Source organism: Pleurodeles waltl, chromosome 8 (assembly GCF_031143425.1).
Source record: "Pleurodeles waltl isolate 20211129_DDA chromosome 8, aPleWal1.hap1.20221129, whole genome shotgun sequence".
Taxonomy (NCBI): Eukaryota; Metazoa; Chordata; class Amphibia; order Caudata; family Salamandridae; genus Pleurodeles; species Pleurodeles waltl.
The window spans coordinates 1,443,605,763-1,443,749,941 of NC_090447.1; positions in this window are offsets into that span (position 1 = coordinate 1,443,605,763).

Below are 144,179 nucleotides of genomic sequence, written 5' to 3' on the forward strand. Positions count from 1 at the left end.
TTGGTTTCTTGCAATAAAACACTAAGAACAGTACTTATCATCAGATCTTCGAATACAAGATTCAAATTCAAGTCTTTAGTTTTAGTGGGAAATATTACATCTTTCAGCACTTGAGCTTCGGTTTCAGATTGCTGGTTTTCAGGAGTCTTTAGTTTCAGGGACACAGCAGGTGACTTTGGTGTGGCTGATTTTACATCAAGATCAGATACTGGTAGCTCAGAGATCTGTTCTTCAGTAATTGTGGAGCTGGAAACAGGATACACATTGGCAGGGATCAGCAGGTCAGGATCAGTGGTTGAGGCTGCAACTGTGTCCCGTTCTAGGAGAAGGCTCTCATTTCTTATGACAGGCTGTTTAGTTTCAGATTGCTGGCTTTCTTCCTTTTCTGAAATCTCCATGGTTTGCTTTGACACAGAAGAGATTTTTAAACTTTCTGAGAAGTCCATTACAATCTTAGTAACTGCAGGTATTTCTTCACGGTCAGAAAAAATCCATTAATTCACTTGAAACAGGAACTGTCTCTTCATTATCTGAACATTCTATGATATTGTTTGAAAGAGCAGGAGTATCCCCACAATCTGAACATTCTGGTGTGTGCGCCATTTGAACAGCACTATCTGCAGGTTTGTTCACGGCAAGGCAGGAACCACTGTCATCACTAGATTCAGATTCTTCAATACTGTTGCACAACTTGCCATTAATCTCCAGTAAAGTCATACCTTGGTTTCTTAAGGTGCAGCTATTGGAGTCTGCAACAGAACTCTCTTCTTCCTTTGGCTTTATTTGTTCTGATAGAGGGGCTGAGACACTTCCTTCTGAAGACTCTGATCCATCCTTTGAATCAAGAGGTGTCAAATCTCTCAGAGATTCAGTCAATTGTACAGGGATATTCTCTGGAAAACTACTAGCTGAGAGAGATTCCGAAGAAGAGGCTGATATATTTATAACTGGAGCAGTCTTTTGACATTCATTCATAGCAGGGAAAATCTGCTCTATAGTAGTCTTTGGAGAGGTACATGAGGTAGCATACTGTTCTTTAAGCCAAAGCTGGTGATCATTTTCTTTTTTCAGGTTTTCAAATTGCCTTGCAGTAGTTTCCATCAGCTGCTCTGTTACTTCTTCTACCTTACAGATAAACAGAATGTCTGGTTCTGGCAACAGTGAAATATTCATGGATGAAAAGAGCCCACGTGCACGATTTCATGTGTATGTTACAACATAATCATCATAGAAGTCCAATATCTGCCTTTTAATCTGCCAAAACTGCTCTTTTAGTGTGTGTATGTCCATATTGTTATCAAACCCACTCAGAATAGAAAAGGGTTTAGCAGAGCTTTTAGGGATTGAGACTGGTGTATTATCATCCAGTTTGGGAAGAGCACAAGCCTTTTGAGTTGAACTAAGGAATCCCACAGTCTTTACTGATCCCTTTGATACAGGTTCTATCCTGCTGACTTGAAAGCACTGAGGGACTGGTAGATCCTTACACGAGTCAGCACAGCACTTAGGAATTGAGACTGATGTACTATCATCCAATTTGGGAGGAGCACAAGCCATTTGAGTTGAACTAAGGAATCCCACAGTTTTTACTGATCCCTTAGATACAGGGTCTAGCCTGCTGACTTGAAAGCTCTGAGGGACTGAAAGTTCTTTATAAGAGTCAGCACTGCACTTTGAATTCTGAGGAACTGGCCTAGATGGGCTGAAGCACTCAACAGAAAACAAGGGAATCCCTAGTGTGGCTTCTCGAACAGTGTCAGGGTTCTTTGTTTTGACAGAGTCCTGGAAGTGAATTTGGGATGCACTAGCATGAGGCAAGGAATTAACCAGGGTTTCTTGAAAGTAAATGTCTTGTGCAGAAGTAGCAAAAGCACTTTCACTGTTAGGAACATTCTCCCCTGTTTGAGGTAATAGAACCTCCAAAAACTCATTGTAATTCTTCTACAGACAGGGATTGGGAGTCATGATCACATATATTATAATAGTTGAACATTGATGAATCATCAAGCCACGCAATGTAGTACTACATTTGCAATCTTTGATTTTCTTTAACAAGTCTATCCTTTAAACTAAGGCCTTTTTTAGAGGTCTTCAGAGAAAGTCTAGGTTTAGAAAGGGGTGTCTTAATATGAGAGGAAAGCATTTTAGGTCTGTGTGTGCCTTTGCTGCCTGGGGAGCTTGAAATGTTTGGGTCCTGCATTCTGTCACGGTTTCAGGCGGGTCTGATCAGGATTATGGTTGGGACACCCCTTGAGGTCACCGAATATCCTAGAGAGGTAGTGTGCTGGGGCAGAAGAGCAGCGAAAGGCATACACGGAAAGGACAGCTATGGACAGGCACACGAAACAGGAAAGTAAAAGGAGAGCAACCCTTGTGTGAACAAACAGGAAACGGATTACCAGTGGACAAACACGCTGGGGTTGTACACAGAGTAAGGCGCAGAACCTCCCACAGTGACAGGGAATCTCAATGCCTCTGTGCAGTTTGCTCTTACAGATATTCACCCTGCCAGCCCCATAGAAAGGAGGCAGCAGAAGTGATTCTGTCTCTGGACCCTAGAGCACAAACAAGGATAGTACTTACATACACAGGACACGCTCTTGTGGGTCCAGCTGGAAACACAGTGGCGATTCCTGAGAAAACAGCAATAGCACACTGTCACTGTTAGGCACGAAATACAACGTATAACACTGGACAAGGATGGGGGCTGGAATTGCCTCCTGGAAACCAGGAGCCAACCCCAGTACACAGGAGGGCACGTATACACTGGTGAAGACTGATAGAACACTTACCAGACACAAAGAACCAAGAAGAAACAGAAACAGAAGGGAACAAACAAAGAGGCAGAGGCAAGAACTAGGAACAGGCTCAGGCTGAAGCAAAGGCGGGAGTAGGACTTGAAAACAGGGCGCAAACTTCTGGCTGGGACAAACAGAGACAGGACTGGGAAACTGAGAGCAGGCTCTGTCTGGAACAGGCAATGACAGGGCTCGAATACAGGGAGTAGGAAAAGAGCAGTAAACAGGACTGGGAAACAGATAGAAGGTTCAGGCTGAAACAAGGCAGGAGCAGGGCAGAGAAACAGGGAGCAGGCTCTGGAAGAAACAAACAGGTACAAGGCTAAGAGATAGGGAGCAGACTCTGGCTGGAACAATCAGGAGCAGGGCAGAGAAACAGGAAACAGGATCAAGCTGGAACAGAACAGGAACAGGAACAAAACTGGAACACCATCCGACAAAGGGTCTGTAACACAAAGGAATCGAAGTCCGATGCACGACGGGGAGCTTGAGGAAATGGCTGCTGATAAGCAGTTCCAAGCTGGGCTGCACAGGAGAGGTTTCAGGTGTGTGTGGTTTCGGACACTTGCAAGTCCTGGAGGAGAGGATCCAGTGAAAAGGAGCAACTGGACTTCTCCCATTGAAAACAATGGGAAACAGAATCCGGGTTTTCCTGACTACCAAGCTGTGCATTATGGGATTTGCAGTCTCAAGAAGCAAATGTAGTCCTACACAAGTGTACCATGGAGAAAAGAGAAACAAACAGGAGTCAGCAAGGGACTCTAGATATGTGTTCAAGGTGATTCCCAGGCTTCTGACAGTCCCCTTACAGCACCCCCTGGAAATGGGACGACCGAGTCGTAACAGCTAAGGACAGAGGTAGTGGATGACAGTCTCCACTGGTTCTGGAGGGGGCATGGTGCCCAGAGTGCATCATTCATCCTGTGACGGACTCAGTTGCGTCAGTGCCCCTGCCTCTCACAGGCTAGCGGTGCTTGAGACGGCGGTGCCCTGTTCAGCGGGGCTTGAGATGGCGGTGCCCTGTGCAGCGGTGCTTGAGATGCTGGTGCCCTGTGCAGCGGTGCTTGAGATGGCGGTGCCCTGTGCAGCGGTGCTTGAGACAGCGGTGCCCTATTCAGTGGTGCTTGAGATGGCGGTGCCCTGTGCAGCGGTGCTTGAGACGGCGGGGCCCTGAGCAGCAGTGCTTGAGATGGCGGTGCCCTGTGCAGCGGTGCTTGAGACGGCGGTGCCCTGTTCAGCGGGGCTTGAGATGGCGGTGCCCTGTGCAGCGGTGCTTGAGACGGCGGTGCCCTGTTCAGCGGTGCTTGAGATGGCGGTCTCCATTGCAGGGTCTCAGCTGCTGGCGGTCCTTCATGGCCCAGCAGGGCTTTTGCTAGCGGTCCTTCATGGCCCAGCGGGGCTTTTGCTGGCGGTCCTTAATGGCCCAGCGGGGCTTTTGCTGGCGGTCCTTCATGGCCCAGCGGGGCTAGTGCTGGCAGTCCTTCATGGCCCAGCGGGGCTGGTGCTGGCCTCCTGGGCAGCTGGGCTGGTGCTGGCGGTGGCCTCCTGGGCAGCTGGGCTGATGCTGGCCTCCTGGGCAGGTGGGCTGGTGCTGGTGGTGGCCTTCTGGGCATCGGGGATGATGGCGGTCTTCTCCGCCGTGCTGCTCTTCCCAGACTTGCCGGGTTTCTTGTGGCCCTTCCCCACCTTGGAAGGTGTCACACCTGACTCCACACTTCCACCTGTACCCCTGGGAGCAGCTTTGGTGGCTGGAGTCTTCCCCCTCTCCCGCCGGGCACTGGCCAACTTCTGATGCTTGACAGGTGGGGGACTGTCTGTGCTGTGGCTCCGTGCCACACTGGCTGCCCTGGTGGCCGGTGCACTCCAGATTCCGGTGACTACAGGCACCACTGGTCCCGGAGATTTTGTGGCTGAGGTGCTAGTTCGGGACCTATGAGACGGACGGGGTGGGGGAGGTGTGGGAAAGAGGTCAAGGTTGGACAGGAAAAGTTTTTGGGAGACACTGGGACGGGTAGCAGGAGGGGGTTTGGGAGTGGAGGAAGAGGTGGTGGTTGTAGGAGGTGTACGTTTTGGTGACTTTGGGTGAAGGTGCATGTGCTGGAGGCTGTCGTGAGGTGGATGACTGTTGGGTGGGTGTGTGCCTGCGTTTGTGTATCTTGGAAGGGGGCGTCACAGACACACTGGGAGAGGACACAGGGGACATGTGAATTGTAGTGGGGGTGGTGACTGCACGTGAGCGGGGTGTGGTGGTGGGTGTGCTGGAGAGGGACGTAGTGGCTGTAGAGGTAGTGCATGCAGGTGTGAGTGTAGATGAGACTGGGAGGGAGGAGGGAGACGAGGAGGAGGGGGACACAGTGGAGGCAGTGGATGTTGGTGTGCCTGCATGTGTCTGATGCTTGCGTGAGTGCCTGTGGGATGTGTGGTGCTTATGTTTGCCTGAGCTTCCCTTGAGTGTTGAGATGTGTGCATGTTGGTCTGTAGGTGTGCTTGGGATAGGCTGAGGTACAGGGGATTGGGTCGGGGTGGAGGAAGTTAGAGGGGGGAGGCTAGAGACGGGGACAATGACTGCCATCAGTGCTGAGGCCAGAGTCTGAAAAGCTCGCTGAAGGGCCGCCTGACCAGAATGAATGCCCTCCAGGAATGCATTGGTTTGTTGCAACTGCCTCTCTACACCCGGGATGGCATTCAAAATGGTAGACTGCCCAACAGTGAGGGACCTGAGGAGGTCAATGGCCTCCTCACTGAGGGCAGCAGGGGTGACTGGGTTAGGGCCTGAGGTGCCTGGGGCGAAGTTGATGCCCACCCTCCTGGGTTAGCGGGCACGGGGCAAAGGCTGAGGGGCTGCTGGGAGGGCGGTGCTGGTAGGGGGGTGGCGGCTGTACCTGTAGATGCGGGGGGCACAGATGTTGCCGCCACCACAAGGGAGCTCCCATCAGAGGACGAGTCCGTGTCGCTGGTGTCAGCTCCTGTCCCCGCCGTGAAGCTCCCCTCGCCCTCCGCCCCACTGGTGAATTCAGACTCCCTAGTGTCGCCCTCCAGGGCCATGTGGTATGCAGCTCCCTCGTGCTCCGGTGCCACTGCACCTCCGCCTGATGATGCTAATGCACACAAGAACAGGGAGACCACAAAAAGGGGGGGAAGATAGAAGAAAGACATGTTGAGTGCATGCATTACCGCTACCGTTGGCGGACACGACAGACACAGAAGCCCCCTGCACTACGCCACGCTCTTGGGCTCCGCTGTTCAATTCCTGGGAAATGGCCTACAAGGCTATGGACGACATTTGCACACATAGATGACACAGGGGCATGACTAGGTGTACTTGGCACTCTACAATGGTAGGCTGGGGTGCCACATGGCCTGCCTTATGGAGGGGCCTTGCCTACGGAACTCGCCCTGGCCTAGGGAAACCCACAGCCCACCTCCCCAACCCAGACCCCTCCACTGCGTACAAAGTCAGCAGAATGAGAGTGTACTCACCCCCTTGTGGCTGCTGTGATGCCCTCAAATGCTCATCCAACTCTGGGTAGGCCACCGCCAGGATCCTGAACATCAGGGGGGTCATGGTGCGACAGGCCCCCCTCCCACGTTGGGAGGCCATCCCCAGCTGAGCCTCCGCCGTCTTCTTGCTCCAGCGGCGAATGTCCTCCCATTTTTTCCGGCAGTGGGCGCTCCGTCTGTGGTAGACCCCCAGGGTCCGGACGTCCTTGGCGATGGCACGCCAAATATCTTTTTTCTGGTGGGCGCTGACCTACATGAAATGTACAGGGGGAAAAGAGAAGTTATTACCAACTGCACTGTCAAACTGATTGCCCCCCATCCCTACCCTTGCCATGTGGCACATGCATTTACCATCTTTCATGCACGCAGCACTCTTCCTTCTTACATCCAGTCCTCTCCACACAGGCATAGCCCATACAACATGCTCCCTGTGTACTTACCTGTTTGTCTGGAGGACCGTAGAGTAGCGTGTACTGGGGGAGGGCCCCATCCACGAGCTTCTCCAACCCCTCCGATGTGAAGGCAGGGGCCCTTTCCCCAGACACTCGAGCCATTGTCTCTTCCAGACCGAGGTCACAGCAGTACTTGCAGTGTAGGTCCTCTCCTGTCGAAGATCAGGTATCAAGTGATTGAACAGATAGAAAATTGGCGGTCACGCCGCGGCGGTGCGTACCGTCACCGCCGGCGTACATCGTCATTGGCTCCTGGGACCCATAGGGTCCAATGTTAACCAATGCAGCATTGCGCTGCGGTCTTCGACCGCCTACCGCGACGGTGTGCAACGCCAGCGCAGTTACCTCACATCCCATTGTCCCACTTTAGAGGTCAGGCAGCCGCCATTTCATGGCCCCATATGGCTTCATTTCCAACTTCGTTACACATACCTAGGCCTAGACTCAACACACATACAGGCCACCTTTTGTGTATGATTGGTGTTCTGGGTAAACTGTGGGTACGTACCTCTGAGTTGTTGGACTCTGTGCTCGCTGTTGTCCTTCATAGGCACCGTCCGCTGGGACATGTGAGGAGATGGCGGCATCCTCCGGTGTACCGACCGTTGGTGGACCTGTCGACAATGGAGGAGCGACATTTGATTATCACATACAGGCTTGACCGTGCCACAATCCAGGAACTGTGTACCCAGTTGGAGCCAGACCTGATGTCAGCAATCCGCCATCCCACAGGAATCTCCCCTCAAGTTCAGGTGCTGTCAGTGCTCCATTTCCTTGCAAGTGGGTCTTTTCAAACAACAGTGGCCATAGCATCAGGGATGTCCCAGCCTATGTTTTCCAACGTATTGTCCAGAATGTTGTATGCCCTTCTGAAACACATGCGGAGCTACATCGTTTTCCCTCAGGTGGAGGATTTGCCTACAGTGAAACGGGATTTCTATGCCCTGGGACACATCCCCAACATCATAGGTGCCATTGATGGGACCCATGTGGCTTTGGCCCCCCCCCCCCCCCACCCCCACAGGACTGAACAGGTGTACAGAAACCAGAAGAGTTATCATTCTATGAATGTACAGATGGTATGTTTGGCAGACCAGTACATCTCCCATGTGAATGCCTAGTTCCCTGGCACAGTGCATGACGCCTACATCCTGCGGAATAGCAGCATCCCTTATGTGATGGGTCAACTCCAGAGGCACTGTGTGTGGCTATTAGGTGAGCACCTGGAGGCAAGTCAGTGGGAATGGTTGTCTGGGTCTGGGGATATCCCTCCAGGTTTGTGCATGTCTAACAGTTGTCACTCACCATTTGCAGGTAACTCTGGTTACCCCAACCTGTCATGGCTACTGACCCCAGTGAGGAATCCCAGGACAAGGACAGAGGAACGCTACAATGAGGCCCATGGGCGAACAAGGAGGGTGATCAAGCGGACCTTCGGCCTCCTGAAGGCCAGGTTCAGGTGCCTCCATATGATAGGTGGATCCCTATTCTACTCACCAAAGAAGGTGTGTCAGATCATCGTGGCCTGCTGTATGCTTCATAACTTGGCTTTGCGACAAAAGGTGCCTTTTCTGCAAGAGGATGGTCATGATGGTGGTGTTGTTGCAGCTGTGGAGCCTGTGGACAGTGAAGACGAGGAAGCAGAGGAAGAAGACATGAACAACAGGGACTCCGTGATCCAGCAATATTTCCAGTGAGACACAGGTCCAGACCTGCCTACTACATGTACTTTAACACTACTACCTCTCTACTGTCTGTCATTTTCACCCAGTGTATGGTCACTGAGTTTTCACTTTCCCTTACGATTTCACAGATGTGGGTGCCACTGTGTGACATCTGCTTAGATACCTCATGGACTAGAGCTGTGTGAGATAGGTATGTTGACATTACAATTGAAAGATCATTTTGTCACTGTAATTTCTAATACACTATTTCGAAATCACAGACAGACTCCAGATTGTTTTGTGCTTTAAGTGTGTTTATTTAAGTGCTCAATATTGGAGGGGGTAGTGAAATGGTGAGGGGTGATGGCGGAGGAATGTCCATGGCAGAGTCCAGTCTATTAGTCTCACAGGTGCATTGCCCAAATGGGCATAGGAAGTGGAGCTGGGGCAGTTAAAGTATGGACAGGGTGACAAAGTTGGACAGTAGGATGACAATCAGGGTGGTCTCATTTCGTGGCGGGGGTCTTGGCATTGTGCTCTGTCTTTGTCCTGGATCTCAGGGACCGTTTGCGGGGTGGTTCTCCCTCTGCAGGTGGTGGGGTGCTGGTATGGTGGTCCTGTGGCAGGGCGTCCTCTCCACTAGCGCCAGCGGAGGTTGTGAGCAGTTCATCGTCTATGCTAGTGTCAGGGGCCCCTTGTAGTGCCGCAGTGTCCCTCCTGGTGTTGAGTACTTCCTTCAGCACCCCTACGATGGTGCCCAGGGTGGAGCTGATGGTTCTGAGTTCCTCCCTGAAACCCAAATACTGTTCCTCCTGCAGCCGCTGGGTCTCCTGAAACTTGGCCAGTACCGTTGACATCGTCTCCTGGGAGTGGTGGTATGCTCCCATGATGGAGGAGAGGGCCTCGTGGAGAGTGGGTTCCCTTGGCCTGTCTGCCCCCTGTCGCACAGCAGCCCTCCCAGTTCCCCTGTGTTCCTGGGCCTCCGTCCCCTGGACTGTGTGCCCACTACCACTGCCCCCAGGCCCCTGTTGTTGTTGGGGTGGTGGGTTATCCTGGGTTCCCTGTAGTGGTGGACACACTGCTGATTGACGTGTCCTGGGGACGGAGGTATGGGCCCGCTGGGTGGGTGCTGTGCTGGTGTTTGCAGAGGGGGGTTTGCAGAGGGGGGGAAGGTCTGTGGTGGCCTGTGACTGGGTGAGGGGAACCGACTGTCCCGAGGTCCCGAGGCTGGTCATCTAGATCCAGTTGGACAGAGGTGCTGTCATCACTGTGGGCCTCTTCTATTGGTGGTGTGGACACTCCTGTCCGGTGACGTTGGGTAGGGGTCCTGCAGGGGTATAAAAGGATGGTTATTACATCTATGTGTGTCATGGTGTGCAATGGGTGGGTGACCCTGTACCCCAGTGCTTGCATTCCTGTGTGGGACCTTGTGTGAGGATGGTTTAGGGGGTTGTATGGGTATGTGCAGTGGCCATGCTTTACTGATGGGTGTCCATGCTTTGTTGTTGCATGCGGCGCTTGGTGTTGGGATGGGTGGTTTGTGATGTTGGTACATATGTGAGGAGTTGGGGTGCTGGGGGTGAGGGTAGGGGTATGTGATGGCATGCAGGTAGGGTGGGGGATGTAATAATTAAGATTTGTCTTACCAGAGTCCATTCCTCCACCTACTCCTGCGAGGCCCTCAAGATGCAGAATCACCAAGACCTGCTCCTCCCATGTTGTTAGTTCTGGGGGAGGAGGTGGGGGTCTGCCGCCAGTCCGCTGAACCGCCAGGTGGTGTCTTGAGACCACGGAACGCACCTTCCCCCGTAGGTTGTTCCACCTCTTCCTGATGTCCTCCCGATTTCTTGGGTGCTGTCCCACTGCGTTGACCCTGTCCACTATTCTTCGCATAGTGAGGTGTGCTGCACCTGTGCTCCGTATAGTTGTGGCTCTACCCGGACAAATTCCTCCACCATGACCCTGAGCTCCTCCTCCGAGAACCTGGGGTGTCTTTGCCATGCCATGGGGTGGTGTAGGTGATGTGTGGGGTGGAGTGTGTGGTGTTAAGTGTTCTGATATGTAGTGGTGTGTTGTGTGAGGTGCATGGAAGTTATGTGGGTGATGGTGTTGTGTGCCTGTGGATGCTGTTGTTCTTGCTGGTGCTATCTCTTTCGGGCCTTCTTTCTGAATTTTTGGGGTTTGTGGGTGATGTGGGTGTGTGTTTTATATTGTAATGGGTGTGTTGGAGTGGTGTGTGTATGTGTATCAGGTGTGTGTATTTCGAATTGTCCAATGTGGCTGTGTTTTGTAAGAGTGTGTGTATTTTGAGCGCGGCGGTGTGTACCGCCAATGGAATACCGCGGTTGAAGGACCGCCGCGTGGATTCATGTGTCGTGATAGTGTGGGCGTATTTCTGTTGGCGTGTCGGTGTCGGTTTTGTTTTCGACAGTTTATCACTGACCTTTGGTGTGGCGGACTTGTGTGGGTGTCTGAATTTTGGCGGATTCCGTGCTGTGGGCCATAATAGCTGTGGTGGGATTCCGCGACCGCGGTGATGTGTTGGCGGTCTTCTGCACGGCGGTAAGCGGCTTTTACCGCCAATGTTGTAATGAGGGCCAAAGTGTTGCTTTTGGGTGGAAAAATTTGATCTGTCTTATCTAGTCGCAGGTGCTTGGCCACCCAGACTAGGGAGGTTATGGCGGTCATTATGAACATGGCGGGAAAGACCCCACACCGCCGTGTCGGCGGTAAACAGAATCCCGCCGGTGGTGGCGAATGGAAACCCGCCATATAATGATTGAAAAACCCAACCCTGCCAAAAAATCCCAGACCACCACTCCCCGCCAGGACCCTGCCGGCGGGAATCCCGGCCCACCCCACCCCGCCACCGCCAAGCACACCCACATCCCGCCCTCCAAATAATGATGCACAAACCACCTCGGCAGATAGTGGAGGCCGGACGACCATTGGCGGCTGCGACCGCCACGGGCGGCAAGTGGGCTCAACAGCAACAAGTGCACACATTGGATAGGCCTATCACCCACACACCTGACACACATCCAGAACACTATAAAACACCCCCAGACACACCCCACAATCCCTTGCAATGAAAGCAGGACCAGAAGACAGAGAGCACCAGAGCCAGACAGAGAACGCCAGCATACAGGACACACATATCGACCCACACAGGAGCACCCATACCCCATCCCCAGTTCCGATGCCATCCACCACCCTCACTATGTCCCCCCCAAAAAATCAATGCTTCACCGAAAGGGAGCTAAGGACCATGGTGGACGAGATCCTGAAGTTGGAGCCACAAATATTCGGGGCCGAGGTGCAGCACACACCCATCGCGGGGAAATTGGAGCTGTGGCAGACCATTGTCAACAGGGTGAATACAGTGGGACACCATCCATGTACCAGGGACGACATCCGCAAGAGATGGAATGACCAGCGGGGGAAGGTCTGTGGTATGGCATCTAGGCACCACATCACAGTGCAGAAGACTGGGGGAGGACCGCCACCAACACTACCCAACTACACCGACTGGGAGGAGAAGGTACTCACCATCTTGCACCCAGAGGACTCACTGGACTCACTGGAGGAATGGACTTGGGTAAGTCATCTACGATTACCCCATATACAACACATCTGCAATGCATGCACCACCCCACCCCACCCACAACCACCTCGACCCACACCCCACCCAGCCATTACCCACCACATCCATCACCCTGAATTACCCACAACTCACTACCAGGCCCACATCACTCCCACTGTGCACAGCCACCCACCCTGGCACGGACCCACAATGGAATAATACCCCCCACCACAATGTAACCCCACCACTGCCACTAAATACAATGTCCACCTCACAAAGGCACCCTGGAAGGCCACTGAAAGTCACACCAGCACAAAATTGCACAGTTCTGTACACCTCAAACTCCCAGGCGTATGTAACAGACATGTCTATGTCCCCCAACAGGCACCACCACCCATGCAACCCTAATGGAGGGGACAAGGAGTGCCACAGCAGGGAGACAGAGGCACATCACAAGACCTTGGCGAAGGACCCCTGGACACTGATGAGCAGGCAGGCCCCTCACACAGCCCAAGATGCTCACCATGCAGCATCCCCACCCAGGAACCCACTGTCACCCCTAACACCCAGTCAAGATCAGCAGGCCAGGGGAGGCGTACCCACACTAGTGGACCCAGGGCACAGACAGGTGGAACACAGCTACTGAGGCCACAGTCTCCCACTCCCAACATGAAGGAAGGCGAGGGCCCCTGTACAAGTGGCACCTCAAGACCTGCACAGGGGACACAGGCACAGGGGGCTAGGGCAAGTTCAAGTGCCCCAGTGGGTCTGGGGGGAGGGCACCAGATGGATGCAGTAGCCCAGGACGTCATTACAGAGCTTTTGGGGGCCTACCAACATACCCAAGACAGGTTGGCACAGATTGTGTCCACCCTGGAGCAAAGTCAGAGAATGCAGCAGCAACAACACCAACAGGCCATGGAGCAGTTGAAAGAACACAATGCCACAATGGCCACCATTGCTGGAGCACTGCTGCAGTTGGTCAACAAACATTCAGACACCCACACCGGACAGGAGGCCCCCACAACAGCCCTGGACCACCAGCAACAGATGACCCAAGCAGCAGAAACAGCACAGGAAATACCCTCACAGGAATCACAAGGGCCAACCATGCCACCCCAAGGAGCTCCACAGCAGGCGCCCAAACGTAATCTCAGGCCAAGATATGGCACTGGAAACCCAGCTAAGAGCAAGCCCCACTCCAACAATTGACACTGCTTCTACTGCAAAGCAACCATCACACCCATTCACCAACAACACTTAGCTGAGGGCAAATTGAAGTACTATATACAAATAGGACCCACCTATGACATCCAACAGGGCTGCCCCTAAGTCGATTTTCAGGACACCCAACCCTGACGACTTCCATCACTGTATACAGCACAATTCACTGTATTCGACCAATAAAACACATTTCTCACGTGTAACACTGTCCCCTGTCTTCAATGTTGAACAAAGTGCAGTATGTATGCAACTGGCAGAGAACAACTTTATTGTCAATGTTTGCTTGGTGGTGGTAATGTGTGTTTCAAATTAGGCAAGGAGGGAATGCATATATTGTCTGTCAGTACCATGCAGAAGAGGTCCATGTCTCACCTATCATGACCAATCCCCCCTATATGACATGGCACACTGACAGTATCAGTCACTAACCACAATTACAGGCTTAAGTACCAGACAGTTATTGGAAGTAGAGTCGTATCAGTTGGTTCCTGGAATTGACATCTTCCCCTTCCTCATCCTCACCATCACTCTCCTCACCTCTCTGAGGTAACTGATCAGGACATATAGCACCCTCCACCTCCAAAAGGGGGATAGAATTTCTCACAGCCACGTTGTGCAGCATGCAGCAGGCCACCACTATTCTACACACCTTATCAGGCCCATAGGCCAGGGAACCCCCAGAGATATGTAGACACCGGAATATAGCCTTCAGGAGACCTATAGTACGCTCTATCACCCACCTAGTACGTCCATGGGCCTCATTGTATTTCCTCTCTGCATCCGTCCTGGGATTCCTCACTGGTGTCAGGAGCCAATGCAAGTTTGGATAGCCAGAATCACCTAGAAAAAGGGTCAATACAGAGTCGTCATTGTATTGTCCCTTAGTAAGACAGGCAGGTTTTCTGCAATGTGTCAGTTAGTGACAGGCAAACTTACCTATGATCCACCCTCTGTCCTCTTGTAGTTGTTCCATCTTCTGTGGCACACTACTGTTCCTCAAAACAAATGAATCATGGACTGAACCCGGAAACATGGCATTCACATGGGAAATGTACTGGTCTGCAGTACATACCAATTGGATGTTCATGGAGTGAAAGTTCTTCCTGTTTCTGTACACCTGTTCACTCACTCTTGGGGAGATGATGGCTATGTGGGTGCCATTGATGGCACCTCTGACATGGGGAATGTTTGCAAAGGCATAGAAGTGAGACTTGATGGCAGGGAGATCAGCACTTTGGGGGAATCACACATAGGATTGCAGATGTTGTACAAATGCATTCAGAAATCTTGTCAATACCTGGCTGAACATTGGCTGTGAGAAACTAGCACCCATGCCCACTGTCACTTGAAATGAGCCTGTGGCCAGGAAATGGAGTGTGGAGAGCACCTGTACCTCAGTTGGAATGGCATGCTGATTACGATTTCCGGGAGTCTGTGCAGGATCCAGTAATGCACATAGGTCCTGAATAGTTGCACGTGTGGGTCTGTAAGTGATAATGATCTGATGGTCCACCATGGTCCCCATATCCACAAGTGGTCTGTACACCGATGGTGCCCTTCCTCACCACAAGGGTCGGTATCTATGAGGGGGTTACAAAAAGGAGTGATGTGCATACATACATCGGCATATTTGCTAAATACATGCAGTGCATTGTTCATAGTAGTGTCTGTACAATAACTGCAACCTGACAGATTTACATGTACATCACTAGGAGGGAACAGAGTAAATCATGTGTGCTACTATACGCAATGGATAGAGGCCTAGGTGCTTCATGTGGCTAGTAGGCCCTGCATTGTGAGTAGTATGAATTTCAAGATGCGTAGGTGATGGAAAAATGTCTGCCTACTGTAGTTCTGCCCCTTCGTTGTGGAAGTGACCTAGCGGGTGACGTCACAGCGTACAGCGGTGTTGACCGCTGTTCGCACCCTCATAGGCTAACATGGATTCCAATGGGGAATCCTGTGGTATCATGTTAGCCGCCGTTGGTGACGGTGCATACCGTCGCGGAACGTACGCACGTTCGTCATCGTTTGATCACTTGACTCCCTGATCTCGTGAGGGCAGGTACTCCAATCTGTGTACTGCTGTCGCCTGCCTCTGGCTATGGATGTTCCACGTGGTGCAGGGGAAAGGGCCCCGGCCTTCACCTAGCAAGAACTGGAGAAGCTAGTGGAAGGGGTCCTGCCCCTGTATGACAGACTCTACGGACGGCCAGAGGTACAGGTGAGTCCGGGTTTGGGGGGCACTGTGTGAGTAATGGATGGAGTGGATTGCACATATGTGTGCTCCTGTGAGCCAGGATGGGCCATGGTGCATGGAATGCTGAGTGTCACTGTCCTGCATGTCTGAGAGTACTGTCAGTACTATGTTTGACAATCTGCCAGCTGTTCCCATCGTGCAAGTGCCTGACCTCTGTGTTCCATTTCTGTGTCACTCTACTAGGTCAGCGCCCACCAGAAGAGGGCACATTGGCATGCCATCGCCAAGGAGGTACGGACCCTGGGGGTCTACAACCGGCGGAGCACCCACTGTCGAAAGAGGTAGGAGGACCTGCGGCACTGGGCGCGAAAGATCACTGAGGCCCAGCTGGGGAAGTCCTCCCAATATGGAAGGGGTGCCCGTCGGGCACTGACCCCCCTCATGCGTCGGATCCTGGCAGTGGCGTACCCAGATCTGGATGGGCGCTTGAAGGCTGCACAGCAGTCACAAAGGGGTGAGTACTCACAGACCATACTTCAGTCTGGAAGGATGAATGTGCGATAGGGCTCATGCTGCTTAGAGCAGGGAATTTGACTGGTGGCCATCTACTGTATGTTCCCCAAAGGGTGTAGGGGTGTACCTATCAGGTTTCACCTACCTCAGCTCCAATACTATTTCAGGGGATGGGTGTAGGTCAGTATTCTGCTCAGTAGTCAGGGGCATGGCCATGGGCATAGTGCACGGTGCTGCCCGTTGGGTGTGTCTGCTGGGTAGGTGTATGTCTGGCCATTGTGTATCAGCATTCAGCTATTTATAAGTGTCTCTCCTGTTTTTTCTCCCCATCCCTGTTCTCTTGTGTTGGTTTGGTACAGCATCAACGTCAGGCGAGGGAGCTGAGGCATCGGCAAGTGGGGAGGCAGTGGCCCACGGATCCTGACAGACGCCCAGGGGACCAGTGGGTGGGAGGGCGAGGGGACTTCCACGGGGGAGGCTACTACCACAGGAGGTAGTGACTCTGAGACCTCCTCCGATGGGGGGTCCTCTGGCGGTGGTGGACCCTAGTGGACACACCACTACCGTGAGATCTTCCGCCACCCCCCATACCATCACCGCCCCCCCTTCTACTCCCCACAGAGTTGCCCATGCCCGCCCACCCAGAAAGGTGGGCATCTCCTTCTCCCCAGGCACCTCCTCCCCTGCCCCAGTCAGCCCTGCTGCCCTCACAGAGGATGCTATTGACCTCCTGAGAACCATCTCTGTAGGGCAGACAACCATCGTCAATGCCATCCAGGGTCTGGCATCAGAGGTGCAGCAGACCAATGCCTATCTGGATGGCGTTCACGGTGCTGTGTCTACCCTACAGAGATCTTTTCAGGCTCTGGCCTCCTCCCGGACGGCAGCCAGTTTCCCTGGCCATTCCATCCCCCCTCCAACCTCCTCTACCCCTTCCAGCACCCCACTCCCTTCACCCGTCCAAAGCACACAATCAGACCCGCTTACAGGCACATCAACCCACAAGAAGCACACTTCAAAACCCAAGCACCACACCTCCCACCACAAGCATTCACACAGCCAACAGACACCTGCACACACAACAACGTCCACTTCCCCAGTGTGCCACCTCTTCCGCCTCCCTGTCTGTCCCCTCTATATCCACACCCTCATGCACTGCACCTTCACCCACTGTTACTGCTCCTCTTCCTGCACTCACCACGATAGCAGACAGCCATACATGCACCTCATACACCACACCTGCACACACCACCTCTACTGTAGTTGACACATGCAGCACACTCACCAGACTTGCAGACACCCACCCAACATACATCCACACTAGCTGTCTGTCTTCTGCCACTGTGTCCAGCCCCCACCTCCCAAAACACACAAACGCACCAAGACACCCACCCATCAGACATCCACCACACCACAGCATACTGATCAGTCACCTGCACCCACTACACGCACACCTACAACCCATACATCAACTCCCTCTGCCTCCACTCCCACGCCCTCATCCATGCCCACCCCAATTGCTTCCAAGAAACTTTTCCTCTCCCGTGCAGACCTGTTCCAACCCACTGGCCCACACTGTCTTGTCCCCAAACGTACCCACCTCCTTGCCCTTTCCGCTCCTTCCACATCACAGCCCACCCCGGTCCAGCCTTCCCATTCCCGTGCCCCTTCCCCGGTGAAGAAGAAGGCCCACTCAGAGCCTAGGCGATCCAGTTCCACCTGAGCCAAACAGCCCCCACCCCCTTCAAAGGAAAAGCCCACCTCCCCTCCAACCTCCTCACACAAGTCAAAGTCGAAAATCCCCACCACCGGCCCCCCTTCCGTGAGGTGCCTGGATCCCCATATGGTGCCCCGTTCTGTGGAGTACCCACCACTTGTGGGAGTCAGGTGTGGCCAGTTGTGGCCAAGGACAATGTGAATTTTATGGACTGGCCATTGGCCCTGTTGGCACTGTTTAGCTCAGTGAGCTACTAATTAAAGTTTCTGTGTGGCCTGTATTTGGGCTGCATGCAGTTCCACCCTGGTGTTTGTTTTAATTTTTTATGGGTGTGGGGCTATTGTATGTACTATGGTCAAGTTGCAGTGACCTTCGGTCGGGTACGTACCTCTTGGTGTGGGGTGTATGATTTGTGCTGCTGGGAAGGGTTGTGGGGGCGTTGCAGAGTGGGTGGATATGCAACTGTGCCCTTTCCTCCCTTATGTCATAGGTTGCGGTACTTACCGTCGTCGTCTTCGTCGGCGGTCTCCGTCGTGTAGTTATATGGCAAGGAGCAGGGCTGGCATGATCAGCAGCTCTCTGTCCATGGCTGCCGCTGCACGCTTTGTGGAACTCCGGTGAGTCTTTCCTTCTATTTGTTTCATTTCCGCCTGGCTTTGTGTGGCGGTGGTTCCCGCCCCGGAAATGGCGGCGGAATTTTTGGTTCATTATTTGATGGGCAGGTTGGGCCTTTCCGACGGCCTGTGGGTGGACTCTGCCGTCATCAGCGGGACTCCTTTCCTGGCGGTGGGTGGTGCGCGGGATGCGTGTGTTTCGTTTGATTCATTATTTGGTGGTCCGGCCCGCTCCTCTGTTGGTGGTTTCTACTGCCACCGCCGGCAGAGCGGAACGGACCGCCATGTTCGTAATGAGGGCCTATGTTTTTATCTGGAGATGTGTTGGAACGCTGGGTGGTAGAAACCTTGTAGATCCCAGCAGCTTTTCAGGACTTTCCCACATTGAAATGTGAGGAAATTGTGGGGCATATTTATTCTTGGTTTGCGCAGTTTTAGCATCATTTATTTTGACGCTAAACAGGGCAAACTTAACTTTATATTTATATTTTGACGCTAGACCCATATAGCGTCAAAATATAAGAGTTTGCGTCATATTGTGGATGCGGCAAACTACATTGCACTAATTAGATGCAATGTACATCCACAATATCACGCTAGCCCCCTACCGCCTTATTTATACTCCAGCACAAACACAACTCGCACGGAGTAGGCCAACCCAAATAATGGAGTTAAGCCTGCTTAGCACCATTATTTAACGCCTGGGTCTGACCAGGTGTTAGGGGGCCTGTGGACCCATTAACATGGCTAAACACCATGGAATGGGCCCACAGATGCACACCCCAAGCTCCAGGAACACCACACCAGAGGGACACCATAGGATGGGGGACCCCATCCTGTGTAAGTACAGGTAAGTGAAATTTTCTTTTTTTTTTCCATTGGGGGCCCCTTACATGGGGCTCCCTGCTTGGCACTGGGTGTTATGAACTTGCCCAGGGGACACTAGTCCCCTGGACTGGCCATTGGGGTGGTGGGCATGATTCCTGTCTTTAGTAAGGCAGGAGTCATGTTTGGGTGGTAGTGCGTCAGAAAATTATGCTAGGCTGGTTAGTGGTATATTTATTGCCTCTAACCAGCCTAGCGCCATTCCTGGCCCACTAGCGCCTTTTCCCCTCTCGCCACCTCCCCAGCTAGCATCTTTTCTATTAACACTAGCCTGTCCTTTGCACCACCGTGCACCATTCCATAAATATGGCGGCCGGCTGGCAGGTGCTATGGATATTGACGCAAAACTGCGTTAGCGCAGTTTTTACTGCAAAATCCATAAATATGGGCCTGTGTGTTTGAGAGGGCTTCTGGGTAAAAAAACCTTGGGAGTTCTGCACAATTCATGACATCCTGGGATTCCTGTGATTGTTTAGTTTTGAGGTACCTCTATGTTTTGTAGGTATTCCGGAGCTAGGCCCCAAACATCAAAGCTACCCACATTGCTAAAAAAAGGACTGGTTTTGGTTGGAAAATGTAATCTGCCCATATTGTTTTTAGTCCCTTATGTGTTGCAGTCACTTGGCCCACTCACACGAGTGAGGTACCATTCTTATCAGTAGACAAGTGAAAATAAAGATTATGTGAACTTTTGTTATTACCAATTAGATTTCTATGGATTTCTGGATTCCTAATGTAAGCCAGTGTGCAAGAAGGAAGAGATTTTGTAAAATGTCCTCACCAGTGCAGCCTGTGTCTGGGTTTCTCAGTCGAATCGCTCAATAAGACAATTGCATCCCACCTCAGGCCAATGCAGAGATCATGTAGCAAGGCAGTTGTACCCCAAATCAAAGCACCTACACGAAATATGCAGAAAGAAAGTTATACTAGACACAATACATGAATCATTCAGCAAGGCAGTTGTAGGCCAACTCGGGCCAGTGTTGTTCCCGTCTACAGCATGGGTCACTCTCGGTTTTGCTCTTTCAGGCAGTCTGCTTTCTCTGGGAGTTCTGGCCTCTGAGCTACTCCTCCTGAACAGTCTTTATTCCTCCATGGCCTCTCTCAGCAAGCAGGCATGCTTCAAAGCACTATGTATACCTTCAGCTCTTCCAGGAGAAATCTCAGGCTTCAAGTGACATCCCCTCAAATCAGGGAGACTAGCTGTCAGGAAATCATTTGCCCTGACCACACAGCAGACCTTCAAGGACTTTTTGGGACACCCCACTTCCTTAGACATGAAGAATGTAGATCGAAAGCAAAGTGGGCAGGTCTGGAGGCCAGACAAAAGGGCAGGCCTGACCTAGAAACTTCCACACCTCGAACAACAAAAGCCATAGCCCCTACTATGAACAAAATGGCAGTGGCCAAGGAGAGCCAATCTGCAGCCCCTTGCTAACAAAGGGCTTGATTTAGATCTTGGTGGAGGGGTTACTCTGTCACAAACGTTTGCATATCCCATCTGTCATTTTTGTGATGGAGTAACCCCCTCTCTCAAGATCTAAATCATTCCCAAAGTCTTGAAGGAATATCTAAAGGTAGCCCTGTCCACATGCTCTCCATTTAAACATCTGGGTCCCCACTCCAGTCATAGGAATGCAGGCAAAACACTTTCACTTAATAGTAGTAATATTTTATTGTTTAGTTACTTAAAACCATAACAAAAGAAACAAAAACTTAAAAAATGCACTTTTGATATTACCAAATCATCATTTTGCGTGTTATCCAATCATTTGGATATGGACTCCATATGAACTCTTTTTAAAACATAATGGAACAATTGCTGCTTAACACTTTGCTATCTCCATTGTGGATGGAGCCTCGCTTGATACTGTTAGAGACCAATGTGAAACAATGAGCTGAGGGCTATCCTCTTGTGAGTCTCAGAAAGGGTGGTGCTGATTTTTTAAATGTTGCTTTTGAGTCACCAGCGATAGAAATTTCACGAAAGCACAATTCAGCTGTAGGTCCCCAGGCACAAAGCACGCCAGCACCGCTTGTCTCCGTGTCCGTATGCCTTTTTTCGTTGAGTTCGTTCTTTAGTAAGGCTTTTTGTTCTGGTGCAAGACCGTTGCAATAGCAAAGGACATGTGAGAGCTCTTCCGTGTCCTCACCACACAGACGGCAGATAGGGTTGGTTACATCTCTCAGCCAAGAGGCTGCATATAAAGCAAATGGTAGGAGGACAAGACAATACTTTAGAAATTGCTCCTTTGTTTGTCTCGAGAAACCGTGGCCTAGACATGACTGTGGTGCCAGAGACGTGTAGGTGTATAATGTCATCCATGCATGAGACCTCCGTGAGAAGGCTGTTTTGTCCTCCTAATTGATTTCCCAACTGCTTTCTTACAGGTGCTGTGCGAGATTGAGATCCTCCAAAGGTCGGTGAGCCCGTTCATCTTAAGTGAATCGTCGAGGTGGATTCTGAATGGGGAGGTGTTCTTACGTTCGAGCTCTTGTCACATATAGTAGTTAAGAGAGTCCAGAGTGGCACCCCAGGCTTTACTCCAGAAGTTTATATATGCGCCACGTTGTGCCAGAGATTGATCCAGTAGGCCAAACTCCACTCTCAGTTGGGCGGGGGAGGTGAATCTGGGGATGTTAAAGATCATCCGATAGACTTTGCTCACTGCGTGGTTTAAGATGTCTACATTCCTGCCTCTTTGTACTTCACTGCCATATGTTATTGTGGGCAGGAGCTTGGCTTTTAGTACTTTTAGGAGGGGAGTGTATGAAGGACCATTCAGATAATTTTTTAAGTCCTTTTAAGGACAGCGCTATAGCTAGGCTTTTCCTCATTATGCATTTTCTTTGATGCACGAAGTTCCCTGATTTGTCAATAACGACTCCAAGATATTTATACTTGTCTGTTTGAGCAAGTCGTGTCTTACCCCAAAACCATGTTCTTGATGGTGCCTTAGATCTGATTGACTATGTACGTGTTTTTCCAAAAGTTTGCTGTCAAGGTGTTAATGGCTAAGTAATGTTGAGTTGCATTTAATAGTCTCTGAAGGCCTATTTACCTGTGACTGAGCAATACGAGGTCATCCGCGTACATGAGGCATGGTAGTTCCAGGTCCCCAAATTTGGGGCGGTGCGAGTTTGTGAGGGTGAGTGAGCCCGCTAAGTATAGATTGAAAGGTGTTAGGACCAAAACACAACCCTGTTTTAAGCCTTCGGTAGTGGGGATCCGCCTTCAAAGATGAGTGCCTGTACCCAATTTTATCTGGACCCATGTGTCCAATTGGAGGGCTATTATCAGGCGTAGGAGTGGATATGGAAGCCCCCAGGTTTCAAGCTTCTTCCACAACAGATTCCTACCCACATGGTCAAATACGTCCTTGAAGTCAACAAAGCATTGATGGAGCTGACGTTTCAGTGTTACAGCTTTGTCAATTAATAGGGCAATGGCCATGATGTTTGTGATGGTGCCAGTCTGTTTGGAAAATCCTGTTTGGATCTTGGGGATTATTCCCTTTTCAATAGTCCATGCAAGCAGATGATCCAGTAGCAGACCAGCAAAGTACTTTGCATCATTGTCAATTAAGGCAATCAGATGATAGCTATTGGGGAGCGATCTGTCCCTGGTTTTGAAAATGGGGGAGATTATGGACCCCTTCCAGGACTGTGGAATGGTTCCTGTCAGACCTATTTCCACGTAGAGAGGTTCGAAAATCTTTTCCCAGAAGGGTGCATTATGCTTAAAAACTGCAGGTGGAAGTCCATTCAGGCCCGGGACACCTTCTCGCCTACCGTTGGCTATCTGATATTTTTTTGTAACCGAGTCAGTGAGTAGTGTAAGCGTGGACTTTAGTGAGGGCCTGTGTGAGAGGAGAATTCCTGGAGAAGTCGTGCTTTGTGTGGCCATGCTGAGTGATGTCTGGCCATTGAAGTGGACTCCAAGATGTTGGGCCCAAACAGCTTCTTGTATATGCGATGTAATGTGGCCGTGGTAGGGGCGTGTCAGGTTGCATATTGTGTGCCAGAAGAGTGCGCTGTTGTTGCTCCTTGCGTCCGAGTGTAGCCTGGCCCACAAATCTTCACGGTGATTCCTACTGATTGCCCATTTTAGCTTGTTCAATGACTGTTTGTAGTGCCTTAAGGTTTGCAGTAGGTCTGGATTGCCAGGGCTGCCACAGAGATGCCTTATACTGGAGTTAATTTTCCTCTTTGCGTCTCGTAGTGCTGACCTATGGGCTTGTGCCAGGTAAGTTAATGCTGAGGGAGGTGGCAGTCGTCTGTTGGTGTTTGGCACCGGAAAAATTCCACTTAACCTGATTGTAGTTGTTCCCATTTCTGCACTTCACTGTCATTGTTTGTTTCTAATTCAAGTGCCAGATCCATTGCTGCTTCGGTGACAAGATCTATGTTTGATTGCCCACATTTGACCCATTTGCAGTTTGTGGTGAAGGTGGTGATGTGTACAATACTCGTTTTCTCCATTTTAGTTATCCCCAGGATGATGGCTAATTCCTGTGGGCAGTGGTCGCTCTCAGTCCTGTTGCCTAGACTGTACAAAGCTACTTGTTTGAACAGTGGAAGAGTGACAAAGGTGTAGTCAATTGTGGTAGAGACTGTGGTAGAAAAATATGATGCTGCTGGAGGCGTGTCCTCAATAAATCTGCCATTCAGGACTCGAAGCTGTAACAATTACAGGCCATTGAGCAATGACCTGCTGGTCTTTGTGGGGCAGCCATGTTTGTTGGTCCCCTGTGTAGGAAGATCCCAGGCACTAGAGAGGGCAAATGTGGTTTCGTCTGTGGAGGATCCTAGTAGATGCAAATTAAAGTCACCTGAAACAATGATATTGGCTGTATCGGCTATGCCACTGCTGCTTATCTGATTCTCAAGTAGTACCACTAGATTAATGGCATCACTGGATTTAAGTTTGGGGTGGAGGTTGGTGTTTACGAGGACTACCTCTACTGTGGGCACACTTGTCGTGGAGGCAATTGTCACAATCTTGATAAAGGAGCAGGTGGGGAGCAAAAGGGTCACTCTGACTGATAGTGCTAAAGAGACGTAAGTAGCCAGGCCACCTTGAAGGTGACCATACTTCGCCTTCCTGATTGCTGGAGTGAAGAAGAACATATAGCCCTTCAACTGGTATGGTTCATCCAGTCAAGGTTCCTGCATTAGCATAGTGTCAAAGGTGCTGATGTTTTGGATGAACTCATGGTCTAAAGCTTTGGAAAGGAGGCCATTTACATTCCAAGAACACAGGCAGAGGATCTCCTTTGATGATATGGGGTCCCGCTTTTTGTCTGAGGTTTGCACACTGCCCTATTGCAGTTGTTGATTGTTTTTCAAAAACACCATAAGTCGTTGTTATTTAAAGAGAAATTGGCTGAGTTAAAGAGCTTTGGGGTCCGAGATTCGTCCCAGGCAGTAGTAGAGGAACTTGAGGTCACAGAAAAGCAGCCCTGGGCGCTCCTAAGTATGGAGCGTGTTTCCCTGTTCTGAGGGTCTCATTTGAAGGCGGAACCCGGTGTTAGTAAAGGGGTCAGATAGCCAACCTGCATGATAATACTAATGCCCCAGCATTCAAAGGTTGCACTTTCTTCTAGGATTGTTTGGACAATTAGTCTTGTCTTCCATGAGGCCTGGGCTTCAAGGGCAGTAGCGTTGGTTGGGTGGAGATATTCTACTGCTAGGAGATCAGTTGTGCTCAGGCTGCTTGTAGAGAGAATGTTCCCCCCATTCAAGATATCACTGGTTCCCCTGGATTTGTAGTGAGGATGAAAAATTTATATATTGGTGGTTGGGGGATCTGGTTGAGTTTCGAACTTCTGCAGCAGGTGCAGATGGTTTCCTTAAGGGGAACCCCCTCCCTGATTCCAGCAGGCATTGGACCTCTTGGTTGTAGAATTCCCCACATGAACATGATGTGTGGGGCTAGGAGGTATAATAATCGCTCCCTGTTCCTGTGGAGGAGGGGCCATTGACTGGGCAGGGGAGGAAATGAAGGAAGTTGCTTGTGTAGGTTGACTATAACTTCCGGTAGTTACAGCCACAGCGGTACGCCGGGAGCTGCTGGGATTGCAGTGCCTCGACATTGCCTCCCCCCTCTGCTGGCAAGGAGAGGTCGCTTGTGGCTGCGTTCCTATGCTTGATAGCCAAATTTGAAGATGGGTCCTCAGAGTTTGTCACTGGAGCAAGTGACCTGGGAGACATGGCTTCATTGGAGGCCCAAATGACAGGAATTGTTAGTTTGGGGTCAGCTGCTTTGTTCTCTCCGTTTCCTGCACATCCTTTCTTGCGGTCTTTCCTCCTCTGGGTGCGTCTCTGCTTGGCATTAGGTTTCACCATGACGTTGCCATCCACAGGACTGCCAGTTGGGAGCTGGTTCCTTAGAAGTTGAGGGGCAGTTACTGTTGGAGTCAGGTTGAGAGGGATTGCTGTTGCTGCTGCAGGAGATGCCTGGTTGGAACCATTTGTCCTGTCATCACTTCTTGTTCCCAGGCCGATGGTTGCAGTCTCGGATGGATCCAGGTGGATTTTTTCCAAGGCATGAGCAGGAGGGTCCGATGTGAGGTGCAACTGTGCATACTGACTGGAGGCTCCCACTTTTAGAGACGCATAGAGGTTGGTGAGCATGGAAGGTAGTGTGGATAGTTTGTCTATAATTGGCCCACATGAGCAGCTCATGAAAATGCTTGTGGGGTTTTCTTGTGACTGCATGAAGAGGGATTTGAGGTCACCTAGTTTCTCATCTATTCCCACTACAAATACTGCCAAGGTGTTCAGCAAAGTAAGCTGAACATCCATTTTGTCCGATCGATAATGAAGCGCTTCAACTAGAAGCTGTATGGTTTTGAGCAGGGAAGCCCAGGCTCCATCCATATGAAGATTATGTCAGTTTACAGTATCCTGACCAGTTGATGCAGCGCTTGTGTCTGTGCTTACTCTAATCCTTACGCCAGCATTGGGAGACGGCTGACTGAAGGGTGGAATGCTTGTATCAATGGTCACGTTGGTCCTTGCGCCATCATCTGGGGACTGCTGACTAGGATCTGAAATAATCGAGGATCAGAGGGGGAATCTTGGGAGTATGCGACAAGCATGTCCTCCCACCCTTGTGTGTTTAAATAGGATAGGGTTTCTTCGTCCACCCCCGTACTGGGACCCTCTGTTTTCATATATGCTGGAAGAGTTAATGGGGAAGAGGGCTGAGATCCTTCATTCATTGCGGTTCCCTGACAAGCAGTATCTGGAGCCGAAGTTGTGGCCAGAACGTCTGTGGGCAGCTGGCCTTTCTTGTTGATGAAGGCTGGCTGAGCCGCTTTCAGTCCACGGAGCACTCAGTGGATTTGGTGGGTCACACTCTGTTGAGGGGAAGCTCACAATGGGTTCTCTGAAGCCTGCCTCGGCTCCTCATGGACATCTGTCCTGAAGAATTCAGCGGGTTGCCCCATGGGCACCAATGTTATGCTGGTTGCAGGAGGCTGAGTAGGGCTTAGGCTTGGTGTAGCCCCCGTTGTGGCAGGGTCGTTTTGAGATGCAGAGCTTTCTGCTGTGTTTGTGAAGATTGTCGGAATTAGTGGTGACTGTAACTACTGTGTGTCATTGCTATTTGAAAGGAGGACAGATCCGCTGTTTTTTAGAAAGGAGAACTTGGTGTAAATGTTTGGTTGGCAGTTAGTTTTGCAAAGGTTTTTTAGATTGTTACAGGCTGTTTTTGGGTTCCAGACTGTGCCCAGTGTGGTCTGGCTCTGACTCAATCTCAATAAGAGGTGGGACATTCTGTGCCGCGTGATGGCTGTCCAGAGATTGAGGTCTCCTCTCCCTTTTTCCCATTGCGGTTTTGTTTTGGGGGACTTTCTTGTTTTGCTTGACCGCATGGTCATGTATTCCCCTTCCTTCTCTTTCTTTGTGGGCTTGAGCTGTTGAGGTGTTAGAGGTAGTAGAAGTAATGGCGCATTGAAGTTGTCGGTCAGCTGTTAAATCTGTTACACTGGATTCTGCTGGGGCAGAGACAGGTGCAGACTGAAGAGTACCTAAAAGTACTGATGCTAGTACTGCTAGTGCTGCAGGCTTTGCAAGTGAGGCTCATTAGCCATCCGCAAGCCGCACCCATCCTAGGAGGGCCGCTTTCACGGATGCTGGGGCACACCCTTGGCGGTGGCTGAGTACATTCACTGCACTCACCTGTTGCCTGCACACTGAAGAATAGATCTGGCTGCTCCAAGAATGGTCTCCTGAAACTGGGGGCAGGTTGGGTTTGCTCAGGATTGCAGCATCCATGCCTGCAGGGAGCCAGTAAGTCCAATTGCACGGAACCAATGGGCCTGTTGAGGTGCTGAAGCGCAAAGGGGGGGGAAGGCAGGCAATGGGGATGGTCAAGGGCAGGGCAAGGCCGAGTGGACTCCTGCTCCGCCACCTGCTCCGACTAGCTCTGACTCTCTCCGCCACCCTCTCCCCTCTTCCTGCCCTACTGCTCACCAGCTCCACCAGGAGCCTAGCCGGAGGGGAGGGGAGGGAGAGTAGGAGCTTGAGGGAGCGAGGAGCGTGACGCAAGGCAAGGGGGAGCAGAGCCCCCAGATGCAGAGATGGGGAGGAGCGAAAACAAGGGGGTAAGGGGAGTAGAAAGCCGTACAGGAGGAACCGGGGAAACAGGAAGGGAGGCAGAAGGCAGGTGATGGTTGCGGCAGCAGCGGCAGCAGAGACAGCAATCCAGGTAAGTGACTGTGGGACCCAAAGATGCGCCACAGATGCGCCCCTCCCCCCCACCTGGCCCTGTGTCTACTGTCTTCAGACACCTCCTGCAGCCACACGGCCCAGCCTGGCCCAGCCTGACACCCCTCCAACTCCCTGCCCCCCGCACACACAATCTCTCACTGCCACAACCTCCTCACAACGCCTCGTGGCCGCCCCTCAGCACCCCTCACCTCACCTCACCACTCTCTCCTCTCCCTCCTCCTCCATGGCCTCTCCTTTGCGAAGGGCTGCCAGGACCGGGATGGATGGTTGCCGGAAAGTGGAGAGCGCGGATGGCAGACTGCGGACCACGAATGCAAGCTCCGCTCGCTTCTGCTCTGCTCTGCTCACAGCTTTCACTTAGTAGGGCAGCTGTCCTCAACCTCCATCTTGTGCCTACCAAACTAGTGACATCTGAAATGAAAGCGGTTTCAAGACTCAGATGCATGCACAGAGTCCCACAGACCTCCTACCACATATGTACTACACTCACAATATGCACATACACGCACTTGACATACACAAAGGATGTCATTGCCTGGTTCTGGGTTTCACATACCAGCAGAACTTTATGCAAAGGTAGTCATTTTGTGACACTCTCACAGAGACAGATAAAAAGATCTGGTCACAGTAAGCTTCACAAAAGGCAGTATACTGCCACCAGCACTTTATGAGCTAACCCCAGGACAGAAGTACTCTGTCTGTTCAGAGGGTACTCTTGATGTGCTCATCTAGGTCATAACATATCTTGGTGCTCATGCTATGATGGGCAGTCTTAGGCCTCCGAGCACATGATAGATTAGCGTGATGCCAGAGTCAAAAGTAAAGTCAGGATACCAGGTTCACAAGCAGTCGGACATTCAGGGTATTCCTATCCTAGCAAAGGTTTTCTAAAGTCAATCAGTTTTATTTATATTTTGACTTGGTTGTACTCAGGGATATTGTATGCAGAAAAATCAGTTAACACTAATATCATGTCTTAAATATTGTTTACAAAAATATTGTCTAATTGGGTGAAGATTTTCTACTATTAACTCAAATGTGATCATCTTTTTGTAGACAATATTTAGGGAATAATATTTACCTCAGATTATATTCTAACAGTGATATTCTGTTACTACACCTTTGACTCATTGTGTGAACTGCAAACTCATAAATGTGTATTCCAAGACTCTTGCTTGATATGCACTGATATGTGCATGCACTAAATTGCTTATTGATTAATTGCATAGAAAAGGAACAATGCCACATTTCTTTTGGAGAGAAGTTGGAACAGGTATAAACCTAGCACCAGTGTCAGTTAGGGGTGGAACCAGGTTAAGGAAAGAGTGTTTGCAGGCCCTCACTTGATTAAACAACGTTGACAAATCCCAAATACTTTGCAGAGGGTGGGCCAACCTGTGGACTGATTCCAGTAAAGATCAGTTAGTTTTGGAGGGGTGATGTGGTATTTCAGGACTGGATAAGAATGCCTACCTTCTAACACTGTCTATCCCCTCTTAAGTCTAGCTTTGAGGGATAAGAAAGGCAGGCCAAATTGAAGATAAGCCCCCTGCCTGGAGTGGAAGGACTCCAGGGTCAGTGAAACTGGCTTGTGCACTCCCTTTGAGGGTCGGGATACGAATAACCTTCTAAGGACCCTGAAGGAGGTGGATCCCTTGGACTTCTGTGGAGTGGCTGTGTGGTGGGTATATCTGGAAGGAAACAGTGACTTTTGCTAGACACACAGGCGCTCAGCAAGTGGCTAGGAGGCCTTGGGTCCTAAGATGCTCAGATAGGGAGTGTAGTCTGCCTAGAGGGTCACAGGTTTTTGCTGCTGGAAGGCCTCAAGGCCAAGACACTACTAGACCGAGGAAAAACTCAAATTACAAAAGCATAATTTGCATAATTTGGCAAATTTTGTGTTTATTATGCAAAGTTCCCGAAATTATGCCACTATGCCATGTCATGTAATTGCAGCGTTATACCACAGAAACAACACAAAAAACACAGAATATGAGGGCTTGTTTTTCCTAGCAGTTGTCTTTATTACTCTATGTTTTACACAAAATATGCCCTTGTGTCAAAAATTGGTTTAAGGATGCATTTCGCTCTAAAATATAATGCTAAATGACGGATTTTCCTTTAATTTAATTACGCATAATTTTGTGTCATTTTTCTAAAAATTTGCATACTTACTGAAAGCAAATCACAAATATTGCACAAAACTGGGGGCAAGAGTCTAAGTTCCAAATGTTGTTCCTCAATGGAGGAGGAACAGTCCAAACATGCTTCTCGTTAAAAGTCTTCAGGTAGCTTGTAATCTTGTACAGGTGCTCTAATATGTCTGAGTATTTGTTTTACGGTGTCTGTAGTTACTAAGTAACTGTGTAAAATGAACGACTCTTGAATTAACTCAGTGTTTCATGCTAATTATTGTTACTGGAATATTGCTGAAAAGTTGTTCCATGATTGGTGCTACAAGCATATATTTCGATATCATTCTTCATTATTGTTACATTGCTAAAGTGTGTGACAGTCATTAAGAGAATTACATTGTTATATTGAACGGCGTGGTGACATGCTTAAAAAGGTAGCAAGACACATTTTATTAACGCACTCCTCACTGTTGTGTTAAGATCATGGGGGATGTTTTGTTTTTCAGAGTTAGAGCCTACTGGTGTACAGACTGGTGAGGGGGCTTTCCACCTGGGTAGACTAGGTTACATCTGTCATTGTGTTGAAGTTATTTAAAGGGTGTCACCTTCAGCATTACCAATCTGCTCTTCTGTATATATTTGTTAAATTGGACAACTCATTTCGTTTTATGTGCAGTAAATCATATTTTCGTTTCAATAGGAAAAGTACTAACTGAACAGCAATTTATTAAAGTTGTTTGCAGCATTGATGAGTTCAGAATCCATAGCCCACAGCACCTCCTCAGAGCAAGCCTTGGACTATTTTGCATGAAAGTCAGATGCCAAAAGGGATTCTTGGTTCTCAGTTTGAGTGTCCACAATATGGGAGCTCCAGGACAGCAGAGCCAAATATCCCAATTGCTACAGATGGGGCCCAGTAGCATGTGAATGCACTGGAACCCTCCAGCCAAGATTTCTCCCAAACATATTAGTTTATGTTTAGAGTAAATAAGATTAGTATCAATAAACAGTTAAAAATTATACCCTACGCCTGTTTACAAAGACCCTCCTTCTCTTAATCAGCTTCTCCCAGCTTAGGTACTACTTTAAGTTTAGTCATTCAAGTGTCAACCAATGCAAAGCCGAAGAAGCTGCCATTTTCGTTTCTATTGCGAAAATAAATAGGGTTATTATTAAAGCCTTGAGAAAAACAAGCATCTGCCAAAAAAGGCTGACTTTACCCATCGATTTTCCAAGATCATAAGACTTGTGTCTCTTTTAAAGAGAAATGCCCTAAAAGAGAGCAGCTAAATTCAATAAACCCAAACCTGGAGTCCGGAGGTGGGGTAACAAATGAGTACTACGGACTACTTGGGTCCTCAAAAGCAAGCAAGGATGTGTAACTGTGGGAACTCTACAGGGTTGCTTAGTTCTTCAAGACAGTCAAGGGGAATTAGTTCTAAAGTCCTAAAAGAAGCCACATTTGGGATGGGCCCAAAATTGAAGACTTCCAACATGAGTAAGACTTGGGAAAGTTGATGTGAGATGCACCTTGCTCACAGGGGCTTAGCTTCAGGGGGTGTATGAATGTATTCTGTAGTAAATAGTTGAGAACAAGTGCTTTCAGTTAGGTAATGTGAAGTGTCTGTCGGATTTCGCCTCGTATTTGTACATGCCCTTTCTGACAAAAATACACAACCATTCCTGTCTTTGTTTTGAAGGCATTCACAAATGTTCATTACTGTGCAAAATATTGTGTTTTAAGTACCCCTAACAATCCACGCTCTTTGCCCTTTCCAATGCCTCTTATGCCTCCCCTCATACTTTTCAAATAGTGTATTTTAACAAGATATGTCAGCAAGACTGTAAGGAAATCTGAAGGGCACCCGCCCCCCCCCCCAATGTCACTGACAGCCCAGGCTACGCCCCTGCTTGCTTGTCATATCACGCTCTGTAGTCACCACCGTTGGTAAAGGTCAAGCGTAATATGTAATTCACATAGGCTGAAGAGAAGAGGACACCAGGGCCTGCTTTTGGGTGGTGCGAGCGGTGCGGCCGCACCGGGCGCTGACCTCAGTGGGGCGCTGTTTTTAGCAATAACTTCTGAAGCTTGCGATTTAAAAGCACTTGCTGAAATGTTCCTGGTGCGTCCAACCTTCAGGAAACAATTAAAATGTCAAGATGCCTCCTGTGGCTAATGCTCCAGCTAGGGAGAGAGATGGGAGTTTTGCCTAGTGGCAGCTTTGACTCAACATAAAGTAGCATAGAGGGTTAATATGCCCGCTGCAAAGAACAGAACTATGGGGCATATTTAAGAAAAGTGTAATGTCCCCATAATGCCACCATGTGTGTGTCATATTTAAAATACGGAGCACCATGGCAGTTGTTAGGGGACTAACGTCAGAATTTATTATGCTAGTCCGGCGCTTTGCAGGATTAGTGTCAAAACTGTTGACGCTAATCTTACAAAGCACCCAGAGGCCAATTGTAACCAATGGAAGCCTCTTTTTAATGCCTGCTCTAAGCAGGCATTAAAAGTGCAGGAAAAAAATGATCCAAAGAAATCTGACAAATTTCTTTGCATTATTGTTTTGGCCTCCCTAACGAGGACGCCCTCTTTGCAGAAATTTTGGCCTGGGGCAGGCATAATGTAGCACAAAGGGTTACAAAGTGGCGCAATGCAAGCATTGCGCCACTTTGTAAATACGGAGTAGCGTTTTTGGCCTTCTAACGCCACTTTAGCGTAAAATAAATTACACTAATGTGGTGTTAGAATGGCACTAGGGGCTCTTAAATATGACCCTATGGGGCAAATTTGAAAAAAGTAGAGCTGCACACAGTGCTGCTCCACTTTTCTTGCACCACTTAGCAGCCCCCTAACACCACCATGTGTGAGTCATATTTAAAATACGCCGCACTATGGCGGTAGTTAGGAAACTAGCATCAGAATCTTTTATGCTAGTCCGGTGCTTTGCAGGATTAGCATCAAAAATGTTTACTCTGATCCTGCAAAGCACCCAGGGGCCCATTGTAGCCAATGGTAGCCTCCTTTTAAAGCCTGCTCTGAGCAGGCGTTAAAAGTGCCGGAAAAAAATGATGCAAAGAAATCTGTGAGATTTCTTTGCACCATTTTGTGTCCCCCTAATGGGGGGATGCCCCCTTTGCATACATTATGCCTGGTGCAGGCGTAATATAGTGCAAAGGGTTACAAAGTGGCGCAATAAATGCATTGCGCCACTTTGTAAACATGGTGCAGCATTTTTGGCCTTATAACGCCACATTAGCTTTAAAAATGACACTAATGTGGTGTTGGAATGGCACTAGGGGCTCTTTAAATATGCCCCTATATTTTATGTGGATAGCTGAGTGGATTAGTAAAGCCAGCCTTTACAAGTGCTTTAAAACACATGAATGTATGTGAAAGGGGATCGATGGAGAGATGAAGGGCACATTTGGTAGTGAGTGAAACGGAGGAGGAGGTCATGGGGTGCCGGGTGCCAAAATGAACTGTAGTACAGGGCACTACCAGTCCCAAAGCCGGCCCTGGGTGACACTGTTATGTAATGGGAAAGGTGCAGTCTCATTAGCATACTTGAGTGTCATGGACCATCCGCCATCATCATAATATTAACCAAGCCATTGAGTTGACTGCAGGCTGGATGCTGGGGTTTCCACAGCCTCACTAAATACTACCCATAGTAACTCCCTCTCATTGCAAATACCCACATTTATCATTCCATTTCCTTCTTAATATTTTTCAAGCGTTCTCACCTTTTCAGCAGGAGTGTGCAAAGATTTGTCATCAAAGTTTTGATGAGTTTGCAATTTCTGTCTTTCGCAAACAATGCAAAATGTCCCTTTTTACGTTTTTTTGTGAGCGTTTTAACACAGAACTCTTTGTATATACTGCAAGATAATTTCACCACATAGCAAGCTTTTTTTCTTAATAGACACCAACCAATTTGGAAAAGGTATGTAGATGTTTTTGCTGTAATTTTTGCAGGGCTATTCTGTGCACAACTGCAAATATATGAAAAATGCTCCCTGGAAGTCTGCCCTTTGCAGAATTTCTATGCACAATTTTATTGAACAGGATAACAAAATAGAAGCACTCGCTTAGGGTTTGCTGAGTGACCTTCCAGGTCAGTAGAGGTGCTGGCCCCACACCTCTGGTGGAGAACTATGTGCAGTATTTATGATCCGGTTTGCATTGTGGTTGCTTCATGCAATGTTGTACATGCGCAACGCAAACCTTAAGTGAGATTTATGAACCAACACAAGACCACCTACATAAATCTGGAGTAATGCAACACAACGCATGCAAATCGCTCCACTACATTACTCTGCACCAGGGAGGCATTTCCATGGGTCTTGTGTGGGTGTTACAATGCAACATCCAAGGAATTCGACGCATTCTGAGATGTACCAGAAGTGTTAGTCCTGGGAATGCGTCAAAAACCTTTCAGGATTGTTTTTGTGCAGGAAACAAAAACTGTTCTGCTTGCAGAACAGGCACCCTTGCATCACAGTGCAAAGGAATGCACCCTATTGCCTTTCCCTTGCACCACAAATTCATAAACATGCCCCCAGTTTGCCTGGCAGGGTCCTCAGTGACTTCAATGCATCTGTCAGCGTGGTAAGTCACTGAACCTACAGAAGACTGCCACGCCCCTCTCGCCCCCTCCCTCCTCAACATTCTTTTTTGTGTTTCTGCAAGTAGCTCCTCGCATGGGAGGGTATTTCATAAAATCAAAAATACACTAGCCCTGACTGCAGGGAGTTTTTTTCTTGAATGTCAGAGGCATTCTCTGTTTTCTGCAAGGAATACCTTTGGAAGCATTATTTTGTCAATCTTAAACAAAGATGATTACAAATTTAATTGATATTATGGCAGAGCGAAAAGGTACACAACTTTCACAAAGTATCAACGTTTTACTCAGTGAAGGTGAAAGTAAAAACACGTTGCAACTTAGCACACCTCTATCCTTTAGCAAATATTTATTTTTAGCAGCTAGTTTCTTTTTATGACTTGCTTTCCTTGTTAATCCTTTCGTAAGCGTGACGTGAGGTCCCACGAGGTCCAGTTTCAGATAAAATACTAACACATTTAGTGACTGCTCTAAGGTCTGACAGGATTTGGAATCGGTAGTTATCACAGTCCCTTCCTGCCTGCCCACTTGAGGGGCAATTGTCCTGTCACAAACAGATGAATTAACATTTTGTCAACGGAAACTCAAGAACATGCCATCAATAGAAACGAAAGCAGATTTTCGAAGGTGTGACGCAGACGTTTCTATGTTTGCACGCTTTTCTCCTATATACAATGGTTGGTGATGTTCATAAGTGGGGCTGAAACTGCACTGCAAGGTGCCAGCAGCCGGATGCCCACGCCTCAAACATGCGAAGCACTGGCAAAACCAAAGGGCAAGCAAGCCCGTGCAATGGTTATTTTTATACTGCATACCTATGCCACACAAATACAAAGAAACAAATATGCTGTCACCTAAACACGGCTACCATATGCTTGCAATAAATATTGCAAACGTAAAAAACATTCACTGATATGGCTGTTTTATGAGTAACGTATTTTAATTATCAAGCCTTTAATTGGTAACCTCAATTTCATTATTACTACTTAAGAAGGATACAAAAATAAAGTATGCTGTCAAGAAGGAACCTACTCGTCTCTTCCACTTATTCTCCAATAAAAATATTGGTCATTACTGCTTTGTATCACCCACAGAGCAATACATGAAACAGGACCGCTTTTCATCACGAATAAAATCACCAAATACATTCAACAAAGGAACCTCTGCTCCAAACTGGCATCTCGCCTCAAAATCCCACCATACAAGAAAAAAAAACGTAGGTGGCACATCCTTCTTTGTTCAAGCAGCGAACCAACGGAACTCATTACTCCAAAGCATAAGATTTGTGGATGACTATGTTATCTTCAGAAGGCTACTCAAGAGTTTGCTGTTTCCTACATAACCACCATACTCAAACACTAATGTACAGCATGACTCTGTTCATGTAAACATTTATAATTTGATCAAATATATTTGGATATGTGTATTTCTTTGTACAAATACATATAATAATAATTTTAAGGAAATATATAGATACTCTTTAGGACTGCTTAACAAATGTACATATTACTTAGGGTTATATATATATATATATATATATCTTATATATACGTACATACATTTTTCTATGCTTAACAATATATGGGTCACTGCTTATTTTTCATATAAGTTATTTGAATAGATGCTTAGGGGTCTCTGTTTTATTTATCTAAAACAATATGTAAATAGTAGCATAATTATTTTTTCTGCAAGCGCTTCACTGTTTAAGCATTGAGGAAAACATACAATTAAAAAAATATTAGTTATAAAAAATTCACAAATATATTAGCTTAAGGTAGAGCAACACTTGAAAGTCTGAGTTTATCAAATATTACTTTAAATCTCAACATATTCTCTTCCTTATACATGTATGTCCACCCTATGTACTTATGTATCTATATATGTATTTTTTTACTCCTACTGTAGAAGAAAAACACCTTTGACTCTATCCAATGCACTACTCTATGTCTCACCCTATACCTCTCACAATACATCCTCTGCCACCACTCTCTGACTCATCCCAAACCTAATTTTACTACTATGATCTTAAAAATGACCCCTTCTAGACTCATCCATTCTCTATCTCTCCTTGGATCACTCCAAACCTCATTGTACTACTATTATCTCCCATAAAAAACCCTTTCTAAATGTTTCCCTCATGTAATACCTTCTTTGACTCATCCCAAGTTTCAATTTACTAGTATGATCTCCCTAATTACTTTCTAAAGACTCATCCCTCCTCCATCTCTCCTGTTGATAATCCCTAACCTCATCCTATTACTATGATATCATAAATGAACTCTTCTGTCTTCTATCCCTCCATTATCTATTCAATCTAACGAACAGACACTGCTCAAATTATCTCACATTTCCCTATACTAATCCACAGCTAATCCTTTTTGGGTTCAGGAGTAGTGTGCCACTTTCTGAAAAGTGCTTCAAAGCCTTTTTTAGGGAGTGGGAGAGGAGTATCTTCAACATCCTAAAGGATTTGTCTAACACTAAATACTATTTGCTCTCCTATGACTTTCTTGAAAAATCTAGAGGGGATTCATTTACGTATCTTGGTTTCTTGAAACTGTGGAAAGGAAATATTATAAGTTCAACAACAGGAAGGTTTTCAAATCAAAATGTGTTTTACTTAATAGAGCATTTAAGTTACTTTCTAACAGCACTTAATACATCTTTGGCAGTCTTATGCTAAGGTAAGACAGGCACAATCATAGCTCAGGGGGTCCTAGACAGTGTTGTATACCCATCCACAGTGCAGGACATCTCGGGACAGGTCTAGTGACCATGTCTATTCATGCACTGTGATCCTTCAGTGAGTTACAGACAGATTACGTACAATTATGTTTACACTTCCCTCTGGGTGTTGTTGCTGATAGAGTGCTACCCACTGCCTTTAGAATTTAAAGCTGAGCTATTAATTAAGATCATTTGTTGATTTCTACAAACACCACCTTGTCATGCCCCTTTTTCAGTTTAATGTGAGCCCTTACAGCTCAAGGGAATGACAATCAGGGTGGAAATGGTTCATTAGTAAGAGCTAAGCCATTGCCGTTCTTCAATTGTCTCTAACGCGCATGTGCAGACCAGACAGTCAATCAATCAATCAATCAATCAATCATTATGTGTAGAGCGCAACTTATCATCCAGAGGGGGTAGCCAGGCGATGGGGGGTGATGTTTTGTGCTGTCGGCCTCTGGTCGAAAAAAGCCAGATCTTGAGCTTCTTCCTGAATTTGGGGAGGGAGTAAGTTGTTTGCAGGTGGAGGGGGAGGTCATTCCAGGCCTTAGCTGCAAAGTAAGAGATGGAATTGCCTCTGCAGTGGATTTGTGGGATGTGTGCGAGTTAGACTGACCCGAGTTCTCTGGTGGGTTGGTTGAAAGTCAGACGGTGGTTGATATGTTTGTATCCGATGTTGTGAAAGGCTTTGAAGGCAAAGGACAGGAACTTGAATTTGTTTCTCTTTTCCCCGGGCAGCCAGTATAGGCTTCTGAGGTGCGGGGCTATGCTGGTGCACTCTGCAACATTGGTCATAACATTGCTGAAATTTGCTCTTGGGGTGGTGTGGTCCTCTGAAAGTGAAAGGATGATTTGCGTGTTGTCGGCTTATGCGATGATGTTGAGTCAGTTGCTGCGTACGATGTCTGCCAATGGTATCATGCAGGTGTTAAAATGGGTGGGGCTAAGAGAGGACCCCTGGGGAATGCCGCAGATGATGTTCTTGGGTTCTGAGGTATAAGGAGATTGGTGGACTCTTTGGGTGCATCCTGTGACTTAGGTGTGGATCCATTTGAGGGAACTGCTCTGAATTCGTGGTGGAGGCTGGTGATGAGGGTGTGGTGGGAGAAGGTGTTGAAGGCCACTAAGAGGTCGAGAAGGATTAGGGTTACTTTCTCTTTGAGGTCAAGGAGGACTCAGATGTCATCCATTGTGGTGATCAGGGTGGTCTTGGTGTTGAGGCTGGCGCAGAAACCGGCTTGGGAGGCATCCAGTAGACTATGTTCTTGTAGGTGTTCAGAGAGATGTTGGTTGATGGATCTTTCTAGGACTTTGGCAGGGAAAGGTAGCAGTGAGATCGGGTGGTAGTTCCTGGGATGTTCTAGGGGGGGGTCGGCAGATGTTTTTTTCAGGAGCAGTTTCACCTCTGCGTGCTTCCAGGCATCAGGAATGGTGGCCGTCGTGATGGAGGCATTGAGGATGGGGGTGAGGGTGCAACTGATCTCTCTGTGTCGTAGGTTAAAGATGTAGTGGGGGCACAGGTCGTTGGGTTATCCAGAGTGGGTTGCGCTCATGATGGCTGATGTTCCCTGAGTTGTTAGCAGCTTCCATTCGGTGATCAGGTGGCTGTGGGTTGCATCTGTTGGGGTTGGAAGGTGATCGAGGCTACTGCTTTGAGGGACAAAGTTGCTGTAGATGGCAGCTATTTTGTTGTGAAAGTACACTGAAAGAGAGTCGCATAGGGCCTGGAAGGAATGGATTGTGTTCTCCGTAGCTGCAGGGCAGGTGAACTTTCTCACAATGCTCAAAAGCTCCTGGGAGTGACTGGTGCTCTTCTTGATACGGATAGTCAGAGCATCCTATTTTGTTTCCCTGGGGTGGTGATGATATTTATTGAGAGCAGCTTTGAAGGTGGCGTGGTCTGATGGGTTCTTGCTAGTGTGTTGTAGACTTTCTAGTCAGTTGTATTCTCTCTACATTGGGCGGAGTTTGGGTGTGAACCAGCCAGCAGGCTTTCTGGATCTTCTTTTGTTGAAGCTTCCTATGGGGGCGATTTAATCGGCACAGTTGTGGATCCAGTCGGAGACGTTGCAGGCATCTTGCTCAGTGCTGCCGGTGGGGTTGGGTCTGTTGGTGTTGAGAGTGGTGGTCCACTGGGTCTTTGTGATTTTTCCCCAATTGTGGTGTGGGAGGGGAGGTGGCGTGGAGGAGGGTTCAGGTGTGCTTGTTGCGGTGAAGTGTATGATGTGTTGGTCAGTCCAAGTTAGCTCCGCTGTGTGGGAGAATTTAATCCTGTTGCTGGCAGTGAAGTAGGGTCTCTCTAATGCACGGGGCTGTTGGCCAGTTGTTGAGTCTTATGTTAAGGTCTGTCTCCTTGTGCAAGACACGAGATACCACGACACCCAGACTATGCTGATCTATGGACACATGCATTATTTGGTGTGTCCTCTATCTTGAGAGGTAAAAAGGGCCTGTAGGCATAGGTGCTGGAAGTAGCAGTGCAAATTAATGATGCTGAAGATCAGGCGGTGAATGAGCAAGAAAGTTCCCTTTACATTTTGTATGTATCTTGTAACATTTGCTAAGCATTCCAAGACAAAGGTCAAATGTCAGGTTATGTCTTCTGTCAAATTGTTGCTATTCGAAAACTGGAGTCTACTTATATTTCTCTGACTACAAAGTGAGAGGAGAGGATTTTGTAAAAGCGATCCTGCTGTGACAGTCCTGCTGGAGTACAGGAAACAAATGGAAAGGCTATAGGATGGCAAAAAAAATTAAAACACACAAAAACATTTAATATTGGAAAATGAACTATGCACACCCACTCTGAAAATTGTTCCTACACCCCTGTCCATGGGGAAGATTAAAGACACCTCCTCAATGAGCTACTTTGTATCTCGCTGCAGACACCATTTCTGTTTGATTGTCAATGTTTCCTGAGACTTCCTGAGGACTCATGTAAAAGGTTCTCCCTTGATTAAAGGACAATTAAATTTTGCACTTTGTTTGCCTGCCTAAAAGGAAACTATTTTTTTAGAATTGGGCTACAGACAGTTACAGACAGCTCTGTCTGTTTGTTGGCGACCTCTTGTTTCCAATACATTACTTATATTAGAGTGGCCTTTAGGTCAGCACCTTGCTCATGAACAGGCGACTTTGTATATCTCACTTCTCTGCTCAAATTGGTCACTTCCTTTCCTATTTCTGTGTTTGTCCTGTACAGCAGCATTTTGTTTTCACATTTTTTGATTGGGAGTTATATGCTTCCATCAGTGATGTCAGACCTTGCACTGCATAGAAGGGTTATTTTCTCAAATCTTCCTCTCCCTGCTCCCCCTCCTCCTTCTTCATCTTTCTCCATTACTCCCCATGATATCCTCAATACAACGTCCACTTGCCCTACAGAACCCTTGCAATTTGAGGGTTGGCCGCTCTGCTGTCGACAAGTGGCCACCTTGAAATGGTTTTTCATCTATTTGATGATGGCTGCCAATGCATATGCATGCATGCACAGCAACCATCTTTTTACTAGCCTATCTGCAATGAAACCTCATTTTTGTAATCGGTTGCCTTTCTAAATGGAGAAGTACACTCTGATTTAGACCCCAACAGGCAGCCCACTGTTCGTCAGTGTTAGAAATTGCATATCTGTTTGAGGGGGGCTGAACCCTACTGAAGCAGCCACACAATTCTTGTCAGGACGAAATACAAGCAACCCCCAAACTAACCTGTGCTTAACCTTCTGGTAGCTTGGCACAAAAGCAGTCAGGTTTAACCTAGAGGCAATGTGTAAAGTATTTATGCAGCACTTCAAACAGTAATAAAGTGAAAGCACAGAAAATGAAAAATCTCACACAAAGTGAAAAAAATAGAATACAATGTCCTCAGGAGCCCTAGTGAGAAATCTGCGAGGAGAGCATTGAGCGACTTATATTTCTGGTTGCAGGAAAAAGTTCAGACCATGGGGGGAGTGACAGTTAAAATTCTCTCTTGGAATGTTAATGGCCTTAGGATGCCTAAACGTCTTATGAGGTTGTTGCAATACTTGAGAGATTCAGCTGCTCAAATCATAATATTGCACGAGACCCATCTTATGAATAAGGAATGTTTAGGCCTTTTTCTTAAACAAAATTGGATCAGAGACTGTATTTACTCTGATCAGACTTGTAATACGAGGGGGGTAGCAATACAGATAAAACAGAAACTGGAGGCCACCATTATTGGGACCGGAGTAGACCGGAGGGGCAGGTGGGTTATTGCCATTATTCAATCGTATGGTAAAGACATTGGTGGGATATTATGGCCACAATGTGGAGGATACTGACCCACTGCTTGTACTCTCCCAAACATTACTAGTTTTTTCTGACCCATTCATTATGGCAGGCAATTTTAATACAATCTTGAACTTCAAATTAGATAGGTCTGACACCAATAGATCTAAGGTCTACCCCAAAATACAGGAGTATCTAAAATGTATGATAAAACAGATGGGCTGTGCAATATTTTGAGGCTCATATCAGGGAAACAACGGGACTACACCTTTCATAATAAAAAGTAGGGTCACCATTTGAGAATAGATTATTTCCTGGTGGATTGGGTCATTGGTGAGGATGTCGAGCATGTCACAGCACATCTGTCGGATCACACTATCATTGTGCTAGATTTTGGTACTCTCTACAGAGCAGAAACCTAGACAGTGGACATTAGACAGGTCCTTATTTCTCGACCCTAAAATATTGGACGAATTAAAAGTGGAGGTTGAGGAGTTCTTGAGTCCAAACATGGGTTCTTCTTTGATACCTATAGTTTGGGACCCCTTCAGGACATATATGAGGGGAAGATTGATCAGTGTCTCGGCCCAGAAATATAGGCGGCATAAAATGGTGGTTGAGTCACTGGAGGGAGCGCTGGTAGTCTCTTGGACCAGCAGTTATCAGTGGAAGAGAGAGGGGTCATAGAAAAGAAAATGCCAAATAAGATGGAACAAAGGTCAGAAAACTGGTTCAGGAGATTTAAGTTGACACCACATGGCTACTCTCCTCAAATCCACAAGACATTGAAGCAGCTTTTCTCAAATTAGTTTCTGAGCTGTATGCAGAGAATGTAATTGCATCCACTAGGGAAGCAGAAGATTGGATAGCAGGGGTCCAAGTGACGAAACTGTTGGATGATCAAAGAGACCTGTTAGGCCAAGGAATAGCAGTGGAGGAGGTGAGGGAGGCACTCAAGCAAAGCAAGAGGGGGGAAAGTTGCAGGGCGTGTCTGGACAGGCTCCCCATTGAGTTTTACTTGGCTTTGGGAGAGGTGGTAATCCCCTTCTTTACACAACTATTTAGGAAAGTACTAGGAAGTGGAGTAGACCTCCCACCTTCATGGGATGACGCAGTGGTTTCTTTAATTCTATAGCCTGGCCAGAACACTAGGCTATGTGAGTCATACAGGCCTATATCACTGCCTAACAAAGATTATAAGCTGTTTAGTAACACTCTGGCCAAAAGGTTAACTCGTGGCAGGGTATTTGATCCATGAGGACCAGAAGAGGCTTATGAAAGGGAGATATCGTCATGAAGTCATTTGTGCCATAGATCAGGCCACCACCTTCGGGTCCCCCTTAGTGGTTGTCACCCTTGATGCAACAAAGGCTTTTGATAGAGTAAAGTGGTCTTTTCTGAATGCGGTCCTGGAGCTCAACAACATAGGGAAGAAGTTCAGAAGTGTTGTGCAAACAATCTATTCTTCCACCTCAGCTAAAATTCATATTAATGGAGGCACCACAGCATAGTTTAAAATTCAGAAAGTCGTAAAGCAGGGCTGCCCCTTATCTCCATTGGTTTTTTATTTATACATCGAAAAAATGTCCCACAAATTGAGAGAGGAAAAGGAGATAGTTCTTTTTAAGTCTGGGTATTGAGAAAAAAAAGATCTCACTTTATGAGGATGATTTGATGGTCTGTACAGCAAACATTCAGGAATTAGCAGTGGTAGAGAAATTGATGAGAGAATTTAGGAAGGTGTCAGGTTATGATGTAAACATTCTAAAACAGAAATTATGACCTGGAACATGGGGGAGTCAGTTACTGAAGCCTAAAAAGAAATGAGATATTTGTGCTTTGAAATTGTCCAGGAAGTGGATAAAATCCCAGAGAAAAATGTCAGGATGCGATGAAAGAAATTCAGGCTCTTCTGGTCAACTGGTTGCATCTCCCGTTAACAATTTTTGGTAGAGCGAATTTAATAAAAATGATCATCTTGCCAAAGTATACCTTTCTATTTGATGCAATCCCCTTAGTGTTCAAGAAGGAATGGTTAGTGAGACACGAGAAGGGGGATTAGCACTCCCAGGCTTTCAGATATATGCCTTGGCTTTTCAACTTAAAAATTGCTTGTTCTTTTTTAAACAAGCTGTGGCATGTGGGACCCTCTATGAAGCCATGCTGAAAGATGTTAGGGGTGGAAAATCTTATTTCTTGCATAAATTCAAGGACATGAAATTTTACAAAAAAGTGAGATTGAAGGTGCTTTAAGCCATGGCATATATCTGGGCCCAGACTTGTAGAGCTGGTTTATTACAGTAAATATGCACAGATTTGGGACACTCCTCATACAATAGAATGCTTAGCAGATAGATTAATGATCCCTATCAGGGAGGCAGGGATACAAAGGTGGGGGCAGCTGTTACAGGATGGAGAGTTGACACTAGATAGTGGTCTTCAACAGGGGAATATAACAGATTTTCTGGTTTGGCAAGTTCGAGGGTGGGCCCGAGATCAGAGGCAGGAGATAGGGAGCTCGGTGGAGCTTGAAGAATGGATCAGGACAGGAAGTGGAAAAAAAGAGGGAGGTCTCTGGCTAGTACTGTCAGATTCTGATTGCCATGGATGAGGAATTTGACCTCCGAAAGAGCTGTGGGGAAAAGCTTGCCTCATCTTTCTTTGCATGATTTATGGCAAGTATCTATGTGCTTACTTTATGACACAGTTAAACATGCCCACCTGTGAAGGAATCATCTTTTCTCTCCACATAGAGCATTCTGGTCTCTGTCAAAGTTGGAGAAGCCAAGTTTGGTTTGCTGTAAGAAGTGCGGTCTTGAAAAAGCAGATGCCATCCATATGTTCTGGGACTGCTAGGAGAACAGAAAGTACAGGGAAGCGGTTCTCAAAGTAACCTGCCAGCTACTCCACTTTGAAATTAAGGTAATCCTTGGTTTTATAATTTTTGGTAAAGTGGATCCCCCTATGAATCTTAATAGAAGAAGTGCTAAATTGGTGTTCTACTTGATTTTGTTGTAAAGGATGGCGATATGCAGTATGTAGGTATCGAAGGATCCCTTTACCCCGGCTGACTGGTTAAGTGCAGTGAAACAGGTGTGGAGTATGGACACCTCACTGAGGTTTCATAGGGGCCCAAAGTTTTGGAAGCCTTTGGCTGACTGGTTGGAGGGAAACAGCTCTTCACTGTTAACTTTAAATTTCCTACGATTACACATGAACCTTGAACTTGTATCAGTTCAGAAATGGATAACTATGCCCTCCTTTACTAGGCCCACAAGCCAGACAAGCCTCTCTCGGGTCAGGCACTGCAATCGTATGGAGCTGAAGGCTTTTTGAGGCCGAAGTAAAGAAAATAAGGGTGAATGAGGACAAAAAACAGAAAAATCCCACACCAATTTAGAAAGTTAGGGTAAAAGTTAATAAATTATTGAAGACCAAAACAACCAAAAATCTGTAGATATGGAGACTCATTCACAAGTTCAGACTGACCATGATGGAGCATGTGTCGTATACAGGGACCAAGTTAGGCCTGCTGAACAAAGTACCTTAAATCGTGGATGCGGAGTGTTGAGACATGCTGCGTCAAGGATGTGTCACACAGCAGCCATTTCAAGGGAGGCAATGTGAGGTCCTGCACCAGAGATGTGTCACGCATCTGTGGGCCAATTGAAGACATTGGTGGGCTTTGTGTATCGAGGTCCTGCATAGTCATCAAGGGTGCCATCAATAAAAGCTTGAGATGCAAAGTCCTGTGTCGGTGGTGAGTTGCACAGCTGCGGTCCCGAAAAGCTGGGGGCTGTGATGTGCGGTCCTGCACCTGGGATACATCGCACAATGGTGGTTCTGATGCGGAGCTCCAAGGAGATGTGTCGCACTGCATCGGTTCTGCCCAAAACACCACAGCTGGGCTAGCAAAGCACAGTTAGGCCCACTTCCAGGGGTCCAGGACTGGGGTGGCACCACCTGGGGGGGCAAAACTCACAGCAGGCAGAGTACAGGTGCTGGATTTTGGATGGTTGGAGCTTTTCTATTCCTTAGGTTCCGATCAGGAGGCTAGCCAACTGGCCCTTGGAGCCACTCTGGTGGTTGTGGGTTCAAGATGTAGGTCCAGTCCTTCTCATTCAGGCAGCGGGGCAGCAGAGTAGCAGTCCATCTTGCAGAGCAGTGCAGCAGTCCTGAGTTTTGCAGGTCCATAGGTGTACTGATGAGTTGGATCTATTTATGGAAATCACTGCTATGATTTAAGGTGGTTGAAAATAATGATTTATAGGATCCAAGTTCAAAAGTTAAAACTACTCCTGTCTCTAACTCTAACAGCTCATGCACTGCACCACGGAATGCTGGAGGTGTTTCAAAGGATAGATACTTATGAAAAAGTACTGTATATGAGCCCCTTTTCTACCTTTATATTTAGGTCTGGCTACAGACAGCTTTAGTTAGTAGGCAGATCTTGTATCCTTACACAACCTATAAACCATAACATAAAACACACAATACACAGACTATACAGAAAGCAATTTTGTCCTTGCATCTTCAGCTATTGGCTTGTCTGGGAGAGCCCTCAACAGCTATTAGATGGATAAGGTGTCTGTCAGCTACCAATCCCATTCCATGACATATCATGGATGTGTAATTTTTCCCTATGTTTCTATTCTGGTGGCAATCATTGAAGGAAAAGTTGTAAAATATGGGCTACTCTGGGTGGCTGGTGCATTGTGGACCTGCCACAAAACATGGTGCCATCTGTCACCCAATATCAGCTCCCTTCATTCAGTCACCTGGTGGGGAGCTTATATCACACAGCGAATCATGAGCTGAGCTGGAAACCCCTGCACAAAGTGGGTTTCTAGCTCAAGTTTAAAAGATCTCTTTAGCCACTGCCCCTCACAGGATTTTATAGCACCTCAGGACATCGGCGACACACTCCAGAAGCTTTTGTTTTTTGCTTTTCGAAGATGGAGGTGGAAGGCAAGGTAGAAGTGCCTCTGCACAAAAAAGCTTTGCCAACCCATAGGCCCTGCCCCTTCCTCTGTGAAAAAAATTGCAAGTTGATAGGTCTGGCACTGGCAATGCAGGAACAGATCTATGCAGTTAATGCCCCATGTACCGTCTTACAACCCTCTTACTTTGCTGCCATACACTCCCGCTAATCCTCTCCACTGGGCTTCCCATGAGCAATTCAGTTTTCTCACCTATCCCCTAAATCTGGGGTAGTGGAGTGGTGTGGAATATGGTGGAGTGGATTGGAGTGGACTGAGGTAGTAGGTGGATTTTATTGGAGTAGAAAGGGGTGGATTGGATTGGGGTAGAGTGGATGGATTGAGGGGAGTGAGGTGGATTGGTGTGGAGTTGGTTGACTGAAATGGAGTGATGTGGATGGGATTGGGGTGGATTCAAGTGGGGTGGATTAGATTGGTTTGGGGTGGGTGGCTTGGATTTGAGTGAAAAGGCTGGTGTGGGGTAGATTGGAGTAGGGTGGATTAGGCTGGACTGGAATGGAGTGCATTGGATTAGAGTAGGGTGGATTGTACTGGAGTGGGGTGGATTGGATTGGAGTAGGGTGGATTGGAGTGGGGTGAACTGGATTGGAGTGGGGTGGATTGGGGTGGGCTGGATGCACTGGAGTGGGGCAGGCTGGATGGATTGGGTGGAGTTGGTTGACTGAAATGGGGTGATGTGGATGGGATTGGGGTGGATTCAAGTGGGGTGGATTAGATTGGTTTGGGGTGGGTGGCTTGGATTTGAGTGAAAAGGCTGTTTTGGGGTAGATTGGAGTAGGGTGGATTAGGCTGGACTGGAATGGAGTGCACTGGAGTAGAGTGGGGTGGATTGTACTGGAGTGGGGTGGATTGGATTGGAGTAGGATGGATTGGAGTGGGGTGAACTGGATTGGAGTGGGGTGGATTGGGGTGGGCTGGATTCACTGGAGTGGGGCAGGCTGGATGGATTGGGATGGGGTGGGGTGGACTGACCTGGGGTTAAATGGGGTGGATTAGATTGGGATAGAGTGGGTAAACTGAAGTAGAGTGGTGTAGAGTGGAGTGAGATGGGTGAATAGGAATGGGATGCGGTGTGCTGTGATGCAGTGGGATGGACTGGATTGGAGTGTGGTGGGGTGGATTGGATTGGGGTGGGGTGGATTAGATTGGGGTGGGGTGTACTTGATTGGGTTGGGGGTAGCTTGGAATGGATTGGGGTGGGGTTGATTTCATGGAGGTGGGGTGGAATGTAGTGAGGTTGGGTGGATTGATTGGATTGGAGTGGTGTGGACTGTACTGAAATGGGGTGGACTGGATTGGGCTGGGGTGGATTGTAGTTTGAGGGGGTAGGCCAGATGGATTAGATTGGAGTGTGGTTGAATGAACTGGGATGGGGTGGGGAGGACTGGGGTAGAGGTGGGTGGATTGGAGTGGGGTTGTGTGGATTAGAGTGGAGTGGTTTGGGTTAGGGTGGGGTGGATAGGTGTGCGGTGGATTGGTTTGAGGTGGAATGAGGGGGCTGGTGTGGATTGAAATAGGGTGGGGTGGATTGGGAGGAGTGGACTGGAGGGGGTGTATTTGATTGAGATGGGGTAGGGTGGGATGGATTGGATTGCATTGGGGTAGAGTGGGTTGGACTGGGTAGAGTGGGTTGGACTGGGGTAGAGTGGGTCGGATTGGGGTAGTCTAGACTGAGGAGAGATGGATTGGATTGGTGTGGGGTGAATTGGACTGGAGTTGGGTGGACCGGAGTGGGTTGGGTCGGATTGCGGTGTATCAGGTTGGGATGAGGTATAGTATAGTGGATTGGAGTGAGGTGGATTAGATTGAGTAAGGTGCAATAGGGTGTGGTATGGTGGATTGGATTGGATTGGATTGAATTGGATTGGGGTGGAATGGATAGGTGTGGGGTGGACTGGATTTGGGTGGGATGGGATGGATTTGATTGGGTTGAAGTGGATTGAAGTGAGTGGGCTTGATTGGAGTGCATTCTAGGGGATTGAAGTGGAATGGGTGGAATGGATTGGAGTGGGTTGAATTGGAGTGAAGTGGATTTGATTGGAGTTGGGTGCATTGGATTGGATTGGTGCGCGGTAGGTTGATTGGAGATGGGTGTACTGGATTGAAGTGGTGTAGATTAAGGTGGCCTGGAGTGGAGTGGACTGGACTGGACTGGAGTGGGGTGGGGTGGATTAAAGTGGATTGTTTTGGAGTGGGGTGGATTGGATAAGAGTGAGGTGGATTGGGCAGTGGGGGACTTGAGTGGGGTGGATTGGATTGGAATGGGGTGGGTTGGATTGGATTGGAGTAGAGTGGGTTGAATTGGTATGGGGTGGATTGGACTGAAGTGGACTGGAGTGGGGTGGATTGGGCTGGAGTGGGGTCGACTGGACTGGAGTAGGGTGGACTGGACTGGAGTGGATTAGGTGGGGTGGGATAGATTGGATTGGGGTGAGGTGAGGTGAGTGGAATTCAATTGGAGTGGGGTAGATTGGGTTGGGCTGGATGGGTGTGGATTGGATTGGTTGGGGATGGATTGGATTGGTGTGGGTGGACTGCATTGTAGTGGGGTGGATTGTGGTGGATTAGAATGGGGTGAATTGGGATAGAGTGGGGTGAATTGGGATGGAGTGGGGTGGAATGGATTGGGGTAAAGTGAGGTGGATTGGATTGGAGTGGGGTGGATTGTTTTGGATTGGAATGGGTTGTTTGAGATTGGAGTGGGGCAGTTGGAGTGGGTCAGGTAGTTTTAGATTAAAGTGGGGCAGTTTGGAGTGGTGCAGATTGAAATGAATTGGACTTGGGCAGGTTGTTTTGGATTTGAGTGTGGTAGATTGGAGTGGAGCAAATTGTTTTGGATTGGACTGGGGCGGATAGGAGTGTGGCACATTGTTTTGGTTTGGAATGGGACAGATTGTTTTGGATTGGAGTGGGGTAGATCAGAGAGAGGCAGATTATGTTCGGGTGGAGTGGAGTCGATTGGAGTGGAGTGGATTGGGCTGATGTTGAATGGACTGGATGGGAGTGGGGTAGATTGGATGGGGGCAGGGTGGATTTGAGTGAGATGAATTGGGATTGAGTTGGGTGGATTGGATTGAGGTGGATTGGATTGGAGTGGATGTATTGTCTGGATTGGAGTGGGGCATATTGGAGTCGAACAGACTTGTTTGGAATAGAGTGGGGCATACTGAACTGTGGTGGTTTGTTTTGGATTGGAGTGGGGCAGTTTGTTCTGAAGTGGTGCAGATTGTTTTTGATGAGAGTGGGGCGAATTGGAGTGGGGCAGATTAGGTTGGGGTGGGTTAGGAGGGTTTGAGGTAGGTTGGACTGAATTGGGGTGAGTGAATTGGGGTAGGTTGCTGTGGGGTAAATTGGGGTGGGGTGGATTGTAGTGGGGAGGATTATGTGTTAAAGCATCATTTCAGAAATTACACATAACAAAGGAACAATGTCGCTTTGCAATATTTCAAACAAGCTAATCGTCATCTTTTGAAAAGAGCACCTATGAGCAAAAACAAAAAAATACATTAGTGGAAAGTGAGAAAAGACAACTCGGCAAATTAAATGAAAGTTAGCTTTAAAAATTAAAACTCTGAAATTGTGTTTGTCCTGCTGGGCATGTTTTTGCCAGTCACAAGCCTTCTATTTACAAGGCACTAGAAGTTAAAAAGAACAAAATAGTACCTCAATCAAGTAGGAAGCAGCAGAAGGGCACTAAATAAGTTGAGTCAATCAGTACTTGGCCCTTGCTCCACAAAGAGGAATGGAAATGATGCCAGGCTTGCCTTGAGGAATAATGAGGCTGTAAAGAAGAGCACCATGCAAACCAACAAATGGTGAGTGACAGGCAGGCTTCAAGCCATTTACTGTACATAACAGAGACTTGCAAGAGAGACACTTGCTAGCGCATGCACTTGCAGGCTCAACCCTAAAATCTGTTGATGCCATGGATGTCATTTAGGGGTCGCCAGGGGTTGCAACTGGTTTGCCCTTTGAGACCCCTTGCCCTGCCTTTGCAACTCCTTTCATCAGAGGTCGCAAATTCAGTGCGAGGAACACAGGGTCAGCTCGTCCTAATGGACGTCAGTTGAGGCCCCACTCTTTGTTTTCTGTCAAATTTTATTATCCTAATAGTCAATAATAATATATGATTAAAGTTAGGGTAATAAAAATGGGCTACAATTAGCTGAGAATATGCCCTTCCATGGCAGATGAGGTAGGTGAAAATGCTTTTAAATGTGTGTTGTGTGTATATTTGCGGGTACATTGTGTTTAGGTGAGTGTGTGTGTGAGTGTAAGTGTGAATTTGTGTGTGACTGAAAATGGAGGTGCAAGGGTTTGTGATGTTACTTCCGCTAGCCCTGGCATTTTTGTGAATTGACACCCCTGGTTGACGCCCCTCCTTCTGAGCACTCCACCTTCTCGACCTTGAGGTTGGTGTATATAAGATGGAGCGCCAAAACATGTGCGGCCTGAACAAGCACAGCTTGGGCTGCAGATGCTGCCCTAAAAGGTCCGCCAGTGGTGTTATTTGTTACAGATGCTTTTTACAGAACCCCTTTTACTTCTGATCCCCAGGTATCAGTTTTTAACCAGTGGGATAAGCAGCACACCACCTAGAGGGCACTCCTAGTCAGGACTTAAATTTTGATGTTGGTTTATATTGCGACCCATATGTGCCTGTACATTAGGTATTTTTAATTGCCAGCTCTAAAAAAATAGAAAAAAGAAAAAATGCTCCCATTATCTTTTTCAGTATTTCGTCAGTGCTATTTTTTTTATGTCTTCACGTTGCATGATAGGCAGAACCTTGCATGATATCATTGTTCCATATTGGGGCCCCTTAGCGCCCCCCTACCGCACCATGTGTGCGCAGTATTTAAAATACGGTGCACCATGGTGGAGGGTAGGGGACAATAGCATCGGCATTCCTGACGCTAGTGATGTACTCTGCAGGAGTAGCGCCAAAATGTTGGTACATAGAGTACATAGGGGCCCAAAGTATTAAATGACATGCCCCTTTTAATGCCTGCTCTTACATTTCCTTGCGTCATTTTTTCAGCCCCTCCTAACACGGGAACTCACCACTTGCATACATAATGCCTGGTGCAGGCATAATGTGGCACAAGGGTTTACAAAGTGGCGCAATGCATGCATTTTGCCACTTTGTAAATACGGTAAGTGGAAAAAGCTGCTTTAGTGCTGCCTTAGCATCACAAAATGACGCTATGGCGGCGATAAGGTGGTGATAAGGTGGCGCTAGAACCTCTTAAATCAGGCCCATTGCCTTTGTGTGTTTCCTCAATGCTTCAATAAAATACAAAAAATCTCAGTTCTTTCGCATTTGCAACAAAAACACAAGAGCTTGGCACACAGAGCAAGGTCACCACGCGGCAGCTGAGCAGATGGCGAAGCTTGCAAGAAGACAGCCCATTACCAGTGCCCCTGTGAGAGCCTAGCACCAGTACGCATCACTTGCTCAACCCGGAACTCCTCACTTTTCCCATCCAAGGAAGTGTCATACAGGATCAGTGTTGTAACAAAACATGAAGGGCCCCCCCTGCACAGTACCATGGAGCTTGCCCCCCACCCCGCCGCACTGTGGGGGTTGTGAGGGCCTTTGTTATGTCACTGGATAGGATAAAGGCTGTGGTTTGAGAAAAAGGGTGATAGCAGACCCGGTGCGCCGAGCCTCAACACGGGGAACAGAAGATTATCGGCAAGTAGGAAGCCATCAGCAGCCCGTGAGTGGCCACCTGAGCCACCTAAAGTCCGATGTGAGGTGCTGCTCAGTGCATTGGTAGGAGGAGGGGGGCAGTCTGGTACCTCCCACTGTAAGTCTAAGTAAACACAGAAGCACACCTAACCACTGAAATCTAATGGTGTATGTGCGCAGTTGCTTTGCAGTCTTGAAAATGAAACAAGAAACATTCATAATTTGTGCATGTAATGACTTTTTTAAATGATGGTGATAATTATTAGCAGGATATATGGGGTAAATACCCTGTGGTTTACATTTTAAGTCCTTATGAGTATGTTTTTGTCTCCCACGCGCCTTCTGTTTGCAGGGCAGGAGAAGTTAAAAAGAACAGTAGTACCTCAATCACGTTGGGAGCAGCGGACAGGCACAGATTAAGTTGTATCAGTCAGTGCTTGGTCACTGAGCCACGGATAGGAACAGAAATAATGAAATGCCAGCCATGACCAACTCTGAGGCTGTAATAAAGAGTGCCATGCCATCCAATAAATGGTAGGCAACAAGCAGACTACAAGCCCTTTTCAAACTACAACAGCGTCTCGCAAGCAATAGCCATAGGCTTGAAACTAAAAAGTATTTTTTTATCAAGCAACAAAACACACGTTGAAGAAGAAAACAAACAGACGTTACATTTGACATAGTAACAGCATTGCATTTACCTGCCTCTGAACAATGGAGGATGGAGTGGAGTTGCCACTGTGGTATGATGTGGTGTCGATCAACCAGACATCAGCAGAGAGCATTTAGCACATTGGGCCATACTGCCAGACTTTCCAATACACACAGTGCCAACTTGTCACATGATATCAGCTCTGATCAAATGGTCACCTGGTGAAGCCAATATCGCACAGTTTGCACACAATTAGCCAGGAACCCCTGCAGAGAGCAGGTTTCCACCTAATTGTTTGGTGGTTCTGCTCAGCCAACATCCATTATGAGGTGTGAAATCTCCCAAGGACATTGGTGGGAGCCTAAAAAGCTTTGTTTTTTAATTTTTGGGACAGAGGATGAGGGGATAAGGGGGATTTGACACAGTTAATTAAAAGTGCATCCGGCTGTGGTCGGCACTAAGCACTGCCTCTTCGGGGACCTGCCCCCTTCCTCACACAGTGAAAAAGTTTCACAGGTCTGCTGCCACCTGAAAGCTGAGTACTAAAGCATAACCTACTCTGCATATTTAAGCAGTTGTTTTCTTCCAACAGAATACACCTTTCTTCAGCTTGACACATACAGTGCAGCATCCAGGCACCCACCCTTGTCTTAAAATGTGCAGAGAAAACAGAGCGGTATGTGGGATTCAGACAAAAGTCATCCTCTGCGTCAACATTTCTCAAACTGTGGATTACAAGCTGGATTTTTGGTAGGTCAAGAAGGTCTAGGCAGTAAATTAATGTGCCTTTAAATTTGATATTTATCTTTTCACATTTGCGTGCTTTAGAGACATGACAAATGTCAGGTTATGTTTACTAACAAATTGCTGCTAATTCTTTTAATACTGAGATTGTTGTTTAATTTTCTTTCTCTGATTGCAAAGTGAGAGGAGTTTTTAAAATGAAAAATATGCAGCAATCTTGCTGGAGTACTCGGGTTGTAAAAGGATATGCTGTAGAATGTTGGATTTTTTTGCAACACACAATAAAATGTAATACCTGTAAATGAACTGCACACATTCAGCAGTTAGAAAAGCAAAAATAAGGCACATTTCTGTAATTCTGAAGTGTATTGGAAACAGAGATTTTAATAGGATCAACACCAATCAAGGCACTTTACTTGGTGATGCACAAATGGTAAATATTCACAGAAACCTGATTTCCCCACATTAAGATTTGTGTGCTATACAGTTTTTTTAGTAAAATTGCATGTCTTTGCAAATTTAATGGCCATTTCAATGGAAAATGTGCTGTCAGTAAATGACAATGTGCAGCCACATGATACTTTAGTTCAGGTGTCCCCAACCAGTCAATCACGAGCTACCAGTAGCTCCAAGACACATTCAGAGTAGCTCACAGCCTTGAGTTCATTTTTAAATAAGCACAGAGTCACATTTTCCTTTTAAGGTTAAGGGAAGGCTGTGTTTATTTTTCAAATTTATTGTCAGGTAGCAGATAGCAGAGCCTGATAATAAGCAGTGCTGGAGTCAGATTTATGATTGAGGGCACAAAGGTGAAGAACTGAAGCACTGAGGTATTTAAATCTTACATAAAAGTTCTTGCATACTAGTGTGAAAACACAACGATGTTACTGAATGCTTTCAAATGGGAGAACATTAAATTGAAGTCCTAAGTTAATGATTAAGTTAACTCTTCATTTTAATTTTCTCCCATTTCTAAGTGTCACTTTTACAAACAACAGGACTCTTGCTCCCAGTGCCCAGTGGACACTGTACCATATTTACAGCTGAAAAATACACACTTTTTTTTAAATGGGAGAAATTCAAAGCAAACAAAATATTTGAGTCAATTATGTCTTAATATTTTGTGAAGTATTTTTCTTCACTCTAAATTCCTCCCATTTAAATAAATAGCTGTATTTTTCTGTTATAAATATGGCACAGTTTCTACTGGCTACTGGGTTGCAGCATGCCTGCTCCACACCTTTCTTGTAAAAGTTAAAATGTTTATTTCCCTATATTAACAATGCTAATATCACGTAACTTAGTCTCAAAATCAGATGATATACATACAGAAATAACACTGGTTGACCAAATCTTCAAAAGACTCTCAATTTAACCAAAGCATGGATTGTTATGCACTCTAGAATTACAGTACAAATCAATAACAAGAATAACTGCACAATAGAAATAGCATTCATTTAGATTCAGCAAAGAAACAACATCACCTGTTGTTAATAATTAGCAAACATTTTCTTTGGGTCTCCTAGCTAACCTTCTGATTAGAATAGCATGTTTGGGCTTCATGCAAAACAATTTACTCAACACAAATTTGGAAAAACATCCAGCTATGGCTCCATAAAAATTAGCTGTTGGTACCCAGTAACAAAAGACAAATTTCATCAAACACAATAACATTTGATTAATACCTCTCCTCAGTATAGATCAGAAAGGTGTGACTCTCTTCATCAAATGGACATCTGTTCGGTCAGCATCAGCATCAGACCATGAAAGAAAATGGTTCAAAACAGGGGACTGTAAACTATTTGAACCATTTGAAAAGCATAGCCTAAGGATCAGCATTCAGCATCAAAAGTCTAAGCAATAAAGTTAAAGATAGAATTCTCTAAGTAAAAGGAAATCAATTAAGAATGAGCACGGAATGTGAAAATGATTGAAATGGTGCACGCTTCTCTCTGTGCAGTGGGGCTGAGTTAAAATCATCTAAAACTCTTCCCACGCTGCTATTGGTCAAAGAATCGTACATTTACATTTAGTCCAATCAAAGCAGAATTTCAAATTTAAGATATAACTAAACTGTCTTTCACATGTCGATGACTGGCTCCTCTTCTCCTGGTCCCATCGTCGGACTCGTCAGGTAACAATTTTGTATCTCTCTGTCCTTCAGTCAGTACATCCATTGTTAGCTCCTGGGAACATCACATTCACATACACAGAACTTTACAATGCATCAATAACTAATATAGCAAGCAGCTCTCATGGGAAAAGAAAGCATTTACTAGTGTTTGGTCAATGCAGTGAATCAATACAAGTATTCATTTCTCTAAACAGCCATTTTATGTGAATTATTTAAACAGTGCAACTTAACATGAGGCTGTGCAACTAGGCCCAAGACCTCACAAACGTAAGGCCTTTAATTAATATAACAAATACATAAGTAATCATTAATATAACAGACTACTACATTAATCTAAACATGAGCATATCATTTCTTTTTAATAAGCAGTTAATAAGGACACTTTGGGGGTCATTATGACGCCGGCGGTCGGAGATAATGTGGCGGTAGTACCGCCAACAGGCTGGCAGTACTTACCGCCACATTATGATATTGGCGGGTTGGCTGAAGCCAACCCGCCAATGTACCACTTCGACCGCCATGGCGGTAGCAGCGGCTGCTATTGTGCCGCTGGTGGTATCATGACCCTGCCTACCGCCATGGTTTCCGTGGAGTTCATAACACCACGAAAACCATGGCGGTAGGGCCTATCAGTGACAGGGAATTCCTTCACTGATAGGAGGCCCCTTCCCCCCAACACTCCCCAGACTCCCCAGACGCTCCCCACCCCCCTTCATCTACGCTCCCCCTCCCTTCCAACCTCCCCCATACACACACACACACTCATTCACACACACATACAGGCATGCATTCATTCATTCACGCGCACATCCGCACACACATCCACACTTACACGCAGACATGCATTGTCATTTCCATTCATACACACACTCACTCACACACATGCATACACGCACGCAAACAACACTATACACACACTCGCATTCACGCACACACTCACACATACATGCACACACCCCCCCCACACACACAACACCCCCCCACCTCTCCCCTGTCGGAAACCTGACTTACCTGGATCCAGGGGGTCTTCCGGCAGGGGATGGGACAGGGTTCTATTACCGCCAGCAGCGCCCACCAGCAGAACTCCACCAGGCCATATTATTTGTCATAATACGTCTGGTGGCAGTCTACTGGCATGGTGCTGCTGGTGGTAGCAGCGCCACCTTACCACCATCCGCCAGTATGGCCACAGCCGGATTTGCGCCCTTCTTGTAGTGGAAATCCATCTGTGGTCATAATTGGCCGAATGGATGGTAGCTGCGGCGACTGTCTTTTGGAGCCCGTCACCGCAACGGTAGGCAGCATTTACCGCCATTGTTAAAATGAGGGCCTTTGTGATTTTTGATGGCCACTCAAGTAGGCACATCTTCCAAACTGTGCATTATTTTCTATATTAACACTTTTTCTATGCAGATTCAACATTCAGAATACATGAATATTTATTAGTAAAAATTCAGCGTTCACAATCCCTTCCCTGATGACTAAATATGTCATCACACTTACAGCTTCCCACACAAACTTTGCTCCGCTAAAATTTGTCTTCCCTACATCTTCTTTCTCTTTTCGAATTTTCCCTAAATAATTTTTCCATTTTAATTTCTTCCCTTCTCTGATCATTGTTCCTTTTCTTCAATTTAATCACATGATACAATTTACATATTCCCCGTGCTCCAATTATGCAAATCCCAATAATCAGTACCTCTTGTATTATTTTCAATACTACTCCTTTTCCTAGATTGCCAAGCCAATTTCTCACGGAAGCAAGTGCTTTGCCAACCTTTTCCCAAACTCCAGGTTCTTTCAACTCTTTCAAATCAGCACTATTATTAGTCAGATTACTAATCAAGCTTCTAATTTCTTTACTATTATCAGGAATATATGAGCAACAATGCTTTGAGTTCAACATTTTGCAAGCTCCATCATCCTTTGCTAAAAGAATGTCTAACGCAAGGCGGTTCTGAAGAGTCATAGATCTTACCGCAAGCCATTTCTGTATCCATTAGGATCAAGGCTCCTGAAAAATGTGTCAGCATGTTATCCACTATAGTAGACAACTTTCTAATTTTCTATGAATTCAGAACAACTCCGACTGAAGGAATGATTGCTCCAAATATGTTTCCAACTATGCCAGAATATGATTCTTGCTTTTGTCTAACATGATGTAATTCAGTCATTTTAGGTAATTTACTCAAGTTCTCCATCTGAAATATCTTTGGGAAAACTATCCCCAATTTACATGTGCCATACCATCCACTTTGAAGACAGTAATACGCATTTGGTCCACAGATGTAATAAACTCCTGGAATTGCTGGATCCTGTCCATTCAACATGAATGTCCATTTACTCTGAAACAAAAACACGTCTGCATTCACTTGTTCCCACAAACAACATATCAGTTCTAGACTTAGGCCTACATACACAACGCTTTCCTACGTGTTGCACATCTAAAGCTAACCTTCCTTGTGTCTTTATGTCACTAAGGCCCATATTTATACTTTTTGACGCAAACCTGAGTTAGCACAGGTTTGCATCAAAAAGGATAGTGCCGGCTAGCGCCATTCCAGGACGCAAGCCGGGCGCCATATTTAAGGAATGGCGCAAGCCAGGGCTAAGGCCCGGTTAGCATCAAAATACATGACGCTAACCGGGTAGGGGAGGCATAGGAAAAACTACAGGTTTGCGGGAAAGAATGGCGCTAGTCAGGTTAGAGTAAAAAAAATGACTCCAACCTGACTAGCGTCATTTTGTTTATGCACAACCCCCATGGACATGACTCCTGTCTTAGTAAAGACAGGAGTCATGCCCCCCAGCCCAATGGCCATGCCCAGGGGACTTATGTCCCCTGGGCATGGCCACTGGGCACAGTGCCATGTAGGGGGGCCCAAGTTAGGCCCCCCTATGGCACTTTAAAAAGAATTTAAAATACTTACCTGGACTTACCTGGGATGGGTCCCACCATCCTTAGGTGTCCTCCAGGTGTGCGTGCGGGTGGGTGGGAGTGTCCCTGGGGGCAGGGAAGGGCACCTGTGGGCTGTTTCCATGCTCTGTGACCATGGAAAAAGGCCCACAGGTCCCCTAATGCCTGCCCTGACCCAGGCGTTAAATAATGGTTCTAAGGAGGCTTAGCGCCATTATTTAAGGCCCTCCTCCCGTGCGTGATTTTTACACAGGATAAATAAGGTGCTAGGGCCTTTGAGTCATTTTTAGCCCGGGAACGCCTACCTTGCATCTCATTGACGCAAGGTAGTTTTCTGCAGGCAAAAAATTACGTTAACACCAATATTTTGACAGTAGACATGTTTAGCGCCAAAATATACATATGGAGTTAAGTTTGAGCGGGATTTGCGTAAAAAAAAATGACGCAAATCCGGCGCAAACAAAGTATAAATATGCCCCTAAATGCATAATCATTTTTAAATGTCCTTTTCTTCAAGCCTTTTTCTAATTTCTCCTTTAATGCCTTTCTCTAGTCATCTGTCTGATCTAAGAAGCTCTTTTCTATGGGTGTAAGCAAGCAAGTTACATTGTTGTGGTGTGCGTAAGCTGTGCCAAAGGTCAACGTAGGCTCAAAGAATCATCTCACTAATTCTATACTGTAGTGTTCTTCTTAGCTACTCTACTCAGGTACTTAATTATAGGGACAAACGAGAATACAACATCGTAGTTGGAATAGAAATAGTGAATGTACTTCTGGTTATAGAATCTTGTTAGTAGCAGACTACAACTTATCTCGTAAGTAAGGGGTAAACTATGATAAGCAACTCCTTTCACAACTGACGAAGGAATCTGCGTGCAAACATAACAGTCTCTCACATCCATCGTCTCAACATACTCACTCAATAGGCGATAGAAAACATTAGAAGAAAGTTCTCCTTGTGTGCTCTCTACGTGCAAATATTTCTCATCTAACCTAAACTTCCCTACTTCTGTGAGTATAGTACTTGTCGCTAAAGCTGAGGTATGGTTGGCTTTACTCTTGTCAAGAGCAGTCATACCCACAATCAATACCAGGCACAATATCATACATACAGTCACCAAACCAATACCCATATATTTACAGCACCTATTCTTCCTCCCCTCCTGGCTAAGGTTACTCATGATCTGTAAAGAATCAGAAAGTAGAAGAGAAAAATTATAACTATGCAGCAAAAAATGAAAAACAAATCTTCAATCTTTTTTAGCAATTATTTACAGCTTTCAGTCTTTCTTCCAGGATCCTTTTTGTCAAAAATCAGTAAGTTGTCAAAATCGGTTTAGCAGCTTGTCAAACTCAGGTTATCAAAAAATCTTTTCCGGTTGCTTTCAAAAGTCTCTTTCTTGCATTTTTCTCAGTTTATAGTTCTCAAGAGTTCAGTTCATTGATTTCCTTCAAGTGCCAAAATATTGACCTGGAATGTCTCGATCAAAACAAAAAGACAAAAATCCGCTCTGCCATTCACTTGTTGTATACGTCCATTCAGTGCCTGCGTACCTTCGACTTGCAATTCTCTTTCTTTTCAATCTTCTATCTCCATTCAATTCTCCATCACTCAAATCTTCTTTTCTCGTTGTGTCTACATCCTCCTCAATTGTTGTCACTGTAATTGCTTCTTTTCTCTTTGCTTGTGATTTCGGCCACTTATATCTTTTCAGTGGACCTTTCGTTAATGCTCTTTTCAGTGTCAGATTTGCAGTTTCTCTTTGTTCTGCTGGATTTTCTCTTGACAAACCTGCAACTGGTTCAGGAGGAGTCAGACCTCATTGACTTTGATCCGCCTCAATTCCTTCCCCCTCAGGGTCTGTTGTTTGCTCTGTTTGTCTCTCAAGACCATCTGCTTCTGGGAGAGCCCTCCTCTGATTAGACTCTCCTGCTACCTCAGTTGAGGCTGGTTCACTTGCACTTTCCTGTGGGTCTTTTCCTTCGTCTCTCACAGGAGTGGCTGAACCGCTTTCAGTTTCTCAGATTCAGTCTCAGTTTCTCCTTCTCCCAATGGACATAGTACCCTCCTCGTATGGCCTGCGTGGATCCAGTTCGGAACTCCAGCACACTTCACAGCTATAGTAGTGATCAGTACTACCTGGTAAGGACCCTTCCACCGAGACTCCAAACACGTCTTCCTCATGTGCTTTCTGACCACAACCGAGTCACCTGCTCTCAGGTTGTGTCCTTGATCTTGAGATGGTTGCAGCCTGGTAGCTTCCACCTGATGAGAGAAAGAGCGAACCACATCAGCCAGACCTTTGCATTAGTCCAACACCATATCATCTGTTATGTTCATAAGAGCATTTGCAGGAACCACTGGCAACCTCATTGCTCTACCCATGAAGATCTTCTCATGCGGTGACAGTCCTGTGCTCCTGTCAGGTGTGTTTCTCATTGTCGTCAGAACTAACAGCAGTGCTTCGGGCCATTTCAGATTCGTGGACGCACACATTTTCGCCATTCTTAATTTCAAAGTACCATTCATCTGTTCCACAAGTCTGATGCTTCTGGGCGGTAGCTAAAATGCAACTTCTGCTCAATGTTTAAAGCTGACCATAGTAATTTAATTACTTCATTGTTGAAGTGACTTCCTCTATCTGATTCTAAAGAGACCGGAAACCCAAAACGTGGTATCAGTTCCCTAAGCAGTAACTTTGCTACTGTGAGGCTGTCATTTCTTTGTGTAGGGTAAGCTTTAATCCAATCACTAAAGATGGAAACAATCACCAACACATATCTTAATCCTCCACATACAGGCATCTCAATGAAATCCATCTGCATTCTGCTGAATGGACCTCCTGCTCTTCCAATGTGGCTCAAATTGACTACTGTCCCTTTACCCACGTTCATGTGTTGGCAAACGACGCAACTATGGCAAACTGCTTTGGCAACCTGTCTAAACTTGGGATTGAACCAATATTGTTTGAGCACTTGAATCATAGCATCCCTCCCAACATGTGCTTGACCACGATAATACCTAGCCATTTAAGTCAACAAACTATTTGGCAACACCAACTGTCCCTCTTCTGAAACCCACAGTTCATCTTCATGCTGGACATATTTCAATTTAATCCATGTCTTTTTTCCATCCCTTTCAACATTATCCTGCAATGTTTTCAATTCTTCTAAGGTATCTACAACATGTAATGCATAACTTGGACACATCTCGTCTTAATCCGATAACAGTTCCCATTTATCTTTGAACTATATATAGTTCAAAGTACAAAACCTTGCGACTTGATCCGCATATCCATTTCCCATTGACACAAAATCTTGTGATTTCAGGTGTGCACTGCATTTCACCACGGCAATCTTCTCGGGCATTTCAATAGCTTGTAGCGATTCATGGATTCTTTCACCATTTCTGACTGATGAACCAGAAGAGGTCAGGAAACCTCTCTGTGACCACAACTTGCCAAAATCATGGACTATTCCAAATCCATACTGGCTGTCCGTATAGATGGTAACTTTAAGCTGTGCAGAAACATAGCATGCTCTAGTAAGGGCTACCAGTTCTGCCACTTGTGCCGAATATACTCCTCGAAGCCAAGACACTTCAAGTATACCAAAAATTGTGTACACAGCATATCCTGCTCTCATTGTTCCCGTGTTGTCTCTTAAACAGGAACCATTGACAAAAATAATTTGGTCATTTTCCTCCAATCGGGTATCTCTAATATCAGGTCTCGGTTTTGTGCACAGATCAGTTACTTCAAGACAATCATGTTCAACTTCATCCAATTTGGCAATTTGAACATTCTCTTTTGGGAGTAAGGTTGCTGGGTTAAGCACTGTACACCTTTTCAATGTTATTTGGGGACCCAAGATGCTCGTTTCATAGCGAGTCAGCCTGGCACCTGTAAGGTACTTTGTTTTAGTTTGTGTAAGTAAAACTTCAATGGAGTGAGGGACCATACCAGTCAGAGGGTGTCCCATCACAATGCTCTCACTCTGGGTGAGACTCAATCCATCCGCAGAGACTGAACTCAGACAGCCTGGTAAAGCTGCTGCAACTGGGTCCAAAGTAGCTGAAAAATATGCTACTGGGTGGTTTACACCACCATGGACTTGAGCCAAGACGAAGAACATGCATCACGCTCATGACAAAACAAAGTGAGGGATTTTGTGCAATCAGGCATTCCCAAAGCGGGGGCTTTGCACAGTATTTCTCTCAACTCCAAAAATGCTTTCATATAGGCTTGATGTAACACTAAGAGTTAGTAACTTCCTTGTGAGTAAGCTTCTGCAATGGCTTTGAAATGACTGAAAAGTTAGGAATCCACTTGCGACAATAGCTTACCATTCCCAAAAACATCCTGACATCTCTCTGGGTGGCTGGGGGAGTCATCTGCAATATGGCTGTGACCCTCTATCTGGATGTTTTCCTAATTCCTTTCTCAATTAGGTGACCCAACTATTTCACTTCTGACAGTACTGTAATTTAGATGGCGATTCTTCCCTAAATGATTCAGTAATGCAATAGTATCATACTTGCATGCTTCTCTCATCTTTGATGTGACTAACAAATCATTAATGTATTGCACCAATGTCGACTGGAAAGGCATTTCCAATGACTGCAAGTTCTTTTTCAAGATCTAGTTGAAAATGGAAGGTGACTCTGAAAACCCTTGAGGAATTCTACACCAAGAGTAGACTCGATCCAAAAATTGTAAACAGAAAAGAAATTGACTATCCTCATGAAGAGGTTCAGAAAAGAATGCTTGTGACAGGTCTATTACGGTGAACCATTCAGCATCGCATGGGAGCTGAAACAAAATCACTGCTGGATTTGGCCCTGTGGGACAACATTTAATTATGATATCATTCACTTTCCTCAAATCCTGAACAATTAAAAATTTCAATACTTCTTTAAAAACTCATTAGTTTACAAATTCTGCAATTATGGGTGCAATCCCTTCAATGGTATCCTTTGTCATGTGATACTGAGGAATCTGGGGAAAAATAGCGTTGGGCTTGACTGGGACCTTAGCTCGTTCAACTCCTCTTATCAGACCAATGCCTTTCCCTGTAAAATCCCACACTTTCATTTTAACTGTTCCCTGTAAGTCAGAAGGAAGATCTCTCATTGTGAAAACCGGAAAGAAGCTTATCAAAGGGTACTCCTCATTTACTGTCTCACAATCTGTCTCTGTAGCTGGGTCATCCTCATCATCACTGTTTGTTTGAATTTCAATTCCATCACTTGAGCAAGTAATCGAGCATCTTGTTTTACACAACAAGTCCCTTCCGAATAAGGATACCGGACTCGAGTCACAAACTACAAATTTGTGTAATCCTTTAAAGTTGCCAATTTTAACCTGAACTGGTTCTGTAATTGGGCTAGTCAAATACTGATTCGTGACTCCTACAATCTGGGGCCATTTTTCCTGAAAGGGGCAAGATTGGAACTTCTGAAATCCTTACTGTAGAGCGTGTAGCTCCTGTGTCAACCAAGAATAAAACTTGGTGACCCATTACTTTTCCTTTTACATATGGACCTTTCTGATCTACTTCTAGGGAAGCTGCAAGCACGCACTCTTCTTCATCCGCACTTTCACTCACCCAATCATTGTTTATTCCATTCTCACTGTGTTACGGGAATTGGTGTACTGTGTTATTGGTCTGATTAAACCTTTGACCTGTGACCTGCTGAGGAAGCATCACATGCTGCTGCTCCATTGGGGCTTGAGATTATTTGAATTTGCTGTCTAGGTACCATTTGAACTTGAGGTTGCATTAACTGAGACTGGGGCATCTGCAAACATGGCATTTCCACCTGTTGTATGGGCTGAAAACCTTGCATTTGATTCACATTGTTTTGAAAATTTGGATTATGACCTCTCATTCTCAGTCCTCTCATGTATTGAAAAGAATTGATATCACTCGTTTTCTGAACAACACCTTCCTGTACCAACGTCGGACACTCCCACTTCCAATGTCCGAGCCCTCCGCAAGCGTGACATGGCAACATTCTCTTCATTCCTTGCACATCATTCTGAACCACTACAGTATTCAAATCAGGACTACGGTTCCCATTTCCAATTCCTCCACGACCTCTACCTTTGGCTTGATTCTGAAACATCACGTTTCCCTGCTGCTGTTGTTGTGGAAAAATGACCTGCATTCCTGTTTGTGCCGCTTTAATCTGCATCACCATTTCCTTTTCTTTCAGCTTTCTCTGCTTCAACTCAATCTCGTCACTACAGTACTTTGCATACTCTAATACCTCATCAATCGGCTTTGCTTGCCAGCAAATCAAATAAACTCTTAATTATCTGACTAATTTCAGGTCTCAATCCTTCAACAAATCTGAACACAAAATGTATCATGTCTTTTGGCTCAGTCGTTTCTGTACCGCTGTAATCTTTAAACGCCTGCAACAATCTCTCGTAATAGGCATGTATTGACTCTTTCGCTTCCTGGGCTGTCCTGTCTATTCTCTGCCTGTCAATATTCTTGGGCGAGATTCTCGTTTTCAAAAATTCAATCACCTTATAGTAGTATTTCATTACGTCAGGGGACGGTGTGCCTGTTGCTGGATATCTCTGATGTTCTCTTGTCGGCCAATCTGCTCTCCTCTTGCATTCAACCCATACGTCTGCTGAAACTACCTTCTCTAACAGGGTGTTCAAATCCTCCTACAGGCATTTTACGAGTTTCACAAACCTGTCTGTCTGTTGGTACCATTCCACTGGCTTCTCTCTTAACCTGGGATAATCATTTGTAATTGACAGAATGTCACTTCTGCTCTAAGGGACATGGACAAAATTCCCTCCTTCAATCTCTCTCATTGGTAGGATTTTCACTGGGTCCTCAACCTGCTGCACATTAGCAGTAAGATTTGTAGAATCCCTTTTCTTCCTGTCTCTTTTCTTCACCCATCTACCTTCCCATATGTCTAATGCTCCCCATGTTTGAATGCTCTGTATTAATTCCCTAATGTGAATTTTTACTCAAAATCTTTTGAGTCAAAATCTAATCTATAACTTCTCTTCAAGTGCTTCATTTTCTCAACCTTTATGTCATATTTCTCTGCTAGGTCTGCTAATTTCTGATCCACTATTCCTGCTTTGTTAGTAATCAGCTTCTATCACAAGTTGTCTTCCTTGAATGTATCAATCCTGTCTATCCCTATGGTTCCCTCAATAAGGTCTTCTGCCTCTAGTCTAAGGCCCTCATAATGAACATGGCGGTGTTTACCACTGTGTTCAGGCTGGCGGTCATTTAACTGACTGCCAGCCCCCCTGGGAGCCCGACGGCTGCATAAAGAACATTCTGGTGTGCCGGCCCAGCAGAATGCATGGCTGGGACATTGCCGGCGGCTCCACATGAAGCCGCCGTCAATGCCTCTGTGCGGCGGGTGCAGCTGCACCCGTCGCGCAGATCACTGCCCGTAAATCGAGCAGTGACCTGCGCGATGGGACACTGCACAGGGGCCCCTGCACTGCCCATGCCAAGTGCATGGGTAGTGCAGGGCCCCTCAGGGGGGCCCCACAGCACCCCTTCCACCAGCCTTTCCCTGGTGGGGAACCCACCAGGGAAAGGCTGGTGGAAGTAGGGATCATTATCCGAGGGGCAGCAGCGCTGCCCTGTCGGATAATGATTCCCTCCACTGTCAGGCTGCCTGTTGGAGGCAGCCTGGCGGTGGAGGAGGTGTTCATTATATGGCGGTTCAGCCCGCCATGCCGGTGGCGGTCTTTTCACCCGCCGCCGGCATGGCGGGCTGAACCGCCGGGGTTCATAATGACCCCCTAAGCCTGTTCAAATTCAGGCCACTTCCTCCGTTAGGATCTCCTTGAGTGCTACTCAATCTCTCTAACCATTCAGTTAATTGCTCAGCTGTCAACCCTTGTAATTTAATGTTGTTGTGACTCACACCTGGCACTTACTGTTAGATTTGGGTTTTCTGGTGTCACTGTGCTTGGATTTTGACCTATACATGATCTTACCTCATTATTTGGAGGAGTCCTGAAAGGACTTAAATTAATTAACGGACCTGTTCCATTAAATCTCGGTCTCATGAGAGTTGTCATTCTGGCATTCACGTTATATCTCTCCCTTTTTACACTCGGGTTCAGAGACTTCTTCTCTCTGTTCTCTTTATTTCCCTGGGCAAACAATGGTATGACTGGACCTATGGTAACTGGTACTGACACTGCATCTGGGCTCGGTCTGACATTTGGCTCTCGTGGATGCACTGTTCCTGTATTCTGATTTATCAAATTGAACATTTCTCTTTGTGATCATGTTATGGGGGTGTATCTTGGAACTGTCTGTGACTGTATCGGGGGCATCAAATTCAGGGTGGACTCTGTCTGGACCAATGTTGGCTTCTAGTAAACTCGTCCTGTCGGCACTACCAAGTTTCTTGTACTATCTACAATGGGTACATCGGGGTAAATTCTTGGAATATCCATTTGCGGCATAGGCCTCTTAACTTCCGAAGTAACTGGAGAATTATGGCTAACCTGTATCTGGCTCTGAGTTGATGCAACTGATATCGGGGCTGTAGGATCTACACTGGTGTTTGAGCTTCTCTCATGCACTGCATATGGCGGGGGACAATTTCTCAATAACTGTAAAATGAATTAATCATCATCTGACTTTTCATCGTGTGTCAAAGACTTTCTAGATCCTGTGGATTTCTGCTCCGTATCCTTAGAAGAGTACAAATCCCTCTCTCTAGTGCTTTTTCTAGCTTCGTTCTCTTTCTCTTGTGTAATTGCAGGAAACAATTTAATTCCCTGTAAGGTCTCTGTTCTCCAAAATTTCTGATCACTATCTCATCTAGCCTCTGCTAGTGTTTTCTCAGCCTTTCTCATTCTTCTTTCGAATTTCAATTGCTGTTGCTGTCTAGCCACTGGTTCCCAAATAGCTAAGGCTTCGAACAATGCTGGTCTCGGAGCAGGTTTCAAATCATATAATACTCTCCTCAAATTCTCAAGGCTCCTCAAATTAAATGTTCCATGGGTGGGAAACGCTAAGCTCCCATTTTTCTCTGTCACTTTGTCCCATTGTTTCAGCCAATGACATGGTGCAGCACCCTGCTTTTCGAATACAATATAGGCGGGTGTACCTTGTGGCGGTGAAATTTCTCCTATTCTCTTTGGAATATACGTATCTTCCCTTATGGCACTCTTTAAAGCTTTGAAAAATTTCATCTTCAGTTACTTTACATGATTTTCAATCAAATCAGGAAGTGACTTTCAATCCCAAACTCCTTTTCACTGACTTTTTCAACCAATGATGCTTCGCGTTGTCCGCCAATCCTTGCGCGACCTTTCTCACTAACCAACCTATCCCAGCGCAGCTTAAATGATGTCACACTCACATGTACAGTGGCTGACAGAGGCCCTCATTTCAACCTCGGCGGTCTTTTCACAAGACCGCCGAGGTACCGCCGTGCTGAAGACCGCCAGTGCAGGCGGTTTTCCGCACAGCGTATTATGACTGCTGGCAGCCCTCCGCCCGTTTTGGACGGAGAGCCGCCAGCAGCCATACTGGTGGTCGGCGGTGAAGTGGAGGCTGCTCCACCTCCACCGCCACGTCATCAGAACACCGCCCACCGAATCACTTCCCAGGATTCGGTGTGGAGGTGTTCTGGTGATGGGGAGCTGGCGGCCGAGCAGCCCCCATGGATCCCGGTCCCTCCCGGAGGATCACCGGAACAGGTGAGGTGATCGTCCGTTAGGGGAGGGGGGTCGAGGGGTGTTGTGTGTTGTGTGCGTGCATGGGGGTGTGCGCGTGAGTATGTAGAGGGGGTGTGTGAGTGCGTGTATGCATGCGGGGGGTGTTGTGTGTTTGGAAAATGTGTGCATGTATGTCTGTGTGTATGTCTGTGTGTATGTGTGTGTATGTGTAGTTGTAGTGTGAGTGTGCGTGTGGGGGGGTGGTGTGTGTCAATGTTGGGGGGGTGGGGAGGGGGGTCCTACCACCTTTGAGGGCTGGTAGGGGGGTTGTAGGTTTGGGGGGAGGACTCTGGGGAGGGGATGGGGGGGTAGGGGAGACCCCTATCAGTGCCAGGGAATGTATTCCCTGGCACTGATAGTGCCTACCGCCATGGATTGCATGCCGGTACAGAACCACACGAAATCCATGGCGGTATGCGGGGTCGTGATACCGCCGGCGGTGTAGTGAGGGCCTCCGGGCTGGAGACCGAAGTCTCCAGCCCAGCGGTCTTTACCACCCTGGTGGTCGGAGTGGAGAAGTGGCGCTTTTGCATGGCGGTCACCGCCATGCTTGTAATTTCAATTTTTTTACCGCCGGCCTGTTGGCGGTATTACCGCCACTTCTCCACCGACCGCCAGGGTTGTAATGAGGGCCAAAGTCTTTCGGCTTGTCCTCCTAAAATCAGAATCACACAAAACTAATGCAAAATGATTGCGAGCACTAAACAAAATCAAAATTCAATTTCTCCGTTTACTACAGGTAGGGTAACACAATCGCTTCAGACACCTTACGGATTTTTCACTGACGGCCTTTCGCTCTAGTAGCTAGTCTTTCTTTCTCAGTTTCCCTGATTCGCAAGCAAAATTCGACCTGCAAATTTCACTCTCAACTGATCAGTGGGTCTGTCCTGGTGCACATAGGACTCGCCAGATCTCAGTCGAAAAACCTTTCACTCACTTTAACACGCACTCTCGAGTTTGTCAACCATGCCCGATTGACCTATTAAACCAGACAAAATACAACAATAAACCAAGTGTCTCATACACTTTTGAACATTCTCCGAAGTCTTAGACCTCGCAGGGCCCGTATACCAACAACCACGTCGGCAATTTATGAGCACAAAGCTCCACACGCATGTGAAGTTCGACAAATTCCCTACTCTCACACTTCGGAGTACGCAAACTCCTTCAACAACTTAATTTGGAGTAAAGCAGACTCCCTAAACCCACGCAACATTGCAATTCACCTGTGATTTGTATAAGCTGTGCAAGCGGAAAACCTATTCCATTCACACTGTCACTAGAGCACCGAGAAAATCTTCAAACAATCATTGGCAAGCTCCAAGGTTATGGGAAAGTCATTCTAAGTTCTTAGGGACATATTTTCTCTACACTCTGTAAAATCGAATCTGAAAATCTGAACTTTCACCAATTTCTCTTACCCAATCTGCAAATTATTTTCTCTCTCTAGGGCATTAACCATTACCCCACTACCATCTTTGGGAACCTGCTATTTCTCAAGGGGAACCTTTTGTGGTGGCCTCTTAAGGAACAGTAACCATCCTACTCTCTTACCTTCTTTAGCGGGCAAATGCAAATGACTGACCTTATGATGATGGGCTCTAAAGGAGACAAACCATCTACCGGGCCTTTATGATGGGCTTTTAAGAAGACAAACCAAGTACCAGGCCTTTATGAGGGGCTCTTAAGGAGAGTAATGAAGTACCAGGCCTTTATGATGGGCTCTTAAGGAGAGTAACCATCATCCCCTACTGACATCTCTGTGAGTGCGTCAGACCTTATTTGGGTTCTTATCTTTAATTCATAAGGGGACGCGTTAGAGGTTCTATGGACCTTTTGACTGCGCTTAGAGTAAATCCCACCATAGGAGTCAATTTCAATACCAATCAATAACAATATCAATCAATAGTATCAATAATCTTTTAAGTCAGTAATTCCACACACCATGCCCCTTTTAGCCATGAATAACCACACCTTTCTTGTAAAAGTTAGAATGTTTATTTCCCTATATTATCAATTCTAATATCACGTAACATAGTCTCAAAATCAAATGATATATATGCAGAAATAACACCGGTTGACCAAATCTTCTAAAGAATCTCAATTTAACCAAAGCATGGATTGTTACGCACTCTAGAGTTACAGTACAAATCAATAACAAAAATAACTGTTCAATAGAAATAGCATACATTTAGATTCAGCAAAGAAACAACATCAACTGTTGGTATTAATTAGAAAACATTTTCTTTGGCTCTGCTGGGAAACCTTCTGATTAGAATAGCATGCTTGCGTTTCAATCAAAGCAATTTAGTCAACACAAATTTGAAAAAACATCTAGCAATGGCTCTATCAAAATTAGTGGTTGGTACCTAGGAACAAAAGACAAATTTCATCAAACACAATAACATTTGATTAATACCTCTCCTCAGTATGGATCAGCAAGCTGCGACTGTCTTCGTCAATTGGGCATCTGTTCGGTCAGCATCAGCATCGAACCATGAAAGAGAATGGTTCAAAACAGGGGACTCTAAACTATCCGAACCATTTGTAAAGCATAGCCTAAGGATCAGCATTCAGCATCAAAAGTCTAAGCAGTAAAGTTAAAGATAGAATTCCCTAAGTAAGAGGAAATCAGATAAGAATGTGCACGGAAGGTGAGAATGATCGAAATGGCATGCGCTTCTCTGTGTGCAGTCAGGCTAAGTTAAAATCATCTAAAACTCTTCCCACGTTGCTATTGGTCAAAGAATCGCACATTTACACGTAGTCCAATGAAAGAATTTCAGATTTAGGATATAATTAAACTGTATTTCACATGTCGATGATTGGCTCCTCTTCTCCTGTTCCCATCATCGGACTCGTCAGGTAAGAATGTTGCATCTCTCTGTCCTTCGGTCAGTACATCCAGTGTTAGCTCCTGGGAACATCGCTTTCATACACACAGAACTTTACAGTGTATCAATAACTAACCCAGCATATTCTAGCAAGCAGTTCTCATGGGAAAAGAAAGCATTTACTAGTGTTTGGTCAGCAGTGAAACAATACAAGTATTCATTTCTCTAAACAGCCATTTTTTTGTGAATTATTTAAACAGTGCAATTTAACATGAGGCTGTGCAACCAGGCCCAAGACCTTGCTAACTTAACCCCTTCGCTGCCAGGCCTTTTCCCCCTCAGGTGCCAGGCCTTTTTTTGGCTATTTGGGGCAGTTGCACTTAGGCCCTCATAACATTTTTTCCACATAAGCTACCCACGCCAAATTTGCGTCCTTTTTTTCCAACATCCTAGGGATTCTAGAGGTACCCAGAGTTTGTGGGTTCTCCTGAAGGAGACCAAGAAATTAGCCAAAATACAGCATTTTTTTTAAATGGGGAAAAAGGGCTGCAGAAAAAGGCTGATGGTTTTTTCCCTGAAAATGGCATCAACAATGGGTTTGTGGTGCTAAAATCACCAGCTTCCCCCAGCTTTCAGGCACAGGCAGACTTGAATCAGAAAACCCAATTTTTCAACACAATTTAGGCATTTTACTGGGACATACTCCATTTATACTATTATCCTACAAGGGTTTCCTACAGAAAATAACAGCTGGAAAAAGAATATTGAAATTGAGGTAAAAAAACAGCCATTTTTCTCCACGTTTTACTCTGTAACTTTTTCCTGCGATGTCAGATTTTTGAAAGCAATACACCGTTACGTCTGCTGGACTCTTTTGGTTGTGGGGATATATAGGGTTCATCAAAAACCCTAGGTTCCCAGCGCCAATAAATGAGCTGCACCTTGCAATGGGTTTTCATTCTATACCGGGTATACAGCAATTCATTTACTGAAATATAAAGAGTGAAAAATAGGTATCAAGAAAACCTTTGTATTTCCAAAATGAGCACAAGATAAGGTGTTGAGAAGCAGTGGGTATTTGCACATCTCTGAATTCCGGGGTGCCCATACTAGCATGTGAATTACAGGGCATTTCTCAAATAGACGTCTTTTTTACACACTGTCTTACATTTGGGAGAAAGAAATGTAGAGAAAGACAAGGGGCAATAACACTTGTTTTGCTATTCTGTGTTCCCCCAAGACTCCCGATAAAAATGGTACCTCACTTGCGTGGGTAGGCCTAATGCTCGCGACAGGAAACGTAACATGGACACATCACATTTTTACATTGAAATCTGACATGTTTTTTGCAAAATGCCTAACTGTAGATTTTGGCCTGTAGCTCAGTTGGCACATAGGGAAACCTACCAAACCTGCACATTTTTTAAAACTAGACACCTAGGAGAATCCAAGATAGGGTGACTTGTATGGCTCTCACCAGGTTCTGTTACCCACAATTGTTTGCAAACCTCAAAATGTGGCCAAAAAAACACTTTTTCCTCTCATTTCGGTGACAGAAAGTTCTCGAATCTGAGAGGAGCCACAAATTTCCTCCTAACCAGCATTCCCCCAAGTCTCCCGATAAAAAAGGTACCTCACTTGTGAGGATAGGCCCAGCGCCCGCGACAGGAAATGCCCCAAAACACAACGTGGACACATCACATTTTCCCAAAGAAAACAGAGTTGTTTTTTGCAAAGTTCCTAGCTGTGGATTTTGGCCTCTAGCTCAGCCGGCACCTAGGGAAACCTACCAAACCTGCATATTTTTGAAAACTAGACACCTAGGGAAATCAAAGATTGGGTGCCTTGTGGGGTTCTCACAAGGTTCTGTTACCCAGAATCCTTTTCAAACATCAAAATTTGGCCCAAAAAACACTTTTTCCTCTCATTTCGGTGACAGAAAGTTCTGGAATCTGAGAGGAGCCACACATTTCCTTCCACTCAGCATGTCCCCAAGTCTCCCGATAAAAATGGTACCTCACTTGTGTCGTTAGGCCTACCGCCCGCGACAGGAAATGCCCCAAAACACAACGTGGACACATCACATTTTCCCAAAGAAAACAGAGCTGTTTTTTTGCAAAGTGCCTAGCTGTGGATTTTGGCCTCTAGCTCAGCCGGCACCTAGGGAAACCTAGCAAACCTGTGCATTTCTGAAAACTAGACACCTAGAGGAATCCAAGATGGGGTGACTTGTGGGGCTCTCACTAGGTTCTGTTACCCAGAATCCTTTGCAAACCTCAAATTGTGGCCAAAAAACACTTTTTCCCACATTTCGGTGACAGAAAGTTCTGGAATTTGAGGAGCCACAAATTTCCCTCCACCCAGCATTCCCCCAAGTCTCCAGATAAAAATGGTACCTCACTTGTGTGGGTAGGCCTAGCGCCCGCGACAGGAAATGCCCCAAAACACAACGTGGACACATCACATTTTCCCAAAGAAAACAGAACTGTTTTTTCCAAAGTGCCTAGTTGTGGATTTTGGCCTCTAGCTCAGCCGGCACCTAGGGAAACCTACCAAACCTGTGCATTTTTGAAGACTAGACACCTAGGGGAATCCAAGATGGGGTGACTTGTGGGGCTCTCACCAGGTTTTGTTACCCAGAATCCTTTGCAAACCTCAAAATTTGGCCAAAAAACACTTTTTCCTCACATTTCGGTGACAGAAAGTTCTGGAATCTGAGAGGAGCCTCAAATTTCCTTCCACCCAGCATTCCCGCAAGTCTCCTGATAAAAATTGTACCTCACTTGTTTGGGTAGGCCTAGCACCCGGGACAGGTAATGCCCCAAAACACCATCTGGACACATCAAAATTATCAAATACAAAACTACCTGTTTTTGCAGGGGGCTCCTGCGTTTTTTGGTCCTGGGCTAAGCAGCCATCTAGGGAAACCTACTAAACCCAGACATTTCTGAAAACTAGACACCCGAGGGAGTCCAGGGAGGTGTGACTTGCGTGGATCCCCCAATATTTTCTTACCCAGAATCCTCAGCAAACCTCACATTTCGCTAAAAAATCACATTTTTGCCACATTTTTGTGTGGGATCACTGCACCGGGACAAATTTCCTACCACCCAACATTCCCCACAGTCTCCAGGTAAAAATAATACCTCACTTGTGTAGGTGGGCCAAGTGCCTGCAACAGGGAAGAGCCAAAAACATGTCGAAATTAAGGGGGAACCGAAGCGGGTTCAAAAGGGCAGTTTGAAAAAAAACATTTTTAGGCTGACAAGTGCATCAGAATGTTTATCGGTATAGATGAGACAATGTTGGGTGGTAGGAATTGTGTGGATTCCTGCAGATTCTGGAAGGTTCCATCACAAAAATGTGGGAAAAATGTGTGATTTCCAGCAAAGTTGGAGGTTTGCAGGGCATTGTGGGTAAGAAAATGGTGCAGGGCTCATGTGAAGCACACCACCGTAGAATCAACTAGATGTTTAGTTTTCACGTGTGTCTAGGTCTTGTGAATTTTTCTACATGGCAGCATCCCAAAGTAAAAAAAGTGCAGCCCTCACCATTCCAAGTGGGACGATTTTGAGAGTTACCAAGCTCTCATGGCCCAAATGTAAAACCAAAACCCAAAATAATCAAATGCCCTCTTGCTTGCCGTGGGATAAGATGTTTTAGTGTGCGGTGGGGAGAGCTGAAAGACTGTTACCCCTTTCAATTGGGGTGGGGGCATAACCAGGCCCATACTGGTTGGTAGCCACCACCCCACAATTTTTTTTTTTATTCCCTGGCATCTAGTAGACTTTCTGCTCACCTGGGGTGTGGATCGGGGGTATTTGCTCAATCTGCTCACTGGTGGGCAGAACAACTTTGGCCCCATTTATTTTGAGTGGGGTTATGCCTATACCCCTACCCTTTTATTTAAAAAAAAAAAAATCTTCTCTGGTCTCTGGTGGGCTTTCAGCCCCCCTTGGGGGCAGATGGGCCTTCTAAAAATAGGCCGATCTGCCCCCAAGGGGGGTAGATAAGGCCAACAGTAATGTGCCCCCATGGGGAGCGCCCTTGCCCAAGGGGCTGCCCCCCAAACAAAACACACACATACACACATACCAATCCCTGGTGTCTAGTGGTTTCTGTCCCCCGTGGGGGCAGATTGGCCAAACAAAAATAGGCCGATCTGCCCCCAATGGGGGCAGAAATGGTCTAAATACAATTTGCCCTCCAGGGCAGCAACCCTTGTCTAAGGGATCGCTCCCCATACATAAAAACATAAAGTAAATAAAAAAAGTCTAAAAATATTTTCCCCCCCGGGGAGCGGCCCTTGCCCAAGAGGCTGCTCCCCTTATGCGTAAGTATTAAAAAAAAAAAAAAAAAAAATCCCTGGTGTCTAGTGGTTTCTGCCCCCCCCCGGAGGCAGATCGGCCTAATTATATTAGGCCGATCGCCTAAAAATAAATTGACCCCCCGGGGAGCGAACCTTGCCTGAGGGGTTGCTCCCCACATATGTAAAAAAAATAAACAAAAAAAAATGTATCCCTGGTGTCTAGGGGTTTTCTGCTCCCCCCTGGGGGCAGATTGGCCTAATTATATTAGGCCGATCTTCCCCCAGGAGGGCAGAAATGGGCTAAAAATGATTTGGCCCCCTGGGGAGCGGCCCTTGCCTAAGGGGCTGCTGCGCTAATGCGTCAGTATGATAAAAATAAATTCCCTGTGGTCTAGCGGTTTCTGCCCCCCCTGGGGGCATATCAGCCTAATTATATAAGGCCGATATGCCCAGGGGGCCCAGAAATGGCCTAAAAATAATTTAGCCCCCCGGGGAGCGACCCTTGCCTAAGGGGTCGCTCCCCACACATAAAAAAAAAAAAAGAAATATGTATCCCTGGTGTCTAGGGGTTTTCTGACCCCCCCAGGGCAGGCCGATCTGGCCCCTGGGGGGGCAGAAATGACCTAAAAATGATTTGGCCCCCTGGGGAGCGGCCCTTGCCCAAGGGGCCGCTCCCCTTATGCATAAATATGATTTTTTTCAAACTCCCTGGGGTCTAGTGGTTTCTACTCCCCCTGGGGGCATATCCGCCTAATTATATTAGGCCAATATGCCCCCAGGGGGGCAGAAATATCCTGAAAATAATTTGCCCCCCCGGGGAGCGACCCTTGCCTAAGGGGTCGCTCCCCACACATTAAAAAAATTTTTATCCCTGGTGTCTAGGGTTTTTTCTGCCCAGAAATGACCTAAAAATGATTTGGCCCCCTGTGGAGCGGCCCTTGCCCAAGGGGCCGCTCCCCTTATTGAAATATTTTTTTAAAAAAAAATACGTGGTGTCTAGTGGGCATTTTTGCTGCCCAATCGCATTGCGATCGGGCAGCAGAAATGCTGAGAGAGACATGAAAGGAAAGGAAAGGTCTTTCCTTTCCTTTCATGCCTCTCCCGCCCCACCTCCCGGTCAGAAGAGAAATGCTTTTGCATTTCTCTTCTGGATTGCGATCAGAGATGACCTCTGATGAGGTCAGCGCGAGGTTTGCGCACAGACATCATCAGTTGTCACTGGGGGGATGGGGGGGAGTCGGGGGTGGAAGGGGAAGCGATTCCCCTTCCATCCCCGAATGGGGTGTGTGGGAGGGAGGCCAACGGGGGGAGAACTAGCGCTCCCCGTGGGCCGGGTACATGACGAGCTGGTCTCGTCCAGGGCACACAGCAACCGTGTGCCAGGGACAAGACCAGCTCGCACCAGGCACCCTGGGAGTTAAGGCCTACAATTAATATAGCAAATACATAATAAGTAATCATTAATATAACAGACTGCTACATTAATCTAAACATGAGCACATCATTTCAATAAGCACCTAATAAGGACACTTTGTTGTTACTGACGGCCACTCAAGAAGGCCCATTTTCCAAATCGTGCATTATTTTCTATATTAATTCATTTTCTATGCAGATTCAACATTCAGAATACATAAATATTTATTAGTAAAAATTCAGTGTTCACACAGCAGACCCAGTGCGCCGAGCCTCAACACGGGGAACAGAAGATTATCGGCAAGTAGGAAGCCATCACAGCCCGTGAGTGGCCACCTGAGCCACCTAAAGGCCGATGTGAGTTGCTGTTCAGTGCATCCGCAGGAGGATGGGGGCAGTTTGTGTCCCCCACTGTAAGTCTATGTAAACACGGAAGCACACCTAACCACTGAAATCTAATGGTGTATGTGCGCAGTTGCTTTACAGTCTTGAAAATGAAACAAGCAACATTCATAACTTGGACATGTAATGACTTTTTAAAATGATGGTGATAATTATTAGAAGTATAAATGGGGAAATACCCTGTGTTTTACATTTTAAGTCCTGGTGAGCATGTTTTTTGCCACCCACGCGCTTTCTGTTTGCAGGGCAGGAGAAGTTAAAAAGAACAAAGTAGTACCTCAGTCACATTGGGAGCAGCGGACGAGCAATCAGTGTTTGGTCACTGAGCCACGGACAGGAATGAAAATGATGAAATGCCAGCCATGACCAACTGTGAGGCTGTAATGAAGAGTGCCACACAATCCAACAAATGATAAGCAACAGGCAGACTCCAAGATCTTTTCAAACTACAGCAGCTTCTTTCAAGCGATACGCATGCGATAGCGCATGCTATCGCAGGCTCAAAACTAAAAAGTATTTTTTTATCAAGCAACAAAACACACGTTGAAGAGGAAAACAAGCAAATGCTACATGTGCTATAGTAACAGCATTGCATTTACCTGCCTCTGAAGAATGGAGGATGGAGTGGAGTTGCCACTGTGGTATGATGTGGTGTCGATCAACCAGACATCAGCAGAGAGCATTTAGCACATTAGGCCATACTGCCAGACTTTCCAATACACACAGTGCCAACTTGTCACATGATATCAGCTCTGATCAAATGGTCACCTGGTGAAGCCAATATCGCACAGTTTGCACACAATTAGCCAGGAACCCCTGCAGAGAGCAGGTTTCCACCTAATTGTTTGGTGGTTCTGCTCAGCCAACGTCCATTATGAGGTGTGAAACCTCCCCAGGACATCTGTAGGAGCCTAAATAGCTTTGTTTTTTAATTTTTGGGACAGAGGATGAGGGGATAAGGGGGATTTGATGCAGTGAATTAAAAGTGCCTCAGGCTGTGGTCGGCACTAAGCACTGGCTCTTCAGGGACCTGCCCCCTTCCTCACCCAGAGAAAACGTTTCACAAGTTGGCAGGTCTGCTGCCACCTGAAAGCTGAGTACTAAAGCACAAACTACTCTCCATATTAGCGGTTGTTTTCTTCCAACAGAATACACCTTTCTTCAGCTTGACACATACAGTGCAGCATCCAGGCACCCACCCTTGTCTTAAAATGTGCAGAGAAAACAGAGCGGTCTGTGGGATTCAGACAAAAGTCATTCTCTGCGTCAGCATTTCTCATATTGTCGCCACAAGCTGGATTTTTTGTAGGTCGAGAAGGTCTGACCAGTAAATTAATGTGCCTTTAAATTCTGTATTTATTTTTTCACATTTGCGTGCTTTAGAGACATGCCAAATGTCAGGTTATGTTTACTAACAAATTGCTGCTTATTCTTTTGAGATTGGTGTTTAATTTACTTTCTCTGATTGCAAAGTGAAAGGAGTTTTTAAAATGAAAAATATGCAGCAATCTTGCTGGAGTGCACCGGTTGTAAAAGGATAAGCTGCAGGATGTTGGGTTATATTTTGCAACACACAACAAAATGCAAATACCCGTAAATGAACTGCATGCATTCAGCAGTTAGAAAAGCAAAAATTAAGCACATCTTTGTAATTCTGAAGTGCATTGGAAACAGAGATTTTAATAGGATCAACACAAATCAAGGCACTTTACTTGGTGATGCACAAATGATAAATATTCACAGAAACCTGATTTCCACACATTAAGATTTGTGTGCTATACAGTTTTTTGCTAAACTTGCATGTCTTTGCGAATGTAATGGACATTTCAATGGAAAATGTGCTGTCTGTAAATGACAATATGCAAGCACATGATACTTTAGTCAAGGTGTCCCCAGCCAGTCAATCACAAGCTACCAGTAGCTCCAAGATATTGAGAGTAGCTCACAGCCTTGTTTTCATTTTTAAATAAGCACAGAATCACATTTTTCTTTTAAGGGTAAGGGAAGGCTGTGTTTATTTTTCAAATTTATCTTCAGGCAGCAGATGGCAGAGCCTGATAATAAGCTGGGCTGGAGGCAGATTTATGCTTGTGGTAACAAAGATGAAGAACTGAAGCACTGAGGTATTTATATCTTAAATAAAAGTTCTTGTCTACTAGTGTGAAAACATAATGATGTTACTGAATGTTTTAAAATGAGAGAAAATTAAAATGAAGGCCCTCATTCTGATTCTGGCGGGCGGCGGAGGCCGCCCGCCAGAATTCAGCCCTCCATAATACCAGCCCAGGGAAAAACTCCCTTCCCACGATGAAGCCGGCTCGTAATCGAGCCGGCGGAGTGGGAAGGTGCGACGGGTGCTGTTGCACCCGTCGCGTATTTCACTGTCTGCAGGGCAGACAGTGAAATACATTTTGGGGCCCTCTTACGGGGGCCCCTGCAGTGCCCCCAGGGGCCCCGCCACTCCCCCTCCCGCCATCCGGTTCCCGGCGGGAGAACCGCCAGGAACTGGATGGCGGGAGGGGGAGTCGGAATCCCCAAGCCGGCGCAGCAAGCTGCGCCGGCTTGGAGGATTCCTTGGGGGCAGCGGGAAACCGGCGGGAGACCGCCGGTTTCCCTTCTCTGACCGCGGCTAAGCCGCCGCGGTCAGAATGCCCCGCGGGGCACCGCCGGCCTGTCGGCGGTGCCTCCCCGTCCAGCGGCCCTGGCGGTTCTATACCGCCAGGGTCGTAATGAGGGCCGAAGTCTTAAGTTAATGATTAAGTAAACTCTTCATTTTAATTTTCTCCCATTTCTAAGTGTCACTTTTACAAGCAGCAGGACTCTTGCTCCCAGTGGCTAGAAGACACTGTGCCATATTTACAGCTGAAAAATAGTAATTTTTTTAAATGGGAGAAATTCAAAGTGAACAAAATATATGAATCAATTATGTCTTCATATTTTGTGAAGTATTTTTCTTTACTCTAAGTTACTCCCATTAAAATAAATAGCTGTATTTTTCTGTTATAAATATGGCAGTTTCTACAGGCTACTGGGTTGCAGCATGCCTGCTGTTTGTAAATGCGATACTTTGAAATGGGAGAAAATGTAAATGATGAGTTTCATCATAAAGTTACCTTTTCAGTTTAAATGTCTCCCATTTCAACGTGTTGCATTTACACACAGTATAACTGAAAAAATCTGCCATTTTTTTAAGTGGGAGGAATTTAATGTGCAGAAAAATGTTCCATATTATAAATATGTTTGCAGAAGAATATTATGCCCATTGAATTTCTCAACTTAAAAAAATATGGGTTTATGTTTGTGTTATTCATGTAATGGTTCCACTAATGGGGAAAGGTTTGTGCTGCGCCACAAGTGCATATGACACAGGCTCTCTTTCACCCATACACTTAAATCCTATTCATATGTACACAAGACCACACTCTCACAGGCACACATGGCAGCCTTGTCATAGCACCCATATTCAAAAAGTATTTTGTTCAAACCATAGTTTCTGGCTGTATGGACATTAGGCTTAAAGTCAGTGAGCTGGGCATGGGAGTGTCTGGTAACACCGTGCAAGTGCCTTGGCCTTTAGTAGCTCACAATGATTTTCACTGATCAGAAGTAGCTCTCACTACAGAAACGGTTGGAGGCCACTTTTTTAGTTATATTTAAAAAATTGCCTGCCTCATGTCCATTAAAGGTAGCTGCGTCATGAAAGTTTGTTGATATAAAAATAGGGTGATGCTTCTAAAAAGATTGGAAAGCACTGCTCTTGGTATCTTCAAGACATCACAAAAATGGAGGGGAGAGCAAAATAGTGAGAGTTATGCGGTTCAGTGCACTAACTCCCAGAGTAATCCTAATCTACAAACCAAGGTGAACTATTCTGAAATCTAGGGCTCCTTACTATCAATTAGGATGGGAGTCTAAGGTCCCCGCAAGCACTAGCTTATTAGGAACAACAGCCATCACTCACCATTAGGTGACATGCTTCATCATTGGGCCGTGCTCCTCATCAGGCCAACTCTGTCAAGATTAAAAACAGGAAAAGGGGAAATAACAGATTATAATGGTCTGGTTCCCATGAAGTGAAAACGTGTATCACCTCAACTGTAGGTGTATGTATTAGAAAGATTGTGTAATGGTATTACCTTTACTACAAAACCAATGGTCAATATGTTTCTTGCATGTCATTAGGAATCTAGTGGTGATTCATCAGGACCTCACATATTATACATAGTCCTCACTAAGAGAGTAAGGATACTCTTTATCAGCTTGATAGATTAAACCTATTATCTCCTTGTAGAACATCTCTTATTAGAGTGTGGGGACCTGGAAAAAAGAGAAACATTAGAACAGTAAATAGAAATATACACAAAGTTGTGAACGTATTTTTACCCTTGAAACAAGTGCATCATGTGCAAGTGAACAATGTAAGGCATACTCGTGCTATTGGTAGGATGTATGGTTTCTACGGAAGTGTGCATAAAAACACTGCTGGAACCACCCCTTAGAGCCACCCTTATTCTTTTAGATTCAGTCTTGGGACTATTGGGGGATAACATGGATGAAAGATGCTTCTCCAAAAAAGTGTTTTACCGGAATGGAAATAATCAAGGGAAGCAAAACAAAACGTCCTTCAGGATTGTCTTGGTTCATTCTCTAACTAACAACATCTCTCAAAAACTGAATAGTGTTAAGCTATATAATGAGTCAGGAAAGTTGTGTGGGTACTATGCATAAAACATCATAGTAGCCAATCCTAAAGTCAAACAGAATCTTTCTTATTGAGATACTAGTTAGTCAAGTAGTGTAAGTTGGAAGAGACAGAAATTGAACACATATTGGCCCTCATTACAACCCTGGCGGTCAGTGTTAAAGAGTCGGTAATACCACCAACAGGCCGTCGGTAAAAAAAATGGAATCACGACTGTGGTGGAAACCGCCAACATAGACAGCCACTTTAACACTCCGACCACCACGGCGGTACAAACAAACAGTGCGGCGGACACTACCAACAGACAGGCGGGAGACAATGTACCGCCCACCCTATCACAACAGGCCTATCTGCCACCTTTTCCGGGGCGGAACCAACGCAAATAAAAACACGGCGGAAACAGTACACAGAAGGGAAAACACTCACCTCTCCACACCCCACGAGGAACCAGGACGCCATGGAGCCCGAATTGCAGATACTGCCGAAGATGGTCTTCCTGCTCCTCTATCAGGAGCTCCAACGACGGTGGCGACGACAACGGGGAGTACTGGACCTACAACACAGGGGAGGGGGGTGGGAAAAGAGAATGACACACACACGCAACATGCAACACCCCCACCCCAACCCTCACCCTCACCCACAACACCATGCACACAAATATATGCTGCAACATTGCATATACACACCCCCTGGAATAACGCAAGAACAAAAGGAAATGATTTGAACAAATGTAATCATGTGAAATTTCATTATCACAATTCAAAAGCCAGTATATACAATTATGTACACCAACTACACAAGTCCGGATAGGGCACCAATCATTGTCAGTGGACCACTGGGCTCAAAATTAATGGGCGAGGCCCACACTAGATACCTGAATCCAAACGGAGAGAACACTGGAGGGACATCAGATAGAAAATATACAGCCACCTCAGGGGGGGGCACCACAGCCTGATGAACGCATGACGCCACTGCTCCATGAGGGGGATCCATGCCCACTGCTTTATCCTGGGGAGTGCAAAGCCACAGTCTCTCAAGTCTCTCAAGCGGGTGGGTTGCCCACTGCTTTATCCTGGGGAGTGCAAAGCCACAGTCTCTCAAGTCTTTTAAGTGGGTGGTTTGCCCACTGCTTTATCCTGGGGAGTGCAAAGCCACAGTCTCTCAAGTCTCGCAAGTGGGTGGGTTGCCCACTGCTTTATCCTGAGGAGTGCAAAGCCACAGTCTCTCAAGTCTCTCAAGTGGGTGGGTTGCCCACTGCTTTATCCGGGGGAGTGCAAAGCCACAGTCTCTCAGGTGGATAACAGTCTCCACTGGTTCTGGGGGGGGCTTTGAGCCCAGAGTGCTTCATCCTGCCAAGGACTGAGGTAGTGGATGTATTTCTCCACTGGTTTTGGAGGGGGCTTTGTGCCCAGAGTGCTTCATCCTGCCAAGGACTGAGGTAGTGGATGCATTTCTCCACTGGTTCTGGAGGGGGATTTGTGCCCAGAGTACTTCATCCTGCCAAGGACTGAGGTAGTGGATGCATTTCTCCACTGGTTCTGGAGGGGGTTTTGTGCCCAGAGTGCTCCACATGCAGTGTGGCCGGAACAATACACTTGCCTGGGTGTGTGTGACACGAGATTGCCGAGGTACAGGTAGCATGATACGCCATGGAGGCAGAGACATAACCCACACTGCTGCGGCTTCGCATTTCATATGCAGGTGACAACTGTGATGACAGTGATGCTTCATGGAAGCTGCCCAGGGTCCTGGAACTCACCACCAGCCTCGGATGACTGACCACTGGGGATGGTAGCCATGTCTGCGGTGGTTCCACTGTCTGAGGACATCGCGGGCCGCTGGCAGTGCTTGCGGCAGTGTCAGTCGTGGCGGTGCTTGCGGCGGTGTGAGTCACGGCGGTGCTTGTGACTGGGTCTGTGACAGCGGTGCTGGCTGCGGGGTCTGTGGCGGCGGTGCTGGCTGCGGGGTCTGTGGCGGCGGTGCTGCTACGGGGGCAAGTGGCGGAATGTCCTTGCCCCCGCTCCATGGCAGACTGACAGCCCTGATGATTGGTGCACTCCATGACCCCGCAGTTACTGGCACCACTGTGCCTGGGGATGTGGTGGCTGAGGTGCTTGGCTGGGACCTGGAAAGCCTGGCCCTAGGGGAAGGACGGGGGGGAGGTGTAGGGAAGAGGTCAATGCTAGCCAGGAAACGTTTTTTAGACACACTGGGACGGGTAGATGGAGGGGGTTTGGGAGTGGAGGAAGTGGTTGTAGGAGGTGTACGTCTGCTAAATTTGGGTGAAGGTGCATGGGCTGGAGGCTGTTGTGAGGTGGATGGCTGTTGGGTGGGTGTGTGACTGCATTTGTGTACTTTGGGAGGAGGGCTCACTGACACACTGGGAGAGGACACTGGGGATGTGTGAATGGTAGTGGGGGTTGTGAGTGCACGTGAGCGGTGTGTGGTGATGGGCGTGCTGGTGATGGAGGTAGTGGCTGAGGATGTAGTGCATGCAAGTGTGAGTGGAAACGAGACTGGGAGGGAGGAGGGAGATGTGGAGGAGGGGGATACAGTGGGAAAAGTGAATGTTGGTATGTGTGCATGGGTATGATGCTTGTGTGAGTGCCTGTGGGATGTGTTGTGCTTATGTTTGCCTGAGCCACTCTTGTGTGTTGATGTGTGTGCATGCTGGTCTGATGGTGTGCTTGGGATAGGCTGAGGTACAGGGGATTGGGTCTAGGTGGAGGATGTTGGAGGGGAGAGGCTGGACACAGGGACAATGGCTGCCATCAGTGCTGAGGCCAGAGCCTGAAATGCTCTCTGTTGGGCTGCCTGGCCAGAATGAATGCCCTCCAGGTATGCATTTGTTTGTTGCAAATGCCTCTCTACACCCTGGATGGCATTCAGAATGGTAGGCTGCCCAACAGTGAGGGATCTCAGGAGGTCAATAGCCTCCTCACTGAGGGCAGCATGACTGATTGGGGCAGGGCCTGAGGTGCCTGGGGTGAAGGAGATGCCCACCCTCCTGGGTGAGCGGGCATAGGACACACGCTTAGGGGCTGCTGGGAGGGCGGTGCTGGTAGGGGGGGTGGTGGCTGTACCTGTTGATGCGGGGGACACAGAGGGGCCCACCACCGCAAGGGAGCTCCCATCAGAGGAGGAGTCGCTGTTGCTGGTCTCTGCTCATGTCCCCGCCATGGAGCTCCACTTGCCCTCCGTCCCACTAGTGGCTTCAGACTCCGTTGTTTCGCCCTCCATGACCAAGTGGGATGCAGCTCCCTCCTGCTCCGGTGCAATGCTCCTCCGCCTGATGATGCTATTGCAGACAAGAACAGGGAGACCACAAAAAGGAGGGGGAAGACAGGAGAAAGACATGTTCCGTGCATGCAACACCACTACCGTTGGCAGACACAACAGACACAGCAGCCCTCTACACTACGCCATGCACTTATAGTTCCTAGATTAATCACATGCCCATGGGGTACTAGGCCTAAGCCAGATTGCTGCACACCTGGAAGTCACAGGAACCTGACTAGGTGTAGATGGCACTAACCACTAGTGGGGTTGGGGTGCCACAGAGCCTGCCTCACAAGGGACCTTGCCTACCAAGATTGCCCTGGCCTAGGGGAACCCACTCCCCACCTCCCCCACCCAGACACCGCGTAATGCGTGCAGAGTCAGCTCAATGAGAGTGTACTCACACCCTTGTAGCTGCTGTGATGCCTTCAAGCGCCCATCCAACTCCGGATACACCACCGCCAGGATCCGGAACATCAGGGGGGTCATGATGCGACAGGCACCCCTCCCATGTTGGGAGGCCATCCCCAGCTGGGCCTCCACCGTCTTCTTGCTCCAGCGGCGCAGGCCCTCCCATCTTTTACGGCAGTGGATGCTACGTCTGTGGTGGACCCCCAGGGTCCAGACGTCCTTGGCGATGGCACGCCAAATATCCTTCTTCTGGTGGGCGCTGACCTAGAGGAATAGTACAGGGGAAAGGAAATTCTTTACCTGTTCGGACCGTCATACTCATTGGCCCACGTTCCCACCCTTGCCCTGACGCACATACACTCACTGTCCGCATATGCAGGCCTCAGCTCCCCCCTATGTATCTTCCATCCACACCACTCAAAACAGGCATTGCCCATGCAGCATGCTCACAGTGCACTCACCTGTTTGTCTGGAGGACCGTACAGTTGTGTGTACTGGGGGAGGACCCCATCCACCAGTTTCTCCAACTCCTGCAAAGTGAAGGCAGGGGCCCTTTCCCCAGACGCTGTAGCCACCGTCGCTTCCAGACACAGGTCACAGCAGCACTTGCAGTGTAGGTCCTCTCCTGTTGAAGGTCAGGTATCAAGTGAGTGAACAGACAGAAAATGGCAGTCACGTCTGCAGCGGTGCGTACCCTCACCGCTGGCGTACATCGTCACTGGCTCCTTGGACCCATAGGGTCCAATGTTAACTGTTGGACTTTTGCTTATGCAGGGTCATCCCCAGTCTTTTTCGCCTCCTGCCTCCTATTTTTTTCTGACATGTTGCTGTTGGCTTTTCAACTCTGAGCACTTTACCACTGCTAACCAGTGCTAAAGTGCATATGCTCTCCTGTTTAAATTGTATGTAAGTGGTTTATCCATGATTGGCATATTTGATTTACTAGTAAGTCCCTAGTAAGGTGCACTAGAGGTGCCAGGGCCTGTAAATCAAATGCTACTAGTGGGCCTGCAGCACTGGTTGTGCCACCCACATAAGTAGCTCTGTAATCATGTCTCAGACCTGCCACTGCAGTGTCTATGTGTGTATTCTTACACTGTAAATTCGACTTGGCAAGTGTACCCACTTGCCAGGCCTAAACCTTCCCTTTTCTTACATGTAAGGCACCCCTAAGGTAGGCCCTAGGTAGCCCCAAGGGCAGGGTGCAGTGTATGGATAAGGTAGGACATATAGTAATGTGGTTTATATGTCCTGACAGTGAAATACTGCCAATTTCGTTTTCACTGTTGCAAGGTCTGTCTCTCTCTCATAGGATAAAATGGGGGCTACCTTTAAATATGATTAAAGTGTAGATTCCCCTAGAGAGTAGATGGACATGTGGAGTTTGGGATCCCTGAACTCACAATTTAAAAATACATCTTTTAGTAAAGTTGATTTTAAGATTGTGCGTTTGGAAATGCCACTTTTAGAAAGTGAGCATTTTCTTGCTTAAACCATTCTGTGACTCTGCCTGGTTTGTGGATTCCCTGTCTGGGTCAGTTTGACAGTTGGGTTGTTTTTCACCTCACACCAGACAGTGACACAAAGGGAGCTGGGGTGTGATCTGCATTTCCTGATTAGCCATCTCTGCTAGGAGGGAGGGGTGGAGTGGTCACTCTCATCTGAAAGGACTGTGCCTGCCTCTGACAATGCTGTCTCCAGCCCCCTGGTGTGTGTCTGAGGCCTTGCCTGGGCAAGGCAGGATTTCACAAGAAGGTGTGAGTCCCCTTTGAAGAAAGGTGACTTCAAAGACTAAAATGGGTATAAGAAGGGCACCCAAACTTACAAACTTTAGAAACACTTCTGGAACCAAGAGGAACCTCTGCCTGGAGAAGAGCTGATAGCTGAGGAACAAGTGCTGCCCTGCCTGTGACTGTGCTTTGTGGAGCTTTCCTGCAGTGCTGCTTCTGCCAGAGTAAGAGGGCAAAGACTGGACTTTGTGTGCCTTCCATCTTGAAGAAGAAATCTCCAAGGGCTTGATGTAGAGCTTGCCTCCTGTTGTTGAAGTCTCAGGGATAGCAAAGACTTCTTCCTGCCAGCACCTGGAGTCTCTGGAGAGACCCCTACTCTGCTCTGTGGTGCCCTTCCAGTTCCTGGGACCCTGAAAGGAGAGGCTGGCAGCCTAAGGACAAAAATACACGCACCGAGCGCCGTGCGGAGAAAAGATTGACGCGAATCCGATCGCGGCTGAGAAAACGACGCGACGCCGGTTCCGCAGCTGAGAAACGACGCCGCAGGAAACGCGACCGAAAAACCGACGCCCGGAGCAGGAGAAACGACGCGCAGCATCGCTGACGGAGGCTGAGAGATCGCACCCTGCGCCGCGGGACTTTCGGATCGTCGTGTGGCTGGCTTTTTCAACACGCACCGCCGTGCCGAGTTGTTTTCGACGCACACAGCCGTGCAGGGTTACTTTCGACGCACACCGCCCGTGCGGGGTTATTTTTGACGCAAACCAGGTACATTTTCACGCTAGCAGCGCTAGTGTGGTGTTACAACTACCTAAAGACTCTTTTTATTTTAAACCTTTAAAAAAATCATAACTTGACTTGTGTATGTTGGATTTTTGTCGTTTTGGTCTTGTTTTGTCTAGATAAATATTTCCTATTTTTCTAAACTGGTGTTGTGTCATTTTGTAGTGTTTTCATTGAGTTACTGTGTGTGTTGGTACAAATACTTTACACCTAGCACTCTGAGGTTAAGCCTACTGCTCTGCCAAGCTACCAAGGGGGTAAGCAGGGGTTAGCTGAGGGTGATTCTCTTTTATCCTAACTAGAGTGAGGGTCCTTGCTTGAACAGGGGGTAACCGGACTGTCAACCAAAGACCCCATTTCTAACATTGGTGACCAGCGGTCGGGATTTGGACTTGTATTTGTACTTGACATACAGTAATTAAGTGTACACTACTGTTTTGATCTCAGACCACTACGTGACCACATACTACTTGTTTGGTGATCTTTTGATTTTTCTCTTAAGGACTCTTTTTATTCTACTTCCATGATTTTGCTGATCCCTTGACTGATTCTTTTTTCTTCATTGGGAAATTATTTTCTGCCTTTGGAACTTTGCACTTGTGACCATCATGTCTCAATCTGGAGATGCAACAGCTGGAGCTGTGTTTGAAATGGAGAAACTGAAGGAGTACTCAGTTGCTCAATTGAAACAGTTCCTTAAAGATCTTGACTGTCCCACTGAGAGCTCCACCAGGGAGGGGGAGCTGCAACAGGCACAGAGGGCTTGGGTGACAATCAAGAAGGCTGGAGGGCACACAGAGGAGGAGAATATGGGTGGGGAAGTGCAGAGGATACACAGTAGTGTAGTGGAGGAACCTGTTACGCCTGGGGGGAGGGTCCCCAGGAGGGGTGGCAGGGTGTCACCCAAGGGTCTGACTCCTGAAGAGTTACAGGACAGACAGGCAGAGAGGGAGTACCAATGGGAGCTGAAAAAGCTCGATTGGGAGTTGGAAGAAAGGAGGAGGAACTTAGAGATTAAAAAAATGATTTATGCTTACGAGCTTAAATTGAAAGAGCTGGAAGTCATGAGGGCTGAGTCCAGCTGGAATGGTGGCAGCAACAATTGTATATCCAGTGATGCTGCAGAAGTGCACATGCCCAGAGAGGTGGTGCCCTACTTGAAGGAGGGAGTTAACACACGCCAGGAGGGTCAGGGGTATGAGGTAGCTCCAGTGATGCACAGGGTCCCTGAGGTGGATTGGGGAACTGGCATGGGGAGTCATATTCCTACTGGTGGGAGGGACACTCTACTGACTCTAGGTGAGAGTGACAGGGAGAGGGGTTCCCCCCAGGTAGAAGTCCTGGTTATGGAGTGTGAAAACATCCCAGAAGAGTGTGGGTTGAGTGTCAGGGACAGTCAGGTACTGTCTCACCAGCCTCAGGAGGGTGATGTGGGGTGCTTTTTCAAGGCAGAGTCACTGGATGGTTGGGTGAAGGGTACTTTGGTTAATTCATGTGAGGGGCTGAGTGATGTAATTGCTGGAGAGCATATGTCTAGTCCTTATTTTCCAGAGCTATGCCAACACCAGGTGGAGTGTGAGTTCTCTGACCCCAGGGAGCTTACAATGCAGGCAGACTTCTGGGTGAGTACCAGAGAGTCTGAAGAGGCATTTGGGGGTGCTCCTGAGAGGAGTGGTCTAGGTAGTTCCCAACCAGGTGAGGTAGGGAAGGATTGTAGTGTCCCAGGTAGGTCCCAGTGTAGTGGGATGGGTGAGGGACCCCATGTCCAGTCTCAGAGGAGAGGGAATGGGGATGGGTTGAGGCCCAAGGTGCCCGAGATCCGGTCCCAGGTCCTGGAGGGTTCCCTGCGGGAACACCAGGAGGGGAGCCTAGCCTGTACCATAGGGCCATCTGTTGAGGGAGACCCCACAGTGTCAGGAGAACTTGGGGGGGCGGCTGTAGCCAGCGTCCCACCAGTTCTGGTGTCTGGCAGTACCACTCCTAGTGAGGGGGTGCAGAAGTCCAGACAGAGGGTTGAGAGGGGGTTGCGGACCCCAGTGGAGAACCTGGAGGGTCAGGGGTCAGCTCTGAGAGCAGAGCCCCCCATGAATGACCTTGGTAAGACCATTTCTGGGTTGGGGGGAATCCAGACTCTGTCAGATGGGCAGAGGTCAGGAGACCTGCGCCAGCCAGACTCTTGTGTGGCCCTTCGGGACAGTGTGTCCCTTGAGGGGGGTAAGTGTGCCCCCCTGGAAGTCCTGGTGTGCCAGGCAAGGGTTCAACCGCAGGGTGGTGACTCTGGGTTGAATGATCAGGTTCAGGGGGTAAACTCTGACCTGATGGGGGGTAAGTGTGCTCCCAAGGAAGTCCTGGTGTGCCAGGCAGTGGTTCAACCGCAGGGTGGTGACCCTGGGTTGGATGACCAGGTTCAGAGGGTAAACTCTGACCTGGTAGGGGGTAGGTATGCCCCCCAGGAAGTCCTGGTTTGCCAGGCAGTGATCCAGTCTGTGGGTACAGACCCTGGATTGGGAGGCCAGGTTAAGGGTGTCCCCCCTGACCTGGAGGAAGGGGCTACTGCTAACAGTGCCCCTACCATGTTGTCTTCTGGGGGGGCCACTCCTAGTTGGGTGGTTCAGGACCCCAGAGGAGAGGGCAGGGGGAGGGAAGCCTCACCCCTGGCCCTGGTCCAACCTGAAGGTACAGACCCCAGGTTGGAGGATCAGTTGCAGGTTAACATCCCTGCACTGGTGGAAGAATTGTGCAGGACTGCTTCTACAAGCACCCTGACAGTTTTTGACTCTGGGGGTGCCGCTTCTGCAGGGAGGTTACAGAGCCCCAGAGGGGAGGACCAGGGTCAGGTTGTCATCCCTGACCTGGTGGAAGAGAGAGTGGTCAAAGGGTGCCAGGCACCTGGGGCTACCACCCCCCACTCTCCACAGTCACAGTGGTTAGAGAGGCCTGAGGTCGGGCTCTCATCCCTGACAGTTGTCTGGGGCCACTGTGGCTTGCTGTCCTGGTGGACAGAGTTGCCCCTGGGGGGGGGAGGACGAGAGTCACACCCCGGGGGTGGAGTGGGCAACACCACTGTGTTGGCCCTGGTGGTACTATCTGCCCATTGCAATACATCTGTGAGCAAAGTAAAGTTAGGTGTTGCACAGATGGTGTCTGTAGATGTGGAGAAGGGTTCCCCATGGGTTAGCTTAGTGGGCCCCGAGAGTATGGACAGAGGGATCCAACTGGAGTCAGGAAGGCGTAGAACTGGAACATGCCCCTGCTGTTGTGGGCCTGGGTCCCTGTTCTATCGCCCCAATCAGGGAAGTACATCAAGGTATTGATTGTTCTCCCCTGGCTTTAGGCTGGTAGGGGGTCGTGTTGGACTTTTGCTTATGCAGGGTCATCCCCAGTCTTTTTCGCCTCCTGCCTCCTATTTTTTTCTGACATGTTGCTGTTGGCTTTTCAACTCTGAGCACTTTACCACTGCTAACCAGTGCTAAAGTGCATATGCTCTCCTGTTTAAATTGTATGTAAGTGGTTTATCCATGATTGGCATATTTGATTTACTAGTAAGTCCCTAGTAAGGTGCACTAGAGGTGCCAGGGCCTGTAAATCAAATGCTACTAGTGGGCCTGCAGCACTGGTTGTGCCACCCACATAAGTAGCTCTGTAATCATGTCTCAGACCTGCCACTGCAGTGTCTGTGTGTGTATTCTTACACTGTAAATTCGACTTGGCAAGTGTACCCACTTGCCAGGCCTAAACCTTCCCTTTTCTTACATGTAAGGCACCCCTAAGGTAGGCCCTAGGTAGCCCCAAGGGCAGGGTGCAGTGTATGGATAAGGTAGGACATATAGTAATGTGGTTTATATGTCCTGACAGTGAAATACTGCCAATTTCGTTTTCACTGTTGCAAGGTCTGTCTCTCTCTCATAGGATAAAATGGGGGCTACCTTTAAATATGATTAAAGTGTAGATTCCCCTAGAGAGTAGATGGACATGTGGAGTTTGGGATCCCTGAACTCACAATTTAAAAATACATCTTTTAGTAAAGTTGATTTTAAGATTGTGCGTTTGGAAATGCCACTTTTAGAAAGTGAGCATTTTCTTGCTTAAACCATTCTGTGACTCTGCCTGGTTTGTGGATTCCCTGTCTGGGTCAGTTTGACAGTTGGGTTGTTTTTCACCTCACACCAGACAGTGACACAAAGGGAGCTGGGGTGTGATCTGCATTTCCTGATTAGCCATCTCTGCTAGGAGGGAGGGGTGGAGTGGTCACTCTCATCTGAAAGGACTGTGCCTGCCTCTGACAATGCTGTCTCCAGCCCCCTGGTGTGTGTCTGAGGCCTTGCCTGGGCAAGGCAGGATTTCACAAGAAGGTGTGAGTCCCCTTTGAAGAAAGGTGACTTCAAAGACTAAAATGGGTATAAGAAGGGCACCCAAACTTACAAACTTTAGAAACACTTCTGGAACCAAGAGGAACCTCTGCCTGGAGAAGAGCTGATAGCTGAGGAACAAGTGCTGCCCTGCCTGTGACTGTGCTTTGTGGAGCTTTCCTGCAGTGCTGCTTCTGCCAGAGTAAGAGGGCAAAGACTGGACTTTGTGTGCCTTCCATCTTGAAGAAGAAATCTCCAAGGGCTTGATGTAGAGCTTGCCTCCTGTTGTTGAAGTCTCAGGGATAGCAAAGACTTCTTCCTGCCAGCACCTGGAGTCTCTGGAGAGACCCCTACTCTGCTCTGTGGTGCCCTTCCAGTTCCTGGGACCCTGAAAGGAGAGGCTGGCAGCCTAAGGACAAAAATACACGCACCGAGCGCCGTGCGGAGAAAAGATTGACGCGAATCCGATCGCGGCTGAGAAAACGACGCGACGCCGGTTCCGCAGCTGAGAAACGACGCCGCAGGAAACGCGACCGAAAAACCGACGCCCGGAGCAGGAGAAACGACGCGCAGCATCGCTGACGGAGGCTGAGAGATCGCACCCTGCGCCGCGGGACTTTCGGATCGTCGTGTGGCTGGCTTTTTCAACACGCACCGCCGTGCCGAGTTGTTTTCGACGCACACAGCCGTGCAGGGTTACTTTCGACGCACACCGCCCGTGCGGGGTTATTTTTGACGCAAACCAGGTACATTTTCACGCTAGCAGCGCTAGTGTGGTGTTACAACTACCTAAAGACTCTTTTTATTTTAAACCTTTAAAAAAATCATAACTTGACTTGTGTATGTTGGATTTTTGTCGTTTTGGTCTTGTTTTGTCTAGATAAATATTTCCTATTTTTCTAAACTGGTGTTGTGTCATTTTGTAGTGTTTTCATTGAGTTACTGTGTGTGTTGGTACAAATACTTTACACCTAGCACTCTGAGGTTAAGCCTACTGCTCTGCCAAGCTACCAAGGGGGTAAGCAGGGGTTAGCTGAGGGTGATTCTCTTTTATCCTAACTAGAGTGAGGGTCCTTGCTTGAACAGGGGGTAACCGGACTGTCAACCAAAGACCCCATTTCTAACATTAACCAACCCTGGATTGTGCTGCGGTCTTCGACCGCCCACCGGGACGGTGTACAACGCCAGCACAGTTACCTCACATCCCCTTGTCCCACTTTACAGGTCAGGCAGCCGCCATTTCAGGGGGCCACATGGCATTAATATTAACTGCGTCACACCAATGTAGGCCTTGAATATACACCGTTACAGGCATATTGCGGATTGATAAATGTGTTCAAATGACATTTTGTGATACCTCAGTGTTGGCTGACTCACTGCTCGCTGTTCTCCTCCATAGGGCAGGTCTCTGGGGCAGGTGCTGAGATGTCGGCATCCTCCGGTGTACAGACTGCTGGTGGACCTGTCGACAATGGAAGAGAGACACATATTAGTCACCTACAGACTTGATTGTGCAACAATCCATGAACTGTGTGCCCAGTTGGAGCCAGGCCTGATGTCAGCAATCGCCATCCCGCAGGGATACCCCCTTTAGTGCAGGTCCTGTCAGTACTCCATTTCCTGGCAAGTGGTTCCTTTCAAACAACAGTGGCCATTGCATCAGGGATGTCCCAGCCAATGTTCTCTAACGTGTTGTCCAGAGTGTTGTCTGCCCTGCTGATACACATGCGCAGCTACATTGTGTTCCCTCAGCTGGAGGATTTGCCCACAGTGAAAGATGACTTCTATGCCCTGGGACATATCCCCAACATCATTGGTGCCATTGATGGGACACATGTGGCATTGTTACCCCCGCAGGAATGAACAGGTGTACAGAAACTGGAAGACCTACCATTCTATGAATGTGCAGATGGTGTGTTTGGCAGACCAGTACATCTCCCATGTGAATGCCAAATTTCCTGGCTCAGTGCATGACTCTTACATTTTGAGGAATAGCAGCATCCCTTATGTGATGGGGCAACTCCAGAGGCACCGTGTGTGGCTAATAGGTGAGGACAAGGACCCTGTACAGTGTGAATAGGTGTCTGGGTATGGGGTTGTCCCTACGGGTTAGTGTGTGTCTAACAGTTGTCCCTCCATATTTGCAGGTGTCTCTGGTTACCCCAACCTGTCATGGCTACTGACTTCAGTGAGAATTCCCAGGACAAGGGCAGAGAAACGCTACAGTGAGGCACATGGGCGAACTAGGAGGGTGATTGAACGAACTTTTGGCCTCCTGAAGGCCAGATTCCAGTGCCTCCATATGACAGGTGGCTCTCTGTACTCCTCACCAAAGAAAATGTGCCAGATCATCGTGGCCTGCTGTATGCTGCACAACCTGGCTTTGCGACACCAGGTGCCTTTTCAATCAATCAATCAATCAATCAAAGGATTTATAAAGCGCACTACTCACCCATTAGGGTCTCCAAGGCGCTGGTGGGGGAGTGGGGGCTACTGGTCATAAAGCCATGTCTTGAGGCGTTTCCTGAATGTCAAGAGGTCTTCAGTCTGGCGAAGGTGGTGCGGTAGGGAGTTCCAGGTCTTGTCAGCTAGGTGAGAGAAGGATCTTGCTTCGGCGGTGGAGCGGCAGATGCGGGGGACGAAGGTGAGGGCGAGTCTGGCGGGGCGAAGATTGCGGGTGGGGGTGTGGAAGGTGCGTCTGTCATTGAGGTAGACTGGACCTGTGTCGTGGAAGGCTTTGTGTGCGTGGGTGAGGAGTTTGAAGGTGATCCTCTTTGATACTGGTAGCCAGTGTAGGTCTCTGAGGTGGGGGGAGATGTGGTTGCAGCGTGGGACGTCACGAATGAGGCGGGCGGATGCGTTCTGGATTCTTTGCAGCTTTGTTTGGAGTTTGGTTGTTGTTCCTGCATATAGGGCATTTCCATAGTCCAACTGGCTGCTGACCAGGGCGTGGGTGACAGTTTTCCTGGATTCACTTGAAGGTCTTGCAGAGCAGGCGGGGAGTGTTGTAGCAGGAAGAGGAGATGGCGTTGACCTGCTGAGTAATGCTGAGTGTGGAGTCCAAGAAGAATATCAGGTTGCGTGCGTGGGTGGTGGGTGAGGGTGCGGATCCTAGGGAGGTGGGCCACCAGGAGTCGTTCCATGCTGAGGGGTTGGAGCTAAAGATGAGGATTTCTGTCTTGTATGTGTTTAACTTGAGGTGGCTTGATTCCATCCAGCTGGTGATGGCGTGAAGTTTGTTGTGGAGGTTGTTCTTTGCGGTTGTAGGGTCTTTTGTGAGGGAGAGGATGAGCTGAGTGTTGTCTGCATAGGAAACTATGTTGATGTGGTGGGTTCGTGCGATGTTGGCGAGTGGGGCCATGTAAACATTGAAGAGCGTGGGGCTGAGCATTGATCCTTGGGGGATGCCACAGATGATTCTGGAGGCTTCTGACAGGAACGGTGGGAGGCGGACTCTCTGGGTTCTGCCTGCGAGAAATGACGAGATCCAGTTGAGTGCCTTGTCACAGATTCCAGCGTTGTGGAGGCATCTGCGGAGAGTGTGATGACATACTGTGTCGAAGGCTGCAGAGATGTCCAGGAGGATGAGTGCTGCTGTTTCTCCTTCGTCGAGCATGGTCCTGATGTCGTCTGTGGCAGCAATGAGTGCGTCTCGGTGCTGTGTTTTTTGCGGAATCCGGATTGGGAGGTGTTGAGTGCCTTGCTTTCTTCCAGGAACCGGGATAATTGGCTGTTCATGATTTTTTCGATGACCTTGGCTGGGAAGGGGAGGATGGAGATCGGCCGGTAGTTCTTGGGGTCGTCTGGGTCTGCCTTTGGCTTCTTCAGCAGGGCATTGAGTTCTGCATGCTTCCATCTTTCTGAGAAGGTGGCTGACTCGAAGGAGCTGTTGATGGTGTTGCAGAGGTGGGGAGCGATGATGATGTTTGTTTTACTGAAGATATTGTGTGGGCAGGGGTTCGATGGTGATCCAGAATAGATGGAGGCGGCGGTGTCTTCTATGTTGACGGGGGTCCAGGTGTGGAGGAGGTGGGTGTTGCTTGGGGCTTTGGGTTCGTGGGTGTTTGTAGTCAGCTTGTGGGTCTGGGGGTTGAAGCTGTTGTGGATTTCTTCTATCTTTCAACAGAAGTGGGTTGCGAGTGAGTTGCAGAACTCCTGTGATAGCAGGGGTTCGTTGGAGCAGGTCCTGGGAGTGGAGAGCTCTTTGATGATGCCAAAGAGCTCTTTACTGTTGTGAGCGTTGGTGTCCTTTGCTGCAGGAGGATAGGCCAGATGGTGGTCTTGTGGCAGCTGTGAAGCCTGTGGACAGTGAAGAAGAGGAGGCAGAAGAAGAGGATATCCACAACAGAAACAACACAATCATGCAATACTTCCAGTGAGACACAGGTAAGAAGATGTCACTGCCTCCCATATCTCATACTATTATTGGAGCTAGCAGGAGTCTGTCATTTTCACTCAGTGTATGGACCCTGACTTGTCACTTTGCCTTTCCATTTCACAGATGTGGGTCCCACTTTGTGCCCTCTGCTACATTTCCTCCAGGTCTACAGCTGTGTTACATCTGTATGTTCACAAGTAAATTGACATTGCTATATTCCATGGTTATTGCAATTACACGTTTGTGAAAGCACATACTGACTCCAGATTGTTTTGTGATTAAAGTGTGTTTATTTCTGTGCAAATAATTGGAGGGCGTTGTCAAATGGGCAGGGGGGATGGTGGAGGAATGTCCATGGCAGAGTCCAGTCTGTTTGTTTCACAGGTGCATTGTCCAAAGGGGCATAGGAAGTGGAGCAATGGCAGTTGAAGGATGCACAGGGTGACAAAGTGGGACAGAAGGGTGACATTTTGGGGGGTCTCATTTCCTGGCGGGGGTTTTGGCAATGTTCTCTGTCTTGTTCCTGGATCTCAGGGACCGTTTGCGGGTGGTTCTCCATCTGCAGGAGGTGGGGTGCTGGTGCCGTGTTCCTGTGGCGGTGCCTCCTGTCCACTAGCGCCGGTGGAGGTGGAGGGCTGTTCATCGTCCAGGCTAGTGTCAGGGGCCCCTTGCTGTGCCACAGTGTCCCTCCTGGTGTTGACAAGGTCTTGCAGCACCCCTGCAATGGTGAGCAGGGTGTTGTTTATGGACTTCAGGTCCTCCCTGATCCCCAGATAGTGTTCCTCCTGCAGCCGCTGGGTCTCCTGAAACTTGGCCAGTACCATTGCTATCGTCTCCTGGGAATGATGGTAAGCTCCCATGATGCTGGAGAGGGCCTCGTGGAGAGTGGGTTCCCTGGGCCTGTCCTCCCCCTGTCCCACAGCAGTCCTTCCAGCTTCCCTGTTTTCCTGAGCCTCTGTCCCATGAACCGTGTGCCCACTGCCACTGCCCCAGGTCCCTAATTTTCTTGGGTTGGTGGGTTTGCCTGGGTTCCCTGTAGTGGTGGACACACTGCTGATTGACGTGTCCTGGGGACAGAGAGATGGGCCCGCTGTGTGGGTGCTGTGCTGGTGTTTCATGAGGGGTTAGGCTCTGTGGTGGCTTGTACCAGTGTCGGGAACCGACTGTCCTGAGGTCCCTGATGGGCCAGGCTGGTCATCTTGATCCAATTGTGCAGATCTGCTGTCATCACTGTTGGTCTCTTCTGTGGGGGGACTAGATATGTCTGGTACCTCCTGTCCGGTGACGTTGGGTTGGGATCCTGCAGGGGTGTAAAGGCATGAGTATTGCATCTGTGTGTGGCATCGTGTGTAATGGGTGAGTGACCCTGTACTCCAGTGCTTGCATTCTTGTCTTGGTCTTTGTGTGATATTTGGTTTGGGGTCTGTGTGGGTATCTGTAGTGGACATGCTTTGGAGGTGGGTGTCCATGCTTTGATGTTGCATGCTGGGCTTGATATTGGGATGGGTGGGTTGTGATAGTGGGGCATATGTGAGGTGTTGGAGTGATGGGGTGAGGGTGAGGGTGGGAGTATGTGATGGCATGCAGGTAGGGTTGGGGGGGATGAGGTAGTAAAGAGTTGACTTACCAGAGTCGAGTCCTCCTGCTACTCCTGCGAGGCCCTCAGGATACAGTATTGCCAAGACCTGCTCCTCCCATGTTGTTAGTTGCGGGGGAGGAGGTGGGGATCCACTGCCAGTCCTCTGTACAGCAATCTGGTGTCTGGAGACCATGGAACACACATTCCCCTGTAGGTCGTTCCACCTCTTCCTGATGTCATCCCTAGTTCTTGGATGCTGTCCCACTGCGTTGACCCTGTCGACAATTCTGCGCCATAGCTCCATCTTTCTTGCAATGGAGGTGTGCTGCACCTGTGATCCGAATAGCTGTGGCTCTACCCGGACGATTTCCTCCACCATGACCCTGAGCTCCTCCTCAGAGAACCTGGGGTGTTGTTGAGGTGGCATGATGTGGTGTGGGTGATGTGTAAGGTGGTGTGTGTTGTGATGTGTGAGGGGATGTGTTGTTGTGTATTGTTTGAGGTGCATGGATGTTGTGTAAGTGATTGTGTTGTGTGTATGTGGATGCTGGTGTTGTTTATGGTGGTGTCTTTGCCTTTGATGATGCCAAGTTATAATTTGAAAGTGTACTGAGGCCTGCTAACCAGGCCCCAGCACCAGTGTTCTTTCCCTAACCTTTCCCTAACCTGTTTCCACAATTGGCACACCCTGGGATCCAGGTAAGTCCCTTGTAACTGGCCCTGATGCCAGGGAAGGTCTCTAAGGGCTGCATCATGTCTTATGCTACTCTGGGGACCCCTCACTCAGCACAGACACACTGCTTGTCAGCTTGTATGTGCTAGTGGGGATAAAATGACTAAGTCAACATGGCACTCCCCTCAGGGTGCCATGCCAACCTCACACTGCATATAGGTATAGATAAGTCACCCTTCTAGCAGGCCTTACAGCCCTAAGGCAGGGTGCACTATACCATAGGTGAGGGCATAAGTGCATGAGCACTATGCCCCTACAGTGTCTAAGCAAAACCTTAGACATTGTAAGTGCAATGTAGCCATAAGAGTATATGGTCTGGGAGTCTGTCATGCACAAACTCCACAGCACCATAATGGCTACACTAAAAACTGTGAAGTTTGGTATCAAACTTCTCAGCACAATAAATGCACACTGATGCCAGTGTACATTTTATTGTAAAATACACCCCAGAAGGCACCATAGAAGTGCCCCCTGAAACCTTAACCGACTACAAGTGTGGGCTGACTAGTTTTAGCAGCCTGCCACACACCAGACATGTTGCTGGCCACATGGGGAGAGTGCCTTTGTCACTCTGTGGCTAGTAACAAAGCCTGTACTGGGTGGAGGTGCTTCTCACCTCCCCCTGCAGGAACTGTAACACCTGGCGTTGAGCCTCAAAGGCTCAACCCCTTTGTAACAGCACCCCAGGGCACTCCAGCTAGTGGCAGGAGGAGATAATGAGAAAAACAAGGAGGAGTCACTGGCCAGTCAGGACAGCCCCTAAGGTGTCCTGAGCTGAGGTGACTCTGACTTTTAGAAATCCTCCATCTTGCAGATGGAGGATTCCCCCAATAGGGATAGGGATGTGCCCCCCTCCCCTCAGGGAGGAGGCACAAAGAGGATGTGGCGACCCTCAGGGCTAGTAGCCACTGCATACTAACCCCCCAGACCTAAACACACCCCTAAATCGAGTATTTAGGGGCTCCCAGAACACAGCAAAATAGATTCCTGCAACCTAAGATGAAGAAGGACTGCTGAGCTGAAAACCTGCAGAGAAGACGGAGACACCAACTGCTTTGGCGCCAGCTCTACCGGCCTGGCTCCCCACTTCTAAAGACACTGCTCCTGCGACGCCTTCCACAGGGTCCAGCGACCTCTGAAGCCTCAGACGACTACCCTGCATCTAGAAGGACCAAGAACTCCTGAGGACAGCGGCTCTGCTCTACAAAGACTGCAACTTTGCAACAAAGAAGCAACTTTGAAACAACACACGTTTCCCGCCGGAAGCGTGAGACTTTGCACTCTGCACCCGACGCCCCCGGCTCGACTTGTGGAGAACAAACACCACAGGGAGGACTCCCCGGCGACTACGAGACCGTGAGTAGCCAGAGTTGACCCCCCTGAGTCCCCAAAGCGACGCCTGCAGAGGGAATCCCGAGGCTCCCCCTGACCGCGACTGCCTGCTTTAAAGACCCGACGCCTGGTAAAGACACTGCACCCGCAGCCCCCAGGACCTGAAGGATCCGACCTCCAGTGCAGGAGCGACCCCCAGGTGGCCGTCTCCCTTGCCCAGGTGGTGGCGACCCTGAGGAGCCCCTCCCTTGCCTGCCTGCATCGCTGAAGAGACCCCTTGGTCTCCCATTGAAACCTATTACGAACCCGACGCCTGTTTGCACACTGCACCCGGACGCCCCGTGCTGCTGAGGGTGTACTTTTTGTGCTGACTTGTGTCCCCCCCGGTGCCCTACAAAACCCCCCTGGTCTGCCCTCCGAAGACGCGGGTACTTACCTGCTGGCAGACTGGAACCGGGGCACCCCCTTCTCCATTGAAGCCTATGCGTTTTGGGCACCACTTTGACCTCTGCACCTGACCGGCCCTGAGCTGCTGGTGTGGTAACTTTGGGGTTGCTCTGAACTCCCAACAGTGGGCTACCTTGGACACAACTTTGAACCCTGTAGGTGGTTTACATACCTGCAAATCTAACAAACACTTACCTCCCCCAGGAACTGTTGAAAATTGCAGTGTCTAGTTTTAAAATAGCTATATGCCATTTGTGTGAAAACTGTATATGCTATTTTGCTAATTCAAAGTTCCTAAAGTTCCTAAGTGAAATACCTCTCATTTAAAGTATTGTTCGTAAATCTTGAACCTGTGGTTCTTAAAATAAACTAAGAAAATATATTTTTCTATACAAAAACCTATTGGCCTGGAATTGTCTCTGAGTGTGTGTTCCCCATTTATTGTCTGTGTGTGTACAACAAGTGCTTAACACTACCCTCTGATAAGCCTACTGCTCGACCACACTAACATAAAATAGAGCATTAGAATTATCTCTTTTTGCCACTATCTTACCTCTAAGGGGAACCCTTGGACTCTGTGCATGCTATTTCTTACTTTGTAATAGTACATACAGAGCCAACATCCTACACGTGGTTTCAGAATTCTGGTAGTAAGGGTTTGTGGGTGATGTGGGTGTGTGCTTTATATTGGATTGGGTGTGTGGGAGTGGTGTGTGTATGTGTATCAGGTGTGTGTATTTCGAATTGTCCAATGTGGTTGCGTTTTGTATATGTGTGTGTATTTTGAGTGCAGCGGTGTGTACCGCCAATGGATTACCGCAGTTGAAAGACCGCTAGGTTGATTCATGGGTTGTGATAGTGTGGCCGTATTCCTGTTGGCGTGACGGTGTTGGTTTTGTTATTGCCAGTTTATTACTGACCTTTGGTGTGGTGGACTTGTGTGGGTGTCTGTATTATGGCGGATTCCGAGCTGTGGGTCGTAATAGCTGTAGCGGAATTCCGCGGCTGCAGCGGTATGTTGACGGTCTTCTGCACGGGTGTAAGCAGCATTTACCGCCAGGGTTGTAATGAGGCCCATTATGTTAAAAGTAATGGAAGCAAGGATCAGTCTGTAACAATTCTTGGCAGGCTGACAGTGCCCCCAGTCCCCGCCAGCATGATCATCTCATAGAAGCAACACCACTGAGCGTGTGCTAATACCAACATCTTGTTAAGGAATATGACAATATAAATGTGCACGCTTTCAAAATATTAATAATGGATAATCATATCATCATGTAAGGTATCTGGGAACGACACAGAACTTAAACCTGTACTAGTCTCGTACCCGGGCGTGCCTGGCCTACCTTTTGGGTATCAAATATATATAGATATGTTGTGACCCCATAATCTCAGGTGTCCTCTGAAAATACTGCCCGTAACCCATCATAATACGATTGCCCCCGCATTTTGTCAGCCTCTGCCAGTACAGTACGCAAATTAGAATACTCCAGAGTGTCATAGAATAAATTGCGGAGCCCTCCTGCTTACTCCAAAATGAATGATCCCGAGGGGAATATCATGAGATGCTGTCTCTGATTGGTTTAATGTTGTGACAGCCCCCGCCAGTGCATAACCCGGTTACAACAAAGAAATGGAAATCTCCAACATTGCGGAGATTAGCCAATGAAGCATCCCTCCTCTATAAAGTCGCTCGGAAGCGAGAGCATACTATGAACTGAAAAAGGTACTCACTTTTGTTTTGGTCATAGTGGTTGATTTGACCTACCCACTCTTCATGTAACCCAGAAGGGATACGGAACGGGAGAGCACCGATTTTGAGCTCCACAGTTTGGAGGGAAAGAGTCTCTTCCTGGAGACTCAAAAAGGACTAAGAAAGTAGGCCTAAGCATGACAGCCATCTTTAAATGTAGCAAGAGGTTCCTAGTGGTAAATCCCAGAGTGAAATTAAGTACAAAGACCTTTACAAAGGTACAGAAAGGCATAAATATAGTTAGTGGGTGGCATGTATAATGATATTAGCATACAGTTCTGCAGTTTAAAAGGCAACTTGCCAAACAAGATTTAGTAATACTGAGATTAAGTCTGCCCTGGAATAATGTGAATGTGAATGGTGATACTCTGGCCATCTTGGAGTGAAAGTTGTAATTGTAACTGTGGTTAGTATTCAAGGAAAGATTATTAGATCCGTAGTGAAGTACAGAGTTGCGGCAAAGCTACAGACTGTCAACGTTGACATGAAGAGTAATGGAGGCCATTTCTGAATTACATTCTCCATGCACCAGCTGTTGTTCCTTCTCAAACACCTTGTGAGTAAGGTGCTGGCAATCCCTTAGAGTTTATAGGATTACCTAGTTGAGTTTGTTTGGGGTCTATAAAGTGGGTGCTGAGTTTCGTAGTGGTCAAAGGGCATCTGATCATTCTCTGATGTTCATTGATGCAGGTCATTATCATCCTGGTGATCATGCCTACATAGAAGAAGCCATCGGACAACTAATGAGATAAATACAGTTGTTGGTGTGGCAATTTGTGTGTTTATTGAGATGCCAAATTCCTGATGATCCTAGATCTAATTGGTATTGAGGGGTCCAGGTTTTCGGAACAGTGTACTTTGGTTGGTAGATTAGGATTACCTTTCAAAACAAACAGCATCAGTCTGCTGTTCCTCATGTTTTCAAGAACTGTTGAACATGTGCAGATCTATATAAGCAGAGTTTTCCACCCTTCATGAGTGTAACAATGCAGCAACGTATTTGGTGACTGGACAAGTTAATGAGCAAGACTGCTTCAGGTCAGGTTGTCTTGGGAAAGAAATAGAAAGCAGCCAGTTCAGCAGGTACAGTGTCACAGATGATGTGAGAAGCTCTTGAAGCTAGAAGGACTAAGAATCCATCATTTGTGGACTGTTATTAATTTCTCACACTGGAGTTCAGAAGTATGGATCAGGACTTGTGGATGTGCGGTACCGGACAGTTATTTTTGTGATATCATAGTGACCTCTTTTTCAATTTTCCTTAGTCTCCATTTACTATTTTATTTGTTTTCTACATTAAAGTAACCCTACCTTCCTCTACTACCATGGAGATGACACTGATGGATGTTGACACCCTCACTAAGGCTGAGCTGCAAAAGCTCTGCAAGTAAAGGGGGCTGAATGTCGGCATGAAAGCTTTCAAGGTGGACCTACAGCCATCCGAGCATATGAGGAGGTCAAGAGGCGGCAAGCAGCAACAGAGGACGATGATGCTGAGACGGACCTGGGACTAAATGAGCATGAGTGTGAGAGAACAGGGGTAATTGCAGAGGCCCCCTAACTTTTTGCCCCCATTTTCCACTTTTTGCTGGTGTTTTCCTGACTCTGATGGTGCCCTGGGTACTGCTAACCAGTCCCTGGGCCTGTGCTCTGTGTAAAATCAGTATGCAAATTAGGCTAATTATAATTGGCTAAGTCAACCTATCTATACGTCCCTAGTATATGGTAGGGCATGTAGGTTTAGGGACCCCAGCATAGGTAGTGCACCCATAGGTGCACTGCTGAGGTGTCCAGTGTCATTTTAAAGGCAGGCCTCCCTTGCTGGCTGCTTTTAAATTAAAGTTATCTGCAAATTCGACTTTTGAATTAAAAGTCGTTCCAAAGTCTTAAACTACCTTATTTGTATAGATAAGTCACCCCTAAGGTGTGCCCTATGTGCCCCTAGGGCTGGGTGCCATGTAATTATAAGCAGGGACCTTATAAAAATAGTTTTATAAGCCCTGGTGAGGTAAAAACAGCCACATTTGTTTTCCCTCATTGTAGTGAATGGCCTCCATAGGCTAAAATTGAGAGACTTTATTTTAATTTTAAAAGTCCCCTTACGTAACAGATACAAAGATTTTGGTACCAAATTAATTGTTATAATAAATCCCACAGTTGTGGGATTTAATATAACTTGTTCAGGTAAAGAGTTATAAACGTTACCTGAAAAGTTGCCAACTTCAGCCCTGCAGTGATTTTGCTGCTGTGCTCTGATTGGCCAGCCTCTGGTAGCCTGGCCAGGCTGCCTGGATGAGGTGTGAAGTGGCCTGGCTTCACACAAAGAGATGTGTCTGTGGGAGGAGATCTCCCCTCAGCAGATGGTGAGGCAGGAAGGGGGAGGGCTGCCAAACTGGTCTTCAAAGGCAAAGAAGGACATTTGGAGCAACCCAGCAACACCGCCACATCCTGCAAACCCAGACAATTAGGTGCCCCCCTGATTAGATTAGGAGAGGGCAGGAGATGGGTGTGTTTAGGATTTTTAGCCACACCAGTGGGTGGGCTCAGCCTGATGTAACCTCCAAAAATCACTTTCAGCCATGATGGATTTTTGAGGAATGTTGTTCATTGGGACTGATTTTTGCCACACTTTCCAGGAAGTGGTCATCAGAGGGGGAAGGACCCTGCCCCTGATTGGAGAACCAGGACCCCCCTGTTTTTCACCCAGGAGCAAGGATAAAACTGGCAGACCTGCACCCACACCTCAGTTCCCTACCATATCCCCATCAGATTCCAACAAGGAAGAACCACAGGAGAAGAAGGGCTGCCCTGATGGACACCTGGCCTGCACCTGGACCCTGCACTCTGAAGGACTGCTCCAGCTGCACACTTGAGCTTCACCACAAGAAGGACTGCCTGGCTTCAACTGGTTCAAGGAGGAACTCCCTGTTTGCTACAGGTGAAATATTGCTAACCAGAGTCCCCTGCACCAACTCCTGAAGAAATCAACCAGCTGACCACTGTCCAATGGCCAAAAAGGAGTTTGCGCCAGGTGCATTCTGAGAGTTGTGGTCCATACCCCCAAGGATCATCTCAGAGCCTCTAGAACCTTGGGGTGAGCTGTGGACCCCAACAGAACCTTAAAGGAACATCTGGGAGAAGATCCAGAAGTTTGGAGAACTTTGGCGAACTTTTGAAAAAAAGCTCCATAGAGGGACTGACCCGCCGCAGCAACTCTAGCCGGCTTGTGTCGACTGCAACCTGGCCTGACTTGCAGGTTCATCCCGGTGAAGAAAATCTCCAAAAAAGAGACTAAGTCCGAACGTAGGAAGTTGACCGGGACCTCCCAGCCAGCGTATCCGAGGAGGGCTCCAAGGACGTCGGATCAAGATCCAGGTTTGCCCCGGTCGAAAGATTTTCACCTAAAAAAAAGGACTAAGTCAAAAGGTAAAAGTCTCCACCAAGGGTTCCCACGACGCGTATCCGAGGAAGAGTTCCAGGAGGTCGGATTGGACTGGCAGGTTCGTCCCGATGAAGAAAATCTTCAGAGAAACGACTAAGTCTGAAGGTAAACTTTTGACCGAGGCCTCCTGCAGGCTGTAACTGAGCCGGGCTCCATCACGGTCGGCCTTAAACTTTGACCTTGCCCCGGTCGAGATGCGACTCGATTGGCGCTTTTTGTTTCTAGGCACTAGAAAACAATAATTCTTTCAAAATTCATATCTCCGGTTCCCTTATCCGATTTTATTTGTTTTTGTGTCATTTTAAAGATAAAAATATAATCTATTATTATAAATTGGTTTTGGATTTTTAAACTGTTTCCTGCGTTTTATTTAATTACTGTTTTGTGATATTTGAATGCTTTACACTCTGTCTCCTAAGTTAAGCCTTGTCACTCGTTGCTAAGCTACCTAGGGATGAGCTGGGTTTGATTTACTGAGACCTAACTGGACCTAAGTGGAGGTTAGTGGCCTATTGCTAGGTGTAGGTACCTACCTGCCCTTACCAATAACCCATTTTCCAACAATGAGGACCAAGACCCTGTGGGGAGCCTAGAGCTGCAGAAAGAACCTGTGCCCCTAGGAAGAGAATCAGGACACCGAGGATGGGGCAGGGAGCAGCATGTTTTCTCAGGGGATGTCACAAGTGGAGTTGGAGGTCAGGAGGGAGGAAAAGACATTCGAGCTGGAGCTAGCTATACTAAATTGGAGAATTAGAAAGCTGAAAGGGCCTTGGCTAAAAAAAAACAACTGTTGGAGCACAAGAATCACAAAAGGGAGCTGGTCATCAAAGCCAAGCAAGTGAAGTCCAGCTGTACTGGTGGCAGCAAAGCAGCAGTGTCTACTGGAGAGGTGTAAGTCTGCATCCCCAAGGACCGGGGGACCCAATTATGTAGTGGGAGATGATATAGATAAATGGTTTTCAGCCTATGGAGTGGCCCTGAGGGTACACAAGGTCCCAGAGAAGTAATGGGAGGTGTAGCTTGTGGAGGTGTATGCCTACGGTGGGAAAGGGGACACTCCTGACACTAGAGATAGAGGACCAGACCAACTATGCCCCTATGAAGGCCACTCTTCTTAGTAAATTTGGGCTGACCCCTGACAAATACAGTCAAAGGTTCAGAGACAGCCATAAACTCCCAAACCAGTCTCAGGTGGACTTCTTAAAATAAGACAGCAAGGTACTGAAGGGATGGGTGAGGGGAAGCAAGTTAGATGACTTCAATTGGCTGTACAACCTTATTCTGAGGACGTGCATGCTCAATACTTGTTTTAAAGTGCTGTGCCACCACCTGGTAGACATCAAGCTGACTGGCCCCAAGAAATTTGCTAAGGAGACGGACCTCTGGATCAGCACCAGAGTGTCTAAGAAGGCATCTGTGGGGGAGTCCCAAAAGGATGCTGATTGTTCCCACCAGAAGAAAGAGGGGGGAGATAAAAAAAGGAGTCCTCTAAGGGCTTTCAAAATAGTTCTCAAGGGGAAGGGTCCCAGTCCCAATCTGGTCAAAAGAAGAAAGGCTTCTCTGACAAGAGTCATATTAAATCTGTACCCCAGTGCTATGGATGCATAGTGAGAGACACAGAAGCCAGTATGACTATGGTAAGGTGTCATCTGGTGTCCTCAGAGCAAGTGATTCCCAATTCATTCTACCAGGTTGTAGGAGCAGATAACTGAGAGAGCCACTACCCTGTGGCTCTAGTTCCCTTCGAATGTGGGGGTGGGGTGGTCTCAGGTCTTTTCAAAGTTGCTGTGAGCCCTGCCATACCTCTGGATTGTGTGCTAGGAAATGGTCTTGAATACACTGCCTGTAAGGAAGTGGAGCTCAGATCACATCTGGAAATGTTAGGTTTGCCAGAGGTGGTCTGTGTGACCACCAGGTCCATGGCTGCCCAGAAGGAGAGTCGGTGAGGTCTGGAATCTGGAAAAATGACCCAGACAGTTGCCAAGAGAGGGAAGAGCAAGGGAAACCAGCCCCTAAATGTCCCACAAAGAAGGTAGATGGGGCACCATAGGAAGATACCCTGGAGCCTACTAGTGAGGATATTGCCCCCCTTGGTGACCTGTCTGAGCTTGCTGGATGGCAGGCAAAAGAGGGACCAACCAGGGAGGAGTTCTGTAATGCACAGAAGGAGTGCCCAACCCTGGAGGGCATGAGGCAACAGACTGTAGCCCAGGCAGCTGGTGATACCTCGGGAATTCATCACATTTATTAGGAGAAAGACCTCGTGCTAGAAATTGGATTTCTGGTTGGCAGAGGTATGCACCTTTGTTTGAAAATGGCCCTCTCTGAATGATCATCCCAAACATTTTGCCCTCCTCCTCTTTTTCTGACCTCATTTGTGTTGGCTTTAGGACTCTGGGCACTTTACCACTGCCAACCACTGCTAAAGTGCATGTGCTCTCTCCCTAAAATATGGTAACATTGGCTCTTTCCCAATTGGCATGTTTAATTTACTTGTAAGCCCCTAGTAAAGTGCACTACATGTGCCCACGGCCTGTAAATAAATACTACTAGTGGACTTGCAGCACTGATTGTGCGACCCACATAATTAGCCCCTTAACCATGTCTCAGACCTACCACTGCAGGGTGTGTGTGTGCAGTTTACTGCCACTTCGACTTGGCATTTAAAACTGCTTCCCAAGCCTTGAATTGCCCTTTTATTATGTATTTGTAACCCCTAAGGTAGACCCTAGGTAGACCATAGGGCAGGTCGCTGTGTAAATAAATGTCAAGACATGTTTACTTGTTACATGTTACGGTTTACATGTCTTGGTGGTTAAAAACTCCCAAAGTAATTTTTCAATATTGTGAAGCTTGTTCCTCTCATAGGCCAGCATTGGAAATTCCCTTATGTACAATTTAAGTGCGGGGCGCGGCTGGAAGCCAATGGAGCAGTACGCATAAAGCGGAGCTCCCGAGGGCTGCCGATCCTCACGCAAATAATCCTGTTACTTGGGCCCCAACAAAGAACTCGGAAAACATATGGCACCTAAAGGAACCCCCGGTGCACTCAGCAACAGCAACCGAAAAGCTTAAAACAGTAGTTTGATGGTTTTGCGGCCTCGAAATAGAAACGGAGCGATGAGACAAAATGGCGGTTCAGTAAGATGCCACCGGAGCACGGAGAAAGCGCCTGGAACCTGCGCTAGCCCCGGAGCAGCGACTCGGACGAGCGGTAAGGGGGATCGGAGGAGGGCCTGGAAAATTGCGGACCGCAGACCCTGAAGGCCAGACCGGCCGGAACAGCGCAGGCCCTGGGGAGGACAGGGGGAGGTTGCCAAGATAACAAAGTAAGGCCCACTTCCCAGAAAAGGAAACTAGCAAATAAAAAATACATTCAAGAGGGAAGCGGCAAGGGCAATACAGAGGAGCGGGACAATTAAAATATGACCAGATGCCCAGCCTGCCAACACGGTGCAACTTGATTCGCGGAACCTGCAACACGCACTGCCAGAAAGGGGAAAAGTAAGCAGAGCTCTCCCTGCCATAGGACACAACATAAAGGACATCCAAGACGCAAGCAGCCCAGGCGGGAACCCACATATAGTGAAACTAAGACATAGTACCCACTGAAAATGGGTAAACCTAAGAAGCGAGAGGGCCCAGGAGAAGACAGCAGCTCAACAAAAGAAGGAACGTGCGGTGAAGCTAATGAGGGAACCACCCTAGACACTCTGCTGCAGGCAATTCAAGCCTTTAGAGAGGCCCTGGAACTAAAAATAGACACCCTGTCTGTAGACCTGACGCTCTTAAGAGATGATCACAGGAAATTGTCAGACAGAGTAACGGCCAACGAAAAGTCGTTAGAACAACTATCCCCTGAATGCAAGACACTCTCCAATACCACAACCACTCTGATGGCCAGGGTAAAAATACTGGAATCACGTGCAGAGGATGCTGAAAACAGGGCACGAAGGAACAACCTACGCTTGGTGGACATCCCTGAAAAATCGGAACGTGAAGCACCAGACATGGAAACCTTCCTTGAGCAATGGATACAGAAGGAAATAGCATCAGAGGGCCTAACACAACACTTCGCAATAGAAAGAGCCCATAGGGTACCAGCAAGGCCCCCCCCGCCTGGAGCCAGAATGCGCCCGATTGTGGCAAAACGTTTGCATTTCAAGGACCGAGACTTTATCCTGGCACAAGCACGGAAAAAAGGCGAGATCAAACTGAGTGGAGAGCGAGTAATGATCTTCCTGGACTTCACTAGAGCCACATTTGTAGAGGTTAAACGATGCCTTAGAGAAAAGGGCATCCACTATGCCATGCTATTCCCTGACAAACTAAGGGTCACCACAAATAATGCCACACTTTTTTTCACAACGCCACAGCGGGCGCATGAATGGTTGGAGGAGCAAGACCCGACAGAGCAGCGACCCGAGAAGGAGCGAGCAGGAAAAAAGAAAGGCCCTCCCGACGACGAGAGAAGCAACGGGTGGACTTGACCCTGCTTCTCACCCAAACCATACGGGAAAGACTAGAAGCCGTGAAGGCAGTGGCATCCCTGGGGCATGAAAGAGCCGCCTTCCCGTGCCGGACCGAGTCGTTGTCCGAACAGGACTCAGGACCTGATGAAACCTCCTGCTCTTCGCAGGACACAGCTGGGGACCGTCCTCGAATCACCCCTGGGACATCAGACAAGATCATCTGACACACCACACCCAAAGGCAAAACAAAAAAGAGTAAACTCCGCAGCAACGAGGAAAGGCCGCACTCCACTCACCGCAAGTATAACCGGGGGACGGGGACACCAGGGAGAAGACAAATGGAATGTTACACAGAAGCGACAGGTCAGGGCCTAAGGGCCTGGCACATGGCCCCAGCCTAGCCCCCTCTAAACATATACACAATGGTCTGCAAGTTGGGGACAGTTTGGACGGGGAAAGTTTTCACCCGTCCTGGGGATAGGGAGTTTGGTTTACAAAAAAGTTGTTAACAGTTAAGGGGCTTCAAATAGGGGGAATACACCTCCATAGGGGAATCAGCCGACAAAAGTTCCAAGGCACTGTCACACACGAGGTGAGGGCATGCGCACCACACCAGAGATTCATCTATAACAAGGACATATGGAAAAACCACTAGATTACAAATTCCTCACATGGAATATTAGAGGACTGAATAGCCCAGCTAAACGATACAGGGTATATAATCAACTTAAAAGACGAGGGGTGCAAATAGCAATCCTACAGGAGACCCATCTGATAGTGAAAGAAGTAGCAGCTCTGTCCAAAAGATGGAGGGGTCAGATATATGCCACAGAATATTCGGCATATGCACGAGGAGTTCTGATATGGATACGCCCGGGGACTCCCTTCCAAAAAATAGACACAGTAATAGATAGAGAGGGGTGCTACGTGCTGGTAAAGGGCCGACTGGGGGGTAGGGACATCACGCTAGCAGGTATCTATGCCCCCAACCAGGACCAGAGCACTTTCCTACAGGCGCTGGCCTGCATGTGGGGTCCCCACTTGACTCAGACAACAGTGGTAGGGGGGGATTTCAATTGTGTATCAGACACGATCTCAGATAGATCTCATCCACCGCTAGAGGCCTCCCCTATACACAGGACAGCCAAGAACTTCACAGACTGGCAGAAGAACTTGGGACTGATTGACACGTGGAGGCTTCTCCACCCACGGTAAAGGGACTACTTGTTCTACTCACCTGTGCATGACGTGCACGTCCGACTGGACGCAATTTTAACCTCCCCAGATGTGAATAGCACTGTACGCAATGCAGAATATTTATGGCGCACAGTATCGGATCACAACCCGCTGCTACTTACCCTAGACTGGCGGATAGACTGCCCCCTATCCCGGACTGGCGAATGAACGTAGAGTCACTAGAGGACAGCGCCCACCGACAGGCCATCAGAGAAGCAATCAAGGAGTTTTTCACACATAACGCAGGCTCGACCTCCTCACGAATGCAAGAATGGGAAGCATTCAAGGTGACAATAAGGGGACACTGTATAGCAGAAACGCAGGGAGTTCGACAGACAATAGAGGGGGAAATTGACAAACATGAGAAAGCACTGAGAACTCTGGAACAAAACAGACCAGACAACCCAGCCCTGGCACCCAAAATATCAGAAACCAAGTATAAGATAACCAGTGCGCTAGAAAAGTTCAGGCGATTTGATTACAGAAATTACATAGGTAGACAACACAGAGAGGGGGACAAAGCAGGAGCACTGTTGGCTTGGCTGGCGATGCCACAGAGGCAGCAATCCCTGGCACTTTATGCCTCCCCCTCGGAACTCCTAGAACCAGACCGACTGAGAAGCCTGGACAATATCCAGTTTCAGACCTTAGCAGCAGAGGACCAGCAACTGCTGGGGGAGGTGACAGTGGCGGTTGAAGCAATGGCCAGAGGAAAAGTACCAGGAGCAGATGGGTTACCGGCAGAATTCTTTACAGAGTACGTGGACCTGCTATCGCCACGGATCAGTGACATATATAGAGAGGCATAGGAGAGTGGTAGCCTGTCCAGATCTACTAATGAGGCTATCGTGATCCCATTGCCAAAACAAGATTGTCCGTCCACGGACGTAAGATCATACCGTCCATTATCAATGTTGAATATGGACTATAAAATATTAAGCCGTATCCTAGCCACCAGACTGATGCCCCACATGGAAACATTAATCCACCCCGAGCAAACAGGCTTCATACCAAATTGCAATACAGCCACAAACATTAGAAGACTGATGGGAATAATGCAATCAGGCTCGCCAAGCCTCACCAACGCAGTGGTACTAGTGGTGGACATTGAGAAAGCATTTGATAGCCTACGATGGGACTATCTACAAATAATAATGAACAAGATAGGTTTGGGACCAGGATTCCTGAGGTGGTCTAGACTGTTATACACCACCCCCACAGCAAGAGTTCGCACGGGACATACAATTTCGAACTCATATGAAATAGGGAGGGGCACCAGGCAAGGTTGCTCATTATCACCATTACTGTTCGCCATTGCAGTGGAACCATTGGCTTTGATGGCTAGGACAGAGGAACACTATGAAGGAATAACTATAGGGGAAAGAAAGCACCAGATTGCATTATACGCCGATGATATGATACTATTTATAAAGGACCCAAGCAGGGATCTTCCCAGGGTTATGTCCCTACTGGACTGGTTCTGGAGCATGTCAGGACTCCATATTAACTGGCAGAAATCCCACCTCTTCCCGTTGCAGAAAGGGTCCCCCAGGTCACAACCGTCCAAAACTTGGGATGGTATCCGACAAGGTTCAAATATCTAGGCGTACAAATATATCATGAACTGGGAGATCTCCTAGAAGGAAATGTAAACCAAGCAGTTCGGGCATTTAAATCAGCCACCCAGTTCTGGAAAACATTGTCCCTCTCAGTGACCGGCCGAGTGGCCTTGACAAAAATGGTAGCACTAATTAGAATATTATATGGCTTCACGATTTTGCCGGTGCTGATACCCAGAGCAACCTTTAGGGAAATCAATTCCATCATCACCAGCTTCATATGGGGGGCGGGACGCCACAGACTGGCCCTGCATAAACTGCAACGGCCCACCGCCGAAGGCGGATTAGCAGCTCCCGTTATGGAACTATACTATCTGGCGGGACAGCTCCAGTGGCTGGCAAAGGAATGGCACACTGTAATAATGCTGGAAGCTGAAAGCCCAGGGAAAGAGGCAAAAGCGGCGGCTCTCGTGGAGATACTATTAGCTCCAGGGGGTAGGAAGGTGACAAAATCACTGGAATATCAAGTTATAAGCACATGCTGGAAGCGTAGCCTGCAGCGGGTGCGAGTCAAGTCCCCATATACACCGAAATTCCCCCTAAGATTCCTGACTTTACTCCCCGGAAGCAGTTCTATATTAGGGAGCCAGAATTTAGAGAAGCACGGAATAACCACGATAGGGGACCTATACAGGAATGGAGAGCTCATGACATACACGGACATGATGACACACTGCGGGGTCCCGCCCTGGATGTTCCTTACACATAGATCCCTAATAGCTCTGATACAGCGAAACTGGAAACAGGGACTAAGGGAACCACCCACACACGCAGGAAGCCATGCCATTTGCACAAAAGGGGGAGACAGAAAGACAATATCCACGATATACAAAACACTGCAAACAGAAGCACTGACCTCTCTAGAAACTCTAAAAACCCAATGGCAAGCAGATATTGGGGAACACATAGACGATGAACAGTGGAGTTATATCAAAGCCCAAGTCTACAAAGTGTCTAGGAATGCCCGGTTTAAATTGATCAACATCTACATATACCATAGAGCATACCTGAGCCCAGCCAAGCTAACATCAATGTACAAAAACGCAAGCAGCGCTTGTCCTAGATGCACAGAACTAGGGGCAGACTTACTACACATGCTATGGACTTGTAGAGAACTAACAAACTACTGGGAAGAGGTAATGAAAGAAACCAAAAGGATTACAGGAAGGAAAATGGCGAAAACTGCAGCAGTAACTCTACTAGGAAACTTTCCCAGACCCCACTCAAAAAATATGAAGAACAAATTAATAGATTTAGCGTTAATCTTAGGAAAAAGAGAAATCACAATGCACTGGAAGGATCCCAAAGGACAGAGGGCCCAAATGTGGAAGGACGCTTTGATTAAAATGGCTGAAGCAGAAGGCGAGGCGTTACGCCTGGAGCTGACAAAAGGAGCGGAAAACGCAGAGAGGGCACAGCAATGGGACAATTTGATAGATCGCATGAAACACCCAATAGACAATCCTCAGGACCAGGACATCTCAACAGAGGAATCAGACTCAACTGAAAACATTAACACGGACTAGCAAGCAGGATTGCCAAATGCTGGACAATAAACAATCGATAGCAAAAACCAAGGTGACAGCGCCCAGAGAAAAGGAGCACGGGAATTCGACCTGAACAGCTGGGGGGGAGGGGGTAAAAGGTAACGTAATCAAAGTTCTGTAAGTATGAAACGAAACAATAAAACTATATTAAATTAAAAAAAAGAAATGTACAATTTAAGTGCTAACTTAAGCCTGCCTGCAAGTTACCAGAGGGTGAGCACAGGATAATTTAAGTTGTGTTGTGAATTACTCTGATTAGGATTGTGGTCCCTACTTGGACAGGGTGCATACCTCTGCCAACTAGAGACCCAATTTCTAAAAGCCCTGTAAAAGCAGGAACCACAAGTCAGGGTAAGTCAGATATACACTAAAAGTAAATTAGTGCTGACCCTCTGGTAGCTTGGCACAAAGCAGTCAGGCTTAACATAAGAGGAAATGTGTAAAGTATTTTTGGAACACTTCATATAGTAAAACACTGAAAATACAATACAAAATAATCCATAAAAAGTGGGAAAAATAGAGATTAATTTAATGAATAAAACATGACCAAAATGGCAAAAATTCCAATATGTAGAAGTGGAGTTATGAATTTTAAAGATTAAGGCCCTCATTACAACCCTGGCGATTGGTGTAAAAATGGCGGTAATACCGGCAACAGGATGACCATGGTGGTGAGAACTCAGATAGACAGCCACTTTAACACAACGACCACAAGGGCAGAAAAAACAGCCACCACAGCGGTAGCTGCCTCCAGCCAGGCGGAAGTCAATTTCCCGCCCACCATATTACAACAACACAATCACCTTTTCCGGGGAGATACCAACAACATCAAAAGCCAGGCGGAAACACTACACAAAAGGGAAAGGACTCACCATTGGAGACACAGGGAACAACCACGCCGCCATGGAGCCCGAGCTGCATATGTTCCCCATGATCTTCCACGTGCAGCTCCACCACGAACACCAACGACGGCGAAGAAGACAACGGTGAGTCAGCCGCCTAGCACACAAGGGAGGGGGGAGGAAAACGAGAGTGACACACACACACACACACCACACAGACCCCCACCCCCAACACCATACACACAATCAGCTGCAGTACTTAATACATATTTACCCCATACTTCGGATGAATAATGCAAGGACAACAGGAATTTAGTAAAGTGAGTGTAATAAGATGAACACAGTATAAATAAGAAATATGCAATGTAAAAGATATATACAATTGTACAGTTCAAGGGACACTGCCCATTCCTCAGTGTGCATGGACCACAGAGCCACAGGCCAACGTCCAAGGCCCCAATTGTCACCTGCATCAACACAGAGAGAACACTGTAGGGGCATCAGTTGGAAAATAGGCAGGCACCTCAGCCGGGAGATGAAACAAGACCACTGGTTCTAGAGGGGGCAACATGCCCTGTGCTTGGTCCTGGGGAATGCAAGGCCACAGTCTCTCAAGTGGGTGACTTGCTCACCTGCTCTGGAGGAGGCAACATGCCCTGTGCTTGATCCTGGGGAGTGCAAGGCCACAGTCTCTCAAGTGGGTGACTTGCCCACATGCTCTGGAGGGGACATCAAGCCTTGTGCTCTTGATCCTGGGGAGTGCATCTGGGGTGTGCAAGGTCACAGTCTCTCAGGTCGGTGTCATACCCACTGGATTTGCAAGGGGCAGGCCGCACAGCAGCCCATGGATGCAGGATTAGATACCGTCCGGCCGGCGGTGATCGCTGATCAGTGGTGGAAGTGGTGCTGCTGCTGGTGGGGGGAGGCTCTAGCCCTTCCCTTGCAGCCTCGGATGGCTGCCCACTGGTGGTGGTGCTGCTGCTGCTGGTAGGGGGAGGCTCCAGCCCATCCCCTGCAGCCTTGGATGGCTGCACAACCATGGTTGGTGGTGGGGGCTCTGTCAGAGTCCCTGCCCCAGGCCCCTTGCCCTACCTGCCTGCTGGTGCTGGTTCCTTGCTCTTCCTGCCAGCAGCTGGGGCAGGCTCCTTGCCCTTCCTGCCAGCAGTTGGGGCAGGCTCCCTGGTCTTCCTGGCAGCAGCTGGGGCAGGCTCCTTGTTCTTTCGGGCAGCAGCTGGGGCAGACTCCTTGCTCTGTGTGGCTCCTTACCTTTGAGGCTGACTCGTGCAGGCTCCTTCACCCTCAGGACGTGTGCCCTGGATCCTTTCCCACCACGAGTGGGTGTGGTGACTACTGGACCCATGGACTGTGTGGCTGAGGTGCTTGCCTGGGTTTTTGCCACCCTGGCCAGACGTGAAGGATGGGACAGAGGGGTAGGGAAGAGGTCAATGGTGGATAGGAAAAGCTTTTTAGGGACATGGGGCGGGAAGAGGGCGGAGGTTTGGGAGTGGAGGAAGAGGGAGTGTAAGTAGGAAGTGTCTGCTGAGTTTTGGTGCAGGTGCATGGGCTGGATGCTGTTCTGAGATGGATGGCTGTTAGGTGTCTGAGAGCTTGCGTTTGTGTACTTTAGGAGGGGGTGGGACAGATACAATGGGAGAGGACACAGAGGACATGTGCATGGCTGTTGTGGAGGTGTCTGCCAGTGAGGTGTGTATACTGCTAGGTGTGGTGGTGATGCTGGTAGTAGATGAGGATGTAGTGCATGCAGGTGTGAGTGTAGACGGAACTGGGAGGGAGGTGGAGAAGTAGGAGGAGGGGGACAATATGAAAGTATGTTGGTATGTTTGCATCTGGATGGTGTTTGTGTAAGTGCCTGTGGGATGATGTGTGCTGCTTGTATTTGCCTGTGACACTCTTGTGTGTTGTCTTGTGTGCATGCTTGTCTGCATGTGTGCTTGGGATAGGTTGGGTTTGAGGGGAATGGGATTGGGAAGAGGAAGTTGGAGGGGGAAGGGTGGAAACAGGGACAATGGCTGCCATCAGAGAGGAGGCCAGAGGGGGTTCAGGGTTCGACAGGCAACCCTTCCTCGTTGGGAGGCCATTCCCAGCTGGGCATCCGCCATCTTCCTTGCCCAGCGTCTCAGGTCCTGCCACTGTTTCCAACAGTGAATGCTCCGCCTGCCGTAGACTCCCAGGGTCCACACGTCCTTGGCGATGGCACACCATATACCCTTCTTTTGATGGGCGCTGACCTGCAGAAGAAATTCACACAGGAAAATAGTATCAGTCAGACAGTCTTGCCTGTTACACCTTTGGCCCACCATACCCCTTCATATCATCATTTACACACACATGGCCCAGCACACAACCAACTCGCCACCCAGAGGAAATCCACTCTCCCCCCTACACGAGGCCTTCACACACACCACTCCATGCATTCTTTCCACATGCATCGTGCCCACAGTGTACACACCTGTTGGTCTGGAGGCCCACACAGCAGTCCATACTGGGGTAGGACCCCATCCACAATTCTCTCCAACTCCGGCGAGGTGAAGGCAGGGGCCCTTTCCCCAGTCACAAGGGGCATGGTAGGTTCCAGACACAGGTCACAGCAGCACATGCAGTGTAGGTCCTCTCCTGTTGAAGGTCAAGTAGCAAGTGAGTGATCAGATAGAAAATGGCGGTCACGTCCACGATGGTGCATACCGTCACCGCTGGCGTACATCACCATTGGCCACTGTACCCCATAGGGGCCAATGTTAACCAATGAGGAGTTGCACTGCGGTTCCCGACCGCCTCCCTCAATGGCGCACAAAGTCAGCGGAATTACCTCACTTACACCTGCCAATCCACACAGGACAGGCGGACGCCATTTCAGGGGGGCTACAGGCCCTGGATAATAACTGCGTCACTGTTAAAATTTGGACATACAGGACAATTCTCACTGACCCATTACAAATTGACAGCATGCAGTGTACTGTTGTAGCCCCATTGTTCAGTGTGTGACCGGCTCCTCACTCTTTTGTCCATTAGATTGCTACCGCTGCGGATGAATAGGAGATGGAGACATACCCCTGTGTACAGACCCCTGGTGGACTTGCCAACAATGGAGGAAAGGCACATCATCCTCACCTATAGACTTGACAGGGCCACAATCACAGAGCTGTGTGCCCAATTGGAGCCTGGCCTGATATCTGCTATCCATTTACCCACTGGGATCCCCCCTCTTGTGCAAGTTCTGTCAGTGCTCCATTTCCTGGCAACTGCTTCTTTCCAAGTGACAGTGGGCTTAGCAGCAGGAATGTCACAGCCACTGTTCTCAGTATTGTTGACTAGAGTGTTGTCTGCCCTGATTAAACACATGTGCAGCTACATTGTTTCCCCCCAGGTGGAGGATTTGGCCACAGTGAAGGCTGACTTCTATGTAATGGGACATATCCCCAACATAATTGTGGCGATTGATGGAACACATATTGCATTTGTCCTCCCTTTCAAAATGAACAGGTGTTCAGAAATCATAAGAATTTCCACTCCATGAATGTACAGATGGTGTGCTTGGCGGACCAGTACATCTCCCATGTCAATGCTAAGTATCCTGTATCAGTGCATGATGCCTTATCCTGAGGAATAGCAGCATCCCAAATGTGATGGGTCAACTAGAGAGCCACAGGGTGTGGCTAGTAGGTGAGCCCTGGTCCCCACCCAGTATATGTTGGTGTATTGGTATGGTGTGGGCCATATGGGATAGTGTGTGGCTAAATGTTGTTTCTCAATATTTGCAGGTGACTCTGGTTACCCCAACCTCTCATGGCTACTGACCCCTGTGAGGAATGCCAGGACAAGGGAAGAAGAACGTTACAATGAGGCACATGGGTGAACCAGGATAATACAAAGAACTTTTGGCCTCCTGAAGGCCAAGTTTCGGTGCCTCCATCTAACAGGTGGATCCCTGTGCTACTCACCCAAAAAGGTCTGCCAGATAATGGTGGCATGCTGCATGTTGCACAACCTTGACCTGAGACGCCATGTACCTTTTCTGCAGGAGGAGGCTGGAGATGCCCGTGTGGCAGCAGTGGACCCTGCGAACAGTGAGGATGAGGAGGCAGAGGATGAGGACAACAGAACAGCAGTGATACGACAATAATTCTAATGACACACAGGTAAGACAGTGTTACTTCACATTTCATTGTCATTATTTTGAAATACTGTGGCACTGGCATGCTGTTAATTCCCACTTCTATGCCCACTTACTGTAACCTTTGACAATTCATTTTACAGATGTTGGCCCCCCGCTATAGCTCCTGGTGTGATCACTGCAGCAAACTACAGGTCTTTCTTATGTGCTCATTTACTGTACAATTGAATTGCAATGTTTGTACCTGGTTAAATGCACACATACTTGAAAAATGTGACATACTCCATACTATGTATTTTTTTCCAAGGGTGTTTATTGAAGTGCTAAGAAAAAGAGGGGCAAGTGCAATTTGATAGGGTGATGATGGAGGAAAGTCCAGGGTATTGTTCCAGTCTATTTGTAGCACAGATGCATTGTCCAAGGGGACATAGGAAGGGAAGCAATGGCAGTTCAAGGTGGACAGGGTGACAGAGTGGGACACAAGGATGACAATCAGAAGAGTCTCATTTCCTGGTGGGGGTCTTGGCAATAGTCTCTGGCTTCTGCCTGTATCACAGGAAACGTTTGCGGGCTGGTTCTCCTTCTGCAGGGGGAGGGGTGCTGGTGGCCTGTGAGTCTTGTGGTGGGGCCTCCTGTCCACTAGCGGCAGCGGAGGTAGAAGGCAGTTCAGATGTCTGGCTAGTGGCAGGGGCCCGCTGTTGTGAGACTGCCTCCCTCATAATTTTAGCCATGTCTGCCAGCACCCCTGCTACGGAGACCAGGGTGGTGTTAATGGCCTGCAAGTCCTCCCTGATCCCCTGGTACTGTCCCTTCTGCAGCCGCCCGTTCTCCTGCACATTGTCCAGGATCTGGCCCATCATGTCTTGGGAATGTTGGTAGGCTCCCAGGATCTCGCTGAGTGTCTCTTCTAGAACCGGTTCCCTGGGCCTGTCCTCCCCCTGGCGCACAGCAGTCCTCCCAGTTTCCCTGTTGTCCTGTGCCTCTGTCCCCTAAACCGTGTGCCCACTGCCACTGACCCCAGGTCCCTGATTGTCTTGGGTATGAGATGACGCCTGGGGTCTCTGTAGAGTTGGACACACTGCTGATTGACATGTCCTGGGGACAGAGTTATGGGTACACTGGGTGGGTGCTGTGGTGTTGTTTCCAGATGGGGAGGGTCTGTGGTGGTGTGCGACTGGGCTTGGGTAACCGACTGTCCAGAGGACCCTGATGGGCCAGGTTGGTCATCCAGATCCAGGCGACCAGAGTTGCTGTCATCACTGTGGGCCTCTTCAGTTGGGGGACTGGATATTGCTGGCACCTCCTCTCCGGTGACATTGGCTGGGATACCTGTGGGGATGTAAATGATGTGGTATTGTTTCTGTGTGTGACATATTGTGCATCAGTGGCTTGCCCTCTTTCGTTGTATTTGCCCCGGCAGCTTTGACTTGTGTAAGTTGGTATGTGGTGGGCTACCTGATTCTCTCTAGTGTGCATGCTTTGGTGACAGGTGTCCATACAGGGCTGTGAGTAATGTCCATGCATTGGTAGTGCATGCAGGGCTTGGCATTGGAATGAGTGGGATGTGATGGTGGGGTGTGTGGGAGGTGGTGGAGTGATGGGAGTGAGGGTGAGGGTAAAGGTGGGGGTATGTGATGGCATGCAGGTAGGGGGGTAATAGTTGTATGAGTTGACTTACCAGAATCCAGTCCTCCTCCTACTCCAGCCAGGCCCTCAGGATGCATGATTGCCAAGACTTGCTCCTCCCATGCTGTTAGTTGTGGGAGTCCACCTCCAGTCCTCTGTACAGTGAGTTGGTGTCTTGCTGCAATGGAACACACCTTCCCTCATAGGTCGTTCCACCTCTTCCTGAACTCATCCCTTGTTCTTGGGTGCAGGTGCAGCACACCTCCATTGCTAGGAAGATGGAGCTATGGCGCAGAATCGTGGACAGGGTCAACGGAGTGGGACAGCACCCAAAAACACGGGATGACATCAGGAAGAAGTGGAACAACCTACGGGGGAAGGTGCATTCCGTGGTCTCAAGACACCACATTGCGGTTCAGAGGACTGGCGGCGGACCCCCACCACCTCCCCCACAACTAACAACATGGGAGGAGCAAGTCTTGGCTATGCTGCATCCTGAGGGCCTCGCAGGAGTAGCTGTAGGAATGGACTCTGTTAAGTCAAATCTCTAACTACCATATACCCCACCCTACCTGCATGCTATCACATACCCCCACCCTCACCCCCATCCCTCCAACTCCTCACATATGTCCCACTATCACAAACCACACATCCCAACAACAAGCCCTGCATGCAACAACAGAGCATGGACACCGATCACCAATGCATGTCCACTACACATACCCACACAGATCCCCAAACCAAATATCACACAAGGTCCAACACAAGAATGCAAGCACTGGGGTACAGGGCCACCCACCCATTGCACACACAGATGCAATAATCATGCCTTTACACCCCTGCAGGACCCCTACCCAACGTCACCGGACAGGAGGTTCCAGACATGTCCACTCCCCCCACAGAAGAGGCCCACAGTGATGACAGCAGCTCTGTCCAACTGGATCTAGATGAACAGCCCGGACCATCTGGGAACTCGGGACAGTCGGTTCCCCTGACACAGTCACAGGCCACCACAGAGCCTCCCCCCTTAGAAAACACCAGCACAGCACCCACCCAGCGGGCCCATACCTCTGTCCCCAGGACACATCAAGCAGCAGTGTGTCCACCACTCCAAGGACCCCAGGCAAACCCACCAACCCAAGAACAGCAGGGACCTGGGGGCAGTGGCAGTGGGCACACAGTTCAGGGGACAGAGGCCCAGGAAAACAGGGGAACTGGGAGGGCTGTGTGCGACAGGGGGAGGACAGGCCCAGGGAACCCACTCTCCACGAGGCCCTCTCCAACATCATGGGAGCGTACCATCATTCCCAGGAGACGATAGCAACGGTACTAGCCAAGTTTCAGGAGACCCAGCGGCTGCAGGAGGAACATTATTTGGGGTTCAGGGAGGAACTCAAGTCCATCAACACCACCCTGGGCACCATTGTAAGGGTGCTGAAGGACCCTGTGAACACCAGGAGGGGCATTGTGGCACAACAAGGGGCCCCTGACACTAGCCTGGAAGATGAACTGCCCACCACCTCCGCTGGCGCTATTGGACAGGAGGCACCGCCACAGGACCACGACACCAGCACCCCACCCCCTGCAGATGGAAAACCACCCACAAGCGGTCCCTGAGATCCAGGACAAAGACAGAGAACAATGCCAAGACCCCTGCCAAGAAATGAGACCACCCTGAATGTCATCCTTCTGTCCCACTTTGTCACCCTGTCCATCCTGAAACTGCCCTAGCTCCACTTCCTATGCCCCTTTGGACAATGCACCTGTGAGACAAATGGACTGGACTCTGCCATGGACATTCCTCAACCATCACCCCTGCCCATTTTGCAACCCCCTCCAGTATTTTGCACTTGAATAAACACCCTTGAATCACAAAACAAGCTGGAGTCAGTCTGTGCTTTCACAATTGTGTATTTGCAATAACTGAGGAAAACCCAATGTCCATTCTAATGTCTACATACCTATGTCACACAGCTCTAGTCCATGAGGTAACATAGCAGAGGTCACACAGTGGGCCCCACTTCTGTGAAATTGAAAGGCAAAGTGACAAATCAGGGTCCATACACTGGGTGAAAGTGACAGACAGATGATAGGTCTAACAATTTTATCAGATGTAGGAGGCAGTGATGTCTTCTTACCTGTGTCTCATTGGAAGTATTGCTGGACCACGGTGTTTCTGTTGTCTATGTCCTCTTCTTCTGCCTCCTCTTCTTCACTGTCCACAGGCTCCACAGCTGCCACAAGACCTCCTTCTGGACCATCCTCCTGCAGAAAAGGCACCTGTCGTCGCAAAGCCAAGTTTTGCAGCATACAGCAGGCCATGATGATCTGGCACACCTTCTTTGGTGAGTAGTATAGGGATCCACCTGTCATATGGAGGCACTTGAACCTGGCCTTCAGAAGGCCAAAGGTTCTTTCAATAATCCTCCTAGTTCGCCCATGTGCCTCATTGTAGGGTTCCTCTGCCCTTGTCCTGGGATTTCTCACTGGGGTCAGTAGCCATGACTGGTTGGGGTACCCAGAATCACCTGCAAATGTTGAGGGACAACCGTTAGACACACACTAACCCTTAGTGACAACCCCAGACCCACACAACTATTCACACGGCATAGGGTCCTTGTCCTCACCTAATAGCCACACACGGTGCCTCTGGAGTTGCCCCATCACATAAGGGATGCTGCTATTCCGCAGAATGTAACCGTAATGCACTGAGCCAGGAAACTTGGCGTTCACGTGGGAGATGTACTGGTCAGCCAAACACACCATCTGCACATTCATAGAATGGTAGCTCTTCCGGTTTCTGTACACCTCTTCACTCCTGCGGGGCGGTACCATGGGCACATGTGTACCATGAATGGCACCTATGATGTTGGAGATATGTCCCAGGGCATACAAGTCACCTTTCACAGTAGGCAAATCCTCCACCTGAGGGAACACGATGTAGCTGCGCATGTGTTTCAGCAGGGCAGACAAGACTCTGGACAACAAGTTGGAGAACATAGGCTGGGACATCCCTGATGCAATGGCCACTGTTGTTTGAAAAGACCCACTTGCCAGGAGATGGAGTACTGACAGGACCTGCACTAGACGGGGATTCCTGTGGGATGGCGGATAGCTGACATCAGGTCTGGTTCCAACTGGGCACACAATTCCTGGATTGTGGCATGATCTAGTCTGTAGGTGACTATTACATGTCGCTCTTCCATTGTCGACAGGTCCACCAGCGGTCTGTACACCGGAGGATGCCACCATCTCCTCACCTGCCCCAGCGGATGTGCCCTATGGAGGAAAACAGCGAGCACAGAATCAGCCAACACTGAGGTTGGAAAAAAACAATTGTATTGCACACATTTGTCAATACGCTATGTGCCTGTCTCTGTGTATATGCAAGGCCTATATATGTGTGACGCATTAAAAAATAATGCCATGTGGCGACCTGAAATGGCGGCTGCCTGAACTGTAATGTGGGACAAGGGGATATGAGGTAACTGCGCTGGCGTACTACACCGTTGCGGTACGCGATCGAAGACCACGGCACAATCCTGCATTGGTAAACATTGGGCCCTGTGGGTCCCAGGAGCTAATGGCGATGTACGCCGGCGGTGACGGTACGCACCGCCGCAGACGTGACCGCCATTTTCTCTCTGTTCACTCACTTGATACCTGATCTTCGACAGGAGAGGACCTACACTGCAAGTGCTGCTGTGACCTCAGTCTGGAAGCGACAATGGCTCTGTGTCTGGGGAAAGGGCCCCTGCCTTCACATCGGAGGAGTTGGATAAACTAGTGGATGGGGTCCTCCCCCAGTACACGCTACGCTACGGTCCTCCAGACAAACAGGTGAGTACACTGTGAGCATGCTGTATGGGCAATGCCTGTTTGAAGTGGTGTGGATGGAAGATACGGGGGGAGATGAGGCCTGCATGATCGGACGGTGAGTGTATGTGCTTCAGGGCAAGGGTGGGAACATGGGACAATGACTGTGACGGTCCGGACGGAATAAGTGTTACATTTTCCCCTGTACTATTTCTCTAGGTCAGTGCCCACCAGAAGAAGGATACTTGGCGTGCCATCGCCAAGGATGTCCGGACCCTGGGGGTCCACCAAAGATGGAGCACCCACTGCCGTAAAAGATGGGAGGAGCTTTGCCGCTGGAGGAAGAAGACGGCGGAGGCCCAGCTGCGGATGGCCTCCCAACGTGGGAGGGGTGCCCGTCGCACCATGAACCCCCTGATGTTCCGGATCCTGGCGGTGGCGTATCCGGAGTTGGATGGGCGCTTGAGGGCATCACAGCAGCCACAAGGGGGTGAGTACACTCACATTCAGCTGACTCTGTGTGCATTGGAGGTGTCTGGGTGGGGGGGTGGGCAGTGGGTTCCCCTAGACTAGGGCGAGCTTTGTAGGCAAGGACCCTTTGTGAGGCAGGCTAAGTGGCACCCCATCCCCACCCGTGGTAAGAGCCATCTACACCTAGTCAGGCTTCTGTGACTTCCATGTGTGCAGCAATTGGGCATGGGCCATGTACCCCATGTCCCTGTGATTAATTAGGAAACTCCAAGTGCATGGCGTAGTGCAGAGGGCTGCTGTGTCTGTAGTGTCCGCCGACGGTAGCGGTATTGTATGCACTGAACATGTCTTTCTTCTTTCTTCCCTCCCCTTTTTGTGATCTCCCTGTTTTTGTGTGCATTAGCATCATCAGACGGAAGAGCTGTGCTACCGGAGCAGGAGGGAGCTGCATCCCACATGGCCCTGGAGGGCCAGACAATGGAGTCTGAATTCACCAGTGGGACGGAAGGTGAGGAGAGCTCCACGGCGGGGACAGGAGCTGAGACCAGCAACACCGACTCTTCATCTGATGGGAGCTCCCTTGCAGTGGCGGGCCGCTCTGTGCCCACTGCATCTACAGGTACAGCCGCCACCCCAATAGCCAGCACCGCCCTCCCAGCAGCCCCTCAGCATCTGTCCAGTGGCCGCTCATCCAGGAGGGTGGGCATCTCCTTCGCCCCAGGCACCTCAGGCCCTGCCCCAGTCAGCCCTGCTGCCCTCAGTGAGGAGGCTATTGACCTCCTGAGATCCCTCACTGTTGGGCAGCCTACCATTCTGAATGCCATCCAGGGTGTAGAGAGGCAGTTGCAACAGACAAATGCATACCTGGAGGGCATTCATTCTGGCCAGGCAGCCCAACAGCGAGCATTTCAGGCTCTGGACTCTGCACTGATGGCAGCCATTGTCCCTGTGTCCAGCCTCCCCCCTCCAACTTCCTCCACCCAGACCCAATCCCCAGTACCTCAGCCTATCCCAAGCACACCATCAGACCAGCATGCACACACCGCAACACACAAGGGTGGCTCTGGCATACATAAGCACCACACATCCCACAAGCACTCACACAAGCATCATACCCATGCACACATACCAACATCCACTGCCTCCACTGTGTCCCCCTACTCCATGTCTCCCTCCTCCCTCCCTGTCACATATCCACTTACACCTGCATGCACTACATCTTCAGCCACTACCTCCATCACTAGCACGCCCATCCCCACACACCGCTCACGTGCACTCATCACCCCCACTACCATTCACACATCCCCAGTGTCCTCTCCCAGTGTGTCTGTGAGCCCTCCTCCCAAACTACACAATCGCAGTCACACACCCACCCAACAGCCATCCACCTCACAACAGCCTCCAGCCCATGCACCTTCACCCAAATTCAGCAAACGAACCCCTCCTACAACCACTACCTCTTCCTCCACTTCCAAACCCCCTCCATCTACCCGTCCCAGTGTGTCAAAAAAACGTTTCCTCTTAAATGTTGACCTCTTCCCTACACCTCCCCCCGTCCGTCCCCTAGGGCCCACCTTTCCAGGTCCCAACCCAGCACCTCAGCCACCACATCACCGGGCATAGTGGTGCCAACAATACCCGGTTTTTGGAGTGCGCCAAGCAACAGGGCTGCCAGTGTCCCAAGGAGCGAGGCCAAGGACATTCCCCCACCTCCAAAACAGAAGAAGTTGCCCACATCCCAGAGGGAGAAGGCCAAAACACCTGCCACCAAGGGCTCAGCCAAGACAAGTGTGGAGAGTGGCAAGACAGCTGCGCCAGCATCCAAAGTGGGGAAGGGCCTGAAGCAGAAAGGCTAGTCAACGTCGACCGCCAACCTGCACGGTGGACAAGACCGTCACTGGCACCGCCACATGAACCACCGTAAGCAGCTCAGATACAGAGCCCTTCAGCAGCACCGCAGTCAGTGAGCCCGCCACCAGCACAGCTGCTACTGACACCGTCTCCAGCACCGCCATTACTGACACCGCCGCCAGCACCGCGGTCAGTGAGCCAGCCACCAGCACCGCCATTACAGACACCACCGCCAGCACTGCAGTCAATGAGCCAGCCCCCAGCACCGCCATTACAGACACCGCCACCAGCACCGCAGTCAGTGAGCTAGCCACCAGCACTGCAGTCAGTGAGCCAGCCCCCAGCACTGCCATTACAGACACCGCCACCAGCACCGAAGTCAGTGAGGCCGCCACCAGCACCACTGCCGCAATCCCCGCTGCAAGCACCGCCACCACAATGACCGCTGCAAGCACCGCCGCTAATGACACCGCCACCAGCCCCACCAGCAGCCCAGTGACAACCTGAGCCAGTGGCACTACTGCAGACATGGCTGCCATCCCCAGTGGTCATCTGTACGTGGCTGGTGGTCAGTTCTAGGGGGGCAGCTTCCATGTTGCCCCACCATCAGTGGAGTATCACATCCACTACCTCAGTCCTTGGCAGGATGAAGCACTCTGGGCACAAAGCCCCCTCCAGAACAAGTGGAGAAAGGCATCCACTACCTCAGTCCTTGGCAGGATGAAGCCCTCTGGGCACAAAGCCCCCTCCAGAACCAGTGGAGAAAGGCATACACTACCTCAGTCCTTGGCAGGATGAAGCAATCTGGGCACAAAGCCCCCTCCAGAACCAGTGGAGACTGTTAGCCACTTGAGAGACTGAGGCTTTACACTCCCCAAGATAAAGCAGTGGCCAACCCACCCACTGTAGAGACTTGAGAGACTGTGGCTTTGCACTCCCCAGGATAAAGCAGTGGGCAACCCACCCACTGTAGAGACTTGAGAGACTGTGGCTTTGCACTCCCCAGGATAAAGCAGTGGGCAACCCATCCACTCGAGAGACTTGAGAGACTGTGGCTTTGCACTCCCCAAGATAAAGCAGTGGGCAACCCATCCACTGGAGAGACTTGAGAGACTGTGGCTTTGCACTCCCCAGGATACATCAATGGTCATGGAGCCCCATCGTGGAGCTGGCGTCGTGCACTCATCCGGCTGAGGTGCACCCCCTTCCCTTCCCCCTGAGGGGCCTGTTTTATTTCGATCTGATGCCCCTGCAGTGTTCTCTCCGTTTTGATCGGGTATCTTGTGTGGGCCTCGCCCATGCATTTTGGGCCCAGTGGTCCACGGACTATATAGGTGCAGTACCTGGACTTGAATTCTTGGTGTACATATTTGTTTATAGTGTATATAACTTTTTGACTAATGGATGTTTATTGATTACAATGGTTACAATAATTTCCTTTTGTCCTTGTGTTCTTCCAGGGGGGGTTAGGGGGTCTAAATGTAATGTTTCAGCATGTATTGGTGTGTGTGTTGTTGTAGGTGAGGGTGGGGGTGGGGGTGTTGCATGTTGCATGTGTGTGTCACTCTCTTTTCCCTCTCCCCTCCCCTGTGTCGTAGGTGCTGTACTCACCGTTGTTGTCGCCACCATCGGTCATGCTCCTGGTAGAGGAGCAGGAAGACAATCGCAGGGAGTATTTGGAGTTCAGGCTCCATGGCGTCTTGGTTCCTCGTGGGTTGTGTAGAGGTGAGTGTTTTCCCTTCCAAGTCCTGTTTCCGCCATGTTTTTGTTCACGTTTAATCCGCCCCAGAAAAGGTGGCGGATTGGCCTGTCATAATAGTGTGGGCAGAACAATATCTTCCGTCTATCTGTTGGCGGTGACCGCCATGCTGTTTGTTTGTACCGCCGTGGCGGTCGGAGTGTTGAAGTGGGCTTTCTATGTTGGCAGTTTCCGCCATGGTCATAATTCCACTTTTTTTACTGCCGCCTGTTGGCGGTTTTACCGCCGCTTTACCACCGACCGTCAGGGTTGTAATGAGGGCCTAAGTCTGTTGTGTCTCTGAGACTTAGGCAACAAGAGGCAGGTCAACAAGCCCTTGGAGTCACTCTGGGTTTAAGTGATGCAGGCCCATTCCTTCTCCCCAAGCAGAGAGTGGGAGAGAGCAGCAGGGAAACTCAGGACAGCAGGAGTTCAGCAACAGCAGTTCCAGCAGAGTGACAGTCCCTGAGCAGCACAACAGATCCTCTTCATCACAGGTCCAGAAGTGTACTGAGTTGGTGGTGTCAGAGGTCCAATGCTCATCATACCCAGTTGTGACTTAGAAGTTGGAGAGACTTCAAAGAAGGGTCTTTGAAGTGCATTGAGGTCCTCTGTTCCTGCCTTGAGGACATGCAGCTTTTTGTGTGTGGGCGGGCACTGCCCATTTGGGTGTAAGTGTCAGCCCCTCCCTCGCATCTACCCAGGACGGCCCATCAGGATGGTGATGGCTTATCAGTCACACCTAAGTTCCGTTTGTGTGAGGGTGTCAAGATCTAATGCACAAGCCCAGATGTCACCCACCCCAGTATTGTAGACAGGCAGTAGGCAAAAGATGGATAAATTAAGAAAATGGCAACTTTATAAAAGTGAAACTTTTAGAACTGTAATATAAAATTTAACTTTGCTGTTAAAGAAGATTTATCATTACAATTCCAAAGGTACCAAACATGACATGACATATCTACCGCCTCTCATTTAGGATTTACAGCTTATTAAATGGAATACGTAATCCCCAATGTTATCCTACAGGAGGGGTAGGCCTCACATTATTGAAAAATGAATTTTTCACTACCAAGACAGGTAAAACTTAAAAGTATATGCCATACCTTTTAATTACACAGCACTTTGCCCAGTGGGCTAACTAGGACCCACCTTAGAAGTGACTTATATGTAATAACAAAGGAGATTAAGACTTGGCAAGGCGATTTCAATGCGAAGTCAACATAGCATTCAGTCTGCAGTGACAGGCCTGTGATGTCTTTTGAAGTGCTATTTAAGTTGAAGGCACTGGCACAATAAGTGCTGCAGGCCCACTGGTAGCATTTAATTTACAGGTCCTGGGTGTATGGTATACAGCTCTCCATGGGACTTATAAGTAAATTACATATGCCAATTAGGTATATGCCAATCAAACCATGTTTAGGGGAGTAAGCACAAGAAGTTTAGCATTGGTTAGCAGTGGTACAGTGCACAGAGTCCTGGTGCCAACAGAAACACAAATCCAGCAAGAATAGAGGCAAGCAGGAAAAAATATTTTGGGAAAGATCACCCTAAAGCTAGCAGGTCTTACTCGTTTCCACCCAGCTGAAAGTGGGGAGAACTACCCAACCACCTGGGAGTTCACATACTAAGGCGGAAGAACCTGGAGAGACCAAGAGCATTGGCGTGGTCTGACTTAGGTCTATGTTCCACAGTAAAGTCCATTCCCTGTAGGGAGCTAGACCACCTCAACAATTTTTGATTGTCACCCCTCATTTGCATTGGCATCCTGAGGGGCCCGTGATCTCTCTAAATCATGAAATGAGTCTCAAACAGGTATGATTTCGGTTTCTTCAGTGTCCAGGCCACAAAAAAAAGCTTCTCTCTCAGTATCACTCCAGCTCTGTTCCCTGGGAAGTAACCTCCTAGAGATGAAAGCTACAGTTTGTTCTAGGCCCTCATCATTAAGCTGTGAAAGTACTGCCCCTATGCCATACTCTGAGGCATCTGTTTGTACTAAAAATATTTGGGACACCTTTCTTGGGTGCTTCTTGGGAGTCAACTCAGTCAAGGGGGCAACAATTGTGTCATACCCCTTGACAAACCTCCTTCAATAACCTGTGAGGCCCAGGAAGGCCCTCACCTCAGTTTGTTTTTTTGTAGACTTCCAGTCTAGAATGGTGTGTATTTTGGCACGGAGGGGCTCCATCTTGCCTCTGCCCACCAGGTGTCACAAGAACACCACAGGCCCCTGTCCTATCTGGTACTTAATGGCCTTGATTGTCTGGCCTGCATTCTACAGGGCCTGAAGCACTTCCTGCAGTTGAAAGGTGGTCCTTCTAGCTGCTACTGAAGACAGTTATTATTCAAATTAGAAATACAACTGGGTATAGAATGCAAAGACAAGCACAACTGCAGGATACAATAGAAATGGATGCAATAGGGAAAAAGGAGTTCTAACACATTCATTATATGAAAAAAAGTCTTATATTTTTCAAAATGCAGAAACAGTAATGTCCTAAGTGTCCCATGTGAACAACGGAACTAAAGGGAAACATAAACAGTACAAATATATAATCAATACACCAAAAACAAGGAAAATTTTACAAATTTCCAAACACTTCTTACCAAAAACCATACAAGTAATTCACAGAATTACAGTTGAGCCCTTTTATAAATCAACTAGGTCAGAGAATTGGTTCATTTGTCTCTGTTGATGAAGTTTCGGCCCCCTTAGTAATGTAGGGTTTCATCAGGACCAAAAGTTAATAAAGACACCTAAGGAAGTGTACAAAAGTCCACAATGTGCACACCACCAATTGAAAATTAAAAAGAGGGTTCTCACATGGGGCACCCTGGAAAGGAGCCCCAAGGGAATGGTCTGAAGAACAGAGAGTTGTGTAAAAGGCACCATGTGCCAAAATTGGGGCAAGGCCCTCTCTGGCAATAGTTTAATCGATGTATGCCATAAGGTTGGAAACCATTCAACGCGCTAACTTCAATGTGGGCCACTAGGATCTAGCCTCATTGCTGCGCCTGTGTCAGCTGCAATGGCAGGCCTGAGACATGGTTGGAGGGCTACTTAAGTGGGTGGCACACTCAATGCTGCAGGCCCACATGTAGTATTATCATTATAAGAGCACCTGCACTTCAGCACTGGTAAGCAGTGGTAAAGTTCCCAGAGTCCTAAAGCCAGCAAAAAGGAAGTCAACAAAACAGGAATGCAGAAAGCAAAACATCAGGGGAGACCACACCAAGGATGCCAGGTCTAACACTGATGCAAAACCTAAGTAAGATTTATCAAGCCATGCAACGCCACTGTGCATGGCCTGATAAATCTAAAGTAAATTACTCTGCAGTAGGGAGGAGTTCCATGGGTAGAGCGTGGGTGTTTCCACGCATCCACCCATGGATTTTGGCGCATTCCCAAATTTACCATTAGTGGGAATGCATCAAACTGCACCCCTTCCCAGGTAAGGCTGAACAAGGAGAAAATCTTTATTTTTCCATGTTTGTTCCTTTTTCTATGTGTGCTGCATTCAGTAGCAAATTTAGAAAGAAGAAGATGTCTGTCAGGTTTGTTTTTGTGCAGTAAAGGGTCTGTCCTTTCCTTAACAAGACAATCCTGTCTAAAATGCAGGCACCATTGCACCATGATGCTAGGGTGCCGGCGTTGGAGCTTGTCAGCCAAAAGTAAGTCAGGGCTAGTAAAGGCCAAGTATGCACTGTATAATGATACATATGGTGCATTCCTGGCCTTTCCCACAGCACAGCAAGGTGGCTTGCTGCACTGCATGCATGAATTTTTGTTAAATATGGCCCTGAGGAGGCGTGTCCAAGATGGTGACTGGAGCGGCAGCTTAATCCAGAGCTCCTCGCTCGGCCGCTCTATAATCCTTGTTAAATATAATAACCGGCTTCCCTGATCCACTCCCTGCTGTCCCAGAAACCCCAAAATAAAGCACCCTCCTCGCGCTGCTGCGAGGGGACGATGCAACAAGTGCGTAGAGCTGGGCAGCGTACCAGCGGCTAGCTGGGCCTACTGGTTGATTCGGAGAGAGAGACGCAGCAGCGACTTGGGCCAGTGTGCCGGATTTGTGTCTCTGGCCTGTGGAGGCTCCAGAGCGCGCCTGTGGTAGTGCCGGGTGGATTACCAGCATCCAGCCGGGCCCACTGTTTGGCACAGAGGGAGAATCAAAGCAGCGGTGAGGGACATGAGTGCCGAATTTGTGCCACTGGCCCTGTGGAGGCCCCAGAGCGCTCCCCTGGGAGATCTGGGGCTCGAGCAGAGAGATGAGGAGGCATGGCAGAGCTGCTACTGAGTGAGATAGCGCCCGGCCCTCTGAGGCACCGATCCGGCACCGTACAGCGACGTAAACCAGCATGGAGAGGCGTCGCTGTGGAGGCCGCTGTGCCGACGAGACCTCTGGTCTGCGTCCCCTCAGAGGTCGATGGAATTCTGTGTGGATTTCAACTGGAGCTGAGCGACCCAGGTGGGGCTGACATCTGCACAATAGAAGGTGAGACAGAGCAGGATATTGAGTGTAGCAGACATGGAGGGAAGGAGCTTGCAAGTGATGGCACCATTACAGAGGGCCTACAAATACACTATAAGTCAAAAGAGCTATCAACTAGCATGATCTTGAGACTGCGACGAGGTGATTACATTGCAGTGTGCTGAACTACTTACTGTCACGGCACCGCTGCTGATGTGGTCTATGATACACTATGTTGGTTCATATGGAAGTGACAATCATATACCCGGACTCAAGTTGGTAGTAGGCATGATCCAAAAGTTGCCGCCACATAGCTGACTTGAAGTGAGGCGCCCACAGAAAACCCACTCCCACACAAATGTGTTGAATTACCGCTGCACCACTTACCTGCAAAATGTTCATGCCTCTAAGACATTGGATAGACAGCCAAATCTGTAGATACATCTTGGAAATTGAACTGCTAGCATTCTAGAAAGCACAAGGCACTGAAAGTGTAATTTCGCCTTCAAGCTCCCATACCTGGCGTTATTACCTGCACAGGTGTGGATGCCTCTCGCTTCGGCTTGCATAAGATCCACATACGTCGGTGGACAGATGGGGAAACCTAAAGCCACAAAGCAGGCTGCAGTGGTGGCGGACACCCCAACCACTCAGTCAGTGCCATCAGAGGGCACTGCGTACCCCTTGCAACAATTGGAGGCTACCCTCCACAGCCACTCCTCCCAATTTGAGAAAGTTTTGCCGGCCATATTGTATACCAAAATGTGCTTGGAAGCCAAGGCTTATGCAATAGTACAAGATGTCAATTTACTTCAGGCAGATCACCACAAATTATCCGATAGAGTTGGGGAAGCAGAATCTGCCCCATCGATAATGCGACCATCTGTCCAAGAATCACAGTCCTAGATGAAACAATTGACCATCGAAGTTACCCTGTTGCAAGGAGAGCGGAAGACGCAGAGGGACGCTCGAGGCGCAATAACATCCACTTCGTAGGGTTCCCGGAGAAAGTGAAGACCTCAGTGCGGAATTATTTTTGGAACACTGGCTCACGAACACAGTACTAGAAGACAAAATCCCAATTTTGTTTTCAATAAAACGTGCCCATAGGATCCCAGGCAGACCAACACCACCAGGCGCCCCTCCTCGCCCACTGATAGCCAGCCTTCTCAATTATCGTGACAGAGACTTAGGGCCAGATGTAGCAAAGCGTTTGCGAGTCGCAAACGGCGAAAAACGCCATTTGCGAGTCGCAAAAGCCTCACCGGTATGCAGAAATGCATTTTGCGAGTCGGATCCGACTCGCAAAATGCATTTCCGACTCGCAAATAGGAAGGGGTGTTCCCTTCCTATTTGCGACTCGCAATGCAATTCAATTCCAAAATGGAATCGCAGTTACCATCCACTTGAAGTGGATGGTAACCCAGTCTCAAACGGGAAGGGGTCCCCATGGGACCCCTTTCCCTTTGTGACTGGTAAAACAAATATTTTTTTCAGAGCAGGCAGTGGTCCAATGGACCACTACCTGCCCTGAAAAAATCCGAAACTAAAGGTTTCGTTTTTTTTTTCAAAGTGCAGCTTGTTTTCCTTTAAGGAAAACGGGCTGCACTTAGAAAAAAAAAAAATGCTTTATTAAAAAGCAGTCACGGACATGGTGGCCTGCTGTCTCCAGCAGGCCACCATCCCCGTGAGTGCCCATACTCGCAATGAGGTCGCAAACTGCGATCCACCTCATTAATATTAATGAGGTGGGTCTTTGCGACCCCATTGCGAGTTGCAGAAGGTGTCTGAGACACCTTTCTGCATACCAAATTGCGACTTGCAATTTGCGCAGTCGCAGGGACTCGCAAATTGCAAGTCGCAATTTGGATTTTTCCTACATCTGGCCCTAAGTGCTCCAACGTTTCAGAACTCATGGTCCATGAAAATTCGAGGGTGCAAACATTACCGTCTACCCCAACTTCAGAGCAGAGGTTCAGAAGAAATGGAATACATTTTTTGCAACCACACAACGGCTTCCTGATCATAATATTAAGTACGCTCTGCTCTGTCCGGTGAGGCTTTGCGTGATAGATAACGCAAAACCCATATCTACGCCATCCCTGATGACACTGGGATGTGGCTCCATGCCAAGGGCTTGGCCCAGCCTTCCTCTGAGAAGGACAAACCAGCACAATGGTCATCTTTTCAGCCCAAACGGAAACGCTGCACAGGTTCCAATGCCAAACTCACAAGGACGCAAGCTGTGGAGGAACGAGCAAGGGTATTGCTTGAGACCACACAGATCATGTCAAACTCTTTTGCTGTATTCCAGTCACCATCAAACACTAACTCTGACCAGGGGGATCACAGTGACTTGGCTGAATCCTGCAATAACCCTATTATCACCCCCGCTCTGCCGACCACCTATAGGATTGGACATATTCATCAGAAGCAAAGAGCCAGCTCAGACTTGTCAGCCAAAACCCAGGGGTGCATGTTACCCTAACAACGAGTTTATGTAGTACATTATAATCAATGGTGGTGGCAGAATACACAACTTTACATCACTCCGTTGCCAAGAGGCCTGCATACCCAATGATATCCAGATTGAATAGTTACTTGACGGTCCGGGCCACTCGAGGGCCATGCTTGAAACCGAGAAGCAGAATAATACATATTTAAGCGTGGTAAAGATCGTCAGAACTCTGCTATATCTTGAAGGCCGAGCGAGGATGTCCCCCCCATGAACACTACCTTATGGACCAGACCTCCCTCAGGCATGGTAATAGCCCACACAGCCACAACTTACCGTGGCCTGCAAGTTGTTGCACTGCTCTTATCCTAGGCATGTTGCAGATTTTGTTTGTTTATGTTATTGCTGTTGCATGTACACGACCGCACACTATTGGTGGCCTGGTGGGGAACAGGCGGGGATGCTGGGGGTTGGATACCACAACACATTGTGCACACACCTGTACTGTGGATAGTGACAAAAGGAAAGGGACTCTAATCCTTTTCCTACTTCAGCATCAAGAGTATACATGAGTACACAAATCACACCATCCTTCACTAACTACAACATTATGTAATGTAAGAGGCATGGCATCCCCTTCCAAGAGGCAGCACACACAGTCATACCTGAGGTATTGCTATACCCCAAGAAACACATCGTGCGGAGGCTGAACTCAAAAAGCTTAGCACTAGCTGGAAAGGACAGATATATGGTATTGCAGTGTCGTCATTTGCCCAGGGAGTGTTAATATGGGTGACACCGGGAGTCCTATGTCATGGAATGCACACACATAGACCCTGCCAGTCGTTATGTGATCATGGAAGGCCTGTTCGATGGAACACCACTAGTTTTAGTGGGAATATACGCACCTAATGCCAATAACGAGGACTTCTTGAACAGGCTCACACCCAGTCTGTTTCAGAACCCATCTGTGGCTGTACTCTATTGGGGTGACTTTAATTGTGCACCAACATTCACATGGATCAATCCCATTTACCATTGCTGGGGGCACTGAGCAGGAAAACCTCCCAGGGGTTCGCATCCTGGAGATCAGATAGGGGACTCTAGGACCTATGGAGGGAAGGGCATCCATTGACACGCAAGTACTCCTTCTATTCCCCAGCCCATGACTTACATAATAGAATAGACCTATTTTTAGGACCAGTGTCTCTGATTCAGACGGTATTGAGCTCGAATATTTGGCCCGTACCCTGTCTGATCACTGTCCCTTGGTGGTGATGCTTCAATGGAGCAGAGCACTCACAAAGGTGCCGACCTGGTGCCTGCAGGCTGAGGCACTATTGGACCCCCTTTTCATCAAGGACTAGCCACTTGCATTTCTGCATATTTTGCGCACAATAATAAGTCCAAGTCTCATTGTGCCATTGAATGGGACGCACACAAAGTGGTAGTGCGCGGACATTGTATGTCTGGGTGTTCGGCAGGTGTTGCACTGTGAAGTGTCCGCATTGGAAGTTAGGCTTCGCGAGGCGGAGATAGCCATCGCTGACCAAACTGCCAACCGGATCTCCTTCAAGACCTCCGCGCGGAATACAAAGAGGCAGACGCTAGACTCTGCAGGCATGATAATAGGCATTATATGACACAGCAGCATGCTGAGGGCGACCATTCTGGCCGTCTTCTGGCATAGCTAGTTCGGGAATCTCTGCAGCAAACTCCTGTTGGGGCAATCAAACTGGATTCCTATGAGGTGTTTAATTCGCAGATGGACATAAACACAGCATTCAACAATTATTATCAATCATTATACGCAGCCACAGCAGCGCCTACCCCTGCACAGTTATCTGCTTTCGTAGACACGCTCCTCCTACTCAAAATACACATGTTGCAAAGAGACGAATTAGACTAACCAAGTCGGCTAGAGGAGATCCGCACAGCTTTGCGCAATTAGCCCGCAACAATGCCCCTGGTATGGACGGTTTACCAACTGAATATTACTCTGCATACTCGTCCCACCTCCTGCCTCCCAAGCTTGACATGTATGCTGAAGCACGTACAACAGGTCAACTGCCGCAATCCCTACGTGAAGCCCTCATAGTGGTTTTGCCCAAACCCAGGCGTGACCCACTAGACGTGTGATCTTATAGACCACTCTCCCTACTAAACCTAGATTTTAAAATCTTGGGAAAAATCCTGGCGAATAGACTTCAACCGCTAATGCCTGGTTTGATACTCGAGGATCAATCTGGTTTCATTTCTGGAGGGAGTACTTTTTTAAACATCAGGCAACTGATACAACTCCTTCACAATGACTCATATACAGACTACAGAGGCGGGGCTGTCTCTCTTGACATAGAAAAAGTATTCAATACACTCAGTTGGGATTACCTTTTTGAGTCTCTAAATTGGATGGGCTTCGGGACTTATTTCTTGAATTGGATACATATCCTATATACCAACCCGATAGCCCACATTCGGACAGGACACATTATATCTGACAGTTTCCCAATACACCGGGGCACTAGACAGCGATGCCCACTTTCCCCATTATTGTTTGTAATAGCAATGGAACCATTGCTGCCCGATTGAGACAGAATGCAGAAAGTTGGGGGATACCGGAGACTCAAATGTATCACATTGTATCCATATATGCAGATGACGCCTTAATATATTTATGTGATCATGAACAGTCTGTACCGGGGGTTATATCCTTACTAGACTCCTTCGGCATAATATCAGAGCAGAAGGTTAACTGGTCAAAATCTTGTATTTTTCCCATGTCACCAGTAACATTGGATGAACAACAGACCCCTCCAAATTAACGACTACAGTGGTGCCATACCACGTTTAAATATCTAGGGATACAAGTATATCACTCCATAAAAGATCTAAAAGAGGGCAATCTTGACCGTGCCACCAGTGCTCGCTTCCCCTTTCACCAATGGGCTGATTAGCCATAGCTAAAATGATAGTTCTACCTAGACTACTGGATTTTTTGCGCTGTTACCAATTGTTCCACCAAGATACTTTTTCCGAACACTACACAGCTTATTAACTGATCTACTCTGGGGGACAGATAGGCGCAGAGTGGCCTTTACCATGATGCAATACCCACTGGACAAGGGGAGGTCTTGGCATGCCCAACCTTGAATTATACTATGCTGCGGCTCAGTTACAATGGCCGCTACGATGGTTGAGCGAGTCTCAGAACCCAGACAAAACAAATGTGACCAACTTCCTCGGTGTCACCTCAATGTACGTTTGGCTGACTGACAAGACATGTCCCCATTCACAGATCTATTCTGATGACCACGGCCAGAGCCTGCTGGCACAGATTTACACATAGTAAACTTCCTAACATACCGTACTCACCATTGATACCCGTTATGCAGTTGCCGGACGCTCGGGTCGTGCTCCGACATCATGACGTGACCCTGTGGAAAGCGGCGAAGCTTACGACGGTGGGAGATTATCTTGCAGAGGGTACACTACTGACGTTCGATGAACTTAGGGCAGCCAATGGCTTGCAAGTTGGTTTACTTTTATCATACAATGCAATCAGATGACTTATACACAGCACATGGCAAAACGGTGACATGGAACCAACACTGTTGCATGCACTCACACTCATACTGTCTGGTTCGGGGACTGGAAAAGCAATTTCCACCTTATATACTGCTTTGAACAATACAAATTGCCCAGTGGATGGATAGCGCCTGCGCTCGGTGGGACGCGATGCTTGCTAGTCCTCTGTCCCAGTGCTCATGGTCATCAGCCTTATTCACCATTAATGGAGTATCGCGCAACCCTAGGCTCCGTTTCACACAGTTCATCTAGTTACACCAAGCTTATCTCTCCCATTACCGCATTAAAAATATGTTCCCAAAAGCTGACCCTAAGTGCCCGCGTTGTGATTTGCCCAAAGCTAGCTTCTATCATATGGTATGGGAATGCCCTCCATTACAGGTGGCTTGGCAGAGGGTTGTTGAAACTACAGCTGACATATTAGACTTCACCCTGTCACCCACCCCTGAATCCTGCCTGCTAGGACTGCACCACAGAGCCCAAGGGAACTAACACCTACGTAAATTTACTGACCTGGCATTTGCCACATTTAAACGCATCATAGCCATGGCCTGGAATGCACCCTCTTTCCCAGACACTACTAAATGGTTGCACATATTGTTTCGGTGGTCTCAAGCGGAGGCGTGGTGGTGTGTGTGTTGATGTGTGGGACCTTGCACGAGGCGGTAGAGAAATTTGGGATGAGTTCACCATCAAAATAGAAGCAAAAAACAATATCTGTCCCCATGAATGAAACATGACACCCTAGTCCTATATTTAGGTAATAGGCCCCATGATGCCCTCATGTAAATACGCGCACTGAGCTCCCTCATATCTCCATCAGGCTGGACATTACTGATCATTGCATTATCTTAGCCAACACCATCCCATTGGTGATCCCCTCACATTACTGCCAACTCCACCCCTTAAACGCTCAACCACATTTTGCATTTATATGTCCTCACTTTGATCCACACATGCTCTCCCATAGACGGGGGTCACAACACATATGAATCTTGGCTGACACACCCAGCCAAACGTATCGCCTCAAAATTTCTGTTCAATATACAAATTATACAGCTTTATGCCCACCGAGACACTGGTGTCATTATATTTAATGTAGGACAATATTTGCTTTGTGGACCTCCTGGCGTATCTCTGTCTGCCTTCGCCCATTCCTGCCCCCACTCCCCAGATCTCCTTCTGAATTTAAAATTGCTGTAATAATGCTGCGGTTGTAACTGTATGTTTTTCTTTGTCTTTGCATTTGAATGGTTTATGCAAATTAATGAAGAGATTTGAAAAAAAAATATGGCCCTGAATCATTAAGCTGTATAATAATGTTTTGCAACTGAAATCCGGTTGCAAAACATTAGAAGATGTGGTAAGCAATTTGCAGGTGAGATGGAGTCCCCAGGGGACTCCTTCCCCTTTGTTAGTTGTCACAAAATATTTTTTTATGAGGAAGCAGTAGTCCATGAGGCCACCGCCAGCTCATAAATAAGGTCTGTGTCATTTTTGTTTTCTTTTTTAAACACATCCAGTTTTCCTTTGAGGAAAACGGGATGCATTTAAAAAAGAAAAGAAATTGTTTTTTATAAAAGTAATCCCAGATATGGTGGTCTGCTGGCCCCAGCAGGCCACCATGCCTCTCACTGTATCCAATCGTAGTGGGTCTCAATTTACGACCATATTATGCATATTAATGAGGTAGGTCGAATTGCGACCCTCTGCAAATCGGTATTTTGAGAACCAGCCTATTAAAAAATAGGTCAGTTCTCAAAAACACAATGGATTCGCTAGACTTTGGTGCACAAATTGCACCCACTTCTAACAAATTCATTTTTGTACATTCTATTTAAGGATTCGAAAATTGCGAATCGTTACTTGTCGCACTTTACGATTCCTTAAATGGATTCTTTGGACATTAGGGCCAATGCCTCTTAGTTACAGGACACTTATGGGTCCCTCATCACATCCTGCAGGTGGGTGGGAGGCACATCATTTTGTGTTATGCCGCTGTTTTAAATTCTTCCTTGTTTGTGCTTTTGTGGTTGAAGCTTAAGCAGTTCCCCCTAAAACTTCGTTTCGCAATTTTTTCTTTATGTATTGCTGCATACAGAACTGCTTATCACTGCTAGATTAGGAAATCCAAAGCTTTGTTCTCTTCAGGATCTTTTGCCAAGCTTTGAAATGTTAAGTGGTGTGGGTTCCAGTGGTTAGAGTTTGTGGTGAAGATCAGCGATAAACATGCCAGGCTTAATAACACCAGAGAGTATGAGCCGTGGCTGAAAGTAGGTTGCCTCTGGGTGTTGCATTCCTCCAAACATGTCATGGACACAGCAACCTACGTATTACCTTCCAGGCGGATTATTTTGTTTGGTCTCCATTCTGTGCACTTTAACTAATGTGAAGAAACGTAATCTATTTATAACCTCATTTTGGACTTAAACCTTTTTCGGGCTGGTGAAGTGTCGCTGGAAGCCATATTTATAGAAGTCAGTTCTAATCATGCGCCATTAAAAAGTCATTGCAAGGGCAGACATTGGTGGCAGCACTAATTGCACGAAATTGCACACTTAAAATGGTCTTCAAATGGCTACATCGCCAAAAGCACACAGTGTCAGCAGCCCTGTGCCCAACTTAATTGCCCATAAAGTTGGAGAAACGTAAAACAGCTGCAAAAAGATATACATTTTTGGTGGCAACCCCGTTACCCTTTACCTACTCAAAATTTAACACCTGGTCATGCATGTTCTTACTACCTTCTGCCACCGAAAAACAGGGGCCCGAATTTGCAAAGATTTTACATTGGGTTTGCATTACTTTTTTACTGCAGACTCGACACAAAGTCTACGGCTGAGATTTACGGATTGTAACACAAAGTAATTCAAGGCAGTGCAGTGCACTATTTTCAGTACTTTGCGTTAAGGTGGCGTTCCACGGGTGGTGCACGGATGTTCCCATGCGTCTACTTATGCGTGTTTCATCAAATTCCTCTCCAAACAGATATGTGGACGGGGATTTCCACCTAAATCCTGCGCCTTCCTGAGAGAGGTGTGATGAGAAATGTTTATTTTTCTCTTCTTTGTACGTGTACAACACACATACAAAGGGGACAATGCTTTAAAGCATAGTTTTGGTACAAGAAGGTACTCTTATCCAAACAAAAACTATGCTGACCACAAAGAAGACACACCTGGGCTATGGTGCAAGGGAGGCCTGCGCTGGACCAAGGCATCCCAAAGCGCTCCGTCGCAGGGAGAGTAGACCTTCTCCGCTTCTTAGTCTTAGTGGCGCAGTTCTGCTTTAGGGACATGTCACATCCCTCAAACTACAGGTATCTGTTGTTCCTGTTTTTTAAATCTCTGCTCATTGTGCATTAAATATCAATGCATACCGACGAAGGGAGGGGAGGGAACACATTTTTTGAAATACGTGCAACAACAGACTTCTTTTATTCCCACGTATTGCCATCTGAACAAACATTAGATGGGTGCGACAAAGTCTTGGCTCTTATTCTGCAAACAACTAGTTAGATCTGTGCAAGAGATTGGGCACTATAAACAGAAAACAGACTACATATGTCATGATGAATTTATCATCTTACAAAAGGTGTGTACTTCATACAGCTTAGCATGGACGGTGGGTCAAGTGGGACGTATTCTTGTAATGAAAGATTATCAGTGATAAAACAAAGGGGCAGATGTATGAAAACTGGCGCTGCACCTAGTAAAGCACCACTTTTCTTGTGCCCCTTAGCGCCCCCCCCTAATGCTACCATGTGGGCACCATATTTAAAATATGCCGCACTATGGCGGTAGTTATGGAACTAGTGTCAGACTTTTTGACGCTAGTTCGGCCCTTTGCAGGATTAACGTCAAAAATGTTTACTCTAATCCTGCAAAGCACCTCGAGGACCATTGAAACCAATGGGAGCCTCCTGTTAGTGC